The sequence below is a fragment of the Spea bombifrons genome, chromosome 1 (assembly GCF_027358695.1).
Source record: "Spea bombifrons isolate aSpeBom1 chromosome 1, aSpeBom1.2.pri, whole genome shotgun sequence".
NCBI lineage: Eukaryota > Metazoa > Chordata > Amphibia > Anura > Pelobatidae > Spea > Spea bombifrons.
Window position 1 is genome coordinate 40,879,909 of NC_071087.1, and position 144,179 is coordinate 41,024,087.

Sequence of the window (144,179 nt, forward strand, 5' to 3'; positions counted from 1 at the left end):
GGCAAGCACCTGAACAAACAGCGTTAGATAACAGCGCTCACAGTCAAGGTGATGCGAAGACACCAATGTGTTACCAGTCAGTTGTAAAACATAAAAAGCTTAGTTATAGATTTGCTACTGGGAAGTCTGTTTTATAAAGGTAGCAATCATTATTTAGAAGACTCCACTGAGATGTAATATCACTCGATAAATGCAATACAAAGAAAAGTGGTGAAGAATAAAAAGTGTTCATCCTAAAGTGTGCTTTCTTTTTTATTGTTTATTATGATAGTTTAACCCTTCACACTTTATTAAATTGCATTCTATAGACTGTAATCAATTTTCTTTTGTAACAGCGCTATGTAATCTGCTGGTGCTCTTTAAATAAAATCTAATGTACGCATTAGAGATAGCTGAGACATTGAAAGAGTGTGTGAGTGTGAGCGTGAGTGAGAGTGTGAGAAAGCGTAAGAGTGAGAAAAAAATAAAGGAACAAAATACAAACGAAATGTGAATAACAATTTCATGTTATTAACTAACTGAGAGTTTGATTGCGAGCTTTCGAGACCAAGTTTTTAGGTCCCTTCCTCAGGCATTAATGAAGCTAATTGTGCTTTTGTATTTAGAAAAGTCTGTGTTAGCTTCATTAATGCCTGAGGAAGGGACTTAACAACTTGGTCTCGAAAGCTCGCAATCAAACTCTCATTTAGCCAATAAATGGTATCATTTTAACTATACTTTTCTCCTGTTTTCTCAACGGCTAACACGGTACAAAACCTTTTTATCATGTTATTAACTCAGATTAAAGTTAATTCTCATCTTGGAAATTTAGCCTTATTACAGAAAACTTTATAAACTGTCCATACTTTGGTCCTTTTTTAAGTAGAGTAGTTTGAGACAACAGCAATTAAGACTATTAGGAATATTTGTACCATTTCACAAATGCACCTACCTTCCTTCTTCTCCTTTCTTACTACTTTAAGCATAATCCACAACAAGGCACAATGAAGTAGTCATTACGCAAGCAACCAAACATTATAAAACCTAAGCCAAAAGGAATTTATCTAACAATTGCCATTGTGCAATGGTTCATGGATAGTGGCACCATCATCAATTGCTTGCTCTGTGGAAAGCATTGTTCTCTCTCATACAGGATTGTAATCACCACTCACTGCAGAATCAATACTATTATAGATTTTCCCTTTAGATATCCCAAGACTATTTAGAAAATTCTATAATTTTACATAACCACTACTTAATATATCTTACCGTTTCTAGTTGCTTCAAATAACATATTTCAATACACAAAATTTAGAAAAATGGAAGCATTTGTCTATTTCAAAAAAAAGGACTGGGCTTATTAGGACTAACCAATTGTCATCTTGTTTTCATGAGTTCATAATGTCTTTTCTTTATGAAAACTCAAGAAACTCAAAGATTCATCAAGGGCAACCTTTGAACAGCTTTTTCAAAATTCATGCACCAAATGTGAGTCCATGTTTTATGGACTGGCATAAGCACAATGTTATTAAAAATGGGCAATATCATACAGTTTGAGCCCATTGACTGCCACTTCTCAATGCTTATAGCTCATCCTTAGTTACTTAAAATATCCTTCTCCAGGCTCATGAGAAGATGGATTGGAGGAGCTACTCATTTCTCACACTCACACTATAATGTCTCATCCACTTCTTAAATGGTTTGGTTCACGTCAGTCATTTTCTGGTTCATCAACAACTCGAAAGATGACATTTCTCCATTTTTTCTGTTCTGCCTATTGGTACCAGTTTAATGAAAAACTTGGCTTAGGGCACTGGGGTTCTGATTTTTATTTCTAATTATTATTAAAGAGTACCATATCTGACCGAGAGAAATAAATGCAATCTTTGGGTTCCTGGAATCTTGTCCATAATATATTTGCTTAGAAAAGGAAAAAAAAAAACATGTGCTCATTTGTTAGGGCCATGGAAAATTCTAGAAGTCCTTGTTATGTTGGGGGGAAAAGGCCAGGTCAGAATATTATCAGACAGTTACATTTTCTGTAAATTGGTTTTAAAAAGACTCAGTTCTCTATTAGCATGTGTCAAAATGTACATGTAAAAAAATCCAAGATCAGGGGGAAAAATATGCAGTGATTGCTCTTTTTTACCTGTATAAACAAAAGGTAAATGTTAAGAAAAACCTGCTTAGTTGCAAATCCTTTTAAATATGCAAAATAAATGCAAGGAAGCAAAAAAACAGTTACTATATGGAATATTAAATATTCTGTAGATAAAGTAGGCTTGATTAAATGTTTTCACGGTGGTCACCAGCCATTTCTATGGGGTTTCAGACCTCCCCCACTACCGAACCGTTTAATACAATGAGCAGACCTTGTGCTTTTTATAAATCAGGCATTTGACTTTAAAATAACAAAAGCATAAATCTGATGAATCATATTCTTTATGTGTCAAATACATTACGGCTCTCTCGAACATTCATTAATCAAGGTTAAAATAACAGGAAAACAGAAAATTCTTTGTTTTTCTTTCTTTTTTTTCCTTGGGGGAAATAATCTTAATTTGTCATAAATGTAATTTTGCTTTAATGTACAATTTCATCACTGTAACATTAAAAATTAAACTGCCATCACTATGTATTTTTGTCAACGATTGTATTTTTCTAAGTTGAAGCATAATGAGCGTAATTGCATGGAAATATAAAATGAGTAGGGCTTCAGGTTTCTTTGAATAAATTTACAGTGAACTGCAGTTGGAATCATGTATGGATTTTATATACCGTATATATATATTGTATATATAATGTGCTCTTTTCATGAAAGACAATAAAAAAAAGTCTCATAAAGAAGCTATAAAATGCACGTAAAATTGCTGAAGAAAGAAGTTAGTTTCCAGACAACATATTACAACTTTTAATAAAAGTGTGGTGTTATCACACCAAAATTGGACAATAAAATACAATAACAATAATAATATATATAATTGCGAACAGCAATCAAGCTCTATCATGCCCAGGTTCCAGCATGTACTGGCTTATTTGGCATGATAGGAGTGTGATTGTTAACAGCAATCACACTCCTATCATGCCCAGGCAACCAGTAAATGCAGGAACCTGGGCATGATAGGACTGTGATTGCTGTTAGCAATTACACTCCTATCATTCCAAGTCAGCCAATACATGCTGAAACCTGGCTAGCTGCCCCTTGTGTATTGACGTTGCCAGCAGTATGGGGTCAACTACAGACTCCCTGTGCCATGCCCCCCACTTACACATCCATGCTATCACACATACACTCATTCATATACTCATTCATTCAGATTCATTCCCTCAATCACACATCCAATCCCACCCCCACCCTCTTACCTGCACTGCAGATTTCTCACTCACAGACTTATGCAGGGGCTGCTGCTTCCCACTGTGTAGCTTGCGAGCAACTTTTCTTGTGCCAAACAGCGGAAGCAGGAACGGAGCGGAGCGGAGTCATGTAGCATAAATTCACGTGACTCCGCTGAGTTCTGCTTCCCCTGTGCAGTACAAAAGACACTGCTGTGCGAGCAACCCGCAGGAAAGCAGCAGGGCCCTTGCGATTCTGCGATCCCGGTTGCCCAGCCGCATGTTGGACGCCCCTGACATATAGCAACCAAAGGAAACAACAGTAAGTGGTTAAATGGTTTATACATGTCTAAAAAAAAAATACAAAATAACACACTATAATAAGCTGGGACCTTGCACTTGCACTATGTCTAAGGACAATCTAACCATTATAATTCATTGAAGGGACATTCCATTCATTATATGCACCTTAATGCATATGAAAGATATATGGTCCCTCGCAGAGTACTTCAATATGTATTTTCTTTTTAGTAGGAGTGCCAGTGACAGTAAGCCGTCCCTTTAAATACCAACAATGAAAATTATACATTTTATAGTTCAACAATTTTTATTGATTTTCACAAGTTGTAATGTAAGGTAAGCCAACACATATACATATTTTATACAACAGCTATGGCACCAAATAATAGCAACATTGAGTGTTTCTTGGCCATTTCGTTTGTTGGTTGTTGATTTCACAAATCAATAGTTCGGACTCGATAGAATGATATATTTTAGTGTACCATGGTCCCTGATTACGCAATTGGGTGGTCATGTCCTGTTTGTGCCGACACACTAGACTAATGTAATATCTGACACGTCTAATTTTCAAGTGTACCTGTATTATTCATTTTTTATTATTATTCTAAAATTTACAGAGTATTCTGTACTACTTTAGATATTTGGCATGTTGGGCAGAGGTGGTCTTCAAATTTTCAACTTGGATTTGTAAACCACCCTATTGGGAAACAGTTCATATTTGTCCAGGTTTTCTTATATTGAGAGGAAAAACATAGTATGCATGCAGGGTAATTAGAGGCCCAGGTTATGGTCCTAGTAGAAATCTACCATATGATATATGGACTTCCATTTTTTCCCCAATCTCGATTACAACCTAACGCTTGTATTCGATGTCAAACAAACTCAGGGGTGCATTCTATCCAAGGTCAACTTGGCCCAGGCCTAGGACAGCAGGTTTGCCACATAACATGAAGCCTGATCGCCCCATTTGTGTTACCAGGCTCCCTGTAATGACACTATGTCCATAAGCCAGTGAAAAGGGAGATTGCAGATCTTTCCAACAAGCCTATTAACTCTATATATGGCTGTGCCAGGACCTCTATAGTTATGTTCCTTGCCAATCTTCCTTTAAAGAGGAGGCAGGCAGCACTGGCCTAGGTTAGGCTTAAGGCAGCGCTGAAGGTAGCACCACTGCGTGAACTCGAAGACATCTCCTTACCAACGATCCCTATTTTAATGACCATTTTAGCACCACATTTCACAAAAGAAAGTTAACCACAGCTTCAAATTTATTATAAAACAAAAAATCAAATTCAAAGTAAGGTGATCCTCCCAGCTGTAGTAAAACTTTATACAGAGCTCTCACAGCTTGTAATAAAAAGAACTGTGATATGCTCGTGTGAATTTCTGCACCGATATTGAAAAAGAACCTGATTAAAATAATTATCATTCATTTAAAGCATAACTGCAGATCTTAAGACACGCTACGTTTTCCAGAGGCTGGATTCAGGTTGTTCCCACTTTTCACCCATCAATGCACTGAAGTTAAAAGGCCTGAAGTACTCCAAACGATGACTATAAAACAAAGAAAAGAAAGAGTACAATCTCTAATTTTGTTAAACATGTTTCTACATGAAATACCAGTTTCCTCAAAGCTGCTATTTAGCTTTCATACATAATGTGGCTCATTTGTAATACCGGCCATACAAAATCACATCTTATACCATGGATACCTAATTTGACTTTTAATTCTGCTAAATAGCTTTTCATGCTCTAAATATTTTTTGTTTACAACGTGTGAGTCATAATTATAATAAAACAAGATTTTGACACTATTGAGTCTCTTAAGATAATGTCTGTGAAAACCTTAATTTTAACCCCTTAGAGCATCAGCTAGCTATAGACAGTTGGGAACCTGTACCTAATAACTCTCTGAGGGCTTGCAATCGCACAAATTAAAATTCTATAGTGTGGTGGGGCTGCCCACCTGCAAATCGAAAAGGTAAAGGACCATGTTAATCATGTAATGGGCTAAGACATTAAGACTGTGATTTACTTAATATTTTCTTATGTAAAACTGGTGTAACATCAGATAAAAATTACATCAAGAGCATTGGTGGTCATGAGGACCATGCTCCCAGAAGCTTGTCTGAATTACAAAAGCACAGGAGGGAAGTTTATTTCAAAGAAGGAGACATGTTCGAACAAGAGGTCATAACCTAAACTAGAGGGCCAGATACTTAGATGTACTGTAAGGAAATTTTACTTTACAGAGTGGGTGGTAGATGAATGGAATAGCAGAAGCAGTAAAGGCTAACAGAGTGAGGGAATTTACACATGCATAGGAAAAGCTATCCTGAATTTAAGACAAGACTAAGGACTAATAAAGGTCTCAGCCTGAGTAAAATAGGCAGACTAGATGGGCCAAATGGTTCTTATCTGCCATCAAATTCTATGTTTCAAGTCACATAAAAATTAGAATTGGTCACGCGTTGAAAGACCCACTTTACCCAATCTGATAAATACTGAATAAGATTATTGTCCATTTGCAGTTTGGTCCAGAAAAGTGGCATTTTCAAAATGTCCTGTGACAAATAATGAGGTTTCTCAAAAATGTATTAAAATACATTATTATTTGCTGTCAAATGCCGTCTTATTTTTGTATTTTGGTGCTTTTTTTTACTTTTTTTAAAAATGCGTCAAAAACAATTGTTACAAATTGAAATGTAGAACAAGAATAAAAACTACATAATTAAAGCCCAAACTCTTTGCCAGGCATGCTGCTTGCTGTTTTCTATAGCAATTGTCATCAATGTGACCAGAGTCACCTCTACTGAAAACTATAGTAATAACGCAGGAAGCTTGGCAATGACAGCTCACAATTTTCAGGTGTAATTGTACATTGCCTTCTTTGAAGCATTTGAACTTATGATTACTCTATGTGTGTTAGGTAGAATTACTTACAACAACATGTAATATATAAATGGTGATTTTTCCCATTGAGAAAATGTGACATTCGGTCTAACAGAAGTATCAAAACACCTGATAAGCACCACTTATCGGACTCTGCGGACTGGCAGGATTAAGGTCCAACATCACATTGTCAATGACCTTTCATCTTTTACAGGAAGGGAAGATGCTTGAACACATAACAAAGTTGGATACAAAATGGCAGAATAAACATTTTTAGCATCAAAAAAAGACTCCAGTACAATAGAAAGTCTTAGATCCCAACAAATGTAGGTTTCATAGTGTATAGCACTATAAAAAGTCATGTTACTAATTTTCTTAAACACACATTATATTTTTGCCAGTTTTAATATCCATGTTATCTCAAGATCATTAAATAATTCACTCTCACATTACAATACACAGTTCTAGTCATGGACAGCTGCGGCACTGTTTGTCGGCAATATTTTATAGGAATACAGAATTTGACGGCTCATCTATTCTGTTTATTCAACCTTGATCAGTCCTTGGTCTCCTCTATGCCGATTATACGTTCTGAAGAGGCTGTCGTATTGGTGGTATGGATTAATAGAAGGTTCCACAAAACTGATTTTCAGGAACAAATCATGATGTTATAACTTGGAACAATAATTCACTTACAAATGCAACATTGGATGCTACCTGCACCAGGCTGGATCATTGTATGTAAATGTTAAAATATCAAATTTAGAAGGTTAATGTGAAACTAAATCAGGCACAACAATTCACATAACGATATCACCAAAGATCATATAGATTATAAATGGGTTTCAATAGAGTTTACAAACTAAGTATACATTGCCCCTGTAAGCCTTGATGAAGATACGATATGTAAGAGGTTCAAAAACTTTACACTTACAAGTCAGGTTGTTGTCCAGCTTGTACTTCATTTGTAGGAACAGGATAAAGTGCTTCATACCGTCTCTCTGACCCCGAACCATGAATTGCGTATGCATTGAATTTGTCTACTGAAGGAGGGAAATAATCCCACGGGATAAGAGCAGTGCCGTTCCATCTTGAGTCTGTCCTGGACACTTGTACAGATAAAGGAAGACAATCCTGCACATTATTAAAAAAAACACCAGAAAGGCAGATATATTATAGATTTTCTTGGCAGGGTAAAAAGTACAATGGAGATGCTGATACTTACACTCTTTGGTGTAGGGACTTGGTGGCCAGTAAAGAACCATTCTCAATTCTTGCAATGTGTAAGTGGTTAGCAACTCATAAACAGATAAATCGAATGTGAGCGTACATTTGTTTAACAGTACCTGAATTTACTATGTTGCGTTTTATTCTGCTAATAGATTTGGAATTAAATAGTTTTCTATGATGCGTGCTATGGATTCCAAGGTTCATTGTGTATCTGTATGCAGTATATAAATATTTTACAACTCAAGCAATTGTAAGTTCCTTTTATACTTTAACCCAATGGATGCAGAAGACACATTCATGTGCTGCAGTATTAAAGAGACTCAGCTGCAATTTAAATATTATAGAAGGGTCTAATTATACAGGATTTGGTGTTTATTTAACATAGAAGAAAAACATTAATTCCGATATTATTTAAAACGAACACAATGAAACATATTACTCAAAGTGTCTATAAACTCCCCTAACATGAATGGCATACAGCGTTACCCATTGGCATATAGGCACCAGCCTAGGGAGCAGATCTACATGGGGGCACGTCTTCTGTGGTGGACTGGACAGGCAATCTAGTCCGCTGCATTGGAGGTCCCTCTATGCAGATCCGCTAGAGAAGCAGGGCTGGTGGGCGGATCTGCTTCCAATGGGCCTTCAACATCAGGGTAGTGCCTAGGGTCACTGACGCCTGGGTGTAAAAAATGTTTTGGCAGCAGCACCCACGTTGCATACACAGGACATGACGCAGCACCCAGATTGCATTCATAGGACTTGCCCCAGCACCCAGATTACATCCACGGGACTTGCTCAGCACCCAGATTGCACACATAGGACTTGACGTCACATGCTGATGCTTAGCACATTGGCGGATCCGGTGGGTGGGGGTGCAATGGGGAAATTGCTTCCCCTGATATAGGCGAGGGGAGAGGAGGCGGGGTCATACAACATCACACAGCATGACTCCACGGGAGAAGCGCAGCAGCTCTCAGGGAGGGCTGCGTCAATCACGGGCTGGTCATGTGTATGATGGGCTCATATGACTGCTCTTTTTTGTACCCTGGTAGCAACTTCCTCATGGCAGAAGAGAGGTGAAAGCACAGATGGGAGTTCCCTCTAGTTTTAAATTCACTGGTATATCTATCCATTATGTGATGGTTTACCAGATTACTACTTTATGTTATTTACTAGTTAATGTAGAAATCCCAGTCTTCTATAATCTTATTGGAAACCACTAGATTATGGTGGTAACTCTTTCATTAATTACCAGTGATATTTTTCCCCCTTTTCTTACGCATCTTTTTGTAATCTTGGAATTTATCAATATCAATTGATTATTGAAACTCCTGAGGAGGTGTGTCAGATTTTAGCCAAAAATGATATAAAAGCTAAATTTTAATTTTGGGGAAATCATTCTTTTCATTTTGATTTCTTTGAGTCATCCCCTACTTGTGCATTTCCCCTTACATATTCTGTTCTCTTGGACTACTTTGGTTTTACTCTAGTCTAGTCTAATTACTCAGTGTCAATAAACTCGGCTAACTTGATGAATAGCAAGAAAAAAAACATTTCGAACAAGCATATCATCAACCCTAAACTGTGTGTCTCACCAAAAATGCATATTGGCCTTATTTGCCCCAGAGAAGACCGTAGTGGTATGCAATATCTTTTAGTTTTAACTTTCATAGAGCAAGATGCAGACACACATAAGTTTTTCATGATCTCAAAGGTAAGTTTACACCTGAAATAGTGACCTCATTTGCTGTAAAACTATTGAATGCCTGGGGATGATTATGTACTTGGCCTCTAGTGAATAGACCCACACATGCCAAGTAGCATAAGCTGCTGGCAAATACTTGCTCGTAGGACTTTTTATTTTTCGCACCATTATACCTATGCTAAGACACAGTTACTCGTACATTAACCCTGTGTGAGCAGCAGGACACCAATGGTTTACTTAACTCCCGGCCAATGCTTGTCAGGTGCTCATTATGTATAGCGCTAAACAGATGCACTTAACACTCTGTTCAAATTATCAATTAGGTCTAATCACCCTGTGAAGAAGCCAAGAAGCTGTACAGTGCACACACGTACTAAATTTGGCAAATCACCACTAATTATTCATAGAGTAAAAGAAAAAAAAAATGAAGTGAAAGGTTTCTTAATTTTATTATCCCTAATTTTCTCCGCCCTCCTGTTTTATAGCCGACAACTGTGTTGTGAAGAATATGCCAGCTTTAATTAGAAATTCCATTTTATTAAATGGCTGCTTGGCAGGGAAATACCGAGAAGTATTAGGAAGACAAAAAGAGAAGGAGGATTCTCCAGGTAGCTCATTTTATCTTCTGCGGTGCAGGATCTGATTTTCTGCTGTTTTAAAATGTTTATGATCCTCATTTCAGGCTACTCAGCAGGATCAGAGTCTTCAGCAAAAAAAAACCATTATCCTCACTTACCTTCCAAATATTTCTGCGTCTTGAAAGCAGCAACACCAAATGGTGCCCATGCCTGCAAAAAAATAAAAATGCACAGTGGTATATACTTCAGTCATTTGTAATTTAAGTGCCTAAACTCTGTGGCTGAAAGAAATGGCACGTACTGTAGGTATGATAGTATCACACAGAGCGCCTGCACGGTGATACAGATACATAACCAACCCTGGCATAACATCATTGCGTATATAGTCTCTTCCTGCTCAGTTTGTTTTTGGTACCTGAGAATATATAAGAGAACCCCACAAGCACAACAGCAAAGATGTGAAGGTAAAAGCACTAAGGTTACCGAGCTCCCTTTTCAATATGTAAAGCCCCCAGCTAGCTGTGTGTGGCAGGACCACTTAATAATCATGAGCCTTTAACTCCTTTTAACCCAAAAGACATGGGGGTGTACCTGGGCCCTAAAACCTGTAGGGTTTTACCGCACAAGGGGTGGGATAATAGTTGGCCCTTCATGGGGACCTCCATTTATTTTTCAATCCCATTTTTACAAAGGATATGTTAGAATCAACGATGATTCTCTTTTTTTCATTTTAAGTGTACCACACACATATATTATACTTTTTTTTCCATTGACAGGTAGGGTTTCTTTTTCATACCACATTTAGATGTATAGAACAACTTTAGCATGAATAACATTTAAAAAAAAAAAACATTTTTTAATACACAGTACATTGCAATATACATTGCAGTTTCAAAGTCTTGAGTTTTTTTGAGTTAGAAAAGGGCCGTCACATTCTCGCCCATGGTAACTTACATACACACAGGCACACATATTTACACACACTCTCTCACTTACACACTCACATTCATACTAACACGCGCACAAACGTTCAGACACATACACACTCATGCTAATACGTGACTCCACTGCTTTTGTTCCACTTACACTTCTGCATTATGGAAGTTACATGCAGAACAGGAAAACAGCAATGTTTATTCATCGGCATCTCTAGATTAAAGAAATACCCCACACGTATAGGTTTTGTTCATGGTTTTTGGAGTTACAGGGCACTTTGTCCTGGCATAACAGGCTCATCTCTCTAGGTGACAGCATATGGCAGAGTTAAATTCCATAAATATAATACAGTAACACAATTTAAGGGGGGAAAAAACACATTACTAACCCAAAAAAAAGCTTACTTAATTTTTTTTGGGGGGGGCTATACCCAAATAGCAACAAAGGCAAAGTGCCTTGCCAAGAAACCAAGAATTATCAGCTCAGCATGGTGGCCAAGAGGTTAAAGAGTCACTCTTGCCTTCGATAGCAACACAGAAAACGGGACAACGGAGGTTCAATAGGGGTTCACAACAGAAATACATAAATATATATTTATTCTCCTTTCGCATAAAATACCGTGCTGTATGCAGTGATTTTGTGAACTTCCTTTATCTGAAAACCTGGAGAAATAATACGGATTCGTGGACGCTAGTTCTTTCTACCAGAATGCTTTGATGTCATCTTTACACAAAAGAAAAGAGGTATTTTTATATGTGCTTTAACTAGGGAAAAGGGACTTTCAGCAATGGCAATCTCCAATGCTCCGTAAAGCGGTACAGACACATAAACTTTACTTGAAGGACACTTCTCACCATCAACTTCTGAAAATAAAAAAATAAATAAATAAAAGTACGTGACTAAAAGGAAACAAGAGTTTTGCCATACATAAAGTTTCCAAAGTCATAAAGATATCACGTGATTTCAATACTTTACTGAACATACTATATGAAGTGCTGATTGAAGTCATTTCCAGGAGCTGGAAATGTTGATATGTCACTTCTAATGCCCTTCTGTCTAGATTGTTTTTAAAAGATCCCTTGTAGGATTAAAGTGGATTAGTAAGGATTAAAATAAAGAGGAGCCCAAAGACGTATACTTCAAAACAAGATAATAAAATAAGTAGTACTTACGGACAAAGCTCGACTTCTAGATACTGCTTCTTTTCATCGTTTAGGAAAAAAGCTTCTACCACTAAAAAAGGAGAGGACAAAGATACAAAAGAATAAAGTGTGACCATGAAAAAGTTATTTTGTGGGGACAGCAAATTTACACTGTACAGGCTGTACACTACTTTACTACTTTACATTGTAGCAGAGTGTCATTTCTTCCGAGTTGTCACATGAAAAGATATAACAACATTTTTACAAAAATGTGAGGGGTGTACTGTACATCTAGTATAAAAATAGCCATCAAAAAACAATGTGCTGTACATGGCCACCTTAGCCCTTGTAGCTTGTGAAACTTGCCAGTGTTGGCCCTTTATAATGAATCATGAAGTAAACGGCCCATCAGAAGTGGTAGAGACAAATACAGTGAGGGAATTTTGTGCATGTTTAGATAGGGACAAACCTATCCTGATTTAAAGACAAAGAGTGATTAGGTTCTGAGTGTTTACATTAGTAAACATTAGCAGACTAGATGGGCCAAATGGTTCTTATCTCCTTTCACATGTTTCTAAGTGAGCAAGTTAAAACCACAACTCTCTTTAGTGAATAAACCCAATTGTTACATTCATTGACAGTATACTGTATTTTCTCTATATAAGAATATAAGGCATCTTATAACTCAACCTTAAATAGAGGACTGACTATAAGACTAAGATCCAGATCCCCTGCAGCGCTGCAGGGAACCAGGAACCTGGAACCTCCTCTCTGGCAGCCGGTGGACCTCTGCGCCGGGGCTTCTATTCGGAGCGGCAACGAGACATGACCTTCCGGTGCTCCGTCATAGAAGCCCCAGCGGAAGTGCCGGGCAGCAGCAGAGGTTGTCTACACGAATCGCACAGACGTCCACCGGCTGCCCCCACTACACACCAGGGAGTCTAGAGCACGAGAAGCAAGTCTGGGGAAGCATTGGTAAGTCTGGGGGGGCAGAGTGGCATATCAGGGGTTATAAGTCATAGCTGGGGGGCAGATGTGCATATCTGGGGGCAGGTTGTCAAATAAAAGGAAATAAAAACAAAATATGCATTTTTCTCAATCATAGTTTTTATTAAATATGAAAAAATAGTTTACATGTGAATTAATATTTACTAGTAAAACTTTTTCCTATAGGGTAGTCTTATATTCAGGCTTTTTCTTTTTTGCTAAATTTATATTTAAATTTTGTGGGGTTGTCTTATAGTCGAGCAAATATGGTAATTTATATGGCTCTGAATATTTTGCCATTTTCAAAATAGCCTCATTTTTAATACCTACCACTGTTTAAAAGGTGATAACATTTCTTTCTAAATGAATACCATTTGGGGGAAAAACAGAAAGAAAACATGTAAACAAGTTCGAAAAATTGCATCCCCAAGTTTATGCAATCAACATTGCAAAGACCTAATATATCATTATATGAATGAGTGCCTACCAAGCTGGTTGCAAAGGCTTGCTGGAGCCCTTGAGGACTTCTAAGGCTTTAACTGTCACAGTCGGCATGATTTTAGGCTAAAGATAACTATAATCATTTGCAATCACCCTTAGTTGTTGCAGGTTATTTTGTCTGCTGTGCGTCAGGTACAGTTTTCAGTCCTGGCGTTTTGAGTCTTTACATCATTGTTTCTCCGACTTAGTTCCAAACCTATGTTTCTTGTTTTCTTTCCTCACTTAAATATTTTGTTTCTGTTCTGAACCGTGGAGCTTTTGACCAGCTGCAAAAACTCACAAGGGAATATGAAGGCGGTACACCACATAGTTCCACACTTCTTTGTGTCCTTGCATGGTTTCCAGTATTCAGTACTGGGTATCCTGCCTAGATGACTAAGGGTCTATTGCTTGCCTTATCCCTAGCTCCTATAGGTTCTGTCCTGGTTTGTTCCTTTCCACTAACCTCTTCTTCTAAAACTTTTTTTCTGGTGTCCTATCCCTTGCCGGTCATCATACCAATTTTCCCAGGGTAATGGAGTAGGTGCAAACAAATGTGGCTTCCTTGCCAGAAGAAATAAGAAACTAACATGCAGACCTGGAGAAGCAGAGCCTTACTCTGCGACTCCAGACAGAACCTGGGGAGTTTCCAGGTGTGTTGATGAGAGACATGTTTGCTTCACTGGTGTCTGTTTTCTGGCCATATTCTTTTTGCATATTTTGGAGTTTCATGTTTAAATGCTTCCAGTGCATTACGCTTAGCATCAGGTTTCAGGATCAAGGCCACAGAAAAGGCTGACATGCTAAATCACCATGCACCTCTAGTACTGCTATATATATAGAAAAAAAATCTGCCAACCTACTGTAAAAAGCATAATTAAAAAAGGTAACATCAATTGCATCATTTGCTTCTTCTCAGTCAAGGTGTTATAGAATACAAGAAAGAGAAAAAAAATCAATGAGAAAGAATGAGATCAAAATTCCTTTACTATTTTTTTTGTAAGGTCTGGTGTTTAAGAGATGTACACATCCAGAGGGAAGCTGTAGACAAACAACAACAACAAAACCTAGTACGGTAGTCACCTTAACTTTTTTGCTGCAATAATCCAAATGGTATCCCACGCTGTATTTATACTCAAGAAGATACATTATGTATTCCATAGATGTACCCATGCTTAATATGAACACTTAAACGAGGAATAATTCATTTCACCGTGGCTTTTCAATTGTTACACGTTTTTGTGTCATCAGACCCTGCCTGACCCAGAGAAAATATTAATTTCTGTATAATTAAACATCACATAGTCATGTGATTAATCTTGTTATTTTAATTTAGCTCTATCAATTCTTATTGTAATAGGCTTCTGTTATACAGTGTACCGATTACTCGTAATTATATACAGTGTTGTAGAACACTTATATTGCACAGATTTCATATAATCCTTACACCATTGCAGTTCCTTCTCATAGGTTTTTACAGCTATTGAATCGTGACAGGTATCTTTGTCAAACGAGGAAAAGATCCTCTTCTGAAAACATTCTGTCAGTGCGTCTTGAGAAGAAGTGTCTTTGGAAAACTTAAAAGTGCCAACACTTCCACAGCCACAAGAAATTCCAGAATGGCCGATTGTTAAGTGAAGGATTATTCTTCTACACACTGAAATGCCAGGATTTGAAATAACATATTTTAGATGATCACTGCTTTTAAAAGTATTCATATAACCCCCACAAGTAGAATTGGGGGAGGTCTGGCACAAATTAGCCAAGCATCAAGGTGGTCTTTTGGGCTCGAGAATGATAGTGGCAACACACTTGACAGATGATCCAGCTTATAAAACTGTCAGCTGGGCATAGAAAGTCTCAAAAGTAGCACAGAAATGATCCAGTCCAGAGTATAAAAGCTGACTATAGCCACAAGCTGACTTGTAGCTTGTGGCTATAGGTAAAACTGCTTCAGTTGAGACAGCTAATGACTCAACTGAAAGATATTCATGGACTAATTATGTCGTGTATTTTGAAAGTATTTTCAAATAAAATCAAAAGGATATTAAACAGACAGACATTGCAACTGGAGCTACCAGGATGCTGAAGTGTGCCCTATCATTATAAATAAAATATATGCACTTCTTGAATAAAAAAACACAAGACAATACTCTCCATGTTCAATTTAGAACTATGCTTTACAACCAATGGCATATTTACCTTTGGCCCTAGACCTAGCCTAGCGCCACCACCTTCCCCTACTCACCGCCATCCTTACTGCTGGGTGTGGAGATATGACATCATATCCCAGCCCCTCCACTAAGGCCACATTGCACCAAAGAGAATATAACCAAGGATGACTGTGCCATCTAGGGGAGATCAGTTACTTCCCTTTTAACTAGTCCATTGAAGGGTGGTGCCTGATTGTCCAATAGGACGACTGAGTCCCTGTTATACGTCAGAGGGGCTACTGCCCCACACCTCGAATTGCTGCCATAGTCCACCTAGTCACCGTTTACAGCAACAGACTACATTGTAAAATACACGCAACTTAAATTAGTTTACATGATTTGTGCAATTTCTATTATAATCAAGAAACTCTGGTTATTAACATTATCATAGAAATCTTCAGGGGAAAAAATGTCAAGAACTTGGATACCTTAATGGAAGAATGCCACAGAAATTATCTTTAAAAATTGGCAAAGCATTAAAAAAGATTTTGTAACTACAATTTCATAACGAAAAAACATATAAATGTCTTCATTGCCAAAATATTATTTCTAACTTTATGCAGGTTTTAATAAATCATGATAATCTAGAACCATTTGTTTCAATTAAAGAGAATTACATTAGATTGTTCAGAAATAAGAAACAAGTGACCAGTGCTGACCGCACTGACCAACAAGCTACATTATACATACCTTCATAGTCCCAAAGTCCTGGAAAAGCCTCCCCTGAGGGACCAGGTGGTGCAGGAGGATCATTAAAGAATGGGGCATTCACAGCTATCAGCAACCCTTCTTTTGCAGGCTTCAGGCAGATGGTCACTGGGTCGTGTGTGACAGGAGAACTGTCCCATTCATGTTCAATTCTGAATTCCATCTAAAAAGACCATATAGCTGAATATAGATTTTGTGATGTGTGTACCATCTATTAACCACAAAAATACAACCTTACAATATCAAAGATCAACACTGAGATGACTGCGTGTATTTGATACTTTTCTTTGAGTTTTGGGTTGTACTGTTTGTGTTTAATGTTTAAGCTTTTGTGAAGTGTTGTGGTTTTAATCCTGGGACTTTATTAATTCCGATTATTATAGGGAAAACCCTACAAGCTTCTCCTACAAGGGTTAGTTTTGCTGTCCTTCATGATGCATGAGATTTTAAATCTCTTCAAAGTGACTCCAAAGATTGAGCTATAAATTATGCAGGGTTCACTCCTTCTTACAGGTGAAATCTTCCATGATATGCCTCATTATATACTCAAGTTGGTAAAGTGTACCTAGAAGACCAACTATGTATCCCATACCCTCCCTCAGTCTCCCTATTTCCATAGCGCAGGAGAGCTGCCAATTGACTGCTGAACCAAGTCTTCTTCTGACCCACTGGAGGAAGCCTAGTGTTTTTTTACACAAACATCCACATATGAGACACATATGAGTCTTATATGACTTGCAACCATAACAATTCTCCTTTGAAGAAAAAAGAAACTGAGGCTGCATGCTGGCAACTACCGTTAGATCAGCTTGCCAGCATGCATGATAAATTGTCCGCTAACGTTGTTAAAATATGAGTATATGTTATGTCATTGCTGCTGCCTAGTAACACGTGTTGCATATCACCCTTCTTTTATTCTTCTTCAGATATTTCCTTGGTCTGGAAGTCCAACCACCATATGTTTCTATGCTAGTGTAAGTAAATTCTCGGGAGGTGAGCTTCATGCTTATGTAAAGTATTTATTTGATTATAAAGTTGCCACATACATATAGATCTAAGACAATGTCTAAAAATTGGCCTAGCCTCCTAGGGGAAAAAAAATCCATCCAGACTTCTGACTTTCAAAGGGTTACAAACATTTAACTGCGTTTGCCTTGCAGTCCCACAAATATATCCAGATACATTTGTGTTAAAAGCTGTCAAGACTTCGTGACGCACCCCCTTCCATTACTCTTTCTCAACGGAACGTTGAGATTCAGAATTCATGCTAAAAAAAAAAACAGAAGCATATGAATCTGTCTACGGCTGCTTTTGCCTCAGATGGTGTTTCGCACCCATGACAGAAAATACCGGGAAACGTGTTAGCAAGTAACACCGCATGTGCTTTTGCTCAGAGCTGTGTGCTATCTTACGCAGCGGAATAAGATCTAGCACTATCCTTCTTTATGCCTCAGATATAAACACACACCTTTAAACAATGGAAGTCTTTGACATGCGACGCTGACTCCAATTTATCACACGTCTCTCCAGTTAATGCACGGATGTAGAGTTTAAAGTTCGGCAACAAACAATACAAAAGGATGAGAAATTTACAGAGAATAACTCGTTCACTATCAAGGTTTTTAGTACCCTCTGTTTTTTTGCCATTTGTATCACACGTTGGTTTCATTAACATTTTCCTTGATGCTTGATGTACCGACACAAACTATTTAGTTTTTTCTCAGAAAAACAGGCATTTTGCTTGAAACCGTAGACATATACAGAAAAATTTAACTTGAGTGATGTGCAAAATAAATTCCAAATAAACAAATCCTAAAAACAGAAAACCTTGTGAATTGCTGCTGGTTCACAAAACCTCACAAAGAAAGCAAAAAAACATACTATACCAAAATAGTGTAGTATATCAAGAAAAGGGGTATCAGATATATATGAAGGTGGATGTACCTGAGGAAGTATTAGACCAAACGCGTCGGATGTGCTGACGTAGGAGGAAGTCTCTTTTTACTTTTTGGAATCTTGGTCACAGAAGAGTGCGGGACGCTGCGAATCGGCAGACCAACCGAACTTTCTACATTTATTTTATTCTGCTTTTAGCTTATTAAAGTTGTTTATTCTTTTGACTACCTCCGACCATCGGTCTGTGCTTGAAGTTCTACTGGCGTACTTGCTGTCACAAAGGAGTGAAAGAAGTAAATTCGGGGGAGTTAAAAGACCCTCCCGTTGGCTTTATACGCAACAGTCCACCTTCTCTTGATATACTACACTATTATTTTTTTTTATCTCTTTCATGTTTGCATCTGATATACCATTTGTACCTTTTGTTACACATAAAATAATTGTGAATGATAGTATGCAAGAAAATATATATACAAAATATGTTGGGTTTTTTTTTTGCAATTTTGCTTACAATTTTTTCTACAAATTAGGATTGTTATTGAATTATTTGTGATGGATTTATCTCCGGCATTCAGCCCCAATTATTTTTATTTTTTACTTTTAGACCTGGTCTCCATTACTATTATGTCTGGCATATATCACATTGCTTATTCTTTATACATTTTTAGACACAATATTGCAGCCTCCAACAGAGTCAACTGCAGCTAAATATGACACATTATACATACATCGTAGCAGGAAGCATACTTAAGTACACTGCCAACACACTCACTGTAGAAAATATCAGCAAGCTCAGCTCCCACTGATCTCACACATAGGGGGCGGTCATCTGCAATTGTGAATTGGATGCCTACAGTGTAGCGATTTTTAACAATCTTTATAAAATAAGGATTTATAGCAAAATATTTTTATTTTTAAGTTATTTCTGCTGCGTGGGCAGGAGACATTCGAGGTCATGTTAGTCTTTGAGTACTGCAACCCCATTAACCCGAGCCCAACGCCATGACAAACATCTGGAGGACACCATATTCTGTAATATATATATATATATTGTATAATTCTGTCGCGCACAACACTTTTTCCCCCAAAAGAAAAGTGTGCATTTTTCAGAAGAATTAGTAAATGTAGGTAAGGAACATGTTTTGAAGGGTACATGATTTTTTTTACCCATGCCTCATGCATACACTTTGTGAAATGTGCTTCACTGTCTGGAAAAGTAAAAAAAAAAAAAAGAAAAAAACCCCAAAAAACATAAAATGAATAAATTGTGTTAGAGCAGTAACCAGAAGAGACAGCATTAAATAAGGCTCTGTCTACACGGCTTGCATGATGGAACACCTCATTGACATGCCGGTGAAGTGATCTCGCTATCGCTCCTACAAAATCTTTCCAGACTGAGAGGAATTTAAATTGATAGATTTAAGCAGGTAGTTCATGAACGATAGATAGATAAATATTAGGAGAAAGTGATACAGCTAAAAGAGGGAAGTAGAGAATGGCTTTGTTTGATTTGATGATGGGACATGCTTATGCAAACAATGAAATCTCTACATTATTATAGTAAAGGTCAGCGTGAAATGCCAGCATGAATTTGCAATAACAGACTTTAGGCAAACGGGTGGATTAAGGAACAAAACTGTGCCACCAAGAAACGCAGAGACGTGATACACAGTACGGTTAAGTCTGACGTTTAATATGTTTTCTCGTTAAAGGTTTATTAGCTCCATCATACCGATAAAAATACCGGGCTGCCAATGCTAATGTATCATATCCCAGTTATAAAATGTATCTGAGCAACGTCCACCTTTTATCTTGTGTATCGTCCGCAACACTAAACTTATTAGTGTTTTTAAATAGATACAATTTAAACTCTAATGACTCTAATAGCATGTGATAAAGATAACTTTGTAGGTAAAGATCAAATAAAAGGTGCTATTGTTTCATTTCCAGTGTTATTTTGCTTTAAGTGACATTATTGCACACATAGTTGCATTCTAACATATAATAAAACAAAAAGCAGGTTATTTTGTACGCTACCTAAAGTATACAAACCTCAGTTATCAATAAATCATGACAAAGATTGTAAATAAGTGCAGGTCCCACTTATCTCTATAATAACACAGACTTGGGTAACTCAGTGAGTGATGCAGTATGTCATCAGATTTTTTTTCTAACGGAAGAGCTCAGAAACGTCTTTACCGTGTAGTTAATGCTAAATTAACGGTAAAACACCCAGCTGCCTTGAATATAATTGATTGAAAACCAGTGCCACGTCCTAGAAGCAATTTTACTGGCATTTTGCCCTTAGGTCCTTGAGCCAATTTTACTGGCATTATACCGCGATTAGCCTTTTAGGCAGAAAAAAATGGCTGCAAATGTCAGATAATCTAAATGACACAGAACCTGTGACCAGCGACAATGTTGGGTACCGTATCATGCATACCGTGTTGATTTGGCACAGGGAGTGATTCCCTTTTCATTTTGAACCAAGACCATTTCCGGCACCTTTAAATTTTACAATAAGCCCAAACAAAAGTCAGGGTCAGCCTTAAGGTCAGGTTGGAATATGTCTGTCCTGACTCGTATTTAGTCCGGGGCAATTGTATGCCAGTCTTTCTACAGCTACAGCTGAAAATGCAGTCAAGGTGAAAATTCTTCATGCTCTAAAGGTTGCATGATACCCTCAAGTAAAACACTTTATACCCCAAATGTAATTTACAAAGAGATTTTTGATATATATATAATGTATCATCCCGTCCGCTGTCTCCGTGGGCTTTATTAGTGTACCAATACGTCCTAATGTTTAAACGTTCATCAATCATCAATTTTAAATTGTCATGTACAGGACTGAGCAATTACCCGTGTTTTACAACGGCATTCATTGGCATATTCACTAACAACTTAAGCAATAGTAAAACTTGTGCATGTGATGGCTGGAGTAACCCTTTAAGATAGGAATAACCCTTTTAAAGATGCCCTAGTTTGCTTACACCTATGAAACAATAATATATGTACAGTCTTCTGTCCGATTTGGGATCAATAGGGTATTTCACTAAAACATTTACAGTATATACAAATATCTTTCTGCAAACTGAGTTCATGGGGATCCTCCGGTCCTGTATGCATCTTAAATGTGTTTCCACACGCCACTCAAAAATTATGGAAATACAGTCAACATGCAGAGTTCGAATTACTTATAGCCATGCGCTCACATGTACATCAACACAAACGCACAATCGTTCAGATTTACTTAGTAAAAAGACAACTTAACAGATTGCTTTCAAATTCCTGTCCAACCAAACCCATTTTCTCGCCTCGCTATTTCCGATGTTCCGGGTCTGGAGGGGGATGCTATGAATAAATCTGTTCATACCTGAGGGGGCAAACAGGCAGGGGTATACATATATATATATATATATATATATATATATATATATATATATATGTAAATGGATAAAGCTGTAAAAAAATCATTGTATTGAAGAGTATGCGGTGATACCTTTTTATTGGGCTAACATAATATTTTAAAGACAAGCTTTTGAGAGTTATCCTCTCTTCATCAGGTCTGAAGCAATGCTGATCAACATGATATATTTATGACACCCCACTCAACCCCCACCCTCATACTATCACTTGTTTTAAGTTGTAACCTCTATCATGTTGATCAGTATTGCTTCAGACCTGATGAAGAGAGGATAACTCTTGAAAGCTTGTCTTTTAAATATTATGTTAGTCAAATAAAAAAGGTATCACCGCATACTCTGCAATACTAACATATATATATATATAATATATATATATAATATATATATGTGTATATATATATATATATTCATATCTTGATTATGCTAATTCAGAGTATATTTAAATTAACAACGAAAAAGCTACAGTCAATAACCATTATCTATAAATGAACATAGATTATATAGTTATAATTTATGTATAGAATGTGTACAGTAATTTAGTCGCAGACACTGTTTTTGCAGCTCTATTTAAAGGCAATAAATATATTCCATTATAGTATTATGTACATATTGGTTTTATGCTCACTGAGTAGTTCAGTAGCTATAAAAAAAAACTGCACGTATAGATTATGAATAAAAAACATTGATGAATAATCTAGTTTGCAATATTTTTTGGTTGTTTATGACTAACACACAAATGGTGATCATTCCGATATCCAATAAAAATCTATATTATGTGTTTCTAAACGAATAAAATATCTCAGCTGCCATCTACAGACACCATGAGGGGATTAAATGCACTCACAGCTCTCGGGAACCTTTTTCTTTACACACTCCCTCCTCAAAACACAAAGCGAACACTTCCGCCCTCTCTCATGCGTTCCACGTCTAGATGCTGGAACGCAGAGCGCCTCCGTACCACGTGACCGTTACATCACGTGATTATTCGAAAGTCTGTTCCGGTCATGTTTAACGGCTGGCTTCTATTGTTGCTGTGGTTACCGCGGAAGAGTCTGAGCTGTGGGAGCTTGGCTGACTCAAATAGGGAAGTGACGAGATTAAATCGGGAGTAAAGGCTGCAGCAGCCGGCTGTTAGGAAGAACGTACGACGGGTAACTGTATAGATGGAGATATTTAAGAGCATGAATGGAACGCATGCTGAGTGTACGGCTCGGCTCTGATTGGATGGTATACACGGGTACTTGAGACCCTGTTCACAGATGCAGTGCTTGTTCGTTTGCACGGTATTATGTATACATGGGGCCGGGTAAATCTATGGGATCTACGAGACATAAAGACACCTGTAGCTCGGTTTTGGGAGCGCTGAGCATTTAGTGATAATGTCAGAAAGAGACAGACAGCGATCCATTCCTACACTCACATTGTTATTGTATTAGAGAGGCAGGAATTGTGTGTCTAAAAGTGCCCCTATAGAGACAACCACTACCTTAAGCAGTTAACGTGGACATGCCATTTAAACACAATCCCATCAAGTTAGTTAAACGGCTTTTATGAATGTCAAGAAAAACAAATTTTCAGAGATTACTCTGCGTGTGGCACAAATCAATTAAAGGGATTCCGCTGCCCCATTCATCCATACCGAGGGGGTGGGGTTTAAGTACTTTGTAAGTTCTTTAATGGGGTTTCTTTGGTGTGTTAAAAAAATATATAAATAAAGTTTTTTTTGGTGTTTTTTTTTTGTTTTTTTGAGAAGCTGCAGCTCCAGATCACAATGCCTCTCCATCTTTCTGTTTTTGCAACGCTGGTTGTCTGCTTGTTTGTCCTCGCCAAACTCATTGAGCCAGCCCTGGAGCTGACTGGCAGCAAGCGTTCATCATGTGCAAGGAGAATCGCACCAAAATGTAAAGGGACCTCTTCGCTGTCATATGTAGCAAAGTGCATGCAATGGTTTAAGGGTCCATTTAATGCCCTCTTCTCTTCCTTAACCTCTACATGACCAAAGATTTATTTGGGCATTTTTACCATGGGTTTGATCAGCTGTGATTCCCCTTTTCCATGTTTAGTGTACCTGCATATATTATACATAGAAACAGCATAATGGATGTAACTGAACGGGTATTGCCATATCGGCACTAATATGTAAAAACATTAGTCCAAAATTGGAAGAAGAAAAAACACATTTTGTGTAAATCTGCTTAGAACTTCATAAAAAGCAACCCCTTATGTTTACAGCAATACTCCACATACTTAGGCCACATCGCCCCCTTACATAGTACCCTATTTGTATATATTGGGGTGCTTCTTTTGCAGCATTTTAATTCTTTGGTGACATCACTGGGGTATCTATAATAGTTTTGTAAGTTTATTATTATTATTATTATTAGCCGTGTGTTCCTGATTGCAATGTGTGCAATCAGCCAGCGCTCAGAGATCCCTCCAGGGTCTCCGCTCCGAGACCCAGTCCTTTGTCGCCTGATCATACCCTCAGACAGTAAAGGTGTAGAGGGGCTCACGTACTTGAAGCTAACTGTTCTTTCCTAGGATACAAAAAACATTCTTTAATATACGTTTGTGGTTCAGAAATACTCTCCACAGCCTCTGGTACCCTCCTCTAGGTTCCTTTAGCTGCCGTTAAAATACTTATAATGTGGAATTCTGTATAAACAAATTAGTTATTAATCGTGCTGTATCAAATAATGCTTCTCTTTTAAAGGGACAATTTAATATTGGACAGCCTTGCCAAAGAGTATATTAAAGTACTTTAATATGCGTTCTTTTAAAGGTAAAAAAAAGTACTTGCCTTAGGGAGAGGTGGCAGCTCCTCACATGTAGTCTTGCCACCGATTGGCTGCTTTAAGCCAATTGGTGTCAGGAAAGCAGTTCCATTAAACTCAATGGAAGAGCTTTCCGAGCATGCACTCAACATCACTGGAGCTGACTGGTGGTAAATATATGGCGCGCCAGGAGATGTGTTCAGCCGAAAGCGGGGTAGCACTCCCTTGGAATCTATATAGCTGGAGCATTGGGAAAAGGGCAAATGTCTATAGGGTAACGCTGCGGGATCCCTCTCCGCTATCATGTGCAGTATAGTGGATATGATGTATAGTATACAGTGTCCCTTTAAGCCTAGTTACATACTGTTCATTTATGTGTTTCTCACATAGATTGCTTCACTTCTCTTTTTTTGTTTTTTTTGGATGTTTTCACAATCCCAGAAGATTTTCAGTATCTCCCTATAGTTATGATAACAATAGGTTCATATTAACTGCATAATAATATGCGCCATTGTTCCGTTTTTGTCTTGCCAATTAGGTGTGAATTGATTGAATAATTACGCGTCTAATGGCTGCCTTAGAAATGGATTTTCTCAGGGACGAAGGTAAGCAATTCCTTTTTTGTTCTGCAATAGCATAGAATCTGTAATAGCTATACTGTACATTCAGAAATAGCAACATTGATGTGATACTGATTTTAATCAGCTCATTTTCTTCCTGAGATACGCACCGGTTTTCAGTAGACACTGTATCAAATTAAAAGGAAAATTGCTTTTCTGGGACATATTTCTCTTTATTTTTTTGTCCTATGGCCTTAAATGAATCAAGTTTGTCTTAAATGTTACTACCAATTAGCGACTGGGTGTTATAAAATGTTATTCAGTGATTCCCAAATTACCACTAATTTTCTGGATAAAAAAAAAAAAACCTGACATTTCAGTTTGCACATTCACAGATCTAAAACATTCATAGATCTATAAAAGGCCGTACGGGCCTTTGTGTATCGCCATATACGCATGCCCATCTGGCAAAGGGTTCGGCGGAGACGTATTCATTAGGGATTCGGGTTTGATGGCGCTAATTGGCGGACACAATTCGCACGCCGGAATCCCCCGGAGGGAAACATATAATTATTAGGTTGTCCGTAGTATGAAAAGTGTATAATGTCTCCTGCAAATAAAAAGAGAGAGTGGAAAGTGAAATTTTAGTTTGATTTTAATTTGGCATTATATTGTATATTATTAATGTGAATTCCTGAGAAATTTGTATGTTAACTGGTATAAACCAGATCTAATTCTAAGGTTTTTTTCCCATTGTTTATATTCATTATAGCCTTGTAACGCTCTTATTAAAGCATATTCTGTGTAATGTTTACTATTCATTCCTTCAATGTCTTAATCTATTTATTTATTTATTTATTTATTTATTTTTCCTTCCAGTCCAAAGATTAAGGACTGCACTGAAACAATATGAAGAGCAAAACACGGGAAGCCCTGTTCTACGGGTAATTTAGCATCACGTTATGATGTAGATCCTTTCTAATATTATACATGAGAGCTGGGACAACAAATGGAAACCTGTCTAGTCCTTAGAGAGTAGTTGACGCTGGGCGTCAGTTTCTCCCGTTAGGATGGTGTGAGAGCCTGCAAGAGATTTCTCTCCCTAGAAGGGAAGACACCGAGGATTTCACTGATCCTTAATCTGCCGCCATTCTATATGAAGAAAAAAACCTCCTGAGGTCCTGAACTTTTCTGTAACTTTAAATCTTTTTCCCCTTTGTTATCCCATTAAAAGATAACAACTTTGACAAAAAATTCCATATACTCTTGGGCTAATCCATTTTCCTATTCATTATATGTATACTGCACATACACACAAACATCCCGTTGCCGTGTTGTTTCCAGCATGTACCTATGGAGAAATAATAATAAAAAAATTAATATCACTTTAGTACTTTAATTACCTTTAATGTGCTTATGATCTGATATTTACTCGTATGATTAGTTTCTCGATTTGTAGTTTTTTTTGTGTTTTTTATTTATGAACTATGCTAAAGGTAAGAAATAAAACTCTGGTTTCCAATACATTACAAAAAAAATTACCATCTTGCTTATATAGGCTTTCAGACTGTCCCCTGATAGAGGTTTTGGGTCAATAATTTTTTTTTTTTATCTAGTTCCCATACAATCTTATTTGGGCCTTCTTTCTAACTTTTTATAGTTTCATTTTAAGGGTGTGGATAGCATGAGAAATCTTGGCTGTGCTTTAATGCATAAGAGCTCACTGACTTACATTGCTTACATTGGCCATAGTCAAGTTGGTTTATCTCATCTACTTAGCACTCCTTTTTTTATGAACAGACCCTTACTGATCTACCTATCTTTGGGGCTTATTCACTAAACTAGGGGTATGACGCGTATCACATGCTGCCCTGCTTAAGGAATAGCCTCATGAGTAAGATGTCTCAAGAAATCTTACCAAATGACGTCCGTCACATACAAGGTCTGCCCGGGTGTTCAAGAAACTCGGCGAGGTTGGTCCCTCGTAATGCTTAGAGAATACAAAGTACACACAAGGATTTTTTTTTTTGTTCCTGTAATATCCGCACATGGCTCGGGAACTTCTGTTCCGCCTGTGGGTGAAATAAAGCTTTGATTTGTTTACTATTGGGGATATATATAAAACCATGTTTCTTTTATTCTAGGATGAGACTTCACACACCGCGAGTGAAAAAAGGTAATTGTAGTTTCATTAAATGGAGTTTGAATTGGTGACTGTATTTTGTCGCTTTATTATCACACTATGGTTTTATTATATGACTTCTCAATGTTTTTTGTTTTTTTTTACAAAGATATGGGATTTCACGAATTAAAAAGTGATACATTTCTGACATGAAGCCCAGATAAATAGGATTATCTTCATCTAGTAGCATGGCATGATCTCTACACAGTTCTAAGGATTATTAGTTTTTATTGAACTTTACACGGCACTGAACGTATTTATTATACACACACACACACGCACAGACAGTAAGATTGTAAGGGGGGCTATATCGAGTAAGTTACATACAAGGTCTATAGACATGACCTTAATCATAGCTGCCAAAGCAAAATGTGTTTGCTTGACTATCTTTTTACTACACATTGAAATTATTATTATTTTTTTTTTATTTTTTTTAGAAATATGGATTTACTTATGGGAGAATTTGATGCACATACTGAAGAAATGAGCAAACAACTCCACTTCTATCAGGTATTTTCTCCCGGATTATTATCAAGTTTTAAAGCGTTTATTTGAAGAATTCATCCATTTGGCTTTTTTTATTATTAAATGCTATAATTACTATAAAACAGTATATAGTGCCGGGGTCTCACACCACAGCATGCAATGCTATAAAACAGTCTATAGTGCCGGGGTCTCGCACCACAGCATGTAATGCTATAAAACAGTCTATAGGGCCGGGGTCTCACACCATAGCATACAATGCTATAAAACAGTCTATAGTGCCGGGATCTCACACCATAGCATACAATGCTATAAAACAGTCTATAGTGCCGGGGTCTCACACCACAGCATGCAATGCTATAAAACATATATATACTTTATTCATTAATCATTTAATAATAAAGGCTCTGTTCTAGGACCCCTTCTGTTCTCTCTTTATACTTCCTCACTTGGCAAACTGATCCTTTGGCTTTCAATACCACCTGTATGCTGAAGACACCCAGATCTATCTATCTATCCTTCCCTGATCTCTCTCCCTCTGTCTTAGATCGTCTCTACCTGGATGTCTGCACGTTTCTTGAAACTTAACCTCTCCAAAACTGAACCTCATCTCCCCTCCCTCCAATGCTAAGATTCCCCCATCTATCTCCCTCAATGCTAATGGTGCCATCGTCTCCCCATCTACTCATGCACGCTGTCTTGGTGTCACCCTTGACTCTGACCTTTCATTCTCCCCCCACATTCAGTCTGTCTCTAAAAACTGACGTCTCCATCTTAAAAACATTGCCCGCATCCGTCACTAACACAGCATGCCACTAAGGCTCATGCCTTGATTATCTCCCGTCTTGATTACTGTAACTCTGTCTTAGCTAGTCTCCCTCTTACCTGTCTCAGCCCTCTACAATCCACCATGAATGCTGCTGCCAGACTTATCTTCCTCTCATGTTGCTTTAATAACGTCTCTCCCCTCTGTCAGTCTCTTCACTGGCTGCCTGTGCGCTTCAGGATTCATTTCAAAATCCAAACTCTTACTTTCAAAGCCCTTCACAACGGTTCCCCTCCCTACATCTCCTCACTCATCTCTAAATACACTCCTAACCGGTCTCTCCACTCATCCAACGATCTCCTTCTATCTTGTCCTCTGATTTCTAGCTCTCATGCACGCTTACAAGATTTCTCCAGGGCTGCCCCTATCCTCTGGAATGCCCTCCCCCGGTCTATCCGTCTCTCCCCCTACCTTTATTCCTTCAAAAAATCCCCCAAGACCCATTTCTTTAAGGACGCTTATAATATTGCACATTAACACCCCATATTCCCTTAGCTCACCTCTCCTAGTCCCTCTAATGCAATACTTACATTAGTGTGGCTGGTCCATCCCTGACAAAGGCACTTTTACCTATTGTGTAATACACCCTAAATCCCTCTAGACTGTAAGCTCCTTTGAGCAGGGCCCTCCTAACGTGTTGTCTCTGTTAGTCAATTTGTTATGTAACATACTACTTGTTATGTCCTGTCCATCCATTGTACTGCACTACGGAATTTCATGGCGCTTTTCTTACTGTGAATATTACATCATTGTTTATCTGCTTACCATTTTATTTATTTCTTTATTCTATGCTATGTATGTCCACAGGCACAAATGGGTGAAATGAGACTAAAACTTGAAAGCATAGTGAAAGAAAATGAAAGGTAGGCTGGTCTATTTGCCATGTGGGTTTTATTATTATTCATTATTATTATTCCTTTTCTCTATTTTCTTTACAAATAGCCTTGTTACACTTGGGATTAGTAAATATTTATGTATGAAAATGCACCAAATGTGCCAAATTGTATTGCTCTGTCAGAAGGTGCTCTAGAGCTTGTCACAATTGCAGATATCGATACGGATTGCAGCCTTTTTATTCATAACCACCATTGTATCACCCTGCTGAGGTCTGACTTTTACAATAATACTTTATTTTTATTTTTTTTTGTACAGTTTAGTCTTAAAGATCATACTTGGAATTTACAAACACTGTTATTTTCTAAGTATATCAATCCTAGTTTACTGTAAGACAGTAAGAAGCGCTGCATAAATTCTTGGCCCTGTATAAATAAAAGATGACAATTATAATTTGATGGCATATAAGAACCATTCGACCCATCTAGTTTGCCTTTTTCTTCTGATTATATGCCATTTTCAAAACCAGTATAAAACATTTAGAGAACAGCAGAATGGGTCAAGGATTTCTTACCCGCAATCATCATCTATGATTTTTTTTAAAAAATTATTTATTTATTGCCAGTTTTTTTTACCCACCTGAAAGTTTCATATAAGAAATGGGTTCTTTTAAAAACAGGAAAAATAGCAATGACTATGCTAGTACTTTATATATGATTACAATTGCTGTATCATTTCAAAATACTCAAATTTAAAGTTTGTTAAAATTTTTATTTTATTGCTTGTGTTTGATCTTTCTTTAGTTTGATGGCCTAAATTTACTGAATATTGGCCTCCCTTATTGTATCTTGTTCTACCGTACAAATGTTTCCAATCCTGCTGTCATTGCAGACCAGCGTTCTAAATAAACCATTGTGCAATAACGCTAATTCTTTCGCACTACTCTCCACTCACGTGGTTTGCAGCAATCTTTTCTGTATCCTCTAATGCTGAAATGCACTTGCATTTAAATGACTGTCTCCCTATCTTCCATGACCATGTGCCGCTTGGGGTTTTGATAATTTATTCCTCTCTGTTTTATATTCCCTTTTTATCATTCCTTCTAATTCTTGGCTTGTATGTTTTTATTATGGATAAATTGCCTGTAGCTGATATTCAAATGGCATTTAATTCCCTCCTGCTTTTGTAATGATAATGCAGACAGCTTTATCAGAGAAGCTCGGTTGAAGAATGATAACTTGTTTCTGGTTATAGACGTGCTTAATTCCTAGTGGGATCGGCCAACTTAGAATAAACAGCCGTGTTTGTCAGGTATAAAGTCTGAACATCACTTAGATAGCAGACGCAGGAAGGATACAAACAAATGCAAGGGGATAATCTGACCTATTTCGGACATGTAGGGACCAAGTAAAACGGAGGGGGGACTTGACATTACCTGACATGGCAATACTAAAAGGGACAGGTCAAAGTTGGACAGGTCAAAGTTGATGAGCTACCATACATGAGCAATTTTTTAATTGAAATGCGGTTGTTATAAGTTATTGGCGCGTATCTCTTGTTTGCAGTTCTCAATATCTTTTTAATAACCTCATTCCACTTCATAAATACTAAATTATTGAAAACGTGGGCTACTTGCATACCTGGATACAGGATATGTTTGGTGCCATTGCGTCACTTCCACCTCAACCAGTACCACATACACACTAAATCACAAACTCACTCTAACACCATACACTAACACACCCACGCACATAAAACATGGCTGCCTCCAATTCTTACTTAAAGGGTCATGTTATGTTAGAAGTTAAATGGTCATGTGCTATATAGGATAGGTTCAGTTAATAGAGTGTGACTTATCGTGGGGCCAAATGATTCCCTAGACCAGTGGTTCTCAACCTTCCTAATGTCGTGACCCTTTAATACAGTTCATCATGTTGTGGTGACCCCCAACCATTGAAATTATTTCATTATATATTGTGAAATATGTGTTTTCCGATGGTCTTAGGTGACCCCTGTGAAAGGGTCGTTCGACCCCCAAAGGGGTCGTGACCCACAGGTTGAGAACTGCTGCCCTAGACTACAGTCAAAAGCCTTCTGAACACACCAACGCACACTCTTCTTATGGTCAGAACAGGTCTTACTCTGTATACGAGCTGCCGCATTACTACCACAGGGTTATGTGAACCAGCTGAGTGTTGTGATCGCTCTTTATATAGCGATCAAGCTATTCACTGCAGAGGAAATGAGAACAAGCTGTGATCCACACACATTTTCACATTTGTCACACTGATCTCAGAATCGCTGTGGTTTTCCGAAGAGATCTGGAACTTTTTGAAAAATAATGAAAATTCCTTAAAAACCAACATTAGTTATTTTATTAATCCTAAGTAAATGCTATGGGCATGGCTCTTGGGATTTTTTCAGCCCTAAGTTTATTGACAACTAGAGACAAGTTGTTCAAATACTAAAACTCTGTGGTTTATTTCCTGGTTATTGTGTAGACCAAGTGTGGCCAGAAGGTTCCTCAGCTTCCCGTTGTCATCAGCTTGCCGCAGGCTAGCAAAACATTATAGGGAATCGTGTTTAAATAACAGCCTGGGAGATGCATGTTGGCTACACATGATGTGTTTGGTGTTTTCCACCATTCCGCTAACAGAAATAGATAACTCAACAAGCCCCAGGGTTCTGCCAAACATGAGAACGGAAATGACAGACGTTGCGTGCCTGTCCATCTTCATAATGACTTGGACAAGTGCTAGATCGTTGTCCCACATACATTTTCTATCCTATCTTTTTGATTTGAGGATAATTACTTTAATTGGCAATGTTGTAGAGTTTACGTTCATTTCCAAACCTCTTCTGGTATCTACATTAAAAGAGAAACGAACATCGACAGTATACAAAACTCTCATCTGTCATTATCATAAAAGCAGTTAGCATAGATTAGTGATAGATTGGATCACGTTGTTACTTGCAGGCTGTTCTAACACGTGCATGTTCTTATGTATTCATTGACAAACTTTATAGGCATCTTGGATTATCTTGAACAAGTGTAGATTTTTATGAATGCACATTGTGTTCCAATAATGTATAATCCATTTAGTAAGCTAGCAAGACGGGATAAATCTAGCATAAGAAAAACCTTTGCCTACGAAGCTGTAGCTGCCTTGTACACATTAGAAGGTGTCTTTCCAATTGTCATGATTAATGAACGGACTCTCATCTGCGTCCTCCAATAAAGTAATCACGGATGCTGTACTCGAAATGTTATATAGCTGATAATGTCAATTCATAATGAATACATCCAACAATCCCTGCGTTGTGGAATTCTTTAAATAGAGTAACTATTAAACGTTAATTAGATGCTACGTTGACTGTAATATTCTAGAAAATGATTTGTTTTCATTGATTTAATAGGCTGCACGAACAGCTGAAAGAATCGTTGGAGCAGCAGCTGGATTCTTCTCCTTCTGGCGCTGGTTTGGCCAGGGAGGTATTCACCGAACACGAAGTGATCAAAAACCTACAGGAACAACTGAAACTTGCAAATCAAGTAAGCTGAACAGCGAACACTATTTCTCTACGTACCGGATTGTTTAACTTATTATCCTTGCTTTTTCCCCCCCTGTATTTTTAAAGCGTGATGTCAAATGTACACAGTTCTGCTTTCCACAAAATTGAAGCAGTTCTTAATTCCAAGCGAAAAGGAAAAAGAAAATCTAAAAAATAGACCTTTTTTATGACTTCGGTAAGAGCTATTTTAGCTCTGCTGGCACAGCTTTCTTAAACTACACAGATGTACACTAACTCACGAAACATCTGTGACCTATTAAATTAGCTCTTCATATATAGTGTTAGATTAGAAATTCTGTCTGAAGGGTGCAAGGTACAACAGTACACACCTCGCTCCTTCTTTTGCTGAAGGTACGTTCAGTCACCATAACTAAAGCAACAGTGCCCCCTGCTTGACTCTTCTATACCTCTTTCTAATCAGCTTTTATTACATTCTTTTAGCTAAAATGTAAAAGAAAAACGTCCCTTTTCATTAACCCAGGTTTTTATTCTTTCTGGCCCACAACCTATAGATTTAGAAATTCATATTTAAGTTATCAACTGCAGCTGTTGACTATTGGTACTCTATATTGGTAATCTATGGAAATTAGTATTTCTGGGCGCTGAAGCTGCCTCTAATTGTTTCTCCAGGAGAAGGATCATGCCTTGGAGCTCTGGCACACAGCCACACAAGAAATGGATCACCTTCAACAACTTTACCAGGCACAGCTGACCCAGACGCAGGTCCAGGCTGCTGAAAAACGACAGCAAAAGGTAGTATACATCTCCAAGTGCTTTACGCTTCCATTGCGATGGGCCCTTTATGCCCACAACCACTGGAAAATTGACATCCGGTTTTACTTGAAAACACACATGCAACACAATGCTACAGAAGTGTACCATGCAATATAATAATTAAAAATGCAGTCCCTTTGTTAATGCCACCTCTACAACTTCTACAACATAAAAAAATACACTGGCCATTGCCACAACAGAACCATATCCTTCAGTCCAATAGGTTGTCCTACCAGTCCGTACTTTTTTTCTAGAGGGGCCATCTTCCACCATCTTTTTATCTGTGTATCCTCTGCCAGCTGCTTTGACTCCTCAGCTGTGCTAGTGTGTGCATACCTGGGCTGGTCATCGGGCAAACTTGGAAAATGCCTGGCAAGCAAGTGCCCAATGTCGCTGAACACTTAGCTTTGTTGGTGCTGGTGCGGGCTCTTGCTGGATACATGTGGCTGCACGCTGAAAAAATGTAAAATACTTCCTGGGCCGATTGAACTAGAAGAATAGCAGACTGCATTATATGGAACCCTGAGATATGAGGGATCACCACACCAGGAGCAAGAAACAGAGTGAGGTCTTTGCCTCTGTCCTGTGTGGATGATGTGACCGTCCTTCAGACATGCAAGGACTTCAGCAAAGCTTCAGGCGCAAATGTCAACTGCAGGAAGCCTGAGACCATACGGGCATTGGGATCTGACTTCCAACCCACTACCTTTCACCGTCACTATAGACTTCATCAAAATCCTAGGGGTCTGATTTAACAGAGATGGCTGAAAATCTGGGAAAGCAGACTGAACAAAGTTATACAGAAAAGTATACTTTGGAGCCACAGAGACCTTACTATCAAGGGGAAAGTCCTGGTTCTGCTCAACAAGATTCTTCCTGTTCTGCAGTATGTTGCTCAGCCACGACCCCCTTGGTCTCAGTCGAGCCATCACCAGGATAGTTTTTCCCTTAATATGGGGCAGAGTAAAGCACATTTCACTTCCAAGGGTGCCAAAGAAGTGACCGTTATAACAACTTTGCTGAGAGGCTCCTTTGTGTGCTACTGCATGCATAGGACCCTAAGAAACACGGCAAACGTCTCTGCCAGGAACTCCAACTCTCCAAAAAATACCATGTCCTCGCTTTCCTGATCTCCCTAGTCCTTGGACTTCAGTCATATCCCCCTTTCCTACCCACAACGCCATACCTCAGGTGCCACTATATCCAATCCCTTGGAACTGGTAAATGTTTTTTTTATTGTATGGGGTGATTTCTGTTGCTAACTATTTTGTTCAGGTGTACTGTTTTAGTTATAGACAGTACACAATACCATCAGCGTATACACTTAAACTGTTGACGTTTTGTGTTCTGCGCTGCATCGCAATTTGCCTTGTATGTGATTTATGTTCTATACTTGAATAAAACTCAATCAAACTAGAAGAATGGTGGATAGCGTGGCAGTTTATAGCTTTGGGGACACTGTTCTGTCAGCGACAACAGAAGAGCGGGGCTTAGGAGTAATTATTTCTGAAGATTGAAACATAAGCAGAGGCGTTAGTAGCAGGAAAGGAGAGGTGATCACATCTCTGGTTAGTCTTCACCAGTAGCATGCTAGTGTGTAGCAAAGTCACAATTCCGGTCCTCAAGGGCCACAAACAGTCCATGATTTTTGGATCTCCATTAAGGTCATTAAAGTATGTATGTGTGTACTAGATATTTTGCTAGCACAATGTATAAGTTAAGTGTCATACACATGTTTGTGGATTACAGATATCTGCTTTGTCAGCTAGTAATGAAATGTTATTTACTTGCTTAATTTTTTTCACGTTTCTCGTTAATGATACTTGAGAGATTTGAATATATTGCTGCTTAATGAAAATGTGCACGCCACATAATGTCTTTGCTATCTCCTGACACACATCTTCCCTTTTTTTGATATATTAAGACCAATCAGCAGATTCTACTTACTGTTAAAGAACAAAGTTTGGAAATTCAGCAGCTTTCTACTGAGCTCAGGTAATATATGTTTGCATCAACCCTTCCCGCAGTCCCTTTAATCAAAATAAATTGATCTATTCACCAAAACTGGAAATAAACGCATTGTAATGAGGAATCTGTTTCTCTAAACAGACAAAGAATGCCTTGTTTGTACAATGTTCTTATTGTCAAAACTGTATTTCCCTAGTCATAGCTGTCAAGAAGTATTTGCTGTCGTTAATTTATTTCTAAGAACTGTGTAAATTCAACTTCACAGCATGAGATCTTATCCAATATTAACAGGCAAACAAAAGTGGATTTAAGTGCCGCAAATATGAAAATTGATGAAATGAACAAGCTTATCGGGAACCTTCAAGAACAACTGCAGAGGAAGGTGAGCCAGTACCATGGGATGGGTATGTGGGTTACCTTTGGGGAAAATTGTACGGAAGGCGTGTTCTATTATATGAACATTGGGTTGTCCATGTCACGCATCCAACACCATCTCCGAGAATCCGCCGGCAGAAGCATCGCCACATATCATCGGTTTTGGGATACAGGATAGTCATTATGTATTTTCTAGTCACTGCCCATAGCGTTCCAGATATTCTATTACAAAGAACTGTCAAAATCCTGTGTTTTTTATTACTTGCTAGCGATTAAGAAGATCTTTCTTGTGCCTCTCGGTGTTGATGTTGTGTTTCCATTTCTTCATTCTGTATTTATGTCTGTAGAGTTATTGAGAACTAGCATTAGTCTTTTTTTTTTGTCCATGACCCATTGCGTGGTCTCATATACATGTGACTTTGGTTTTATGTTTTTAAGGAAGAAGAAATTCTCGCTACTCAAAACAAGGAGGAAGCCTCAGACAAACGTGCACGTGAGCTCCAGTCTTCTTTGACGCAGTTAGAAACCAGGTAATGGTCAGACCCGAAGCTCCTGTGCACAGAAGTATTTTATTAACATACTACACTATGTCTGTAACAAACTAATGTTCCTTGGTGAAGTTCTATATATCATTGTAAATGTTATGTAGAATACACAGATATTATGGTAATTAGTGAAGTAACACTGTATCGCTAGGCGATATGTATCCAGTATTTAAAGAGTGAAGAGCAGCCTGAGATGCTGCACCTAATTAGAGGTGACAAATAGCCCTGAAAAAGTAATTGTTTTTTCTGTGAAAACATTACATTTATAATTTGGGCTTTTTTTTTTTCTCGTAACGTTAAGGTTAAAGTTAACCACTCAAAATGAGGAGCAACTCAAGCGAGAACGAGCAGAGCTAGAGAAACACGTGGCTGAGCTACAGACAAAGTACTCGGAGATTGAAGAGCAGAAATACGAGGCCGTTGGCAGACTCCGGGAGACCACAAGGGTGTTAGAAGAGGTTGCCTTGCAGAAGGACCAGGTAAAACTAGGTGACATTGTTGGAATTGTGCTCAGCATTGCGCCTAATAAACCATTTTGTCTTGTTAGTACAGTAGGTGATTCCTGCTGACACCAAGAACTCAATGAAATAATTCCATTTTTAGCATGTGATTTTTTTTTTTTTTTGTTAGTGGCACTCTAGTTTACATAACTACACTCTTATTGTGACAGAAGCACCTTGGCTCATTACCAGATTAAATTTTGCTTGCTTAAAACAGGTCGGAAGACCAAAAGGACTTAATAAAAAGAGGCGGAGAACAATATACTTCAGTATGTTGTCTGTACCTTTTTTATATGAGTTAACAACAAGGTTTATGGAATATATGGGCTCGATTCAATGAACCTGACTAAATCAAGTCGTAGTCAGAAAATACAGAATATGAATGTACCAATTCAATGCCCAACACTAAAAGAAAATGAACAACCACTCTCAGCCAAAATGCACGTAAGCAGTCTACGTCACACAAGCAGTGACTACCTCACACTACAACGTGCGTTGTGAAAATGGCTAAACCACTTAACCACCAATTACTTTAAGGACGCGGTTTTCTGTGGTTTAAATATAGTATTTTCTGTGTGTTTGTGCCATGAAATGTACGATCATTCTATGAGGTTTAGTGGGTTTTTTTTGTTGTTTGTTTTTTTACACAGTTAAAATGTTTAGTCTAGTGGTAAGGTAAGGTTTGTTTGAGTTAAGGTAATCTAAAATAAAGTGTAATAAGAGATTATACATTTATAAGAATGTCCTTGCTGGGGAGGAGGCAGTCTTAATATTCGCTATGGGATGTTGTACATGGACCCTGACAGCTATGTAATCACAGGTATTCTACCAAATTGTAACTTTCAATTTACAATAACAACCCTCCTTGGTATTAAAAGGAAGATTACTAATCTCCCCAACCGACCCATTAACTGTTGCTGTTACTGGATGTGTGTGTGTGTTTGTATGTGTATATTTTCTATGTTGGTCAAATAACATGTCACTGTCGTGCACAAATATTGGCACCCTTGGTAGATATGAGCAATTAAGAATTGTCTTTATTTTTTAACCTTTTTGATCTTCTCTTCAAACAATACACAAAAACACTCTCACGGATATCCAACAACTGCACACACAACACAGGTTTATCAAAAAACAAAAAAGGTATACTATATGTGTAGCACAATTATTGGCACCCTTTAGTTTAATACTTTGTGCTACCTCCCTCTGCCAAGGTATAATGCGTGATGAGGTTGAGGAATACATGGCAAGGGATCGGAGACCATTCCTTCATACAGATTCTCTTTAGAGCTTTCAAATTTTGAGGTCAACACTAGTGGACTTGCCTCTTTATTTCAAGTCAGGGGACTGGGATGGCCGTGGTAGGACCCTGATTTTATGGTCGGCAAACACATTTTGTGTTGATTTTGATGTATGTTTTGGATTATTGCCCTGCTGGCAGATCCAATCACGGCCCATTTCAGGTGATATTTGACAGTGTAGATGGCATCTTAACAGAATGTCTAGGTCCTCTGGCAGAAAAACAGCCCCAAAACATTAAAAGGCCATCACCATATTTAACCATTGTCATGAGGTACTTTTCGAAATGGCTACCTCTCTGTGTACTCCAAACCTACCTCTGGTGTTTACTGTAAAAAAAAAAAAAAAAGCCCTATTTTGATTCCATCTGACCATAGCACACAATCCATTTGAAGTTCAAGTAGTGTCTGGCAAACTGAAGACTGTTGAAGAGTTTGTTTTTGGATCAGAGTAGAGACTTTTTTCTTGTAACCCTTCCAAACAACTTATAGTGATGCAGGGGACATCAGATTGTAGTTTTGGAGGCTTTCTGACCCCGAGACACAACTGACTTCTGTAATTCACCAGCTGTGATCCTTGGAGACTTTTTGACCACTCAAACCATCCTCAATACAATGGGTTGAGACAACATAGACACACGTCCTCTTCCTGGTTAAATCATAGCATTTCCAGTTGACTGGAACTTATTAAATATTTCCCTGATGGTGGAAATGGGCATTTACAACACTTGCTATTTTCTGATGATTTTGTGAAGCTCGACAACCTTTTGCAGCACATCAGTCATATTCCTTGGTCTTACCCATTGTGAAGAGTGACTAAGGGAATCTGGCCTATGTGTTACCCCATGTGAAACAGGATAGCGAAATAGAAATAACAGGTAGGGTTAACACTGAAGCTGTAGGTAGTTTAGGTGAAAATACTTAATATTTATAAAGTTTGCATGTCACTTGCCTATCTTGAGTATATTTTATTTTACTCCTCTTGTAGATAGCAACAGTTATATAGGATGCTCCAGAGTCCTAGCCGAGATGCCCCTCACCGGGAAGACGTAGCACCAGCAGTGTGTACTCTTAGTTATAGCAGCATTTTTAAGCGTTTAATTGGCCTTCTTTTATGATCAAATAAAATATGCAAACTATAATTCTTGTTTTCTTGTTAACTGGCCTCAATATCTTTCATCTACAAACCATAAAAATCACTTCATATTCCTGAACCTTAAGTAGCCTTCTGCCTTTCCACCACTTTATATTTTTAGATCAAGCCAAAACAGCTTTGCTTCATATTTCTTCACTCTTAAATTAAGAACCGGCATGTAATGTTCATAAACTTCTTTGTAGCAGAGCAAGTTTCATAAAGCTCAACTCATATCAACATCTTCACTTGTTGGTTGCCTCTCTTTGGCAACCAACATCTCGTAAGGTCCAGTATTAAAGAGAAAACATTCTCTCTGCTCTTGATAACTCTCAGTAAAGGTTGGTTATTAAATGATCCATTGCAACATTGATTTATTGATTTTAACATCCTTGCAACCTGATCCAGGCATAGTGCTAGCCAAAGCAGGAGGAAATGATTAGAGGAGTTTTATTTTTTGGTTTTGGGAAAAGACCATAGATGGTTGAGAGAGGTGCATAAGCTACAGTAGATAATATATTGTTCCAGGACATTGTGGTTGGAGTGTATACTTACCATGCATTACTCATAGGTGCAAAAACATTGCAAACTATGTCGATCTATACATTAAAGAAAATTAAATTATTCGTTTTTATGCTCTGATTGGTAGAATTACATTGTATTTTTACATGGGTAGTTGAATGATAAGGGCAAGGACCATGTCTAAACATTATTTTCCCTGTACGTAAAATACATCGCTGAAGCACATGCTTGGCAGTTCGCAATTTTAACACTGTAAACAGATATAAGCAGAAAATACTTAAAATAGGATTTGCTTTCAACATGACACAACACATGGTGACATTGCTTACTAGTTACAATGCTCCCGCGTGTTTTTTCCTCTTTATATATATATAATACGTTAAAATAATTCTTCTAATTCTTAAAATATATAGTGTTGACCGAGAATGTGTAACTTTTTAGAAGTGACTATTCCTCTTGGCATTTTAATTCCTAAAGCATGTACTTAGCATCCTGTGATCACAGTGTAACAAATGGAAGTCCTGTGAATACTTTTGGAAGCCAGTGATAGCATTTACTGCGGTGCTTCAGGTACGGCACAATGACTGTTTTGTTGTCGCACGCATATGCAAGCTTAGCATTATATATGCTAACAATGCCAATGTAGTGTTATTACAGCGTTTCAAAAGGTTTGCAAGGTTCCCAGACTGTTGCTATAATACTTACATTCAGGATTTCTCTAAATACATAAAATTGAGTTAAATACATAATATTACCATATACAATATAAACAAAGTATAAAACTAAGGGGTATTAAAAAGCCTGTATATACTTTTATTGCCTTTCGACTATAAAAGGTTGATTGTAAATGTGTGTGTGTGTGTGTGTATATATATATATATATATATAATAGTGTGTGTATGTCTAGAATGTGTATATATAATATGTGTATATAGTGTGTGTGTGTGTGTGTGTGTGTGTGTGTGTGTGTGTGTGTGTATGCACACAGTTATATTAAAATCCACCTCAAATATCCACAGATAAGACTGATATCCAGCAATAGCCTTACACCTTTTTCTGTTTTGCAGGCACTGCTCAGAGAAAAGCAAAAGGAAGAAGGGATTGAAAACATCAAACAAGCGATGGCACAGATAATTCAAGATGCTGCTATAAAAACCAGACGAGAGGTAAACAAATCTGTTACCACTGTACTGAAATGCATGTCGTGGCAGAGGTCAAAGTAAACATCCTATCTTTGCTGGCACTTGGAAGCCTAGCTTAGTGTTTGTGTCAATCAGCAATGCTGTGCTTGTGTTTGTCAGTGAGAATAAGTTATTGGCATTAGAAGTTATTTGCAGCCCACACCCCATTGGCAACAACGTTACGGAACCACAGCACCTTTCTACAGTTCCTATGACTTTATGTATGGGTGTAATAGTACATATTATTTTATAAATATGGTATTAATATCTTGACATATATACCTTTTACCCAGCACTTTCTCAACTTACTGGTGCTTATGTCTTTTTTTCTCTCTCATATTAAAGGGGGGCCACTTGTATCATGGGGAGCCCCCAGGAGCCTTTAAAGTGTCCTGTGCAGCTGGAAGGGGTGTAGACAAATATGCTCCCCTACAGATTGATGATCTTAGTTGCCCTAATACCCACTCACACTAACACCATAGACTAACCCATATACAAACACACTCGCCCTCTCCTTAGCTTTCCAAGGTTCCACTAACCAAGGCTTATGCCTGACACTCTTGCACCATATACTGACACGTACATTCTTATACCATGTACCGACACGTACATTCTTACACCATACAGTAACACGCACACACATGCTAACAGTATACACTGACACATGCTAACAGTATACACTGACACATGCTAACAGTATACACTGACACATGCACACACAGCATAGCCACATTCTGACATATGCTAATGCCATACACTTTCACATCCATATAGAGATATTCACTCTCCTGCACTCTAGCTTTCCCTTCTCATAGCTGTTCCTCTCTCACTCACAACTTTCCCTCTACCTCGGGTCTCACAGATCTTATTCTCCCTCAGCTCTCGCCCCCATTAATTCTCTCCTGCTCTTACAACTTTCCCTCCCTCTTACCTTGCTCAAAGAATTCTGTCTTTATTCAGCTTGCGCGGTCGCTGGGAGCAGCTGAGCTTCTACTGCAGGGTCGTTAGAGGTTTCTGGGAGCAGGACTAGCGGGAGTGCGGGGATGGCAGCACGAGGATGCAAGGGACGTCTCTGTGGGAAATAATATCGCGTAATCTTTACGTTCACTTAGCTATCGCATATAACATTTTAATATCCCATAATTAGGGTTTACTTTTTAAATAATTTACACCTCAATGATTCTTTAAGTACTTAACATAAAATGTGTTTGGGAGAATTTTACAGGGTAACAAGCATCGTACTTCTCCTTAAACGAAGCTCTGCTGCAATAAATTTGCTAGCCTGCATAACTGTAGTGGATCTTGTTTCAATCGGGCCAGCTGGTTCAGCTCCAACCTTGCAGGGTAGATGCAAAATACATGGAGTAAGAGTGGATTAATTGACGAGTGCTGAGAAAAATAATCTTTCATAGGTTTCCTCTTAGAGCCTAAATCCATTAAAGGCACCTAATAAGCACGTCTGCTCTGTTTCCACGAGAAATGTTCAGTTTTTACACTCTAGCTTGAGCTGGCAATAAACCTATAGAAATAATGCGTTCTAACAAATGTTTCCGAAATCATTTTAAACACTGTTGGAAGTCGTAGGAAAAATACGGTTGTCAAGTTTCACTGCAACACTGATAGGCTGCTAAAGGGGTGATTATTTTTGTTTTTGGTCATGGACCAGAAGCAAATAAATCCCAACTGGCTGTTCACTTTCTTATTTTCTGTCTTGCTCTGTGTGTATGTATGTATGTATGTGTATGTATGTATATGTGTATGTGTACATTCATACAACTATATTAAAGGCTTTTTTTAAACTAATTTTAACCATAGCTGCCTCAGCAAATTGCACTTTTGGAAAATATTAATTAGTCGATGCCTGTGCCAGCCTGGGTCAGTTGCCAACTTTGGAACCAGCCATAGCCGGAAAAGGACAAAACGTGTCTGTTGAACGCACTGAAATCATCAGTTAATTGGAACAAATTGCTCTGCATTTATTTTTCTTTTTAAAAAAATCAGGAAATATTAACTTCCTATTCATATATGTTACTTTGTGAAGTAAGACTGCGGTTTTATGTTGGCAATCTTATTTGATTTCAAGTTGACTTAATTACTGAATATTAATTGCATTTTATAACGCTAATTAATTCAGTATTTCGCTAAAGAAAATCACATTTTGTTCAAATTACTTTTACTTAGCAGCTTGCTAATTTATTCTGTTTTAAATGTACATTTTTACACTATTTCCTTTAGAAATGTCTTTTCAAAAGCTGTAAACAGACAAGTACAACGTACACTAAATAAGTCTTTGTTTTATTTTAATAAAATCTGTCCAAATTAAACATTATACATCAAGCTTCCTTCAAAGTCTACCTGGCTTTTCGGATAATTTTCTGTGAAGAAAAATTTATGTGATTTGTGGGGAAAGTATTTCTAAGCAATGCTAATAGTTTTACAGTGTTTGATGACATTTTGTTTCTTTGCTTGAAGACATTGGGTTTCTTTTATCTCTGTTTGATGTAGCCAAACAATAGCTATGTATTTTAAATGAAAAGGAGGGGAACACATTATAATATCATATCACGCAACATACTTATGCTAACCCCAAAACTGAATTGATTCTGTAGGTATTTTGCTTCTAGAAACAGGTGTCTGCGCCACACGGCTAAAGTCTTGCAGTCATTTGGAATAATACCTGTTTACAACAGGATCTGAACCCATAGAACAGTTTTTGCTTCCTTGATTCCATGCAGTTACACCGATTTCTTAATTTTATATTTAAAGCAACACATATTGATTAATTCTTAAATAAAAATGGTATCGTGAAAGGAGGAACAATTTATGTGTGAGGACTTTACTCATAATATTAAATAAGTTTTACATTTTACAACTAGGTTCCTAGATCTTGTTTTGTCTCACCTACCTTGAAACTTGAGGGAGAATGCATCCTTAAACGAGTATTGGCAAAAATCATAGCAATGTGAATCCAACCCTACGTGATTGCAGGTGGCCTGTGTCCTTGGTGGAGAGGCAAGGCATGATATCTCAAGGTTTTTGAACCTTATCAACTAGGCCAGGCATGTCCAAACTTTTTTCGAAGAGTGCCAGATTTGATGAAGTGAACATGTGCGAGGGCCGACCATTTTGCCTGACATTTTCTGAACCATTAAAATGAAATGCAAATTAACTATTTTATGCAAAGTTTATTGAAAACGGCATACCACATCTATCCCTTTCTCACTCTCCTTTTTCAGCAACCGCTCAGCACCCCTTGGGCCCCCCTGACTGGCAGAACTCCAGGGCCCGGTCGCAGTCGCGACCCCGGTAGTTCCGCCACTGCCTACAATTTCTTCATCAGATGCCCTTGTGGCTGTGTGTGCCGGCGCAGGGAGAAGGAAAGCCCAAATCTAGCGACGTCCGAGATCGCAAGATTTGGGCTTTCCTTCTCCCTGCGCCGGCACACACAGCCACAAGGGCATCTGATGAAGAAATTGTGTAGGGGAGGGCAGGGGCGTACCTAGAGTATTTGGCACCCGGGGCAGATCCTGTATGTGGCACCCCCCCACACACACTTTAAAACTACCTGGCCGAAACTGAATATGACCCCCCACACACACCATAAAAAAAATCTAACACTTTTATTTAAAGTAAGTAACACACCAAAATAGGACAAAACAATTAAATAACAATATATCTATATATATATATATATATATATATAATTGTTAACAGCAATCACATTCCTATCATGCCCAGGCATACCCAGATTCCAGGAGGCAGTCGCAGACTTGGCATGATAGGAGTATGATTGCCTTATCTACCCCTTCTCGCTCCCTTCTGCCCTATCTACCCCTTCTCACTCCCTTCTCCCTATCTACCCCTCCTAACTATCTACCCTCTCCCTCTTTGAAGTTCACTTACCTTTCAGGAGTCCTGCGGTGGGGGTGCAAGGCCTCTGTCTCCCAGCTCTGCCACTGTATAGAACAGTATAGAGTGATGGGAGTTATGATGTACTTTAGAGCATAATTATATAATGAAAAATACATTGGAAATGGTACAGCATAACACCCATCACTCTCACACATTTACCAATCCACACGCATACCAATCCACACGCATACCAATCCACACACATACACCAATCCACACACATACACCAATCCACACACATACACCAATCCACACACATACACCAATCCACACACATACACCAATCCACACACATACACCAATCCACACACACATACCAATCCACACACACATACCAATCCACACACACATCAATCCACACACATACACCAATCCACACACATACACCAATCCACACACATACACCAATCCACACACACACCAATCCACACATATACCAATCCACACGCATACCAATCCACACGCATACCAATCCACACACATACACCAATCCACACGCATACACCAATCCACACGCATACACCAATCCACACGCATACACCAATCCACACGCATACACCAATCCACACGCATACACCAATCCACACGCATACACCAATCCACACGCATACCAATCCACACGCATACCAATCCACACGCATACCAATCCACACACACACCAATCCACACATATACTAATCCACACACATACACCAATCCACACACACATACCAATCCACACACATACACCAATCCACACACACATACACCAATCCACACACACATACACCAATCCACACACACATACACCAATCCACACACACATACACCAATCCACACACACATACACCAATCCACACACACATACCAATCCACACACACATACCAATCCACACACACACCAATCCACACACATACCAATCCACACACATACACCAATCCACACACACCAATCCACACACACACCAATCCACACGCATACCAATCCACACGCATACCAATCCACACACACACCAATCCACACACACCAATCCACACACATACACCAATCCACACACATACACCAATCCACACACATACACCAATCCACACACATACACCAATCCACACACATACCAATCCACACATATACCAATCCACACGCATACCAATCCACACGCATACCAATCCACACACACACCAATCCACACATATACTAATCCACACACATACACCAATCCACACACATACACCAATCCACACATACCAATCCACACATACACCAATCCACACACATACACCAATCCACACACATACACCAATCCACACACATACACCAATCCACACACATACACTAATCCACACACATACACTAATCCACACATATATACCAATCCACACATATATACCAATCCACACATATATACCAATCCACACACATACACCAATCCACACATATACACCAATCCACACACATACACCAATCCACACACACATACCAATCCACACATACACATCCACACATATACCAATCCACACACATACACCAATCCACACACATACACCAATCCACTCTCACTGTATGCTTTCCTACCTTTCCTCTTTTCTCCTTACAGCTCCTTTTCCTGCTCTTCGCTCCTCTTCTTCTTCAGTTCTTCCTTCTTCTTCCGAGGCCACGGGGTTCAGAGGGCACGGACAGCGGTGGGCGCGGCTTCAGTGTTGTGCGCCGGTTTCTGACAACAAACCCCGGCGCACAACAGCTGTTGCCGAGCGGATCGCAAGGGAGCAGTATCGGAGGTCTTTACCGGACATCCGGCTCCCTTGAGTGATTTTAAGCCGGATGTCCGGTAAATACCTCCGATACTGCTCCCTTGCGATCTGCGCGGCAACAGCTGTTGTGCGCCGGGGTTTGTTGTCAGATCCCGGCGCACAACACTGAAGCCGCGCCCACCGCTGTGTGGCTGTGTGTGGCTGTGTGTGCCGGCGCAGGCCGCAATTGGCCCGCGGGCCGGACTTTGGACATGCCTGAACTAGGCCAAGACAAAGGATAAACCAACAATTGAAATAAAGAAGAACCCTTTGAGAAGTTGAAGTAGGTTTTCGTTATGGAGGCGAGCGTAAGGATCTGAGCGACTTCGACAAGGGCCAAATTGTGATGGTTAGAGAACTGGGTTGGAGCATCTCCAAAACTGCAGCTCTTGTGGGTTGTTCCCGGTCTGCAGTGTCAGTACCTCTAGGCAGCTAAGACTCATTGATGCATGTGGGGGGGCGAAGGCTGGCCTATGTGATCAAATACAACAGACGCGCTACTGTAGCTTAAATTGCTAAAGAAAAAAATAATGCTGGTTCTGATAGAAAGGTGTCGGAACACACAGTGCATCGCAGTTTGTTGCGTTTGCAGACAGGATAAGGTGCTCATGCTGACCCCTGTCCACTGCTGAAAGTGGGCACATGAGAATAAGAACTGGATCACAGAGCGATGGAAGAAGGTGGCCTGGTGTGATAAATCCCATTTTCTTTTACATCACATGTGTGTCGCTTACCTGGAGAACACATGGCACCAGGATGCATCCATGGAGGCCTCACCTTGCAACTTACAGGACTTAAAGGATATGCTGCTAACGTCTTGGTGCCAGATACCACAGCACACCTTCAGAGGTCTAGAGGAGTCCATGCTTTGACGAGTCAGGGCTGTTTTGGTGGCAACAAGGGGGGGGGTCACAATGCAACAATAGTAACATAGTTCATAAGGTTGAAAAAAGACCAAAGTCCATCAAGTTCAACCTATATACATATTGTGTCCCTACTGTGTTGATCCAGAGGAAGGCAAAAAACCCTTATGAAGCAGATGCCAATTGCCCCATACCAGGGGGAAAATTCCTTCCCGACTCCAAATATGGCAATCAGAATAAATCGCTGGGTCAACGTTCTGTCCCTATTAATCTAATATCCATAACTTGCAATATTATCGCTTTCAAGAAACACGTCCAGGCTCCTTTTGAACTCTTTTATTGAGTTTACCATCACCACTTCCTCTGGCAGAGAGTTCCATAATCTCACCGCTCTTACTGTAAAGAACCCCCGTCTGTGCTGGTGTAGAAACCTTCTTTCCTCCAGCCGTAGAGGATGTCCCCTTGTTATAGATACAGTCCTGGGTATAAATAGGTCCTGGGAGTGATCTCTGTACTGCCCCCTTATATATTTATACATAGTTATTAAGTCCCCCCTAAGCCGTCTTTTTTCCAAACTAAATAACCCTAATTCTGATAACCTTTCTGGGTACTGTAGTCCTCCCATTCCCCTTATTACTCTGGTTGCCCGTCTTTGAACCCTCTGCAGCTCCACTATATCTTTCTTGTACACTGGTGCCCAGTATTGTACACAGTATTCCATGTGTGGTCTGACTAGTGACTTGTACAGTGGTAGAATTATTTCCTTGTCGTGGGCATCTATGCCCCTTTTGATGCACCCCATGATTTTAATTGCCTTAGCAGCAGCTGCCTGACACTGGTCGCTACAGGTAAATTTACTGTTAACTAAAACTCCTAAGTCCTTTTCCATGTCAGTCGTCCCCAGTGTTTTCCCATTTAATACATATTCCCAGCCTGGATTTTTCTTCCCCATGTGCATAACCTTATCTGCCACATCAGTGTGGGTATAATATATGTGTATTTGAAACATTTTATGCGATATTGTGGATGTCATATAATTCATATTTCAGGAAACAAAATAAGGGATTTACAAAAAATAATAATTTTAACTTATTTGAAAGCTATCATTTCTTTTAAAGGTTAATTGTAATTTAACGCAGAGAGCAGACTTTTAGTATGCTGTCACTTTACACGATGGGGGAAAAAAACAACACAATGGTTTATGTACATCTGTAAACTTTTCTAGGGATGATACCATATTGTGTGTAAATTATAAAAAAAAAAATTGATATTTCAGGTAGAGAAGGCGAGAAAACATTCTAATGTACAGATTTCCCGTTTGACTGAAGACATTACAGCACTACAAATGGTATGTATCTTTCCTATCGAATATGGTGGGAATATTTAATGTGGGGAGAATTGGATGTCTTATTTAGTAATCTTTTAGATGCCTTTTTAGAATTTTGTTTACATTTAGTAAAGAGGTCAAGAAATAGTGTACACAACATAGAGTCTGTATTGACAAAAAAAATACCATATTGATGAGATTGTAGTCCCATATACGTACTTTTCCCCACTAATTTAAATGTTTAAATTAGGCGTACGGCCTATTACCAGGATTTAGATATTTGTAATCTCCTTTCATGCAGCACCGCTTCTTCTCTTGTATCTTCTTGTTCTGTCTTCTTCCTTCTGTCATCTGGTTGTCCCTGTGCGGTCACCCTTGACTCCGGGCGCACTTGCACAAAAGGGCAGAGCTTCCAGACAGGCCCACTCCGATGATTGGAGGAGCAGGGGAGAGGCTGTGCCTGTGACTCTGCTCTTTTGGGGAAGTACTCTAATAAGTCAGAATATTAATTTATACGTTCATACATCTAACATGCTGATGCCCTCATTTTGTATAGCCTTTTGTGTAGCCTTTATTTTTTTGTGTTTTTCATTTACTTTAGTAAACGAGAACAATTTGACAGGAACAGCTACATGTTTTTTTCAGCTACATTTTTCTTTATAATAAACCTCAGCTTCCTTTTGCCCTGTATAGTGCATCTGTGGACACCATCTTTCAGCTTGATGGCATATTAGTCTGTGTTGGTACAGACAGCTGCCAAAGACATTCAACTGAAGACACTTTGTTAGTGTGAGCTGGTATTTAACACATGACTTATATAAACATTTTCCTTTACCTTTGTGTGTATAATACACAAGCTTGATTTTACCCAGTCTTCATTATATACCGGAGGATTAACAACATTTACCCATGTGCAGAATCATGCATAAAATAAACCTGGCAGGGTTTATTCGTCAATTTTATAAATATTGGAAATGTGTAATAGAATTTGAGTCAAAGCATGTATTTTTTTGACTCTGTGCCGTTACGTTTCTTACCGAAGGGACATTACAATTGCAGTTGCTGATAATATATATTCTGTTTTTAAGGAATGTGGAGAAAAACAAAGCCAAATTGAGCGTGCTTTAAGAGAGAAGCGTGCCATAGAGGAAGAACTTGAAAAGGTAATACCTTGCACATTCACACAAATATGATTATTTACACATGAAAACTGTTGTTTGACACAAGTTAGGTTATAACAAGTTTGCCTGTGTTATGACAGTTCTGCAGGTGGTTATGTCTCAAGTTCTTATGACTAGATGTCTATGTAGGGTAAAAAAAAAAAAAGAGAGGGAAAAAAATAAATCACAAGCGTGTACTGTAAATTAATCTTTTATTATTAAATTATTAGGGCCTACTTTCTACCTAAATGCGGGGCCCATAGTTCAACTAGAGTATTAGATACAGAATATGACATAAATATAAATGTATAAACCACTAAAATATGGTATTTTTCTTTTGATATAAATAGTAAAAGTAGTCTGCAGGTATTAGTTTATTAGGTATGTCAGTATTAACTCACGTGTTTGCTATGCTCACTGCATATATGTAATGGTGAATCACCTATCCATTTGGTGGTGAAGTGATTATCACTATATATATATATATAGGTGCCAGGAAACATTAAAACATGTTTTTAGCTATTTTAATAATGTACCTCTGAAGAATGGGAATACTGTAATGTTTAACGGGTGTTTATATATATAATATATATATATTTCATGAATAATTCAGCAGAAACATTCCATTGGCTGCTGTGATGACGGCACTACTTTTACTCTAAATAATAGAATGGCTGTTTATACATTATCAAAACACACTTGCGTGTCCTATAACACACACTTCCTCTCACATTAACACACACTCTTACATATACACACTCATGCCAATATACACGCTCACTCTAAAATACATACTGTAGACACTCGCTTACTGCCTCGCTCCTTATTGCTGGCCTTTTCTAAAGAGCAGCAGCGATTTTTCAGCGGGGGTCACAGGACATCGTGTTACGTAACCCTGCCACGTTCCCGTCTCCACTAGTGGGCTGCCTATGGGTGCACTTATCTCTTTGGCCACCTCACCCACCCAGACGTAAGGAGAATATTGTTGGGTTGTTCCATCTACCTCTATTCTGTCCATTTTAGCATGCTTCCAAGTTTGGGTGAAGATGCCAATGAAGAGGATAGTGCCATGGTCCATATAGTGTTTTTCATACAAATGCTAAAAATAAATTTGAATGAAATGTGTGTGCTTATTTACAAACATATACTCTTATACATATTACATTATAAGGCAGACATTCATAACCATCATGCAGTTTTCATCCTTTTTTCATATTTTTTTCCCAAATCACAGCAATTTTACAATATCTGTTTATGAGCAACCTGATTCTATACTTTGTTTTTGTTTTTTTATCTACTAAGCATGTTGCCATCCTTCATGGTAAGCTTTACTTGACACAAAGGATTTTTTGTTCACAGCTGTATCGAGAAAGCCAGATGAGTGAAAAAGATCATAGAAAAGTTGAAGAACTACATCAGCGCTGTCTGATTGCAGAGCGTGCCAAAGATGACCTCCAGATAAGCCTGCACACGACACAAAACAAATTGAAACGACTGGAACTGAAGTAAATAGACCCAACACTTACAATTACAAAAACAAGTCCTGCAGTATGAATTATTTGAGATGACAATGTAGATTAACCTACCTTTAAGGAATTGTTCAAAAGTATTAGATAAGGCCCATAAGTCACCTGCATATACCAGGTATCTGCACTATGTTAAAGACCAAGATCTGATATGCGTGAACTGAAAATGTATCTTTTGATGCTTCGGTACAATAGATAGTATACCTTGCCCATCCTAGTGGTAATTACGCTGTTATATAGGATAATGTGTATGCACTGGGGCAATAGACATGTGACTAAATGGGAATAACAGACACAGAATCTGATCCAATAAAGTAGTTTGTTGTGCTCGGTTTGGGGTGGAACAATTATATTGCCCATCATTTCCAAATCATTCCTACATGGTAAAACTGTTCTAAGGTTAGACTGCCCTGTGGTAGCGCACACCATGACAATCAAACCATATAACATTGAGCCATTGCCAATTCTTTCACACACCCTCTGTTTTTATAGCAACAAGTTTGGATATTTGATATGTCCCACCTGTCTCCTACAGATAATGTTGTGGGGTGACCATCTTTGGTCTGTGCACTGGTGTGCTTCATAGGTTCATTGATACAAACATGGAATTGAGAATGAGCATAGTGCCTGATGCTTACTCTTACATTTTACATGCATTACATATAGTGTAGTACAGAAGAAGAAGAGGATAACTTTACATACTTTTAGAAGGTTGAGGAGAATGATACATAAGACTGTCTGAAGATGATTTGATTGCAGCGAGGGTAATGTGGAGAAGTCAGTGGCATGAAGATCTCGAAGGGAAAACAGATGGTTGCTTTCAGGATGCAGGTTATTAGGAGAATAGATTGTATGCGTCTGAATAGGTTACTTTCCGGGAGCCTTAAAAGTCAGTATGGGGGATTCTGAAGGAACAGGCTAGGAAATACCAGGGATAGTGCGCTGGTAAAATCCTGGATATGCAATGTAAGGTCAATGTTAGCAAGCATACTCAGTTGATCTTTTTTGGTGCGTTTCCCGATTGAATAGATTTCTAAATTTGCGAATAAGTTTTTACTCCTTTCCCCTTTTGCTTGTAATGTAACATTTTATTTACCAAAACTAATGTGCAAAGTCATAGAAGGTTTAAACCACCCTGAAGAAAAATAACCATTAGAAGATCATAACTTCCAGCTTACTACTTTATAGCTCTCATCCTTTTTTATGGTAGTATTTCTTTTCATTCTTTTTTTTTTATACCATACTTCTTTTATGATCACTTTCCTCTTTTCAGCTGCATAAATCTATATGTAATGCCACTTTTTTTCTGAAAAGCTGTGATTAGAGTTACAACTGTAATTCCCTGAAGGGCATATTTTTCTGTCTAGTTTCTGGCTACCTGAAGAACCCCGTGGTTAATTTTTCATTGACCTTTGCTATTCTCCTGAATTACCAACTGAAAAATGACACTATTATGCCCTGTCCAATTTGATCATTGCATTGTTTCCAGACAAATTGTGTGAATCAGAGACCCCATTGATCTGAGACCCCTAGATGCGTAGTATACACTCAACGATTGGTTATAGCTCAGGTGGCTTATACAGTACAGGATAGAATTAAATGGTGTGATAGTTTTCTTTTCTCCTAGACTGCTGGGACCTAGAATAATGACATTTTAGATTGTTTTAATAAATTGTTATCTTCCTGTGGTGTTCAGGGCCAGTGCTAATACCCAACACCATAGTGTTTTAGAGAAGGAGTCTAACAATGTCCCTTCTGGAAAAATAAAGTGATGCTTCTGATGTTTCAAGAGCTGTGTAATAATTTGTGTCATTGTACGTTTTCAGCTCTACTGAGGAGTTGTCTCGTAGTCAAGAGACTATACAAAAGCTGAACAAAATTTTAGAAACAGAAAGAGTAAACTATAGTTCTCTAAGTGAAGATAGACTGAAACTTCTGCAGGAGAATGAGCAGTTAATGAAAGAAGTTGAGGAGTGGAAAAAATCGTCGATGGACGCACAACAAAAGATTACATTCCAGGTACTGATATATCTGATCACGGTCTGTGCATGTATATACATGTTAAAATAATAATAAAACCTTGTTAAACAGAAGAAAATTCCATCAGTATGAGATGCAAAGATGAAAAGAGAATTTATTTAATATATTTTACAAATGTGAATAAAATGGCAGCAAAAAGTTACATTTTAAAATGAATTCGTAGCTGACTTAACAATGCAATCGTACAAATACAGATCTGCATTTGTGGCAAAATAAAAATGAAGGGTTTTTATTTTACCATAACCTACAGTCAAGAATGCAGATTTTTCGGGGGGTGGCTATGCAATGTGTGCAGTTTGCCATATCGTGATGAGGATCCTGCAGCTGTGCGGCCATCTAATATAAAAATCAAGCGCACAACCCAGACATGCTGATAATTTCATTGAAACAAAGACTATGCCCACTTATTTTTACATATACTTTGTGTTTTCCTGATTAAAACCAATTGTACTAGTGCAGTCTGGTAAAATAAGACTAGCTGGATATTTTTATTCTTACGTCTTAGTAATTTAGCAAATGAATTGTTTCCTATGAATTCCATAAACTCCAAAATGAATTTTACCAAACACCCAAACAGACAGATGGCGAGTGTGGGGGGGATTAGGAAGTGTGAACAATGCCAGCATTCAGTTGGAGCCGTGAAGAGTAATTATTATACACTGTAATCTGATTATAATCAACACTATTTGTTCTTATGAAGTACCATGAGAAGACTGGCTTTGTTTGCATCCTAAGGCTTGTCTAGTTTTTGTGTACCAGTGGTTGTGCTCAATGCTTCACGCTATTGTTACATTTTTCCAACAGTGTTTTGGCTGGAAATCAAAAATATTTGCTTATATAAGAGAAGGACGCCTAGCCTATGTTTGTGTGCACCTGATCTGACTCGTTTTCTAGGGAGTGTCACATGTAATCATGTAAAACAGAGACTGCCACAATTGATGTCACCCAATTTGTATCCAAAACGCCAAATAATAACGTTTATTGTCATTAGGTACAAACGTTGGCCTATGAATTTTCTGCAAAGGAACAAGGTTTTGAAGTCCATCTAAAAGAGGTGGAAGAGAGGAACCAGAAAAGTGTCAATGACCTAATGAAGCTACTGGAGACTCAGCAAAAAACAACCAACAGATGGAAAGCAGAGGCCCAAAAACTAGCAGAAAACACTGAAAAGAGGATTCTAAACCTTCGGTATGTCCATACTCTTAGCAGAACCTGTTATGTGATTTGAACAAGTGCCTCGTGCTGAGAATCGGTGATTTATCAAAGGACATTAGAGTTATGATTTATTACCATGATAACCAAGCTTCCTTTTCAGGGGGGTGGAACAGACTGTCAGTGTTGATTCTCCTGCATGTAAAGAGATGGTCTGCAGACCTTATTGCCAACGCAGTTCTTTTTGTAACGGAGGAGAGGGTGCAGTGTTATCCCATGTGCCTGTGTTTACGAGATAATACGCAACAAAAAATATCATCCTGCATACTAAGGTGTCACCTGGCCTTTTCTTACTAAGCAGAGCTGACATGTGGAAGCTCAGTGGATCTGGCAATCCGTGACCTGGCTCCTTCTTTAGCGGCAGGTTTTTGAATGTACTCTGATTTGGCAAGCCCCAGAGAGTTCATGAGACCTAGGAGTAGTGCTTTTGTAAGGAGAAGTCCAATGTGAAAAATATTTTTCTTTGAACATTAAATGTGTAATCTAGTTTAGCATTTATGAAAGCTTGGGTTTATTTCATTTTGTTCCAGTAAGTGTCCCGAGGTTCACTTTGAGAGAACAGGCTTTTAAGCCTTCATTGCTGTAGAGAATCACTTAGATTAGCAAGAGGAGAGAAAGCAGGTAAAATGAGCATAGAGACTAAGTAGTATCTGGAAAGATAATATAAGCAGGAAACTGAGAATTCTAGTTACCAAGCAACCATAATATTGAGGCTCTCCTGCCCAACTCAGGCATAGGGCAGGAACAAAACTATAAACCGACCCTCACCTAAACATACCCATGTGTAATTCATAAAAAAGACCAGAAAATAAGGCAAAACATAAGTTTATTGGGTGCGAACAAATGCTGCCAGGAGACGAGCAACAAAAAGGAATTCTTGGGAGGTAGAATTCTTACTTTGCCTTGTCATCCCTGGCAGCCGTAATATAGAGATGTAACAAAGATAAAGGGAGGGGTCCATGCAAAGCCATCTGAATAACTTTCCTTTCAAAATCTGAATCAGACAATGAAAGAACATATATCCTTGTAATGCTTGGTAAAGGTATTCCGGTTCTACTATGTGGTTGCCTTGCAAGTACGATCCATATAAGCTCCTGCCTTTTCTGCCCAAGACAAGTCTTTGCCACCACATGAATGATCCATCGTGCTGTAGTTGCTCTAGACCTCTTCTTCCCAATGGATGGTCTTGGGAAGGTAATGATAAGGTTAGAAAGAACTCTCAATGATGTGGTCCTCTGAAGATACACTAGACGTCTTCTCAGATGTTTAGCAAATTAAGATGCCTCTCAGTACAAGATACAGGATTTGGGATGTGGGAAGATTAGTTTTATGGAAATTTGTAACTTAACGGAAAAAAAACTCTAGAGGAAGATATGGCTTGTAGCTCATTTATCCTTCTAGCCGAGGTGATGGCTATGTAGATAGGGCAGAAATTTATGGAAGGACAAAGACCTCTATTGAAACGGTCCCAAAGAGTTGAGGAATAGAAGCACTGCGTGATGAACACCCTGATAAATAAAGTTGATCGAGTCCCTGCTCTGAAAAGAGTAGATACTACCTCAGCTGACAAGCTCTGTGAGCCCCTTTCAGAAACCAAAATGTCAACCACAGATTTTGAGGATAAGTCTCCTAAACATGCCAGTGTTGGCTCCTCTTAATAAATAGTAAAGTTGAGGAGTTATGACCACAACTGTCCTGCAAACTCTCCTTGCATCTTTCCCTTTAGTGAATACACCCCAAACGAAGTTGAAGGGTCCTGTAGAGCAGTATGGAGAAGTTTGTTAAATTGTGGAGCCTGATCATGATGAAATATCAGTTTTCACAGCAATTTTTTTTTCTTTTCACTCCGGGCGTTCACTTCTCCCCTACTTCCTCCTACTGTCCATCTACAAAAGGCTGCCTGGGGCTCGACTCACAAAGCCCCTTTTCCGAAAGAGTGAATGCTGTGGCTATCCTACCCCGGAAGTTCCCAGTTAAGCCTACAAGTTTACAGTGAAAGCAAAAACGGATCTGCATGATTATTCCTCCCCATGAACAATGCTGATTATTGCTATGTCGCTAAGACCTTTGAAACGTTGGGAGAAGTTAGAACTTCAGGAAAGAAAATTGATTAGATGCTTCACTGATAAGCCGGTCACCGCTTTAGTGGGGTGAAATGTGAAACTAAATATCTCCCAGACAATACCCGCTGATTGCTTAATAGAAAGCACAAGCTGTAGGTAGCTTTAATAAAAATAATGTATTGTATTATAGATTTATATCAAAGAAGAAGAAGAAAAAGAGGGTCAAACTGTAAGAACGTGGCAAATGTTACTGAAGGCATGTAATAAAAGGGTTAACACGGCAGGCAGTGCCCGTGTAAATAAGCGGTGCTGTGCCAAGTCGTTATCATTAGCATGAGACTAAGCCATGTGAGACGTGGCGTGCTCTCCTCTCTACATTATGACACCGGCTCTATTTTTATCTACTTATGGAAATATTTTCCTTCCTGTTTTGCCTACTTACAAATGTGGAAAAGAAACTGAATGCCACGTGACAAGCGCTAACAAGTTTCCACTGTATTTACAAATACACATTACGCACACGTTTCTTTCATTTCCAATGCCCTTTAGCTGACATTTTTGCTGAGGCTTGAAGCTCATCCAAGTGTTTTGCTTTTCCAAGGTATGTTAATTAAAAACTTGGTCAGCAGAATTTAATGTTGCAGTGTTATTTATACTGCTTCGGTATATTGTGACCCTCAACTGCACTATAACATAGGAAAAATATTTATATATTAAACCAAAATCATGAATTTAAATAACCGCTCTGTCTCTGCCCATTTCTTCATATATATATAATATATATATATATATGTGTATGTGTGTGTGTGTGTGTGCGTATATATATATATATATATATATATATATATATATATATATATATATATATATATAACATATTCTCATTGGTTTTCCTCTTCTTGTATTTAAAGAGATTTGTAAATCATGCACTGACTGATCTGGATTATTGCCCAGATTTTTAAATTGTTATGGAAAAGGCATTCGCTCTGAAACATTCAGCGGCTTTAATAGAACTTGTATCTCCGCGACGCATTGAGTGAGTCTAATCTATTGTCAATTGCATCTGCTTCTTAGCATTTTGCATATTGAAGGTTTTTTATTCTTCGTTTTTCATGTCTGATATTTTAGGAATCCAAAAGCCCTTCTACATTTTGATGAGTTACATTTTTCTTTTTTAAGATGTTGAAAAATGGAGCTTTTTCCCGTATAAAAAGCCCAACGTACAGACCATGAAATTAATTGTTTTAGATATGTATCATCAGGACCGGTTTGGGACTTTAAGGGCAGTGGCCACCAATGACACTCTTTCAGTGTTCGGCTTTATACACCCAGCCGGAGGCTGCACACTGCAGTACCCGATCTGCTTTATCAGCCATCGTTGTCATCATGTGCCAGCTGTAAACCTTTCTATTTTATTTTTATTACATTTTGTAATAATACAAGAAAAAAAGCCACATTTATGAAAGTAGTAGTTGTCAGTTTCCAAGAACAATGATTCAAACAAAATATACATTTTTTATATATATATAAAAAAAAAAGTCCATCGGCATGGATAACATTGATGATACAATGAGAGCAGTGCTAAAAGCAAAAAAGTTAAATAAAGAAAGCAAAAGCAGAGCTATATACAAGGAACACGTTCAGACCTCCAACGATCTTTCCTCCTTGGGTAAGAAGACTAGAGGATCGATGTCAGATGGATATATTTCATTTTAAAGAACTGTTTATGAACTGGTTCAGTTGGGCAAGGTGAAAATAAAGCTATATTATTATTTTTAATTATTATTTTAATTTTTTCCCCTGCCCAAAAAACCACTCAGTTTAAGAACATAATAAAATGTTATGTCTTGCGGTATATAGGAACACTAGCGTTGTGTAGCATTCCACGTCGGTATATCTCCTGTGCTTGGCATCTAACCATTTATTTGAACAACTCAAACAAACATTAACGTCTTTCTCGGTTTGTGCGAGACAGCTGCAGAAACTGGCACAGTACAGAAATCCATATTCACCAAGAGTAACTGGACTTATTTCCTGTGTTTTTCCCTCAATATAAAATACATCTGGCTTAACTTGTTTTCTGAGCGTTCAGACTACAGCTTGCAGATACTAAACATACTTGCCAAACTATAAAAAGTGAACGGTTTATTTCTTAATAACTCTGTTTTAAGAGGAAAAAAAAAAACAAGACTTCATTCGATCCGTTTCCATTTTAAAAGCAAAAAAGAAACACTTCGCTACAATTTCTACTTTTAGGGATATCCATTTAGAATCATAATATTGACCAAGAACAAGCAAGATTAATGTTCAACAATTGAAAATTAGTATAGTTATATTTTTATTGTTTTGTTTTATATAGCGCCATCATATTCAACAGGGCTGTACAATGGGTAAACGGGACATAAGTAGTAAATAACATAACAATTTGGTTTACAGAAACAAGGGGTAAGGAGGTAACGCGCTTATGATTTGATTAGATACAGAGTTACTGATCTCAGGGTGAAAATGCTGATAGAGGAGTTTCAAAGCTTAAGGTCTACTATGTTTGGCTCTTTAAACTATGTGACTTCTCCTATATAGCGAATCGTACCTCCCAACATTCCCCCCAATCTACAGACATAGCCTCTCTGCACTACCCTAGCCACGCTCTGTGGATTTGCTGTACTGCACACTGTGATGTGACCCCAATATCGGCTTGACTCTACACGGATCAGGACAGGTGCGAGGTCTGATGAACACCACCCTTATCCTACAATATGGAATAGAATGGGTGACATAACCATGTACACTGTGACGGACAGGTATAACCGGGTGTTGGTGGGGGTGTATGACCAAAGAAGGGAGGTGCATTGTCAAAGGTAGGAGGGGCAGATTTAAGGACAGCCCAGCTTTAGAACATCATGAGGTAGCCATGTAGGAGCTGCAATCTCGCCATTTGGCACATAATCCCTTCTGCCTATAAAAGCGGGGCAGCGGGACAGTGCCTGAAAATATGGCTGCTTGGGAGAAGCACACAATTTGAGAATACACTGCTCAGGTGTGCAAGTGGTCTTTTACTCCTCCAACAGTCTGTGAAGAATATGTAAAACATAAGGCCATAAAGTCAGTCTCAATTGAGAAGAGGCAGAGATAGATTCATGTCTTTATTTAACAGCTGGAAAAGACAAATAAAATAAAAATATAATAAATTAGAAAAAATTGTGATATAATAGTGCAGAAAGTACTTCTCTTGGGATGGAGTGGAAATTGCTTTATCATTTCTTACTATATCTCTGGACTCTGCGGGACATATTATAGCTTCTTCTCATCTCTTAGCCGTTTTATCTTATCTGGCCAGTTGATGGATCACACAATTACTAAAGATACTTTCAGTTTGTGTAGTTGATCACCCGCAGCTTCACTCTGGTGGCAGCTCTGGTGCTCTGATAGAACAATAGTTAATACAGCTATCCATGGAAAAATCAACCGGAGGAGTATTTCCACAATCTCATAAGAATGTTGACTGTCCTGGAACCGATGTATAGGACTTTCCCGAGTCAGCACAACATCAGCGCAAACACTGTGCATCGGAAGCTTCATGAAATGGGTTTTCCATGGCTGAGGAGCTGCACACAAGCTGAAGATCATTATGCACAATGTGTCGGCTGGAGTGGGGTCATACATAAAACCAGACTTGGGGCAATTATCACACTTTGAGCATTTCACTAGCAATGGAGTATGTCAGTTCACCGAATAATGGTGAAACCAGCTCTAAAGAGGACTAACATTACTGTGATAAACTGCTTCCACTTCTTATTCTATAAAGCGAGTTATTCCATTGCCAGATACAGCTGTTACTTCAGACATTCCATTGGCATTGAGTCATATGTTTAAAGGACTTAATGTTTCCCATTTCAAGTTATTCAGTTTCTGCCGTTTAGCAGATAGACTGAGCCCGATAGGTTTCACAGAGTGTGTTAAGTCTTCCACCGCCATGTTTGCAAATTTCACTTTAATTTTGTTTTGTTTTTTGTGATGAGTATTTTTTTCTTAATTTATAGGAGTCAGCTAAATCACCAAAAGAAGTGCAATGGAGAATTACTGTCCCAGATAGAAAGCGCACATGAAAAAAACCTTGAGGTGACGTTTGTGACATTTCTTGCTGCTATTAACTACTATTGTATTATGTAGACTAAATTCAGACTACGTTCCCAATGCTCAAATCTTGGCAAATCTACTGATGAAATGACACATGCATCTGACATAAATATACACATAGATGTGTGTTTAGGATGTGCCTACGATGCACCTTTCACACACACACACACACACACACACACACACACACACACTGCATTACGCGCGCAATAACGGCTTTATACGCCCAATCCTAAAATCCAAATCCTGACATTTTTTTAAGTTTCCGTATTTGTGATTGCTGAGGTAGAACTTGCCAGGAAAGAATGCAATTCTAACGTGTTTGCTGACAGGCGTGTTGGGTGTTATCATTCTAGTACTATTTAGCAGAATCTGCCTTATAAGCCATAATACTTACATAATACGAGCCAAAACTAGTAATAAACAGAGAGAGATATTGTGCTAGTTTTTGACACGATGGAAGCTTCCACCTTTGCCGGTGTGTACTTGACCTATCAAAGACATTACATATGTAATACATAAATTATGGAGCATTAGAGTGTCTTTTTAATCCCGAGTGAAACGGTGGTCATGTTGTATTATTTATGTAATTGTATTCTTTCTGTGGAGCTCAGTAAGACATAATATGGAGTTACAAATGCAGGATAACTTATTTGCGGCCTTGAACTTTTTTTTTTTTTTTTTTTTTTTAGCTCCAAAAATTGTTAACGGAATATCAGGAGAAATCCAACAGGCTTCAGAGTCGTCTTAAAGAAACAGAGCAGATAGCACTATCGGCAACTAAACAGGTAATACAAGAGGGACGTTCTGAGGCGTGTTAACTGCTTACTGCATCTTACCGACAAAAAAACAACACTATAAGATCACATTAAGTCAAATAAATTTAACCTGTTGACAGAAAAGACTAGGGATCTTTTAACCTGATTTCACGCTCTAGTTGCAAGATAATTGGTGGCGCTGTCTTATATAGTTAAACTAAACAAAATACCATGTACATGCATGTACAATTCTTCTCTTCCTACCCACATGATTGCTCCAATGCACTGACTCATGAAGCTCTCAGAATGTTTCCCGAAATAGGAACAAATCTTACTCTGCCTCACCCCCTACTGCTGCTTTACATCGTTGGCACTTGTTCATCCCAATACTCCCCTGGTCCTTAGCGCCATGTGTCCAGCCATGTGTCCAACTACTACCAGTGAATGAGTTTATGACTTTGAAGTCACGGTATGGTTAAACAGATAGATATACAGTACTGTGCAAAGATTTTAGGCAGGTGTAAAGCAAGAATGCTTTCAAGGAATAGACATGTTAGTTTATTTTTATCATTTAACAAAATGCAAAGTGAGTGAACGGAATAAAAACCTAAATCAAATTATTATTTGGCATGACCACCCTTTGCCTTCAAAAACAGCATTAATTATTCTAGGTACACCTGCACGTGGTATTTTAAGGAACTCAGTAGGTAGGGAGACCTAACCATACTTGATGATGTTGAGATCAGGGCTCTGTGGGGCCAAAACACCACTTCCAGGGCTCCTTGCTCTTCTTTAAGCTGAAGATAGTTAATGGCTTTGGCTGTATGTTTGGAGTTATCCTGCTGCAGAATAAATTTGGGGCTAATCAGATGCCTTCCTCATGATATTGCATGATGGATAAGTCTCTGCCTATACTACTCAGCATTGAGAAGACCATTCATTCTGACCAAGTCCCCAACTCCGTTTGCAGAAATGCAGCACCAAACTTCCTAGGAACCTCCATCATGCTTTACTTTTGCCTGCAAACACCCTTTGGAGAACAACTGCCTTCTACTACAGCCAAATATTTTACATTTTGACTCATCAGTCCAGAGCACATGCTGACATTTTCCTCTACCCTGGTTCTTGAGTTTTCGTAAATAGTCCCTTGGCCTTGTTACCACGTCAACGTTATGGCCTATGGCCGCAAGTCTTCCATGAAGACCGCTTCTGACCAGACTTTTCTGGACAGTAGATGGATGTGCCAGGGTCCCAGAGAGATAAGGGTTTCTTTATTACTATTTTTTCCACAAGAATGTCCTTCTGTCCCCTCACATTACTTTTCATACTTCAACTACATACATTTTTCAAGACACCAGCTTGGCTGTTACTTGTGTCCACTAACACACTTTGCATGTTTTATAGTTTCAGATCTTATACTAGAGAATTCTTGTAGTTTGGCAGATCCCATCACAGTAAACTCTTAACAAACCCAAACCATTTCCCAGAATTAATCTATAATTTAACCATGCAGGTACCATCTTTTGGGTTTATTAACCAAAGTATTACATTGGGTAAAAATCAGATGAGTCTCTGTTTAATGTCAAGCGCACCTTGGTACAACTTTGAGAATTCACTGAAAAGCTCCATCTCTCCGTCCAGGCTTTCCTGAGTTGAGTTTGTTGGGTAGATCAACAAGCTTCTAGTGTTATAGTTCATTGTTACTCTGGTTGGGTATTTTCCAGTTAAATTGAAGCTGGTAATGTGTTTTACGATGACACATTGAAATGTAGTCTTGAAATTAGCACATCTGTAGATTGCCACGGAGAAATAATGCACTATAATTGCCAGTTGTGCTAGTCACACATACTTATTCAGGAGGTTGACTGAACTCCCGACCAAAAAACCTACTGCAGAAGTGTATTAGTGACATAAATCCATTTAGGTTCTGTTCACTTATTAATCAATGCGCAAGATTTCCAGGAGGAATGGCTGAGATTACTACATTTTTTCCCCTTTTTTTTTGTGAATGTCCCCCTCTCAAATGCAATGGGTTTTTGTTTTTTTTATGTGATTAATAACTTTGTTTTTTCTTTATTTTGAACAGTTCAAACTTCTTGCATCACAAAAGAGAAAATCACCCTTCAGCTCTGATCCATAACAAAGGCCCGATATGCACCTGGCAACTAAGAGATAATATTTGTAATTCATAATTATTATTTTTTTACTTGTCATTTTAGATAGAAATAACCATTTGTTGAAAAATGAATTTTGAAACAAATATTAAAATTAAGTTATTAAACCACAATCAAAATTAGTATTTTTATAGGAGCTGCATTCATTTGTTTCCTGTATTGTTTTTATTATATTTTTTATCACCTTATTAATAGATAATGTTTACTTCTTGTGCACGGCTAATCTTGTGCCTGCAGCACATTAACAAAAATATTATTTCTTGGTTCTTTCAAACCAATATTCATCCATGTACATACTAAACATTTGAAAACCACTGTTTATATTATGCATAATTTATTCTTTGTAGCCCATGGTCTGAGTAATAGCCTGTGAAATAAAGCATTCAGGCAGACACTGAAACCCGTCGGCATACATATTATATTTTCACTAGGAAATTGAGCTGCTTGGCAATTTCTGAATTTGGGCACTATTTACTTCACATTAACCTATTTCCTGGAAACTGTAAATCTGCCCGACTGTGTCAATTTCTTTCAGTAGTCTTCTGTTATTGTTAAGCATATTTTCTGTAGCAATTCTGCTGAATAAATACTCCATTTTTTTGTAGCACTAGCTGGGGTTGAAGAAGTTAGAGGACCAAGTGTTGTGGGACATGGTCACCACTTTTTATGGTTCACACAGGAGAGAAAATTAGATTCTTGATCATATTCCCATCTTCTTTCACGTATGCTACATTAATTTCTTAGTCCATGAGGGGACATCCATAGCCATTGCTCTAACAATGAGCCTTGAGAGTAAAAGTATGCAGTAGTTCTACTACCCGAACCCGAACTCCCGTGACTTTTAACCTGAGTGGTGTCACCTAGCTACTGTACAGCTTCCGTTTCCTGGATGTGTTACTTTGACCACACCTGATCTACAAGATTCCGCACAGCATGAAAGATGCTTTGACTGTACTAGCATTTGTATAGCAGCCAAAGGGCATCATACTGCCACTTATTTTATTGTTTAACATAAATAACTGATAGAATATTAATGAGGTATAGTATGAGGAGGTAATTGTTGCGCCATTTAACAGCGCGTCACCTAATACACAGAAACTCTGCAGATCATCAAGAAATCTGGTTTACAACATACTGGATTAGCTGGAATGATATAAAGTATAGTTTATAACAGTTCTAGAGTTAAAATAGACTTTAGACTCCCGTTAAATAAATAAATGTCACTGATTTAACCATACTTTATACAATTCCAACTAATCCTGTTCTTGCTGGAGAAGCTGACTGGGGTTGGCCCTTCATAATAACTATAAAGAATGTAAGTTGGAACTGAAGCTCCCTGGCATACTCTCGTTCTAGTGAATAAGCCTCATAAAATGTGCTTCATTGATGGGGCATGACTGCTCCATTAAAATTCTTTGACGATACACTTTATGGTGTCTGACTTGACTGTGCCCTTGGCAAACCCCCTGAAAACCACTGCTTACTTGACTTTATTAGCCACATTATCATAATAAGCTTGGCAGTAATGAAAACCAGCTTTGCACACTCATACACGCTGCCAAAGTCCCGGTCTCCAGTCCTTACTGCAGGCTTTATTGTTCAATTATATGAAGTATGTGAGCGGTGATGTTCCTTGGCCAAATTTAATTTTATTCATTTATGTAGAGTTGTTTCTTTAAGGTTACTTATTTTTTTAAATTTACAATCACCTAGTCTACAAACACAACCACAATTACCAAGAAACAAGAATGATATGCAAAAGTTCTCCCGCTTTCTTCCAGTTATCAGAATTCATGCATGCATTCATGCTTAGGTGTAAATACAAGGCCTTTTTAAGAAGTGACAAGTATTGTGGCTTTTTATAACAGCTGCAATTCTACAGAATACACTACTGACAGTAATCATTACTGTGCTGAATGTTTTCAAAGTCAATGGGACTTCAGGGCCCTTCTGATTTATATAGGTTAGGAAATCCCCTGCAGTCACTTTGTTCCTGGAACTATATAACGTTGCATTAGTCACCAAGTGTAATTTACTCTTCAAATGTCAAACCTGTCATCTCAGCGATTGTAAAAATTATTGCATACGTTTAGGGAAAAAAAGAAAAGTGTTTTGAAAGGTAAGAAGCAGATGGTGCTGTATAAACATCTACTGGAACAAAACTCAGTTGTATGCAAGTGCCTCGGAAAAAGAGACATTTGCTAATGAACCAACGGAGCTGCCACCCTGATGAGATATGTCCATTTGCTCTGTGTGAGCTTCGCAAAGAGCATCCCTTTACAGAGGTTTTCTGAATGAATGCATTGATTTCTGATGGAAATGGGATATATTTGAGGAAAATCGGGTTTCTACCTACACAAGGCTGTCATTTTGAGTATTCATGCTCACAACATCTGACTATTATTCAGTTGTAAGAATCTCATTTTCAAAATGTTCTTTTGGGGCTTTTAATTTTAATTTTTTTTCTCTGCATGTGAATAATTTCGTTTTTCTAAACGCATCCAGTGCATGCCACTTTCTTTATTATTTTGTCAACTTGTCCCACACCACCATCACAACCTGATTAAAGGTGACCAGAAAGCATATGGTGAGATTTCTCTAGTAATGCTTCACTGTCTTCCAGTTATAACTGCCCAACAACCTAAAAATCCCCACTTCCCGTTGTTATGCCTCACATCTGCCCAAGTGAATTTTGCCTGTTTCCCTCTATTTTCACGAATAATATGCACCTTTTCCACTGGACGGCCATAAACACAGTTACTTAGGCGCAGGCCCTGCTGAGCACACCTAGATTCAAGAACCACCTCGAAGCAGAACTCACAGCTAGCACAACCGCTCCTCAAACGATATTAATGGCGCTTTCCTGAAGCCTAAACTCCAAACCTATTAATGTAGGGATAAGCTATTCTGGAAAGCCCTCTAGTCAACAGATTTAAAAAGTTTTAGCAGCTTAATGGTCCTCAGAATACATTTCAGTAGAAACACTTCAGAGGAAACGTTTAAGAATAATACAAAAATCAATACCAGTATGCTAAAGGGTGATTATACTGGCAGAATTGGTTTGGTACCATTATATTTATAAAATGTGTAGCTTCTCCTTGCAATGGCCTTCTGATGCAGCAGAGTTTGAGGGTTTTTGTATATTAAATTTTGAAAGATGCATTTTGTTTAATAACATTGCTTATAATTTCCATTTTCGAAGAGGATTTGAGCAATAGAGAATTTTCCCAATATATTTCTTTGCAACTAGTTAATATTTTTATAATATTAGACAGTTGGTATTAGGTATTTTAGCTAAATTAGGTATTTAGGCAACCTAGTTTATCGAGCGTGACTTCCTGATCCATTATATGCAGATCTCTTTTAAAATCTGATTCACCAACATGGTTAATTCAGAAAAACACAAACATTTTAACAGATTATTCAATCCTTCTCGCAGTACTGTTGCTTGTCACCATATAAACCAATGGGCTGTTCCTGATGATTTGACTTCCATTGCGTTGGTTGGTATGGCGGTGGGACCACTTTGCACCAAAACTGCGATTTTAGATGTAAATCACATTATGTTTGATAGCACGAGACCTAATAAATCAGACATGATATATACATATAGTTCTGTAAGCAATAATAATTACAACTTTTCCTTATTGCTCCTTTGTGATGATGTAATAAGTAAAACAAGAAAAAAAAAACTATAGGAAAATGTACAGCATTTATTCACATAAAGACAAAAAGGCACAATTCTACTCATCATATGAAAAAATAAAGCTGGCTTCAACTAGCTTATAAACATTTAAAAAGGAGAAAAAGCAAAGCAGAAACAAGAAAATAAATACAAGTGTCCTATATCATCGTTTTTCCCATTACAGTCTTTGTCCATTGTGTACGGTACATGAAATGTTTGGCAGACATTAGTAGAAAGTTACATTGGGCCACTACTGAAACATCACTTAGACTGGAGGCTCCACTGTGGTCCAGATTGATGGAAGTGTTAAGAGTAGGTTTAAACAAAAAAAAATGCTTCATAACTACTCATATAGCGTTGAGGATTTTTAAGGGCATATAACCCCTACCAGAAAGGATCGTTTTAATAGCAGATCAAGTGTTCTTAGCCTGGACTAGAACCTTTGATGTATAATTCATTTATTCAAGGATGTTGCCTGATGGCATTCATTCATTACGCAAACATTTCTGTCATTTTCTGACACCAACTTGAAATCTCCCACGATCCAGCAATCCCTAGAATCCCCCTGGATGAACTTTCCAGGCGTCTTGATTCAGAAAAGAATGGAGCTGAAAGGTAAGTAGTTCCACAAGGTCTACATACTGAAACAATACATTGGAAAACCACCAATCTCCCGCAGACTCCATCTTTAGTAAATGCACACTTATAATATGCCAGCACAAGTTACCATTAGTAATATTCCACCAAACACAGAGCTCGGAGCCAAACTATGCAGGGAAATTGAGGATCATGTTATCCTAGCTGTGAGTTATGAGTCTGAAGATACGCAGGACTGGAAATGCTAGATGTTCTTGAAGGTGTCCTCTTGACTGGTTGGAGAGCTGAGAAGAGAAATCCTAACTGCAGGCTGGTTACTACATTCATGAAATGAAACCTCTCCTGAAAGTACGTTAAGGCAGAAAGTCTCAGCACTAAGGGAGGGAGAACAATAGAATTTAAAATGTATTTTTTATGTTATGCTATATACACCTTGCATAGCAGAAAATTGGACAAACTATGGCATAGAGGAAGATTATACCACCGCCTAAAGTTCATTGAGCTTTTTTTATGCGATATGCTGGGTGGATAAACAAGTTGGACTTGCAACATGGCTATTAAAATATGCCCTTTTCTTAGACTGTTATTTACCATGTTAATGAGAAAAAATCAAAGTACTAAACACGGATCTCCCTTCTATCATCCTGGAAGCACTTTGTGACAATTATAACCTTCAAGTCTGGATACATGGGGACATGCGTCTTTACAAGTCTTAGATTCCTTCCTTCGCCGTGGGTTCTTTAGACTGCAGTACATTCTTTTATTTGCTGGTAATAAAGTGTTAGACAATAGAAAGCAAAATTATAGGTGAAGCATAGGTTTCAAAATTCACCATAGTGCAAATTAATTGTGTAAGTCATAAAGTGTCCAAATAAGCCGACAACTGGTAAAATGCCTTTAAGAAAAGGTGTCTTCCTATCCAATATGACGTGGGCTTTTTGAAATGTTTTGAGAACCTAAACACGCACTTCTGTAGAGCCTAAAAACAAATACAAAATAAACACGGATTTAAGAGAAAATCCAATTAATGTGACATGCCTATCATTAAATCCAGTAAGAATGTACAGAATTCAAAGTAATTGATACAAAAATGAATGTGTTGGGTAGGTGACAGTGTATGGCTTGTCAACTAGGTTTACATGGGTTGGGTTTAACAGCCCTCTAAGTGATCACACAGAGGATTAACATCCAGGTCCCCCACCAGAAGACATAAGCAAATTTGGTGAGACTGATCTGGGCACATTTACTCAGGCCCAGTCCATAAATATGAAGCGGCATCCCTTTTTCTTAAATTTATTCACTTGTGGGGTTAATAGGACATAAGAACCACCCCAAAGTTAGTGGGAAAGCATAGATCCACACTGCATTATTACACACACACACCCACACATACATATATACACACCACAAACACACATAAGGTGCCAAAGTTTAACAGATACCTGCAACAATCCCAAATATTTGAGTATGCTGACGCATCCACATGCTCAGTACCAATATTTGTCGATTTATGTTGTGTTACTTAGTGGAAACGGCTTTCAAAGGCAGCACAAAATGGCTAGTGGGTGTAGAAAGCAAATGGCTTGGTCTACACTGGGAATATCTAATTAATTACTCCAAGAAGAGATGGAAGGACGCAACCCGGCCAATTTAGTGAAGCACAACTGGATTAAAGTCCAAATTGAAGTAGTCTGTAGCAGATTTGAAAAATGGTAAAACTACAGATTGCCAAAGACCATTCCTACCTGCCCAGAGACCAAACATTGCCCCAGACGCCCCATAATCATCTGTCGTTCATGGGGCGTCCAAGCCAAACCCAGAGGGTTCCCAGGTGTGATTGACAGACCAAAAGTTTAAAGAATACATTTGTTTAGTAATTCATTATCGCAGCCACTGAAACCAACAGGCTTTTCAGCTAAAGTCATTCTTGTTATTGTACCTTTATTATTTCATTACTCCTTTATGCTGAAGGGGTGAAAGAGTGAACTATTATTGCTGTCTGTGTTTAACACAAAATGATGGTCGCTGGAACTCTTCGATTAAAAGTTAAATAGTGAAAATGGAATGCAAGTTTTCAGAGTTCTATAATTACCCCTAGCAAAACACGTGTTTTATATTAGTAAATATAAAACTTAGAAGAGATCATGGATATTGAGTTTTGGGCAGATATACTGCTTTGTACAGTAGTCTGGATAAACTAGAATAAGCATTCAACCAATGCTTCTGCGTTTCGTGCATCAGACGTACTTGAAATGGACTAAGATTCTGTTGAATTTTTGTAATCTTTGAAACTGTCCGCTGACTGCCTACATTTATCAGACCATTACATTTTCCTATATCAAGAAGAAAAAATGATGCATCATACCCGTCTTTGTCCCATACACAATCCAACTGGAAATGAAGGCCAGGGGAAGATGCAGCAGATATGCTAGTATGTAAGCAAAAGGTGAGAGCATGTGTGTACTGGGCAAAACTTTGGTTTTTAAGGAAGGAAGGAAGTTCCCTTTGATTTGAAGATTCATGAAAAGGTTATCACACAATCATCTCAGACACAGGCATCTCAGACATATTCCTTCATATCACAACTTCTATTTCTTGGTCTACCATAGTGAATACCCAGAACGCTTGGCCACAAACAGCATGAATGGGCGGATAACTTGTCTTAAGACCATGCTCGAAAGACAGACCAAGTTGCAGTGCAAAGAAATGTAATGGGCCAGAAGTGCAAAATGGCGTACCCAAGACAGGAACAACCTTTGTGTTATCGCTTCAAAAAGCAATAACTTGTGCTTTCAAGGGGCAAATGAAAGCAATTCCAGTGCAGCTTAACCTCTTGTAAACCAACAAAATGGACAGTCATCATGCCCAAGAAAAACAGATAAACAAACGTGTGCTCAGCTATACTGTGGAAGCAAAACTACAGGGGTAAGATGAAAATCAGTGATTTTCGAGTGCAAGTAAACAAGTTGGAACAAATAAGGGAAGAGCTGGTTATTGACCTGTCAGGTTACAGACTAAGTAACAACTCTTTCCTGTCCTCCTGTGTACACAAAAATAATGCCTTAGCAAGTAAGCAAGCAGACACTCTTCCAGCAACAATGCTGAAGAACCATCACTAGAAGGCCCAGTCATGATGCTAGGATGCTTCTCCTAATGATGTCTGTCTCGTATCCTCTGCTGATGGTGCTGCTTGGTGCTAGCCTCTGCATTCGGCACTTCTCCGTTGATTCCGGCTCAGAGTCACTCATCTCCACATCTGGGACGTACCCATCATTCTCATTGTCTGTTTTCAAATCGTCATTTGTCCTGTCTTTCGGGGAAACGGGCCCAAGGTACTGGCGTTTCTGGTTTGGCCTTGAGGAATCCACTTTTTCTTGTTGCTGTTGTCTCTCTCCTTTCTTTGGAATTCGGAATCCCCCCCAGTTTTTGACAGGACTAGTGGGCGCTTTGACCGAAGACTGGCTGCAATGTATTTTGATCAATGAGCCACTGTACCTATTCGAGCTGTTCCCGGAGGGTTTCTTTGTGATTGTAGCAGCGGCGGTTGATCTCCCACCGCACTGGCTGGGGTTACGCTTGTTTTCAGCCTGTTTATCGGACAGCTCTGAGGATCTCAGTGGTTTAGGTTGGTGCTTTAGAGGCTTTTCTTTCAGCTCTGCTCTAATAATTTCACATTGCGAACGACTGTCACGCCTTTTCCTGTGTTCTGGCATGGTTGTCTCATTTTTCTGCTGCACAGGTGAAATCCTTCCAACGGTCCTTTCGAAAGAAATGGTACAGTCAGAAAGCTGCATTTCCTTCTTCCTGCTGGAACACCTGGGCCGTGAATGCCCAGTTTTCCCTTCATTCTCCGATCTGCTCTTCTTGTGGGCCATTTTCATGGAATGTCCCAATGAAGAGCTCAGCTGTTTTCTGAAGTATGCCGAATGCCACTTTAAGTCTTCTATCTTTGGTGCATCTGGGTCCAGTGGTTGAGCATTAAAAAGCAACATTGTCTCCATAGGTATATCTGCTTTGTAAAGAAACAAAAAATAAATATGGTCATACCAATTACACCTTACGATAATCATTCAGCTCGATATATACTTCATTGTACATTTTTACAAGTCATGACTTCCTAAGCTGTCATACTGCTCTTAATCCCAAAAAGAAGTAATATGAAATAGCAATGATACCCTAAAGAAGCACTTGATATAAAAGAAAGGACCAAGGTATTAAAAAGAGATAACTCTGGGGCAAGGTTCGAAATGTTAAGCTTTTACAAAAATTAAAATATGTTCTATTAAAATCAAATATGGATACCTTGCTCCTTTCTTTTCTCCTTCAGAAGAGGAATGGTGTCATAACCCAGCGCTCAGAATTATTCGCTGGCGAGTAATCATGGTGCGCCCTGCCTCATATATGACATCATATCTGGGCACTCTGCAGTGAGGTCAGGCGCACCATGATGGAGGCCTGCAAGAAGAAGTACTTCAGAAAAGGTAAATGATGGGGAAAGATAGTATAGGATAGAAAAAAAAGATAAAGACAGAGAGAAAGGGAGAGATAATGAAAAGAGCACAATTATGCGAAAGAAAAGGCATGTGGAAAAGGGGAAACAATATTGGGGGAAAAAAAAAAAAGGATTGATAACGCGTAAGGGAGGAATATGGAGAAAGAGGAGAGATGAGATAAAGAGAAAGAGGAGTGACACAGCGAAATAGGAGGAGATGAGATATATAGAAAAGGAGTAGATATAATCAGAAAGGGGAATCAAAGAAAACAGAAATAAAAGAAAGGAGAAGGGTGAATAGATTGAGATGAAAAAAAGAGGAGAGCAATAAAGAAAAAAGAGGAGGAGAAGGGAGAGATAAAGAGAAGGGGAGGAGAAATAAAGAGAAGGGGAGAGAAAGATGAGAGATAAAAAAGGGAGGGAAAAAGAAAGGGGAGGAGAGATAATGGGAGAAAGCAGGAAAGAGAAAGGGAAAAATAAAGAGAAAAAGGAGAGATAAAAAGAAACAAAAAGGAGAGGGACAAAGAGAAGAGGAGGGTGATGAGAAAAGTAGGGGCATGGGAAAGGCGAGAGATAGGCTGAAAGGGGATATCCTGTGGATGCAATCGGGTCATGTCCCATATCTGTGTGCAATGTAGGTGCTGCAGCAAGTCCTATTTGTGCAATCTGGGTGCCAGGACTGGCCTCTGTGGTGTGCGACCTGTGATCTATGCCTGCAGTTTTTGGTTTCCATACATTATCTTTTTGATCAATACCTTCAGTGCTTGTGATTTTATAGTTGGTCTATACCCGAAGTACTGTGTTTCCATGTGGTGTTTATTTGAGTTATACCTGAACTACATGTGGGGGTGTAGCACAGTGAAGGAAAGGACAAAGAGCGCTCTCAATGCGGAGGGGGGGGGGCACATGACCCAGCCTCCAAGGACAGGGCACAAAGGGTGGACCCAGGTGGCCAAGACAAGGTTTTGCCTAGGTTGCACCAGCTCTTCTTCAGAATAGCCATATTTGAACTGTGATATGTTCCCTACATCATAAACCTGGTAAGTTAAAAACATTATACCAAGCTGAAAAGGGACGTACCAGCACTTTTTTCCTGATCCACAAGTTTGGTATAAAGATTAAATATTTGCTCCTGCACTTTGCACACAGAACGTTTCATCTTTTCCCGCCTTGTCACCATGTACGTAAGATTACGCACCTATAAAGTAGATAGGAAAAATACAGGCAATTAAGTGAAATTCCAAGTAATCTTGATGCTCGTGTTTTCTTCCCCATTATCACAACACACACATATGCATTATATATTATATTATATATATACACACACACACTGTATGTGTGTGTTTTATATATATATATATATATATATATATATATATATAAAATGAATGGATTATTAAAGCTTTGCTTTCACAATGGTTTCATTAAGAGTCGCTGGGGTAAAAGTAGTAGACAGAGTAATATTACCTCTTTGAAGAGGATGTTATGGCTCAAGAAAGCCAAAATTTCGCATATCTCTGAGGCACACAAGGCTTACTCCTCAGCCACAGATTACAACTCAAAAGGCTTACGATAGTTAAAGCACATGCCGTCTGGCTTCCTTCAAGCATTTATATCGTGTCAGATGTCTGAGAATAGTCCTCAAGTTCCTTGGAACTACTTCTATATATAGCATTCTCTAAATTTAGCAGTCATTTTGACATAAACTAGACTTCACACCCTATATGCAGTAAGGAATGACAGATTATGAAAGAACAAAATGTTTCACAAGGAAGAAAAGGAGAAATATATTATATTATATTATATTATATTATATATATATATATATATATATATATATATATATATATATATATAAAAGCCTAGGGGAAAACACATATTTAAAGGTAACCTATACAACATTGCAATTTTAGGCCATAAAGGAGGGGATGGGAATTGTGTTTATGAATTCAATTACATTATCAGTATTAAAATGCCTAAAGAATTACGTTAAAAAGACTCTTGTTTGAAAGAAACGTGTACACATATAACAAACAAACATACAGGACACACTGGCAAACTCCTTACCCTCTCCAGGTCTTGGCGTAGATGAGTGAAGAGCTGGAGCCGACGGATAAGAACATCTTGCTCTCGCTTTGCCAGGTTATCTTCCTCATCCTTCCTTGGAGTTATGAGCGGTTTATTGAAGTTGGCTTTCCTCTTCAGCTTCCAGTACTGGTAAATAAAATCGATCACCTCGATTGGAACTTGAAGGGCTTCACTCACGTCTTGTACATTGACAAAAGTGTAGAAGTCGTCTTCCAGTTGCTGGAGTTTCAGTTTCCTCTGGCTGCCATGCTGGGAGGCGTTCAGGTCTTGAATACGGTCTAGATGAGATGGGGAGGTTCCAGCTCCTCCGTTGAAATCCCGTGTACCCTGGCTGATGAGACTATGGTCTGGTTTTTTGCCACAGCTGTGTTTTGGGCAAAACGATTTGAATTTCACCTCATCCTCTTCTGTTAGAATAGTTTTCATCTCCAAACCGTGGTCGAAGGCACATGTCACGTGAAAGGCTGTGCGGCAGTTCCTAATCGAACACTGAACAGGAAGACGAAGAAGAAAAAATTATGCATGCAAGAGGCATATATCTATCTATCTATCTATCTATCTATCTATCTATCTATCTATCTATATATATATATATATATATATAGCTATATCTCTATCTATATATATCTATCTATATTTATATATATCCCTTTCTCTAAATCTACAATTTCATCACTTTTTCCGGTCATTTTGAGTTCTCGCACACTAAGCTCACTGTTCCTGCATTGGTTTAAAAAATTCACTAAAGCGAGAGCTTGCAGAGAAAGAGAGGCAGAGAAAGGAGGAGAGCAGTCGTCTCATGTTCCGGACTTAGAAATCCAAAATTCAGTGCTCTATAAAATAACATGGCGCTTTATCTTAAGGCTATACATCCACGGTAAGATGCTGAATGTCCTTATTGGGACCAAGAATTCTGGATTTTGTTTTATTAGTGGTGCAGTGGATGGCCACATGTCAACATGTTGATTAGTTTCTTTTTACCCAACACCCATTGTTGTTAAACTACTTAGCACTATTATAACGGCTCAATATGTAGAAAATAAACGATTGAGGAACTACCAAAATATTATTTATCCTTTCCCGTTATAAGCACCTGTTAAGTGGTTTTGGTGAAGAACAAAGATACTGGCTTACTTTTCTCTGCACAAAGTGAGATTTGGATTACTTTATCACTTGGGGTAATTTCTAAAGAGCTCATATGGTGTAGATGTAAACGGTTAGCAATCAATGGAAAACCCCTTTAATTGCTATGATGATAGGGCCACATTGCAATTTCCATCAGATTGGGTCTGTAGAAATACAGCGTCAACAATTCCAACTGTAACAATGAATGTGAGAGATCTAGGTCTGCGCTCAGATGTAGAAAAGAATTAGTAATTTGTGAGCTGTTAATAGCTTCAAGCAGCCAATCTGTAGTGAACTTTATCAGACCATGTAGCAGTGCAGGAGCTGCAGCTTCTCCCTAAGGCAAATCCTTTTCTTTTCAGTACTTTAATATGTTTTATTATTCAGGAAAGGCTGTCTGGGACATTATACTTCCCCTTTAATGTTACATTTCCAAAGATGTGAACGGTCTATGTCTTTAAGCCAAGGGTACATGATATTCTATAAAGGGTCCCTTATAAATGCAAGAGTCCTTTTCATTATTCACGGAAAAATCACCCAGCTAATCAATAGTTCAAACAGAAAACCGGTTCCCCTGAACATCACAACTCATTAGCAGATTTGGTGTGCTAGAATAATATTCACAGAAAAGCCATAGGTACACAGGCGCCGGGAAGTCTCCTGGCTCCCTTTCTTGAATTGACGAGAGGTACATGACAGCTTTGTAAACTTACAGAAATGACTTTTTCTATATTAAACTGAAAAGATGCCAAATAACTTTCCTCGGGGTTTTCCTGTTCTAGCCGATTCAAAACACAATAAAAAAAAAATGTTAAAAAAACAAAAGTACGAGATGGTTATTAAACGACTTTTACATCATTCAAAGCTATGCTTTCAGCAGACCAGAATCAATAAAGGAAAAAAAAAACCTAGAAAGGGAAATTGGGACAGGCAAATACAACACAATAAAATACAAAAGATGTTATTGGAAAACTAGCGGAAGACTGCGGGCTGTAGTGGAGAAATCAATACTACATACCACAGATGACTGCAATCACCTGGGCAATGTCTAACAATTTAAGTGCAGAAAGGCTCCGTTCATTATCCCATAGCAATTAAATCAGGCCAGTTGCTGAAATACACTGCCTGTTGACGCTGGAGTTTGCTGTTCACACAGTGCATACCATCACATACGGTGCTGTACCGACCGTAAGCACCACGAGTCTGGCCGAGATGAATGGCCTGAAGAGCCTGTTGACTGCTTGAAGAAGTCCCGGACATATCAATCTTTCCATGCCAGGCCTGTGCCATCATTAATATCATAAGAGTGTGTGTAAGAGTGAGAGAGTGTGTAAGAGTGAGAGAGTGTGTAAGAGTGAGAGAGTGTGTAAGAGTGAGAGAGTGAGAGATCTATTCACTAAAGAGAGAGTCTGCAGGAGAGTTTCAAATCCCTGATATAACTATATATTGTAAAGGGCCAAAGCAAGCTTCTCCTTGCCCTGAACAATGCATAGTTTAATCAGTGAAGAGAGTTTTAACAATCACCCACTTTCCATTAGAACAGGTCAGCACTGCCCTTCTTGCAGGAGAAGCTAATTGGGGTTTGCCGTTCATAAATCATCGTGATATCAGTTAGTTGAAATCTTAAACTCTTCTACAAACTCACTCTTAAGCGAATAGGCCCCAGTGTGCGTGTTGTGTAAATCTAATACAGACAGCTCCTGACTTACGTAAGTGGATCATTCCGCAACTCTATGCGTAAGTCGAGTTTTAAGTAACCCGGGGACATGTTTTATTTTACAGTATAACTCAGTCTGCAATCTGCAATATTCGGGCCTCGGAGTACTTCTGCAAAAGGGCAGAGCCACATCATGCCGTTTTGCAAAAGCACTCCAGGGAAGCCTGCACAATAGAGTGGGCAGGGTTGGAAGCAAGTGAAGAAAGAAGACATGAGAACAAGAAGCTGCGAAAAAGGATACAAGAACACGGAAGCGTTCGGCATAGGAGGTAGGGAGATATTGAGAGAGCATGAGAGAGCCCGAGAGAACATGAGAGAGAGCCAGAGAGTGAATGAGAGTGAGCGACAAAACAAATGTCATTTCCGAATTAAAAAAGTCTTCCGGAATTTCGTCCGAACCGAAAGGGCAGGAAATTAAATTCATTGTCCAAAAATAAATGGACGAAAAAGAAAAAGTGAAACCTCTGGAATTACCACCATTTATGTATAAATTTGTCTTAAAATATGATATGATCTTCATCTAAGTTACAATAACGAACACAATCGGTTTTAACATAACACACAATTTATTGTATTGTTCTTATCCATACTGAATACATCATTCAAACGTTTGCAGTGTGGGTTGGAAAAAGTATGTGAACCCCTAGGCTATTACTACAGTTAGACAAATTGTTTATAAATGTAGACAATGTTGCACTGCGGCTACTCTCCCTAGAAGTGGGCGCACAGCCAAGATGACTCCAAGGGCACAACACAGAAGGTAAAAAAAGAACCATAGAGTAACAGCTAAAGGCTTGAAGGAATCATTGGAGCTGATTAACATCTATGTTCATGAATCTACAAATTGTTCAAAACAACGAACAGGCATGGAGTCCATGGAGGGACAACAAAAAAAGAAGCCACTGCTCCCCAAGTTAACATCGCTGTTCGACTGAAATCTTCCTGGGAAAATGTTTTGTGTTCTGATGAAACTAAGATTGAATTGTTCGGGAAGAAGTGCAGCACTACGTATGGGGTAAAAAGGGCACAGCATACCCAAGTGAAAATACCATGTCAATGGTAAAGTATGGTGGAGGGAGCATCATGATTTAGGGCTGCTTTGTTGTCTTAGGGCATCATCAAGGGGAGTTCCCAAGTTTATCAAGGTATCTCAGAAACATAATTCTAAGGATCAGCCCAAACTAAAAAAAAATTAAATAAGGGCATGACTGTAGAAAGTGGGATAGAGAGATACAAATATTTCCCTAAATTTGCTTGTAGAGTATTAAATCTGGAAAAATTAATCATTAATGATTAAGTAGATCATTTGGAAGTGAAATAGCTTCACGTGCTAAAGGTTATATTGAAAAGGTTACTGTATCAATGGGCTACAAACAAAAAAAGAGGGATTCCCCATTATGGTGCCAACTACTTAATGTGCAATACACTTTCCAGGAAAGCATCACTTATAAATAAACTATTTTCAGAAGGGATGCCTGTGAGGATACTTAATTACGTTAAGTGTACACTGGTAACATGGCAACAGAATATAACCTTGCCTGTCCTCCTCTTACCTCTGTACTAATTGGGAAACAACCCCCTACCCAGATAACGATGATAACGGTTCTCCAAAATACGAGCATGTCTCCCAGGACAACAGACTTCCGTCCATCTTCATTTTGCTTTTTGTTTACCGTGACACTCTAATCAAAATCAAAGCAACGTACATTGGAGCCCATGTTACATCCTTATGGGCCTAGACAATACTTAATTTGTCCTTCATAATATTCCCTAAATAGCCCCCTCGGGTTTTGAGCCCCTGGTGTAATGTCTTTTCTTCATTATGGTAGTCAGACAAAAGAAAGTAGCCATTGTGAGCCCCTGGCCATTCTTTGCCGAGCTTCATTTTATAGCATGCAGATCCATGCACTGTATATTTAGTAGTATATACATCGCTAAGTGAATGCAGGCAAAAATAAGACCTACGTACTGGATTCAAGAAGAAAAAAAAAAAAAAATAAACTCTACAGCTTTGCACAGTTCTATTCTTTGCTAGAAGTATGAGATCTAAAACTCGTTTACGAGATCATGACACAGAAATTAAGACTGTACACAACAAAATAACAAGAATTTTATGACACGTTTATTTTTGTAGCTTATTGCTAAGCACTACTGACTTTTTGCATGTACACACATCATTCTTTAATTATGCACTGATTACTGCAATTTGTGCGCCGTTAATTCCGTTTATTGAAAGTTTTACCCAAATCGCCTCCTTTCCGTGCTGATTTGAGGCCCTGCGAGTACACAGTGTTAGGCAGTTACTGACCAGAGCATTAGCAGGGTTATTTCTAATTAACCAATTGGGAATTTGGTTTTAAGAGTCGGGCACACTCTACAGGGCAGAAAACCTGCCCGTGATAGGACTTGTGTAGTTAGCTTGGCAATCATGCGTTTAACGGAATCGAGATGCAGTCATACCAAATGGCCATCATATAAATGGGGGGTTATACACATTCTTTCAATTCTATATATTTATATATATTTATTATATTCTATCATTTCAATATAATAAATAAGCACTCCCATCATATTTTTATACTGAATGCATATTATAGTCAACTTTGTTACAGACTCCAATGCATTCTAGACAGGGGCGTAACTAGACCCCTCAGGGCCCGGGTGCGAGAATCTGTTAAGGGCCCCCCACCCCCCCAAAAAAACATGATTTTTACCCAACAATTTTTTTTCAACAAATTCAATTTACATATTGAATCATTTCTGTAAAAAAATCAAAGAAAAAGGGGCGCATGTTCAAAGGGCATAATCAAAGAAAAAGGGGCGCATGTACATAGGGCCCTTTTTGTACATGCGCCCCTTTTTCTTTGAATACATAAATAATCTTTCCACCAAAACAGCCTGACTGTGGCATTTTTGCCACCAAAACAGCCCGCCTGTGGCATCTTTGCCACCAAAACACCCCGCCTGTGGCATCTTTGGCCCCATAACAGCCCGCCTGTGGCATCTTTGGCCCCATAACAGCCCTCCTGTGGCATCTTTGCCACCATAACAGCCCTCCTGTGGCATCTTTGGCCCCATAACAGCCCGCCTGTGGCATCTTTGGCCCCATAACAGCCCGCCTGTGGCATCTTTGCCACCATAACAGCCCTCCTGTGGCATCTTTGCCACCATAACAGCCCTCCTGTGGCATCTTTGCCACCATAACAGCCCGCCTGTGGCATCTTTGGCCCCATAACAGCCCGCCTGTGGCATCTTTGGCCCCATAACAGCCCGCCTGTGGCATCTTTGCCACCATAACAGCCCTCCTGTGGCATCTTTGGCCCCAAAACAGCCCTCCTGTGGCATCTTTGGCCCCAAAACAGCACTCCTGTGGCATCTTTGGCCCCAAAACAGCCCGCCTGTGGCATCTTTGCCACCAAAACAGCCCGCCTGTGGCATCTTTGCCACCAAAACAGCCCGCCTGTGGCATCTTTGGCCCCATAACAGCCCGCCTGTGGCATCTTTGGCCCCAAAACAGCCCTCCTGTGGCATCTTTCCACCAAAACAGCCTGACTGTGGTATCTTTGCCCCCCCCTTACACATCCATGCTATCTCTCACACACACACACACACACACACACACATATATATTAATTCACAAATATTTACTCACTAATTCACAGATAATCCATTCAATCATTCAGATATTCATACATTGATACTCATTAATTCCCTCATTCAGATACTCATTTACATATACTCATTCACAAACATTCATTCACTCACTCCTTCACAGATATTCATTAATTCTCTCACTCAATCTCAAATACTCCTTCATGCAGCCTCCCCTTACCTGAACAACCGAAGATGTAAAAAGTATGTGCCGCTCGGCGCTCGCAGACCAACTTGTTCAGTGCATAGGGGGAAGCAGATGCGCAGCAGGGTCATGTGACGTACGTCACGTACGTCACGTGACTGTTGGATTCCTGCGTCCCCCGGCATCCTCGTCTGCCAGTAAGTAGCGGCCCCCCGCGGAATTAATCGTGGGGGTTGCCCGGGCCCCCTAGAGTGGCGGGCCCGGTAGCAGCTGCTGCAGGGTTAAGGGGCAAGTGCCCCTTTTGCCCTGAGTTATAGACGGCCGTAGAGGCCGCATAGGCCCAGTCAGTCCGGTCCTGACTGGGCCTATGCGGCCTCTACGGCCGTCTATAACTCATAGACCTTGGGGCCCCTTGCCGCCGGGGCCCGATTTCGGGCGGCCCCTTGGCTTGGGCCCCCCTGCCACCGGGGCCCGGTCGCAGTCGCGACCCCTGCGACCCCGGTAGTTCCGCCACTGATTCTAGAGTTATCAAAGTTATTCTGTTTAATTTGACTCCTCCCACAGCTGCCGCTGGGAGCATACAGCAGTATGCTTTGTGTACATGCTGGGCAAAAAAACTCTCATTCTGGCAGCCAATCATATGTATCCTATGTGAACATGGCTGTTTTGCTAGCAAAGATGTGATTGGCTGCTGCTTCAAGGTTAGAGTGGTAATGAGTATACACAATAGACTTACATACACATCAGTTAGAGAAAGCCGACAGAAGTCTTATTTTCCATCTCTGATAACTAAAGAATGTATCTTCCAATTTGCATGCAGTAACATGTATTGCCCACGCAAAGTTGACTCCAACATAGATTAAATATAAAAATACAATTTGGGGGACAAGCCTGAACTTTAAATTGAAATAATGCTACTGCATAAGCTAACTGAACAGAATGCTATACTTATTAGAGATACAAAATACGGAACTATTTTATATGGGACAGTTCTTTCCTATGTACATGAGTATTACTTAGGAAAAGTAAAGAAACAACTAAACAATAAGCAAAGAATGGAGAAATTAAGACAAATTGCCGCAGTAGAGAATTAGCAATGATGGCATCAAACCACTACTGTCAGTAGTAAAGCAGTAAAGAAGTCATAGTGACATCTGCGCTGATGTCAAATCATCCCTAAGGATTAATTAAACGTTACAAACAACTGAGGACTCAAACAGTCTTTGGAAAGGTTTATCCATTACATTATCCCATAAGTAACTTCATCACACGCACTATTTGCAGGAGAAACATGTCAAATGCATAACTACATACAGTGCAGGTCATTTGGTGACCACGTCTTCACTATGATCGCGTGTTCACTGCCACCACGCTAGCAAGGAGCAAGCACTAAGTGCCACCAATGAAGAATGTACCTTTACAAAGTACTTTGTATGTATTTTAATATGCATTATTTACCTGTAAAAAAACAAATAAAATAAAATGCAACCCATTTGCATTTGGAAGAGCTTTATGCATAAGTATACAGGAGGTATTGTTAACCCACCTTGAACACTCACATGTACAGTGCGCATGCACACAGGTAAGTAGGAGATGCAGAGAATGCGTGTAAATTCATAAAGGTGATTCGGATGGAGCTCACTATGCATTTGCACACAAAATGAAAAAAATATATATAATTTTTTTTATTTAAACAAGTGCGTTCCTATAATATTTTTTATTAATTAATATGGTGCCATTATGTTCCACAGTGTAGCACACACGTATTAAAATTGCATTTGGGAAGGATTACCTGTATAGAGGCCCCGGTCTTGTCATTGCAAAGGCTGCAGACTAGTGCCCAGCGACTGCTGGGGATATGAGACAGCTTGGTGATGGGTTCCATCTTTTCTGGGCTCCCAATGCTCACCTGAAAAATGAGTGGAATCACACGCATCTATGTTATTTATCGTTAAGGGCAAATTTAGAAGCGCAGGTTGCACAGGCACATGAAGAATTAGATGTGAATATGGCTGTGTTAAGTAAATAAGACCCCATTCAAATGAATATCAGGATAGGCTCTAACCAAGCAAATTACTTAATTAAAGCAACAGTCAGATGCAAAATATTGAAGTGGAGAGAATATATTATATGCTTAACACAGTTCAGATACTACAGCCTAGAAGAAGAACCCAAGTCTAAGAGAAATAAAACAAAAATATTGCCCGGTCCCAAAGACGCATTCAGTACTAAAAACACTAAAATAAAAGAACGTCGTTAGTGAAAATGGTTCACATAATATTTTACTTGTCTATTCCATTAATACACCTGTATATGTAGATTCCATACCACCTAAAATGTTATTTTTCCCATATAAATATACATGAACATTGCTCAGGGGTTTACAATTTTGGTGGATGATTACAATAATCCTAGACTACCCTCTAGTTTCTGACCCTTGGACAAAGCTTCTCTGGGTCGTAAATTAAAGGTACAAAACATACCTCAGGAATCCACAGAGCGCAGCTGACATGGACCCATTTGGTGCCGCTACGTGTGGGCTTCATGGCGCCCCCTTTTTTAGGGCACAGTAAGCACTTTGGCTGTACCCCCAGTGCACACGTACGACAGAGCCAGCTTCCTTCTGGTACTTTCAAGATGCCGTAACACGCCTGCAAAAAACAATAGATGAATATATCATAAACACTCATCATTCAGCAGACTTTAGCAGTCAAACATAATAGGTTCAAGGATATTACAAAAATGTTCCCATTAAAACAAACAATAGCTAATGGTAAATAAGTCAGCATCAGCTCTCGAGCAGCGTTTCATGTATACAAGAAATAGCCACGTAAGACATTTTCCTCATATTCAATCATAATTATGATATAATGTGTTTTGCTCATCTAAAACCGTTAGGTGGAGGACATGTCATGTGCTTCATGAGAGCCAAAAGTTGAGTGACCCTGACCAAGTGAACCTAACACCATCAGTGCCTGTATAGTGCATTGTAACTAAAAGTGAAAATACAGACATAAATACTAATTGCTGGAAAGAAGGTCATGTGAATCAGTTCATGATAGCACAGCTCACCTCACAACGAGCTAAGAGCCAAGTGCAAATGACTCCTAGAGGACAGCCACAACATCTTCCCCAAGTAATAAATGCCATTATTATTATTATTATTATGTCCACAGCATTGAACAATTATTTGACTAAGCCTGGAGGGCTGCTGGTTGCCAATATGGCTGGCAGATGCTCATTTACAATCGATACCCTAACAGAAAAAGAGCACTAGTCCGTGAAGAAGAATTTTAATACAAAGAGTGCTAACCTGGTGCACACAAATGTTACACTTATCGCAGAAAACCATCTCATTTCCATCTTCTCCATCGGGGGACTGGCAAACATCACACACAACATCTTCATCGTACTCTATCCCAAGGCCTTCCTCCGTCTCTATGGCGTGGTTCATATTGTCGTAGCATCTCTGCTCGAACTCTTCCATGACCCGCTCCATGAGGTACTCATCAAACTGGGCCATGCCTGGGTGAACAGAAAGATAAAGTAAGGGGGATACACAACAACAAAAATCAAACACAAAAGGTTTTAGGCCGGGGAATTGTGCCCTGCAATAGTAAGAAAATAAAACAAGGAACACAGACATACACACTCCATATGCAGGATCAAAAAATGATTTAAGTCAAAACATGTACCAACGTACAACCTCAAAAAAGCCTTCATCCAGGCAAAAAAAACAAAAACAAAAAATGACTGTTGTCCTAAAGAAAGCTTCACTGAAGTTTATTACTTAATGGTATTACTTAAATTATTAGCAGGAATAATACCTGTCAGGTACTTTTTACACTCTGCATTTAGACTGGAGTTACAGATATTTGCCTTCTTGCTTGTGAATTATATTTTCAACGTTTACTCCTCATTTTATGAATGAGGACCTGTGACTTCTATGCTTCTCCCCATAATTTTGGGGTGAACTAGTAAAATGTGTAGCAAAACTACATTATGTCCCGTAACACAGCGTTCCAAGCCATTTTTATACACTTTCTGGTATACGATTTATTTTACTTCTGTGGGTAATTATGACTTGTAAGACGACTTTTTTTTGTGTGCACAGCAAATAACTGTGAAATTAATTGGGAACGCATGAAGAACCGAGGTTATCGTCTGACAAAATACTATTTTTAGTGCAAAGAAATAACACAAATTTGATGTTAATGAAGCCATACTGAAAGAGACAGACTCCTGCCTTATGATCTCTTACAAAATCTAAAGAAAGCTGTGGCACTCGTAGGGTTAAGACGTGCTACTTTTCCTACCTCTGGACTATGCTGTATTCAAAAGGCCCAGATCAATAAATATTCATGGTTCATTGGCATTAAGGGGACATCAAAAAAACCCCAGCAGCCCAATTAAACATTAGCATTATTCAGAGGCCTGTACCAAGTCTTACCCATTTCTCTTAAATCTTCATTAATTAACTCCAACCAGGCAACGTCCATCTCATTGAGGTCATAGCGACAGACGCCATCAGCCAGAGTCCGGATGTCGACATACCCCAATTCTGGGGGTTCTGTCCCAGAGGAGTGGACGTACTTTCGAGGCCTAGAATACGTGACCACTTTCTCCTTCTCAGCAAGGACCCTGCGCAATACAGAAAATGACACTGAAACAAGCAATCATTATAAGGCGTTTAATTAGAAAGTTTCAACGGGAGGGTCAAAAGGGTGAGCTTGTGGTGCAAAATCAAACTACATTTGTTAACTTGCATGTCTTTCTTAGAAAAAGTTGCCTTCTGCTACTAGATATGAATTCTCATCATCAAGAGGTCCTCAGCTCAACTTCTCTGTCAAAGATTCCAATTGCCACCAAGAGATGATATATTGCCCCTATAAAACTCAGTCATCGAGAATATTTTTCTTCTCCGGATTGCCCGTCAATTAATCTCTCATAAAAATAATAATTCCTTGTTCTTTTAGCTGGTTAGAAGTAAAAGGAAAATAAAAAGGCTAATAATACGCAGGTAAACAGCTGGTGGATCTCCACAGGAGTCTCCTAAACAAATGTGAATGTGAAATAATACGCAGAAAAACACACTGGTTTTCCTGCCTACGCATCTCCGCAAACCACTGTTTCAAGTCATCGCTTCACAGTTTGCAGCCACTCAAAGTACATCCAACGCAGCGCAACAACCAGAATTTAGACTTTGATTTCCACCTTACAAACCCAGCTGGTTGGTGCCACCTGGAAACCAATTTGTCCTGAATGACTGTAACTGAGGCAGGGGCAAGTCAGTTCACGCAGATCTTTTTTGATAAAATAATACGAGGTGGTGCTAAGAATACTTGAAGTTACATAAACTTTCCAGCCAATGAAAAAGGCTTAATATAAAAAAGGAAACATTTTGAGGAAACATAAGGGAAATGGACAGGCTGCACAGTTCTTGAACATATTTACGGTACTTTTTAGGATGTGCGTAGCGGAAGGCTAGTCCGGAAATCTGCTACTCCTTATTATAGGTTAATGTCTTTGAACCCACCCCATCATGCCCTGTAGTTCTTTTCCATAAAACTATCACCCTTCTAAAACCTTGTTCCCCCCACCAAGCTGCATAGAGTGCTATTAACAAAATATTCGACAAGGAGTTTGGGTCTCTAAAACATTACCGCTTAAAAAAAAAAAGTTTTTTGTACTTTTCTTGAATAAAAAATAAATAAAAAAATCAAACATTGATCTTGGTTTCCGTCATTTCAAATTCACTAATATTAGAGAATAATTAGGAAGTCTTAGTAAATTCCAATGGCAATGTATACATTTGCATTTTTCATAGGTAAAAAAAAAATTAAAATTACAAAAAAGCACAGTAAAATAATGCTGCAAGGCTAGCTGGATTTCTTTGGATTATTATATGACGTGGCTGTACGTCGATGGAACTCTCGTGGAATTTCACCCTGTGCTGTACTTAGAAGCTATGTATAAAAGTAGCAGACACAGTAAATCTAATTTGTTGAAAATACAATATGTTTCTAGTCAGTAATATCATATAACTGAAATAAGGAATCATTATTAACATATTGTACTAAGTTATGTTTTATATATTGTATGAATTATTTATATGTATTTATGTAGTTTTGTATGTATTTATAAAATTTAATAAAAAAAAAAAAGTAGCAGACACATTCAAATAGAGGAGACCATGTAACAGTGGGCTAGAAATGAAAATGTGACATACCTTGTGTCATCATCAGAATGTCTCCACCAACAATTCTTAAAGTACTTGGGAAACCTCATATGCTTTGGATTGTTTTTAGACATGTTCATTTTCATGCAAGTGTATTCTAATTTTATATTATTCTGCACAACTTCTCTGTATGAAAGCAGTCATACCCAACAAATTGCCTTCATATAGTAGAAAAGGCACCACCCTCTGCAGTCACAGGTGGATACCACCACATGCTAACCACTTGCACACAACAGGCTTGTTAGTTTACACTCCATCGTGCAGAATGAATAGCAGCTTCTTGTGATTTCTAGTGTTCTATCCATCCTATATTCTCTCCTCTCGCTCTTACCTGGCAATGGGCTCAGGGATAAATTCTGGATTCACTGGCACTTGAACACCCTTCTCCCATTCCTGCCGCCATGGGTCGGCCAGCACATAATAGTCTTCTGCGTTCAGCTGGTGTGAATCATGCAGTTTCATGGCAGTGATGAGATCTGTTCGAAACACCTGCAAAGACATTGAGTTATTGGAATTGTGAGACATTTCATTACAATGCTAACAGCGTCGGTATAATTTACCAGGACAGAAAATGTCCTGCGACGGGCTTTTTATCTGAGCTTCTGAATACGCAAAAGTGAATCATGCGAAGCGAGAAGATTTAAGGTTATCCGGAAAAGGAAAAAAAAAAAAAGAAATAGTGATAGTATGTGAAGAGATGGAGCAAATTAATAAACATACAGAAACATGTGATTATATCTGTGGGAATGCTATGTTGAAAGAATGTAATGAAACCTAAAATTGATAAGTCAGCAAAAACGTGAAACAGTACATATACGTTACATATATGTTAATTGTACTGTTCTGCATTTAGCTCCAACCTTAATGCCACCTAAATATCACAGATCAAGACTGCCGGACCGTGATGTCTGACAGTGACGTGTGTCGAAAGTCCAACAATGTACAATGACACTGGCTACAAACAGCACAATACCTCAGATGGCTTCTGGTCTTTGTGTCCCGATCTCCTGCCATGTTGGGACTTTGATTGCTGAGACCAAGTTGTCGATAGACCTTGAGAACAAAAACACACACTTTAGTTAAAATGACCCCTTTGCACATGCATTCTAACTATGGGACAATGAATGTGAAGACTAGTTTACTATATTAGCAGTTGTACACTGCGGTGACGTTATAGCTCATCCTCTTTGGGTGTACCCAAAACAACCATTTTTATAATTGAGATAAAGTACCAGCTTGGTGGAATTCAAATAGGAAATTTGGAAACCCCAATCTAGACACAGCTCTAAGTTACACCATTTTACAATCACTTGCCCTAGGCTTCTAAACCTGTGCTTGAACCCCAAGAAGACATGGATTCCATGAGCATTACTGAATATTTCATATAAAAGTTGACTATGGAGGTTGTGTGATTACCCAAAGCCAACTACAAAGACTTATATACAAAAACTCCCTCAACTTACATATACATAATATATATATACAGACACACACATATATATACACATTTAGATACTACCCTTGGAAAGACTGGTATTTTTATCGGTACAGTTTATCGTTATACGCCATCACACCTTTGTCAAGGTACAGCAGACACATTTGTAAAACATGCCTGGGCTTTATGTTCCTTATCCTTCTCATTTTGCCTGCGCTCAATAAACAGGTCTTCCAAGAAAAAAAAGCTAAGATGTAGATTTATGAAAAGGTGTGCAAATTATAAAAAAAAAAAAAAAAAAGCTCCAGGGAGGGCAGAAACCTCATCAAACCTGACTTGTTTTACAGATCAAAAGGTCAAAATATGTCTGTGATGGAGGAGCTTTTTTTTTTTTTTTTCTTGTTGACAGTTCTACAGAGAGAAAAGGGGTTCTGGAGAGGTAAATGTTATAGAAAAGGGCAGGTCAAAGGAAAGAGTGCAGCTAATTCACAGATTTCGTAGAAGAACATTAAAAATATAGGTCCAGAAAAACAAAGCCTTTACGTTTCATGAAAGACAGCTCTTTTTTTCTCTCTCTTTAAAGCAAACAAGAACGCGACATTTGTACATTTGCTGATTCAGTCAAAATGGAAAGCCAAGCAAAGTGCAGGATAAACCAATACTGTAATTATTTCTTATTTCAAGCTGACCCAGAAGATTACTGCGGAGAAGATCTGTTGGGGCAACACAAGAATTAAGCCTCCTGCTGTTTTCTGGTAAAGTGCAGTCTATCATCGTCTACACATCCAGGGAACATTTCTCCAGAACAGCAGCAGAAGACCAAGGCGTTAAACACACCTCATGTAATAAGCTTTATTGTTAATTCATTCATTCGACTTTTGATTCATTTACACTTAGCAAAGCCATAAGATGTTTTTGTTTAATGACCTCCTGTCTGCCTCGGTGTGCATTCTACAATTCCTTAAAAATAAGCATGCACAGAAAGCGCTCCCATTGATTTCATCCTCACGCACAGTCCGCCAATAATCGGACTAAAGATGGCATCTCTGCAGCTGCAGTTTGAACCTCAGGTACGTGAATAAGATGACCAACTTGTGCGATTGCACATTTTATGTACCCAGACGCATTTTGGGGCTCCTAAACATGCAACAAGAGGCTGCTCTATGTTGCTATGTACGAGGGTTCAAGGTACCAACAAATTTTATAATGAAATGAAATAGCTGACAAATATTCCACACAAATACAAAAATAAGTATGAATAATGCCCCCACACACACACACACACACACACACACACCTGTCAAGAAAGTTTTACATTAGTCAAAAAACACAGAGAATTCGCAGAATGCTGTCCTATGTTGTAACTTTTAATATTATTATCTAACTTCTACAGACCTCAATTAGCAAATTCCTTTTAAGATTTATTTTTTTCATGGATACTTTGCCAATCATATGCACTTTAATTATTTGGAGTTATGTGCTCCTCCTGAAGGTACAGAATGCATACGGAAATCCTACAAACAACTTTAACATTGGTGGGGCTGCATATTATAATTATAATATAATCAGGAGGAAATTATTCAGATGAGGGATAGCAATGTAGAAGGGGCAGATGCCATCTAGGCTACTGAAAGACTGGCCTTTAGTTACCGTATATTTTATTGTTAACAGTTCCAGTTCTCACCACAAGGGGCAACCTTTTGCCATCTGCAGCCACATTTTAGGCACCATTTTCCATTTGGTCCAGTCTACAAAGCAGCAGTGTGTATAGCCGTAGCAAAATAAGCACTATATTCCTGAGCCATGTGGCTAGAGCTTGCATATATACCTTGACACATTATGGCACAAATTATTTAAGGATAAACTATAAGATTCAATAAAATCAGAAGAGGCAATTACAGGAACAGAGACACAACTCTACTATTAACAAGCACAGCAAAAACTAGGCTAGACTTCCATGCACTAATGCACCGAACATCAGGCATAGCTTTCATACCATCTGCTTGAGAAAGAGTTAATGAGAATGTCAACCCAGACTCGTTATTCATATGGCACGTGAAAAACAGCCGAAATTATTTATATAACTGATATTCAGCAAAAAGTGTATGGTTAGGCCAGTCTCTGCAGGTTTTTGATGGGGTGCTGTAACACAACTTTTTTTAAGGAAACACGCCTAAAAGTGATTACAGAAGGGCAGCCACGTGTGGCAGGGGCTGATCTCTCCTTGTCGAGTTGCATTTCATATTGCCACTGAGTAGTAAAATGTATTCATTATAGACTCCAGATGTCAGCGAGTTCCTTGTTTGTACACAAAACATAGACTTCTTAGAATGGAGAAAAGGCTGTGCTCAGCAATGTGTGCCTACACATGATCGTCACGCACTGTCTGCATGCTGCCGGTGCCCGTGGGGTGGGGAATTCTACACGCTGCCAAGCAAAGTAGAACCGTTCCAAATGGTAAAGACAGCCTCAAATTACAGACACCATGATTATAAGGTAACCCTATGAATGTGGCATGCACAAAACATCGACACCTTGACATAACTAAAAGGCACTGAAAATTAACTTCTTTACCGAGAGTATTTTGTACCATAAAAACCTGGAGCTTTTAATTTTTTTCCCCAACCATGATCAACCTTTTTAATGAAGTCTCATGTTCATACCAATGAAGGAAGGTAGCAGCGGTTGCGGAACCCTGCACTAGGAACCATCAGGCAGGTTTTAAAGCCCACTTATTATATATGACACACATATCTGCAGGGGGAACAAAAAGCCAGCTCAAGATTTCAGAGCTATCGAATAAATAATAAAATCCACAATCTCAACAGGACGGGTAATTTTTCTCCAATTTTCAATGTCAGTGCTGAGCACCTGAGAAGGTCTTCCCTGTGGGAGGCAGCAATTACCTAAGAGCTTACGCTCTAGCCCTGCCAAACAGCGCTGGTAACATGTGCGGTAACGCATCCCTCTTCCAACGGCTAATTAATGCTTCTGCCTTATTATTTTTTCAGACTAACAAGTAAATAAGATACGCGGGAATCATTAACTGTATCCTGACTCCTGGGTGCTGCAGTTTAACTTTTAACCTTGCAAGGCGATGTCAAATAGCAGCAGCGGCATCAATTAATTAATTCTCTTCTTCGCATTGTTTAGATGAGAGTCATTTGAAGCTCTTCTTAGGTTTAATCTCCCCATTTCAGGAGTTTGAGAATGCTGCCTCGGCAGTAGCAGAGACTGCCTTTCATTTTGTGTTGTTTTTTTTTTTACCAAACCATATCTTAATGAGTCATACTTTTTGGCGAGCTAGTCATTTTCATAACTAAATATTAAATAGAATTGTCCCTAGTACTAAATATGAAAAAAAAGAATCAATATTGGGTTATTAAGTTGTTTTTCACATCAAAATCACAAAACTGATATTTTCCCCGCTGCATAACTAACCTCCTCTTCCTGAGCTACTGCCGATTTCTGGTTATTTTCAATATTTGTAGCTTGCTGAAACTGGTGCAAGATTTAGGAAGGAGGAGGAGAGCTAAATGTTTGTGCCAATTACGTTCCAAAGGAGGTATGATAAAATGAATAATGCAAATCTCATAAAAATTCATGAGCCGTTTTTAAAGGTGCTTAAAGCATACAAAACAGCTTTCTAGTGCTCTATTTATTAACATGAAGCCTTTTTTTCGGGGAGGTAGGTAACGTTTAAGCTGTGGTTCCTGTGCCTTCTGAAAACAGCCTGGTGGTTGGAAGGCAGAACTTCCTGACCAACACAGGATGAGAAGATGGTAAGCGAAACCATGACGACTCCCGGTCAGTATCGCAGCCAAGGCCTGACAGATGAGCAAACAATATCTCTAGATATTGAGGCCATTTTGCCAAAGTAAGCAAACAGCCCTAGGTAGAAAATTGAGCACAGTTATTTGTACTGCAAGGTCGAGATAAAGGATTTTGGAGTATTTCATAATGCACTGCAGCATTTGGTATAGATTATGAAGCCATTATGACCTGCCTGTCTGCTATTTCTTCGTGGATGTCACAACGCTACCTAAAACTTAATCTTTCCAAAACTGAACTCATTATCTTCCCTCTCCACTACCTGAATTCTCTATCACCATTAATAACACAACTATTTCTCCTACTAACCAGGCCCGAAGCCTTGGGGTCATCCTTGACTCAAACCTCTCCTTCATTCCTCACATTCAGTCCCTCGCCAGACCCTGCCCATTCCTCACCCTAGAATCCACAGTTCATTCACTTATTTCCCATCTTGACTACTGCAACACTCTTCTGGTTGGCATTCCACTGTCTCGACTCTCTCCTCTGCAGTCTGTCCTAAATGCTGCTGCTAGGCTTATTTTCCTTGCACGTTGCTCCTCTTCTGCTTCCCCACTCTGTGAAATTCTCCACTGGCTCCCTATTACCTTTCAAATTAAATTTAAAATCCTGGTACTAACATATATGGCCACCCATAATACTGTTCCTCCATACATTTCTGCCCTCATAAGCAAATACTCTCCTACTCAATCCTTACGTTCTTCCCATGGGCTAAGGCTCTCCTCCTCACTTATCACCTCTTCCTTTTCCCGTCTAAAAGAATTCACTCGGGCTGCCCCATATCTCTGGAATCTACTCCTACTGAACCTTTAACATTCACCCTCCCTCCCAACGTTCAAGAAACATCTCAAAACTCACTTCTTCAGAGAAGCATACCATCTTGGCTGCTAGAACAACCACCACACTACCTCTCACCCTGTCTCTGTGCCTTATGTTTGTCACCCCATTCCCTCAAGATTGTAAGCTTGCGAGCAGGGCTCTCTCCACCTACTGTATCGGTTTGTCGGATTTGCTTGCCTCCCATAACAGCTTGGGGCTAAACAGGACTACAAAGTGTTCCTCGTGGAACAGGGAGAATGGGGGCAATGGAATTATAGCACAATTGTACTAAAAAAGTCAGGTTGCCCGGCCCTTTAAGTAAACAAACATATTGTATAAAGTACAAAATGAATGCATTTTTCACAGCATTGGAACACTTAAATCAGTTATGTAGTTATGTGAAATTTGTCTTGTTCTGATATAATTATACAAGGAAAATGTATATGTCATTTCAGCTCACAACCACAGTCAAGTGATTTAATGCTCTATCATTGTAACATGTGATCTCCTAAACAGGTGAACAAGGGAGTGTTTTGTCTTGTATCATCTAAGCCCTGGTGCCAGTTTCCTCATTGCTGAAACATTAGAAGGTAACGTGCTTTAGTTTGCTTGCCTTGCCACTGAATACACGCACAAACAATGTGCTGTTGTTTACTACGGGATCAGTGCCGGTTACTATGTGGTCACCATCGGCTGCCACAAAATAGAAGCTTTAATGGAGCGTTTGTAGAAACGAGTTTGTGTAAATGATAAAGTAGGAAGCAGACAATCTATCAGGGAATAAACAGGATGTTAATTTTATATATAGCCCAAAACAAAACTGAAAAAATGAGAAAGGTAGAAGCAAGGGTCTAGCGAATGCATGAGAGGTTCAGAGCAGTTTAGGAGTGTTTTGGAAAATGTTACATTTGCATGACAGTTCATGTACAAGATGCGACTTGAATAAAGAGGAGAAGATTATATATTAGTCTATAGATTATATAATAGTCTAACAATCGTACTTTTGATGACACTTATTGAAAAATGATAAGGAGTTGTTTTAGTGGGTAACATTTGACCTATGCGTGGTGCTAGCCAAGTGGCTAGGAAATGCATTGGTGAAAGGCTATTTATAATCCTCCTTCCAGTATCTCTATGCAGGCATTATTCTTATGTTACGCAAGTCTAAGTCACATCAAGTAAGTCTCTATTATTACTTTGAAGCAACCGGTACACGTCTATGAGTTGAGTATTTTAACAGGAATTCAGTGACAGCCTCAGGGTGTGAAAAGTGCTCCTTGAAAAAGAGCTTAATAGTCTCATGCTATGCAGTCCCATTACACCGCAACTCAGCATTAAGTTAATTCAGCCCTATGTGTGGCTGCAGGCAGTGTGCCTTCAAAGCAGCACGCGCGTCCAGATGCTGGAATACTTGAAAGGGAGACTGTCGCGTCATGTCATTTTATTATGTTAATCAAATTCATCAATTCAAACCACCTATAAGCTTGTGATCTTGGTCTGGCAGGAATTGCAATTGTTTTGAAGATATTTAGTTTAAACGTTATTCTTGTGGAAGATACTCTGAGAGGCAGGGCCAGAATTATATAATCAATTAACTTTGTTGAAGTTTTCTTCACTGAAAAAAAAAAATTATTAGCTACTTCTGAAATACCGCTCTTGTTTATCCGGTTGTGCAATGTTATCAAGTGGAAAATAACTTTAATTAAACTAAAAAGCACCACTAAGCATTTGATTGTTCCAAATGCCACCTCATACAACTTTCTGCCCTTTAACTTTTTATCACACATGATGGCTTTTACCAATACTAAACAGGACTCCACTGGCCGTGTGTGTGGATGGAGGGGTCGTATAGGAAAACACTTACTGCCATTGTCATCTGAATCTTCACTGCTGCTGGGAAGCTTTGCTCGTTTCATCGCTTGCAACGGTAAGCAGTTGGCTGTCTGAAAAGAAAAAGAAAGGGTTACATGAAGTCATCTTACCAACCACCATAGCAAACGATTACATTACAAAATGGTGTGGGTTTTTATTACCAAGCCACCATAATTATTCCATATCTGGTAGCAGGCCAGACTGGTGGTGGAAAAAAGGTCCTGGCACTTCAAATCTTGCAGTCACTAAAATGATGCGTGCGTGAGTGCATGCTACGATCTACAAACGCAATATATTGAAGATTCTACATTCTCTAGTTCCTCTCAATTTTTCTTCAACTTCAAAAAATAGTAGGTCCGGGGAGAGCTTGCTCATTGGCGACACTTCTCTCGCCCAACAAAACACGAGGAGCCAGGGACTCAAAACCATTATTAGTGGCCTTATACAGGAAAATATTCATGAAAATACGTCATTCCTGGTTACTAAAAATATCACTATGACTTCTTACTATGCCTCAAAACACACCAGATGCAGCTACTGTACATAATTATTCTTGGAATATAAGAAAAGGCTTATTATTGCATCTACAAATTTATATTCTCCAAAAGAAAAAAGAAAAAAAAGCAGAAAAACACCGCGTGTTGGAATAAAGCCCTTAAACACATGTAAATCAGTGTAATACTATTTATTATATCCACAGAAAAAAGAGGACATAACTACTTTTCAAGCTGGAAAACATTCAGATTTCAACGTCTCAGTCAGCACAAGACCGTGTCCTGCTGCGTAAATACTACACATTGTGAAAACAAAGCAGGAGACATGGAGAGCTATGTCAGAGGCCTAGCTTTATAAAAAGAACTACTTATTATATTTGCTGTCAGAAGTATTCGGGGGGGGGGCAGCTCCATTTTATAACATCTGAATAATGCATGTGGAATCACCAAGCAACTGTGACGTTATGCGATGTTGCGCGTGTGCATTGGTGACTACTGTTCTAGGACAGTTGGGATTGCAGATACTCAATCTCTAAAGCTCTATCCAAATCCAAAAAGGGCTTTTTTTAAATGAATACAGATGACAATATTGCACGTTCCTCACAGTCCCCCCTTTTGCAGACAGTGGTGATCATGGGACAGTTGGGGAGACCCTCTGTAAAATCATTGCAGCTCCCATGTGGTCACTTTGCGACACTATGAAGCTAAGCGATGAAAGGTGGCTCTCTGGGTTAAGTGGATTTGTTGTCATGCCTCTGATCCCAACTACCTAAGCACCCAACCCAACCAATGTGGCCCCCGGCACAGGTCTCCCCATCTGGACAACTCAGATGTTGAGGGGGCATGTTAATATACACGTACAATTTTACTCATTTTTCGTCACACCACCTAAAAGTGAATTTTTAGTGATGTCACTGAGCTTGGTACAACCAGGGAGCTGTGGGCTGTAAAAACTGCAGACCATAAAAATATTCGTGTTGGCAATTTTACAGGGGATTGTTTCATCTGCTCTGCTGAATGTAACACTTTCGCAAAGAAAGGGAGCATTAGAAACATAATTTGTGATAACTACTGAATGCAGAAAAAAGTTATTCTTACAGTGTCAAATGTTACCTTCTCCATCATTTTTCAGTGAATGATTAATTTTTCATGCGATACAAAATCACAGATAAGTCATTGTCATTGAAACTAAATAAAATCAGCCTGGATATTTCTGTCATGTTTATATGACAGATTTGGTAAATGATCACAACATGCCAGAGAGCTCAGTGGAACAGCACCTTTAATGCTTTATAACAACTAAACAGAATCAACATCTAAGAACAATTCTACATATCCTGTATGCCCCATCCTCTCTACCCTCAAAGATAGGTATCCTACAGCATGCAGAGCAGTGACGTATGCTGACCTAGGGTGTCAGGTCCAGTGGGCAGCAGTGCCCCTGGAACAAAACAGATGCCCCGCCGGAATCAAAGGAGATCATTGATCTCCTTAATTGACCATTTCCGCTACAGAGGCTATGCTGGCTCAGCACAAGCCTCCATAGACTGTATTAAAAGGCACCGTGCAGCTTTAAGATAAGGTGCGCCTGGATATGGCGTCCATTTCTTAAATGTTCACAGCGCCTTTTATTGTCCTGGAGACGCTGACCATGGAGGGGACAGGGGGCGCTGCCTTAGGACAGCCACACAGGTAAACACATCAATGATACACAGGACACAATAAACCCAAGGGGTCATTAGCTGTGTGCATCTGCCTACATTCACTAAAGGGAGAGGTGTCAGGAGAGTTTGCTGAAGAGTTGTGGTTTCAACTCTCTCAAGTGACCATGAAGAGCCAACGTTGGCAAATTCCTCCAGGAAGACATGTTGAGATGACCCTAAATAACGCATCATCGATGAGGTGAGGAGACTGAACAAAGATCATTGTTTACCTATGCATTATAAAGGATCAGGCAACCTCTCCCTTTAGTGAATAAACCCCGATACAGTGTCTTTAGGCAGATGCACCTTTACATTTAGTACCCAAAGCAGCTAGTTCCACGTGTTTTCTCTGCAGGATAATAAGATGCCCTAAAGTCCTGCTTAAATAGCCCTATCTAGAAGGAGCAGCCGTACACACCAGATTACATCACAAGTCCCTTAAATATAATTGAGATTCTTTTTCTTGGAAGAAATATTTCTCTAGAAATCCTAATACGTGCACTTAGCTAATAAAATTGTTGGAACTTGATTGCCTCATTTACTGAAGAAATATCTCTCATTGGAAAATCAAGCCAACAGCGCACTGCATTTAAAGGATAAATTGCAGCTGACAAAACCCAGAGATGTGAGAAGAACTACTGGAGATGTAAAAGTATGTTTTGGTTTCATCTGTATGTCCATGTTCTAAATTAGAACACTATGTGCAGCCAGAGCAGCGGGAAACGCTTTCACCTCTCATTCATCTCAAATAGTTTAAATAGAACAAGTCTGCCTCACATCAGTTTCTGTTCGGCCCTGAAAACCCTTCTTCAATAACATGCACACATCAGATTTAATTGGGCTACTTCTGTTCTAGCTGGTCAAGTATGGTCTTGAATGGGTTATGTTAAATAAATGGTTAACAACTGCTTTCAGCAATAAAATGTGTGCAACTAAGTAATATTATAGTGAAAACTGATAAACTGACCCTTAGCCCACCACACGCTCTTCCTATGCCAGTGGTGGGACTGGCAGCGGAGGAGGGCATCAGCTTCGCCCTCTGATCTCAGTCTAGAATGTGAGTTTGGTAAATTCAATACTAGAACGTTGTCTGGAGAAAGAATCAAAAAGGCTTCTCGGGTTTTGCCCCACCAACATCAACTGAAGAGTTGTTTGCTTCGGTAGTCCGGTGGGATATTAAACAAACCGAAGTCTATAGCCAAACAGCTGTTCCCGAATTCTAGAAAACATCAACATGGAAAAGACTCAAAAGTGACCCAGAGAACAAACGGCCTATCAGCTTAGGCAAAGGTTCGGAAAGAGAAAGAAAACACAAGGGAACAAAATATTGATATTGGCAAAGGTAACTAACCACAGCCGTCTAGAACACAGGAATCAAGGACAGAGCTAGCAAAGCAAAGTGGAAGTATCTACGAGTACTTTATAGGGCTGGTCCAAGAAGAAATCTTCCCCCCCCCCATTTTACATAGTATTATGTTTTTAGGCATATATAGTGTGTGCTTACACAGATTACAGTGCAAAGTAAAAGTATATGATTACGGTTTATGTCTGACGTACCAACATAGTCTGCAAAGTTGTACAATTTAGAAGTGTTAAGAGATACGTTGACATGGAGAGAAACATGCCGAGATAAGAGCCCTGCCCTCAAGAGCTCACAATCTATACTGATATTTAGCCGAAACATAATACACTAAGCCCATAAATGTGTTGCGTACAACTAAGGAGGAGGTGTATTCCTTCTGAAGACAGAAACATTACTTATGCATAATATTGTTTTCAATATTTATCTTCTTTTTTTTTCATGTGTGGAATCAAGTTCCTTGCTGAACAAATCCGATTAGTTCATTTACACTGACGTTTTTCTAATTAACTGTACTCCACAAGACAAAGGAACAGAATTAAATGTTTATTTGTAATATCCGAGTCAATATTTATTAACGATCACTATATATTTACATACAACACACATGAGATCAAGGAGAAAGGACTTCTGAAGCCACTGCGTAGTCTATCCTGAAATGAAACAGAAGCTTCGGCACAACGGTTAGAATCGGAATTTCCATTTAGATTTGGACAGGCGTTTAGAAAAAGAACATCAAATTTTGTAGCCGTTGTATAACTCCGCCAAGCACATACTTTTTCACAAACGGCTTTGAATGAACAGATTTGAGGTCCTCGATGATGATGGCCACAAACCACTGAAATGATATCCATGGAAGTACAAATACACAATAATCAAACTGGGAAAAAAACTTAAATCCAACAAGAAACATAACCAAGCTACACAGTTACTTCAAGGTACAACTCAGCCCTCACTCTCACCAAGAGTGGACAGTTCTGGAGACTCTCCAGAAGGACATTGACATGTTGAGGAGCGTTAAGAGTTGGCCTACTAAAATGGTGAATGGTTTGCAAGGTACAAATGATCAGGAAAGGGATCTCAATATGTATAGATTGGAGGGAAGAAGAGAGAGAGGAGATGTGATAGAAACATTTAAATACTTAAAGGGGTTTAATAAAGTACAAGAGGGAAGTTTGGTCCAGAGGATAAAGGTTAGGAAAAAAGGTAATCTAAAACTAGAGGGTCAGAGGTTTAGATGTAATCTAAGGAAGCTTTATTTTACTGCGAAGGGGTAGATAAATGAAACTGCCTCCAATCAGAAGTATTAGAAGCCAATACAGTGACAGAATTTAAACATGCATGTGATAGGCATAAAGACGAGACCAAGGACTCACTAAGGTTTGAGTCTCTACATCAGGAAAAATGGGCTGAATGGTTCTTATCCTATAAACTAAAAGAATGCAGAAAGCACTCCCTTTGATTTCAATGGAATAGCACGTGAATAGCACGTGATTGGCTGCTTTAACTGGCATTAATAGTGGACCGCAGATTGGGCTTTCGCCGAGAACATGCGGCTTCACCAAACGAAGGACCACACACAGAAAAAGCTGTTGCCATGGTATCATCCTAAAATACACATGCCCTGTGCATTACTTCACATGATAATCTATCGATCACTTATCAGTCACCCTGAGGACTATCTATGCACACTAACACTACTGTCATCTAAAGGTGCTGTTCCACTAAGGCAAGTATTAAGTGGACTCCCTAAGTGGAATATAATTACCCTTGTCAATGTATTCTTTCTGCTGAAGGTTTATCCACATAAGAACGTACAAGCCTTTAAGGTATTTGTTAGCATTCATAGCAGCAGCCTATCACTGCCCACCATTTATTATGGTGGGCATCCTATAACCCAGGAAAAGGGTTTCTAATGCCGTAGCTAGTTACACAACTGTTAAATTCAGCAGCGTGAATACAGATCATAGAAAGTTTGTTCTCTACACTGTCTTAAGCTGCAAGCAAGTCCATAGCTCAATGTTTAAGTCTACCTCGATCTTCTCGTGCAGTGGAAAGGAGGATAACTATGATATACATCACCTGCAACAGCGCCAACATATGCCGCAGTGCCGCACAACAGGTGAAGAGCACATCAGAAGTAGTTCATAAATGAGGATTTACAGAGTCCCTGACATTCTAAAGAGATTAGACAACGTTCTCTAATTTTTGTACGTCATACATATGCAACCCTAGCCGGCCACCGTGCAGCGACTTCCCTCAACACCCTCAGTGTACCAAGAGATGGAGCCAATATTACATTCAATATAGATACTAAAAAAAAAAACAAAACCAAATAGTACTTGTCATGTTTCCTTAGCAATAGACTGCAGTATGAAATAATCAAACTATTCAGGCATCGCTGGCGCAGACATGTTTTGCCTACATAGGGTATTTGCATTTCTAATATCTCTTGCAAAGCACGTATCGAAGGCGAGCAAACTATCAAAAGCAAACAAAACACTTCTCCTAAAAAGACAGATATTAAAGGCGGTTAAAAACCAGCACATAAACATGTATTCTAGTATGCTTTTTAAAGAGGAACTGCCACCAAATTTGTTATTAGTAATACCTGCTACCTTGGCGTACTAAACTAACACTCTACTTATACAGCCTATGGTAAAAAAAAAAAAAAAAAAAAAAAAAAAAGTCTACTGCCATAAAGCATCAGTTCAGCTCAGTGTGGTGTCTGAGCAGGGGAACGCACCAAATATGTCACATGACTGACAACAATGGCCGCCTCCTGGTCTGTCCATAAAGGATTGTTTATTGTAACAAAATAACAGAAAACCAGGTTTTTGTCAATGCCAAACTACATTACTGTTTTTAATTTTATTTATTTTTTTCTACATACTGTATCACATATAAACTGTGCCTGCTACTTTGCTATCAAAAGGTAAACTTCCTTTTAGTTTCTTTAGCATGTTCATATTGGGTTTAACACAGACAGTACCCAAGGTCTATTCAGTGATACGTGAGTAATTCTTCTGTATTAGCCCTAAACCTTAAAGAGAAATGCAACGTTATATCCTTTTGTAATTCTCCTATGGTTGTAAGGAATTTGTATGTACTACTTGTCTTAAAAAGTCACATAAATAGCAACTTTATAGAACCCCAGCGGACACGTGTCCAATCCTCCCATTGATTTTAAGGGGAGCCGTTTCCTGACACTGATTGACAGATTCAAGCAGCCAATCAGTGGCAAGAAATGTTGAATAATGGAGGAAGATGGCAGCTTTTGCAGCACGGCTGCAACTTGTGTGTCAGGTAAGGAGGTTATTTTCATTTTAGAAGAATGCATATTACTCACAGAGTACTTTAATATCCATTCTTCTATAGCAGGGGTGTGAACGACATTAGACAGTCCCTTTCAGCAGAGAGATTACCAAACACCTGCATTTCAGATGCCGCATCTCTCTACGAGATAAACATGCCTTTGACGCGTTTCTATCTTTGTAAGATTGTAGGTTAACAGTTTGCCCTTATTTCTAGAAGCTAATTAGCATTTCTCTCTGTTGTTGAAGATAATTGTGCTACCATCATCAATCTATTAGACACACGAGAAGCAGAATTAGTCTGAGAATGAGAAAATTGGAACAAAACACGACTTGTGAACAATTAACATTAGAAAGAAATTGCGTACGGTAGAAAATTGTTGAAAGAACAGATTCTTGCCAATTTTAAGTAAACAGGGTGTATGCACATGCAGAATCTTTGTGACAAAGAGAATTAAGAGATTGTCAATTTATTGACAAACGTTTACATATCTGCTTTCCCTGTTGTGACACGGAAAATGACATTGAAACTATATTTTATCTGCGTAACGTCTCGTCGGACAATGCATGCACCCGGGGTAAAACGGATGCCATTCCCACAATGCACTGCATCTGGGGTGCAGCCAGATAAGGACCCCCCCCCTCTGCAGATAGAATGGAAATAAATGATGATAAATATCTTTTTCAAGGATCTATATATCCATTTAAAATATTTTCTGAGCTTTGTTCTCTTGAAAATGCATTTTAATTGTGGCCATTTACGGGTGACCATAGCAAAAATAAACCTCTACAGACGGTACATTAACAGCCCACCGGCAAATATAGATACAGATGCAGTTTTATCATCTTTATAAATGTATCCTCCCCTGTCTCCAAAATCATAGCTAAATATGTCCACTTCTGCTCTAATAGTGGCCTAAACGCTCTATTGCAAGTAGAGCTGAAACAACGAATCGATAAAATCGATAATAATCGATAACGGAAATCGTTGTCGACGATTTCCGTTATCGATTAATCGAGTGATCGATTCGTCGTTGGAGCACTAGGCTCCTTTTACTTACCTCCGCCTGCGTTCCCCGGTTCTGCTGCACGCTCTGCAGTCTCCGCCTTCTTCATGCTACGTGACGACGGAGGTGACGCGCGTCTACTATCAAGTTTGAAGTGGAACAAGTTCGTAGCGGAGGTAAGTACTCTTTATGTCTCTTGTCTGTGCGAATGTTTATGTGCGAGACGAGAGAGAGAGAGAGAGAGAGAGAGAGAGAGAGAGAGAGAGAGAGAGAGAGAGAGAGAGAGAGAGAGAGAGAGAGAGAGAGAGAGAGAGAGAGAGAGAGAGAGAGGCATTGCAGGGTGTGAGACTGGGTGCAGAGCAGAGTGGGGGTGGGGGGGGCAGGGCAGGGTGTGAGACTGGGTGCAGGGCAGAGTGGGGGTGGGGATGCAGGGCAGAGTGGGGGTGGGGGCACAGTGCAAAGGGGTGGGGGCACAATGCAAGTTGTTTTTAACATCTAGTTCTTAAAATTATTTTAAATAAACGAAAAATTTGCATATTGTTTTTTTAATCCGATTAATCGATTAATCGAAAAAATAATCGGCCAACTAATCGATTATTAAAATAATCGTTAGTTGCAGCCCTAATTGCAAGGCACGTGGCCAATGACTTATTACATCATTTCTCACATTTTACAAGCGTCTCTTTCGCATCATAACAGGAATGTTTCAGTCAAGGTTGTTTTTTTAACCCAAAGGACCTCACTGAGGAAACACCAATTAATAGCCCCTACTTTCAATTAGCTCTTTTGCACGAGATACCATTATGACAGTGAAAGAAAATGGCACTATTACAAAAGCTGGAATATTATACACTTAACTCCTGGGGAGGAATGTGGTTTTGACTCCTCAACTTCATTATACGTTATGAAGGCCCACCTGCAATAAGCTGCAGGAAGAGCTTGGCTGGCCCTGTAAAATATATAGTTACATTTCTGAGATGTCTACATTAGACAGGGTTGACCCTTCACAACGAATATTGGACTGGTGGAACTGAAACCATAACGCTCCTGTTGATCAATAAACAATAGAAGCTTAATCTGACTAAAGTTAGGTAATCTCCAAATTTTTTATATTATAATGTATGAAGCCTCACACATAACAGAAACCCCGCTCAGTTCGTAGACAAACATTAAAAACACGCAGAGACATATTTTAATAATTCAGCTATTGGATTGTCCTTTCTGGAGACGGATGTGTAGGTGAACACCAGATTCCAATTTGATTTCTTTTAGAAATAACCTGTAATATTCCCAGATACGTTTCATGTTTTTTTGTGAATTGTCATTCTCCCCTAATAAAATAGCGCCGCAGAACCTAAAGTAACCTAAAAAATATGGAGGAGCTCAACGAGCGCGATGCCTGAAAATAACGGGCATGACCATGCCTTTAACCTCCACAGAATGATTTACTCTGTGGCCACAAAACCAGAAGACAATAAGGTTCCGGGTTATTCGAAAGGGCACTTTGTGAACTGATTTCACCCATACAAGGAGCTGCTTTCCAGGACAACACAGATGTAGATAGCAGGGAGTTTGACAGATGTGCAGCCAACCAGTCACCACAAATGACGCTTTCTAGTGATGGGGCTCTCACTTCCTCCTCAGTAGGACCTTGTGTTTTCATTGTTGCAGGTGCGTTCCAACTGCCAAACTAGCTATTCACTTAAAATACGGGGCTGCACCATATGTATTCTAATTGATATTCACTAAAGAGGGAGTTAGCAGGGAGTTCACATTGTGAAGGACCTGTCCTGACAGCTTTCTGCGGCAAGAGCAGCTAAGCTAGCACTCAATACATTGACCAACCAGGGGGATGACTACCTGTTGACATATTATACTGCGTCAACAGGTAGTCTGCATCTTGCAGAAGGAGCTCACTGGGGTTGGCCCATTATAATAATGAAATTAATGAGTTGAAACTGCAGCTCTCCTGCTTTAGTGAAAAAAACCATAGCGGTTTATTTTTATTATTTCTTGAACATTATTGTTCCACCAGTTCACATAAAGGGCATACGGCGGAAATGGAAGATAACGCCTTACTTTTTTTCTGCTAAAGGCATTTAGTGATATAAAAATGTTGATCAACTTGTTGAACACCACAATAACCTTACAGACTTAGCAAGTGACCCAAGCAAACAGCGTGTTAACCAGCAAGCTTTTTCTTTCCCGCCAAACACGATTCAGCCCCTGCCATGGCAGCATTTAAACGAACCTATGTATAGAGGTTCCATGGCAAACCTGTATGTGGATTAAGACAAGTACAACGGGGAACGATAATCTCAGGGGGTGTTGAGCCTGAAACAAATGAGCATCTAGGGTCGAGCGAATCCGCTTGTGAACATCATAAGCCATCTGGTATCTGTATATAATCCCCCAGGTCACACAGATCATCTGAGGATACCGATCAAAGAAGAAATGCCACCCTCCTCTCCGCTATTGCGGCTGCCAATTTTAAGATTAAAGAAAATGATCGTGAAAGAAGAAAAATATCCCACAAACAATAGCTTTTTTAGCAGATGGGATGTGACAGTCCTGCACCGTACGCTTGTCTGCTATTGTCTTCATTTCTATGCATTAGGATTTCTTGGTTTAACCATGTTCATATCATGTGGCCATAATCCAACACCCTACTTCTGCAATAATGCAATCACTGCAGCTTGATGAGGTGCGGGTTTTCCAGAAGGCATCCAAGGCAATGTTACAGAGGCATGATATTATTTTTAGTAGAGCGACGGCGGGGTGTCCGGAGGTCATTTGCAGTAAGGCATATTTGTCCTGACCTACAGTACATACAGGGTCACATTAAATCTCCATGGGGTCCCCCTTACAAATGCATGGGGGGGGGGCTCTGCAGAATCCTCCCTATGTACGGCGGGGTGTCCGGAGGTCATTTGCAGTAAGGCATATTTGTCCTGACCTACAGTACATACAGGGTCACATTAAATCTCCATGGGGTCCCCCTTACAAATGCATGGGGGGGGGGCTCTGCAGAATCCTCCCTATGTGTCACCCATTTGGACCCCCCCAGCTAACTCCAGTTCAGGAGATATATTCACCATCTTGGTAAACATTGAAGGGTGGTCTAAGGAGACATCCCTGTGTGCATCTGCAGAAAAGGCCCCCGCTGATTTCACGGGACTGTACAAGAGAGCACTGTATGGGGAGCTCCCACATCTCCTTCACTGTTTAATTCTTAAGTCTTACTTTAATGCATAAAGTAATGCATAGAGTAACATTAACACACATTTTGCCTTGGTAAGGCCATCATGGGTGGTAGACTGTCCATTAAAGTTTACATTGTGACTGGACAATCATGGTGAGTTCCTTCTACAAGAAGAGCTAAGCTGGTCGTACAGAACATAAAGACAAAGCTGTGAAAGGACTCAAAAAATGTATGTTGCCAGGCATTACACGGGTTCAATACACCCTCGTCTGCAGAAGAGCTCACTGATGCTGGCCATTCATAATTCATCATGAACTTGGTGAGCTTCACTTTGTCCCTTAAAATGTTACCCAACAATCATCAGTTTTGAGCCCAGTTCCTCCGGCTAATGGCCTTAAAACTAGGTATTTGGAGGCATGTGGGGGCATTGGCATAGTGTACTTGCCTATAAAAAGGGACCTATGATATAAATCCCTACATTAATCATACGCCACAGATTTTAAAATAATTTATAGCTGTCCAACAGGAATGTAACAGCCCCAAAACAGTCCAACAACAGTTACAGTCCAACACAGACCTTATATTAAGTCATAGAATAATATAATATACATTTTCCCAACATCTGGCTTTCTAGGTAATTCTCCGTTCAGTTAAAGGTCAGTAATTACTATTTAGATCATTTATAACAAGAGTGAAAGTCGGTAGGTGATGAGTCCACATCATTTCTGGAAAACAAAAAACGCGAACCATTCCACGTATTTCATCCAAATGTCATTAATCGACAATAATTACAGGGAAAAAAATAAATCAACTTTAGTTATTGCAAACGCATAAGCATTTTTTCCATAAACTAATGAATACATAAAAACTACATCTTTGACTCGAAAGACTCGAAAGACCATTTTCTAATTAATTTTCCTGTAACTGTGAATTAATTAGTTAAGCCATAATATTACCTTTTCATGGATTTTTTTTTTTTTTTAAATTGGATACTTAGAAACCCAAAGATCTTCTGCAACAAGAAAACACTTTTCATGGTACAGCATTTATACAACACCAAGTCATCGCTGGCATAGCCACACCCGAAACATGCGGAAGCAAAAAACCCAGAAGCAAAACCCAAATGATGTCCCCATCACCCATCCTGCATGGATTATTTTACCGATAATTAGCAACTAGCGGTGGCTCCCAAAATTATTTATACGGCGGCTTCATGATCCTCAGTGCTCTATTCAACATTGGTAAAGGTGCAGTTCCACCTACTCCACGAAATTGAACACTTTTATACCAAATGATTAGAAGCACCATTAATACCACTGAAAGTCCAAAACTCTGCTTTTTCGATAACTTTCTTAACCATTTTAATTTTATGTTACGAAACATTTAATAAAATGACACGCACTACTGTTTATTTCTATAACATGTTGAAGAGCGCAATTAATGCCCCCTCCCCCAGACCATTACATCATACATGATCAAAAAAAGCAAAAGGTTCATTCTTTATTACATGCCAGATACAGAATTTTGCGCAGTCACTAATACTGTATAAAGAAATCCTTTAATGAAATAACATGTCAGTAATTACAAAAATTAAATAACTTATGTATTAGGGATGCAGTCTTATGGTGTTGAGTAACGATTCTCCAGCAAGTGTAAGAACTTCAACACCCGTGATTCTCAGCCATGTACAGCGTGCCATGCGAGGATCGAAGGAGTTGTGGTTCAGTTACCACCAAACCTTTAATAAAGATTCTTTTTTTCTCAAGTTAGTCTTTTATCTACATTATTGTACTACAAATTTTTGGTTACAATACCATCAGTGACTCTTAGCAGTTATCAAATTCTTGTTTGACAAACCGCTAATAATTTCCTTATCGCATTACACGCACTCCCACAAAAATACCGTACCCTAAATATACTACATGTGGCAGGCCTATGCAATATATGCATCTAGGAACGATCAACCATAAAAAAAAACTCAGTGTTTCAATCATCAAATGTATGGATCAAGCTATATTTTCACATTCATATGCACAAGCCAGAATATGCTCCAGCATCACCATGTGGGAAGTGGAACATGAATGGGATAAGCACATGGCGACTCTGGAGCCAAGACAAGATTGAGGGCCCAATCACTTTAAGATTTGGACAGAGTAAATAATGACTATTATGTAACAATACAATTACCACTTGTTCCATACAGGCAGAGGGCGTGTGATTACATACGCACACGCTATATATGTTTGTATTCTCTCATATATATATATATATATATATATATATATATATATACACACACACATATAATTAAGGAGATTAAATGTGCTACATCTTTCTACTTAAGGTTAAGGTAGATGTCCTTCCAAACATGACCAATTGAACACAATTTAAAAATAGCAAGTTGGGTCCTGATTAACCCTTTGCACATCAAAGTACCATACATTGTATTGTACCAAATCATTCCGCTCAGCACCTTGGTACTTAACGTGTTAAGGGCACTGAAGACAATGTAACAGGAGTGAGGCACTGCTTATCACACCGCCAACCGCAACAATGCGTGAGTCTATTAGACGGGACCCAGCAGCAGATACTGTTTGTTTACATGGGATCAGCTGATAATCCTCTTCCCATACAGTTCAAGGCATCGAAGGTATTAACCCTCCCAGATCTGGATGTGTGAGGAATCAGCTGATCACATCCCAATACACACTACAGGAGGGGCTGCCCCTTGTATTAGTTTCTCCCATCTCCACCACAGTCTTCTCCCCACCCACTTCTAGACAGTTCTGGAAAGCAGATCCTTCCGGGATGTGACAAGGCTACACACACACACCCCCCCAAACGCCACCTGTGCTGTTATCTCAGGAGACCAGCGATCGCACTGACTTCTGGTGCACAGCCTAACACGATGTACACACTGACGTGTTCCTAAACCCACATCCAATTTACATTAGTGCACAATACACATTAACCTGTTCACTACCGATCACCGCATATTCCTCCATCCAGGTAAGCCTGCTATGGCTGGAGCTACGATCGCCTTGTTTAACCCCAGGGTGGCCAAAACCTGTGCACTGGGAAGTCCTCCTGCCTGTAGCACAGCTGGTAGCACGTCACCGGTGCCAAGCAGCTTGCAACACATTGCGTAACCGTAACACTTATAGCGAGGCATCCTGCCTGATACAATTACAAAGTCTCCAACAGGAACCCACGTGTTTACATAAAACCCGTACGGCTGCGAGGTACGCTATAAACACGTGCATGTATTATGGGAATTTACAATGGCCTGGGCAGAGGCAGTTGACTGACTATCTTTTATATATATTTATATATATATATATATATATATATATATATTAAATAAACAGTGAGTGGGTGGGTGTATGTGTGTATATATGTGTATATATGTATGTATATATGTATGTGTATGTATATATATGTATATATGTATGTGTGTGTGTATATATATATATATATATATATATATATATATATATATATATATATATATATATATATATATATATATAACGGGGGAGGGGGTGCACCTGCCGTAGGCCCATAAATAAGCGTAGACTGCTCTGAACAGAAGTGGCGTTTTTATAGCCTGTGCACCTGCCCCACACGACCCGCCACGCCCCTCCTTGTTTGGACTTCGCGAGCCCAGTTCACCCCGCGCGCCACAGCGGCGTTCCAATCAAGTTCCGATTCCCAGGGCAACATTCGAATCCGAACAGTCACGGGACCACAACGGTCCTACTACGGCAGGCAGCACGTGTAGCAGCACCCTGTCCCTCCGAACATGACAGAGAAAGTGGGCACCACAAACAGGACGCTGCCCCTAACGGGCACTCCCCATAGTGCTCTAACAAAAAGGGGGTGTGTAACGGACTGACAGGAGAGCTGAGGGCAAATGAATGTAACCGCTCAGTAGTCAGCCGGCGACCATGGCTACCTTCCTCTACGAACAAGCCAAAGGGTCACTTAATAACACTCTTAGTAGCTCCAACTCCAGCCGCAGATTTCACGTCTTCTAAAAATCGCTGTATTCAAATAGGCCGCCCCGGCAATGAAAGGGTGCCCAATGCAACGTATGTCATCCCGCAACTCAGCAGCAACTTCCCACTGCCAACACCCCCCTTCTTTATCTGCACCATCCAGACCTTGCACCCCACCCTCCCACCGAATACACAACGCACCCGGTGCTGGGATAGCGCGGGTGTCTCTCACATTATCAAAGAAGCGAATCTTTTGGCGCCATATTAATGACGTACTATATTATTTTTCCACTAGGCAGCGACCTTGGCAGCGTTCAGATCACTCGGGCTCCCCCTCTAACTCCTCATCAAAAGCACAGAGAAGCCTATAGCACCGCTAGACACATGCAACACGAAGCCCTCCCTCTATACAGTAGCGATCATACTCCCCCCCCCCACCACCTTCGCCGCCGCATGGGTAACTGTACCTGCTCGGGTGATCCTGGCCACCTCCGCCGGAGTTTGGATCAGTGTGTGTCCCCCCTCCCCGCGCTCAGATGGCTGATCGGTTCATACGGTTCAGCCCAGTGGCTCTTGTGCTGTTTGGGGTAAGGGGGGGAGGCAGATAGTGTCTCCTCACACACATGCACTCAGTGACTGACGTTATTTACTTGTTATGGAGGAAGGACTCTGTGAATCAAACTCATTTCTGGGTCACTGCTGCCACAGGGGGGAGCACTTTGATCTCCTGCCAAAATCCAGAATAAAAAAAAAAAAGGGAGGGGTATGGAGGGAAACACCGATTTCTTCCTCCCCACGAGCGATGTAGTGTACCATATTGCATACTTACATCATCCTGGAGCAATTGCTTTTTTTCCCGTTTCTAAAATAGCTGGAATTCCTTGGTACAGATTACTTGGTGTTCGTCATTCCTGTTCTTCGTTTTGTGAATCATTCTGTCCAGGGGTTGAGCTTGATGGACTTTTTTCTGCCTCAATTATGAAGTCATCAGTGGTCTAACTTTGCACACCTATAAGGAATCTATTGTATTTATATTTACTTTTACCTTAATTAAAACAGAAATCCTCTTAATACGTATTAAAACAACAGAGGTGCTGACAACTGTCCAAGTCTGGTCAGGACAGTCACAAGAGCTACAAATGTTCTAATTAGCCTCATCTCTGCCCTTTTGGAGGTGGGGATTCTTATTCCCCGCTTTACTGGTAAGGCTCAACATGTTCTATCCAGTACTGTCTAAAACACAATTCAAGAACGAAAAGGCAGAAGCGGCTCATAGAAAGAGCACAGCAATGATCCAGGCGTCATACAAATGCTGTCGAAACCTTGGTTTCTCTATTTATCCTGTTGGCTATATATGGAGATAGATTTAATACAAATAAAACGTAAGAGAGTGGTCCAAAGTTTTTAAATCAGGGGAGCGTGACCCCTTTATCAGCCCCCCAGCTCAACTCACACTATTTATTTTATTACTAGTGTGAAACAATATTATTCATACATATATGTTTTAGCTGTTGTCTCGGTTAGTATACTGTCTTAATTACCCACAAAGGAGGGCTGGCACATCCTGGCCTGGGGGCAGGCAAAGCCTAGTGCACCCCCCTCCCATTGCCCCTCCTGGTAATATATACACACTAGCATAGACACTCACAATATTACACGCTCACTCTAACACACAGTTATATGAACACACACATTTACACATACACACACTCACGCAAACTTTCACACTCATATTTATCATGACACTTCACACTTTCACACCTCCATAGCCTTACCTTGTCCAGACCCTTTCCCTATGGCTGCTCACACATGTACACATCATGACAATGGGGTCAAGTAGTGTTGCGTTGTGTGACATCACTGCGCTCCCGCTTCTACGGACAGGGGCTGTTTGAAGAATGTTGGAGTGGCCTAGCAGCAATTGCCTCCACCCCGGATTACCAAGGCAGACTCTATGGAGGAAAGTATTTCATTGGATAAACAGGGCTTTATTAGTATGTGGGATGTATTACTGAGTAACCGATTCCACGTACACAATCCACACACTGCAGGGCAAGTCTACTGGAAGCCATGTGGTCATCCTACTAGACACTGAAGAGTGCTGCGCCCCACGCTCTCCGTGATTTGTTGGCTGGTGGAGAGTATCCACGCATGCGCACCTCTGCACAGGACATACACAACTCCTGCAGGCAAAGTAGCTGGGGGCATGGAAACAATGTATACAAACAATGTATACAGAAATCGCTCTATGTATTTGCATGAGGAAAAGTATAAAATGTAGTTAGCTATATATGATGGCTAGAGTGTACTTTCTCGTCTCACCATAACTCATGGGTTAGTGAAAAAGCCGCGTGGTGATTGGTGGTCAACATATTTTTTATTTGCAAGACAAATAATTAAGAGATTAAACAGATAAGCTATTTTTCCCAAATGATATGACCTAATTCTATATAATTACATGTAGTTGTAAGGGATAATGTAACCGTAAATGTAACCTTGTAACCAAATATTTGAAATAAAAACAAAACACATTGAACTTGGATAAACCAGGCCGTGGACTTTTATTAAGCTTTACAACTCTTGTATAACCATAACATATTTCTACACAGAAACTCTTGGCCCAAACCCAGAGTCTCACCTTCATATAACATACACCAAGAAATAAATAAACATATACTAAGCCTACCGCCCTAAAAGCCGGAAGGCAAACCAACTCTGTACCAGTTCATCCCAATCAGGGATAACTATAACTCTAATAAAAGCACACGACAAACATTTTCATTATTATTTTTTTTTTTTAAATATATACATATAAAACAAACATATTTTTTTTTTTTTTTTAATAAAAGGGGAGGGTGGGTGGGAGCTTTTCCAGCAGAAGTTCCATTTTCTTCGCCCGCGGCTCTCCTGCGTAACTAAGATCACCAGCCTTCAACAGGTTAGTACCTCTCTTAGTCTGCAGTTCGCCTTGTGGCATGAAGCGCAGCCCCTCACTGCACTCCTATTTATAGTGCAATTTCGCGCCCTTAGCGCTGCGCGAGGCGCCTCGCGGTGTCTCGCGGCAGAGGCGGCAAACCACTCAGCAGCGCGAGCGCACCCCAGAAAATTCCATGTTATATAACTCAACCATTTTTTTTTTTTTTTTTTATAACTTTAGACTTGAACTTTTGACCTGCCATAGACTTTAATAGGTGACCTTTGATTGAACTCAAACTCCTATCCCCACAACTACATGTCGCCCTGCGCTATTTAGGCAACAGGGCTTTTCATGTAGTTGTAAGGGATAATGTAACCGTAAATGTAACCTTGTAACCAAATATTTGAAATAAAAACAAAACACATTGAACTTGGATAAACCAGGCCGTGGACTTTTATTAAGCTTTACAACTCTTGTATAACCATAACATATTTCTACACAGAAACTCTTGGCCCAAACCCAGAGTCTCACCTTCATATAACATACACCAAGAAATAAATAAACATATACTAAGCCTACCGCCCTAAAAGCCGGAAGGCAAACCAACTCTGTACCAGTTCATCCACCCGCCACAAATGGACATATCCCATTTGTGGCCCTACCCCATAAAAGCCACGGCCTGTTCAACCATACTCTGTAAGTCCAAGTTAAGAATATCACAACCGATATCCGACAAGTGTATACCATCTTTTCGATATAAACCATCACAATTCCCTTCCAAATCCAAATGACGAAAACTCAGAAAACCTTCCATGGACATGAACTTTTCCATTGCTCTGTTGAGTTTTCTTCGCACCCTCTCCAATGCCTTAAACTCAGGCCTGGAACTCCACTTTAACCGAGGAATGATTTCAGACCATACCAATATTGTGTCTACAAAAAACCTCCTGAGACTCAATATTAGTTCTTTAAACAGCAATAATAATTCAATAGATTTTGTTTTGCCCAGATCATTCCCCCCGCAATGAATAATAATAACATTTGGAACAGGTAACATATTAGCATAATCTAAAATAATATGTTCTAACTGACAAATACCTAAACCCCTAATACCCAACCAATATATCTGAACTGTTTCACTATTAAAACCTAAATTGCCGCCGTAGCTCCTTTGCGCCGCTCTTTTCTGCGCCCAATAGATAAACGAATGTCCAACAATCCACACTATAGCTGGATGTTGACCTAGAAGAAAATATCATTAGCATTTATAACAATTCAGGTCTAATATAACTTTTAAAACGATCTGACCCCCATCGACCAATTCCCTTTATAACCGACTTGTCTAAACCCAGCATTGCGGCTTCTGTGGCCGCACCAATTCGAAAGGAATGTGACGAGTAATCAAGATGACCCAGCCCAAGTGCAATAAATGATTTTTTAAGTACACTTCTAAACTGGAAGTTTGTTAACGGTAAGCCCGAACTATGAACCAACCAGTTTCCACCCACATTTGGCCTGATGGCATTAAATAATTCAGCATTTAAGACAGGGCACATTAAAGAATCAATTCTATTCAATTCCAGCCAGCAACCCTTACCCAATCTATCCGTTTTAGAGGAACGTAGGAATATTCTTAAATTCCCTTCACATCTTACATCCTCATTCTGAAGCCCAGATCCACCTCTTTTATTGGCCGCAACCAACTCACTTATTCGAAAAGCTCCAAAAAATGCTATTATAAACGCAGTTCTAAATAAGCGTCTCTCAAAATCATCCCAACATACCTTATGTAAAATATTAACCAACCCTTTTAACAAATCAAAAGAAATAGGCTTTCTTGTATCCTTAACTGTGTTCGACTTGTTATAACCTTTTAACAATTGCTTAATTAAAAACTCTTTGAACGACGAGCGCTTCCCTACTAATTTAAAAAAGAATGAAATACCTAAAAGGTATCTCTCTATACAGGCTCTAGAATAACCATCATTTATAAGCTTTAGCACAAACTCTAAAGCAAACTCCAACCTTTCATCAAATTCATCAATCCTCCTTTCTTTCATAAATTTACACCAACATACCCATGCTTTCGTATATGCGCACCATGTCACTTTTGATAAAGATTTAGAAATTAATGAACTTATCTGGGAGAAGTTAAATCCCACACACTGCCCGGGACAACCATCCCTTTCTTCTCTGCCAGCGGCGCCAACATTCTGAAACTCTTAAAGTCAAATCGTGAAAGAGCATCAGCTATTAAATTCTTCTTACCCATGATATGTTTAGCTCTTAACCATATATTAAACACTAAACATAAATAAACCAAACGCCTTAAAACGTGTATAACCGGTAAAGACTTTGCTCGCAAGGTATTAATTACCCATACCACCCCCATGTTGTCGCAATGTAACATTAAACGCTTATTTTTCCATTTATTACCCCAACACTCTAAAGCCACGACTACTGGAAACAACTCCAGCAACACCATATTTTTTGTCCATCCTGCTTGCCGCCATGCCTCCGGCCATGTATCCACCGCCCATTTACCCTCCCAATATATACCAAAACCGGTAGACCCAGCAGCGTCCGTAAAAAACTGCAACTGATCACTACTGACGAAATCTTCCTGCCAAGCAGCTGATCCATTAAATTTCACTAGAAACAAATCCCAAACTGCCAAGTCTTCCCTAACTTGCTTAGACACTCTAACTCTGTGATAAAGCTCTTTTTTTCCTGCAATGCCTCTACCAATTAGCCTAGAATACACTCGTCCCATAGGAATCACCCTAGATGCAAAATTTAATAAACCTAATAATGATTGAAAGCAACGCACTGTAACTTTTTTTGAACGCAAAACAAAATGAATCATCCATCTCAATTTTTTGACCTTTTCATCTGGCAATCTAAACAACATTTTTTCTGTATCAATTTCAATCCCTAAAAATTGCAACTTAGTTGTTGGATACACAGTTTTCTCTGATGCTAACGGAACCCCAAAAAATTCTGCCAAAACCATGAAAGAGTTAAGTAACGTTAAACATTCTTTACTATCTGCTCTACCCAAAAACAGAAAATCATCAAGATAATGCACAACATAACGTAAACCCGCAACTTGAACAACTGACCACTCTAAAAAGGAAGAAAAAGCTTCAAAATAAAAACACGAAACCGAACAGCCCATAGGCAAACATTTATCAAAATAGAACTCCCCTTCAAACTGAAAACCCAAAGAACAAAAACAAGAAGGATGGATAGGTAAAAGCCTAAAAGCAGCCTCTATGTCCACCTTTGCTAACAATGCGTTCTTACCCAAATATCTCACCCACTTTAATGCGTCCTCAAATGAAGCATAATGAACTGGGAACTCAAATTTATTAACCTCATCATTCAATGATCTCCCCTTTGGGAAAGATAGATGATGTATAAGTCTGAAAGAACCGGCCTCTTTCTTGGGTACTAAACCTAGTGGCGATATTCTAAAATTAACAAAAGGTGGAACCGAAAATGGGCCTTCAAATCTACCTAATCTCAACTCTTTTTCAATTTTTTCACGAGCAACCGTTGTATTATTAGTTATAGATTTTAAATTCTCCACCCAAACAAAATCTTTCCCTTCAAAAATTGGTAAACGAAAGCCTTCAGCAAAACCCAATGCAAGTAATTCAGCCTTCCGTTTGCTTGGGTATTTGCCTAAAAAGGGGAGCATTTTTTCCCACTTCACCGGCGTCTCCGCCTTTCTGAACTTGCTCTTTAGACTGATTCCTACGAAAACAACGTAGCGCCGGGTGACTACCCGCACAAATCGAACACTCGTGTTTATATTTACAAGAATTGGGCCATTTACACTGCGAGTCATTAAACGCCCAGCATATACCCTTACTACGCTGTGGACCCGAAAAATTTTGAGGCCTCGAAACCGTAGCCGACCTCTGCGGAAGCATGGTACTAATCCATGTCCCTACGTCCTTCATGCCCCAACTCAAATTCTTATGTACAGATAACTTCTGCCGAAAAACTTCGTCGTAATTAAACCATGCTAATCCGCCAAAGTTTTTATAAGCCTCCAAGACTGATTCAAGATGTTGAAATAAACCAGAGCTCTTTTCACTGTGCTTCTCGCAGTATACACTAGAATAAATGCAGAAAGCCTGTAACCAGTTATTAAAAGACCTAGCTACAGGTCTACGTCTATCTTCCTCCTTATCATGTTTATGCAAAAATTCTTTTGAGGCAGGTAACAGAGAAAGTATATCCACATATTCGTTAGACCAAATTTTCTCTTTTAACGCATTAGTTAAGTGGAAACCTAAAGGTGACACTTCACATGGCAGAGATTCTTTCATACAACCCTCACTAATTACAGTCTTTTTATTTACCTCAGAAGAGGACTTCTCCCAAGCCTGAGCAGGGCTAGCGCTTTTAAACTCTTTCAAACAACCCACTAAAGAGCTGACTAACTCATTTAATTTACATAAATTATCATTGTACTCACCCTTGCTAGACCCAGCTCTGCCTTTTTCATGCTCAAAGTCTTCTGTTAACCGCTCCTGGTGTGCAGGACCTGGTATCGCCAGTCCCTGTCGCCCATACCGGTCCTGAGGTAATTCTTCAGCATCTTCCTGCCGCTGTATCAGCTGCTTCTTCTTTGAAATTAACCCCCTTTTCGCCGGAGAGCTAGAAAGGGGCCTTTTTTGCTTGGAAACCGGCCTCTTGCCTCTGTTTCCGCGTTCGTCACGATCCTCGCGATCTTCGCATTCCCGGGATGCCAGGCAACCTCTTCTGCTCGATCTTCGTGATTGCATAGCCGAACACGAAGTTTCAGCCAGTTCCCGCGATGACTCAAGCAGCTCTCGCGATGAATCTTCCAGCGATACCGGAACATTTGAAGCGTCGTCACACACCGGCTCCACCTCCGCTACGACTTCTTGTTCGCTACCAACCCAACAGTGGGTGGTATCTTCTTCCATATTCATCCCGAGGCAACTCTGTAGCCATGCTTCTCCTCCTCTCGCCGTCGCTTTTTCTCGGAGCTTTTCCAGCAGAAGTTCCATTTTCTTCGCCCGCGGCTCTCCTGCGTAACTAAGATCACCAGCCTTCAACAGGTTAGTACCTCTCTTAGTCTGCAGTTCGCCTTGTGGCATGAAGCGCAGCCCCTCACTGCACTCCTATTTATAGTGCAATTTCGCGCCCTTAGCGCTGCGCGAGGCGCCTCGCGGTGTCTCGCGGCAGAGGCGGCAAACCACTCAGCAGCGCGAGCGCACCCCAGAAAATTCCATGTTATATAACTCAACCATTTTTTTTTTTTTTTTTATAACTTTAGACTTGAACTTTTGACCTGCCATAGACTTTAATAGGTGACCTTTGATTGAACTCAAACTCCTATCCCCACAACTACATGTCGCCCTGCGCTATTTAGGCAACAGGGCTTTTCAATAGGTAACAAAGTAACAGGTTGTTTATCATCTTATAATAATTATTACCCCAAACAACCATACTGGGGTGCTTTCCAGATCTGGCCCTGAAGTTTTGGGTATGGCAGCTGATTGACAGGTCTCTACTATACAGTGACCTGTACAGTAAAGCGTGGAGGGGTACAGTAAAAGGGAGTGTGGAATATGTTCTTTTACAATGATAAATAAAATGTCTATGACATGGCATTCAAAATATATTACATGAAGAACTTTATGAAAGATGCACAAATAATGCCAATTACTTAATTTTCCCATTTGCATTTGGTGCTAAGGTGTAAATCTGATTGGCTGATTGTGGTCGCCCCCCCCCTCTCCATGTAGCAGGATTAGAGGCAATCTTTTGGGTTTTTTTTGTGTTGTGGTTTTTTTTGTGTTGATGGCTTCTTCATTTATTTGCATTTGCATTTGAGGGAAATGTTCTTAACATACAGTATCTCAAATTGAGCCCAAACTGTCAATGTTTTATGTAGCCAGTATTATTTTACAGCACTGCCTAAACCCTCTTGGGTCAGCAGCACTCATGCAGGCCCAGACCATGACATTCTCACCACCATGCTTGACTGTAGGCAAGGCACTTGTCTTTGTACTCCTCACCTGGTTGCCGCCACACACCTTTGACATCATCTGAACCAAATAAGTTTATCTTGGTCTCATCGGACCACAGGATATGGTTCCAGTAATCCATGTCCCTAGTCTGCTTGTCTAAAGCAAACTGTTTGCAGACTTTCTTGTGCATCATCTTTAGAAAAGGCTTCCTTCTGGGATGACAGCCATGCAGACCAATTTGATGCAGTGTGTGCGGCATATGGTCTGAGCACTGACAGGCTGATCTCCCACCCCTTCAACCTCTGCAGCAATGCTGGCAGCAGTCATACGTCTATTTCCCAAAGACAACCTCTGGATATGATGCTGAGCACGTGCACTCAACTTCTTTGTTCGACCATGGCAAGGCCTGTTCTGAGTGGAATCTGTCCTGTGAAGCTACTGAATGGTCTTGCCCACTGACCTGCAGCTCGGTTTCAGGGTCTTGGCAATCTTCTTATAGCCTAGGCCATCTTCATGTAGAGGAACAATTGTTTTTTTCAGATCCTCAGCGAGTTCTTTGCCATGAGGTGCCATGTTGAACTTCCAAAATAAAGAAGCAGAGGCTCAGCACTCAAATTGCTTGAGAAAGACCTGTGTGTCGAAACGTTGCCTGTGTGAAATAAACTCACCTTCCCATTTGAGTGCTGAGCCTCTGCTTCTTTATTTTGGATTTATTGAAGGACTTGGTGGTACCCTGGCTCGTGCACTCACTACTGAGTGCTGTATCCCAACCTTTTTTTCTGTGTATGTTGAACTTCCAGTGACCAGTATGAGAGAGTGTGAGAGCGATAACACACCTGCTCTCCATTCACACCTGAGACCTTGTAACACTAACGAGTCACATGACATATGAGGAGAAATGGCTAATTGGGCCCAATTTGGACATTTCCACTTAGGGGTGTACTCACTTTTGTTGCCAAGGTTTAGACATTAATGGCTGTGTGTTGAGTTATTTTGAGGGGACAGCAAATTTACACTGTTATACAGGCTGTGCACTCACTACTTTACATTGTAGCAGAGTGTCATTTCTTCAGTGTTGTCACATGAAAAGATATAATAAAATATTTACAAAAATGTGAGGGATGTACTCACTTTGTTAGACACTGTAGACAGATCTTTTGTTTGCAACAAAAAATAAAATGTTAAAAAGCAACGTTAGTTTATTATTTACTATATAAGATGTACTTTTATTTCAAGCATGATACTTTTATGTACACTGCATTTCTTGTTCCCAGTGTAACAAAATAATTTAACATTTGTAAAACTACTCCACCCTTGGTGTCCATTTTTGGAAGCATACATTAGATAGCGAGGTAAGCAAATCACCAATTATGCCTTGTGGCATTATTAGACGTAGTATTTGAACCCAACACCACCAGTTTAGGGTGAAGTTTTGCTATAACGTTTAGCAGCCTCTAATAATCGCTAGATTGCTAATATAGATTGTCATTTGGGGGGGGGGGGCAAGTTTTATACCACTGTACAGAGGCTCATTGTATCCAGAGGTTCACTCTTCCAAAAGATGCTTATTTCGAAAATGTATTGGTTTTGTAACCAGAGAACTTCCCAGCAGAGGGTATTTTGGGTGAAGGATCATGAGACTGTAGCTGGAACGACAAGCTGTCACAAGGTTATCTGTAATGTTCACAAAAAGGTTGCAATTTGTGAATCAGTTTCAACCAGCGCATTGCGCCCTCCACAACTATTGTCTCAGTTTCCTTGAATATATACTTATTTGCATATCCTCAATGTACAGCGCTGGGGAATCTGTTGGCACTTCACTAATAAAAGATGGTACTAATTATTATTTACATGCATAAAAACCATTACATAACCTTTAACATACAGCAGCAACTTTCCAATAAACAAATACATGATTCCCTCCTGCTATATAGGAGAGTGCCTACATAACCTTTTCCCTAACATTGCCATTATTATTGTTTTATATAGCACCATTATATTCCACAGCGCTGTACGATGGCTAAACAGGACAAAACAAGTAGTGCATAACATAACAATTTGATTTACAGAAACAAGAGCTAAGGAGGGCCCTGCTCAAACGAGCTTACAATCTAGAATATAGTACTTGCCGCATTCCCTTGTGGTCTTCCCTCCTTACTGACCCTACCGTGACTCTGCGTGAGATGTCCTCACGCCACATGGTCAGGGCAGGAGCAAAATATTAGTCGTGTAGTCGTTCAGGCAGCCATTTTGGTGCCCCCTCCCCCTGTCATCACCCCCAGAGTCCCTTTGTCCCTTCAACTGTATCACACCTCTCTGTTCCTCCCTCGTGTAGTTCAGGTATAGATTAAAAAAACACCTGTAAACACATCATTGCAGGTATCGATCAACTGAATGACACATGTTAACCCTGTATTTGCCGGTATTAATAAATAACACATGAAACATTGCATTGCTGGTACAGAGCAACTAAATAACACACAAACTCAGCATTGAAGGTATAGATCAAATAAATAATGCATCGAAACCCTAAAATGTAAGGTGTCGGGCCTGGTCGCAGTTGAGACCCCTGCAACTGTGGTCACTGCGAGCTCAAGGGGCAGCTGCTATGGGCCCCCCAGGAGTGGAATTAATTACGATGCGGGTATGATGATGATCGGGCAGCTCTACGCATACACATACATACACACAGCCCCACTAACACATACATACATATGCACCCAGTCTAACACGTTAAACATACATACACCCACTCTATATCTGTACAATATACTTACACATACATACATACATACATACATACACAGCCACTCTAACACCATAGGCTCACACATACACACATTGTAGATGGCAATACCGTTTTATTAGCCATCAGAGAGAGGCTGTGCTCTTATAGCAATTTCAAGTTTACAGTTGCAAAAGCATTCAGTGTGCACATATTTTTGGAACAGGAAAACATTTGCATAAAATAAGATGTCTGCACACACCAACTTCTAAAAATTAGAGCAAACATTGCTCGTCAGTACATTTGTCTATCATGACTGGAGTTTTGGGGTTTTTTTAGCACATGGAACCATAGACACTATGACTGTACAACACAACTGTATCTACATTAAGATGCTACAAAATGCATCATAATCAGTCTACACGATGTACCCAAAAGGACTATTATTTTCTGTATTTGAATGGGCAGGTGTACCAACGAAAACAAATTATGTCCTTATAGGTTATAACAAAATAATGTAACAAAATCCAGATTTGGAATAGTGAAAAGAGTGCTGAGACACATGCATAGGCTTCATGGTGAACTTATGAGATGCTGAGTTTTTCTTTTAAAGAGAGGCTTTCATACGTAAGGACAAGGCAAATATCCATGTGATGTGTCCATTGTTAATGACAGCATGTCATGCATGAGAGATCTTGGAGAACCAGGTAAATGTTTGTCAAAGGGGTGTGATAGAGGAACATTCAGTATGCACTGTACCGTAGAAAGGATGGAACAAACAGGCTTTTATAAGAGGCTCTCTCTCTCTCTGATTTTATTTTTTCCAACCCAATAACAGACAGATGTTTGCTTTCAGGAATTTACTACATCGACATGAAAATGCAAATTATTGCAGTGCTTGAAAGGATTAAATGTTTAATGCTATCAGTTATAGAAAGGGACACTTTGTTGTTTCTCACAACTCTGCAATTGGGTTTGAGTCAAGCTAAATTGGAGGGGGTTATCAGTACGTGCTCTCTAAATTATTATTTCTGGTAAAGGATCGAGCATTCAGCAGAAATTATTTTTATCGCAATGTTTTCTAATGGCTTTAAAAGGGAGGACAAGTTGGACAAGTGGTCACAGGGGTCACCTGGCACCCTAGATGGCCAGGCCTGGCGCAGTTGTGACCGCTGCGACCATGATTGTTAGGCTCCTGCTTAGACCTCTACTTCAAATTGCCAACACAACTTTAACTTTTTGATAAGGAGCATTTCAAAGACTTATTCAGTTTCAAAATTCTAAGCAAAAATCATTAAAATGAGTATATAGATATGTGACAGAACTAAATTGCTGGAACAGACACATCCCCTTCCTGAGAGTTGCAGTCTTGTGGACACTTGCCCACATTCGGCCTGGGCATTTGGGCCATGGTTCCTCCTGTGGGGGAAATGTAGGGCGTCACTTGTAAAAATGCAGGTTGAAATGTACAAAGACTATCTGCTCACACCACAGGAGGCCCATTCCATAGTACCTTAAATTAGTTAATTTTATCATTGTTCTCTTAAGTCTTAATCTTGTGTGATGTAATTCAATTATGTTCTGATGTGATTGAGCCCCTTTGTTCTGTTGTTTAAAACCTGGCTGTTGTCTTGATGTTTCTGTGGATAAATATGCTATATTCTCTTCAATAAAATGTTCATTCTTGCTGTACTCAATTCAAGGTAGTTGTGTCTACTTATTGGGTACACATAGCAGGGTTCCAAGGTGTGCATGCTGGCTGGTGCTGGAAGTGATTTCGACGACAACAGCTCTCTTGGTGAACCCATTACAAGATAGTTAAGAATTTTTAGATGAAAAGTAGGAATATAACTTTCTGCTCATATCTTTGCATGTTTTCCAAAAACGTGTAAAAATCTTCAGTGGTCAGCCACATTAAGCTGTGCATTGATGTTGTGATGATATGAGGGTATTTTTTTGAAACTAGAACACATCCCAACACGTTATTCTTCTTGTTAAGTTTCTTATGGATTTTTAGCTGCTATCTAGCTAAGAGATGTTTCATTTTCTTCTTCGGTTAAGGCTTCTGGGAGGTTAAACTGCCCCTGCAGGAACATCCCTGCCAACAAATGAATGACTTGCAGCAACACTCTTCTGACACACCAGCAGATTAGATTGTACATTTGCTGTACACCCATGCTGGGTCTGCTATAATACACAGCAGAGTGTATGGTTCTGTATCACACATAGGGGATACTTAGATGTGATTTAGTTCCCTCTTGCTTTTATTGGTTATTTAACATAATGGCTGTATGCGCATGAGAGAGAAGAGGCTTCTTTCTGGCAAAACAACTACACAGTTGACGAGTGGAACAATTCCAAAATTGCTTCTTTCTTCTAAGTATCCTTGGTATATGCTATAAATTAATACTTCAAATCTGGGTTCTCCCAACTGCTGACCGCAGCTACATAACTCTTATTGACTGGCAGCCATTGTGCAGAAAAGATTAAGTGTTTGTAGGGTCAGTTGTTTATTGTGTATTGCAAGTTAAAAAAGGAGGATATCTTCTGAGTTCTCTCACTTTTATGGACTTTAAAGCTCTATGCGTAAAAACATACTTGGTCGGATTTTGCACCGGGCCACAAAGAGTGTATGTACCCAAAGTACCATATTTTTGGAGGTGCAGTGGAAGGAAAATTGTTGTCTAGTAGCACAACGGACCCATTGATATACTCCAGCTATCATCACGGAGAGTGTAGGATGATCCAATTTTTTTGTATCATCTTTACGCTTGTTTTATTCTTGCATTAATTTACAGATTACTATCAGGACTACATGACTGAGGTCATTATATATATATATATATATATATATATATATATATATATATATATATTGTGACAAGCCTCCCTTTTCCTTGGGACTTTTGTCAAGGATCTTGGCTGTAACCACAGTCTTCTAGGGTAAATGAAGTCCAGGACACATCCAGCTCAGCGTCAATGTTTATTTTCAAGGAACAAACAGCAGCAGTTGTAAGCAGAATAACAGTCTTCGCTTAGAACAAAACAGGTCACAATTTACCATCAATATGGCTTTGCAGAGAGAAACCACCCCTCAGTTTATCAGCTCTCTTAGCTGGCATAACAGTGGCTTCCTCTCTGAATCAGGCTCAAACCCTTTTACCTTCTGCCTGCTAATTAATCAGCCACAGGTGAGCTGCTACTTACCCCACACCTGTGGAGCTCCTGTCCAGAACGCAGGCTCTGGACTGGATCAATACAGCAATTAGTGCTGTTGGAGCACTGGCCCACCCTGCTCTTCCAGATGCTCCGCCCCAGGGACCCTTACCATGTTTTGCAAACTGCCAGTAGTGCAGTTTGTAGTCAAACATCTTTCCCTGGGACATATTTTAAGGCAGACTACTATTGACCAAGGCTGGTCTAATATACCTGCCATCTACCACTTTACCAGACCTTGTGTCACATATCCTCCCCCCCAGCTCAGACCTAAGGGGTTGAGCGACCATGGACATCAGAGCATGTACCCTGGAAAGGCCATCAGCATTTCCCTGTTTGAGGCCTGCCCTGTGTTCCACTGTGAAATTAAAGGATTGCAAACTTAAAAACCATCTGGTAATTCTGGAGTTTTTCTCTTTGTTTTGACACATCCAAGTCAAAGGTGCGTGATCCGTTATCAACCGGAATTTCCGACCTAGCAGGTAGTATTTAAGTGACTCTAATGCCCATTTAATAGCGAGACACTCCTTTTCTACAATTATCTCGTATGGTCCATGCCAAGTTGCCAGGAACTTATTCTCTACTGTAGGGACCAGTACCAATACCCTGTCTCCAGGCTGAAACACTCTGATTCGAGCATTACGATTATAACTGTTTTTCTGAGCCTGCTGAGCTTTCTGCATGTGTTCCCTGACAATAGGCAAAATAGTAGCCATTCTATCCTGCATTTGAGCTATGTGCTCAATTACACTCCGGTGGGGTGTGCTCTCCTGCTCCCAGGTCTCTTTAGCTATATCCAGCATTCCACGGGGATGCCTCCCATACAACAATTCAAAAGGAGAGAAGCCTGTGGAGGCCTGCGGAACTTCCCTAATGGAGAACATTAGATATGGCAATAAAAAGTCCCAGTTTTTCCCGTCAGTGTCAATTACTTTACGTAACATACTCTTAAGGGTTTTATTAAACCTTTCTACTAAACCATCAGTCTGTGGGTGATATACTGAGGTCTTAAGGTGTTTAACCTGCAGGAATCTGCATAGCTCTTTGGTGACCCTGGACATAAAAGGGGTCCCCTGGTCCGTCAGGATTTCTTTGGGGATACCCACTCTGCTGAACATCAGCATTAGCTCCTTTGCTATTGACTTTGCAGAAGAATTACGTAAGGGTATGGCTTCAGGGTATCGCGTTGCATAGTCCAGAACGACTAGTATATACTGATGCCCTCTAGCGGATTTTATCAGTGGCCCTACTAAGTCCATAGCGATCCTTTCAAAGGGCACATCTATGATAGGTAGGGGAACTAGTGGACTACGAAAAGCCTTGAACGGGGCCCTGTGCTGGCATTCAGGGCATGAAGAGCAATAGTTTGCTATAGCAGCAAGCACTCCAGGCCAGTAAAAACGTTTAAGGACTCTCTCTCTGGTTTTCTCAACTCCAAGGTGTCCTCCTAGTATGTGGCTGTGAGCCAACTTCAATACTATATTACGGAAAGCCTGTGGAACCAACAGCTGCTTAATAGTATCTGCAGCTTTCTTTTCTACACGGTAGATTAGGTCATTTAACGTTTCAAAATAAGGGAATGACAGTGCTTCTCCTGGCTGAGCAGCAACCCCATTTACAACCCTTATATTGTTTCGGGCTGCAACTAAAGTGGGATCTTCCCACTGGGCGCTTTTAAAGTTACCAGGACTGATCCCTATGTCTAATAATTCATCATTCTCTACAGTATTAGCCGCCTCCTCACTAGTTTGTACTGGGTTATCCCCCACTAGTACTGGTTTAGGGTAGTAAGATTTGCCCTGGTGTCTCTCCCGTTGGTCAAAATCCAATTCGGTATTGGCAAAAGGAAACACATAATCCTCATCAGCTTGATTAAATTCTGATGGGCTTTGGCCTTTCTTTTCTACAGAGGCCCATAATTCTAGAAAATGGGGAAAATCTCTACCTATTACCACCTGCTGGGATAGTCTGGGTACTACACCCACTCTGTATTTTAGAGAACCATACGGGGTTCCAATATCTACCTCTGCTGTGGGATACTCTCTCTTATCCCCATGAACACAGATAATTCCCACCTTTTGTACATGATCATACTTCACAAAGGGTATTACAGATTCTGCTATTAATGTGACCATACTTCCTGAATCAAGTAATGCTTTAGACATTTTTCCATTCACATTAACATAGCACCAATAAGGGTTATCATAGTCATTGTTAATAGACGCAACACAATTAAACAAAAATGAATGCATTCCCTCATTTTCACCCATATTGCACTCCATAGGTTCATCCTTCAAGGGGCATTCCTTAGCCATATGACCAGCCTCATTGCATCTAAAGCACTTCACAACATAGTCTGACCCCCAATTAGTTCCTCTCCCAGGCCTATTACGTCTGATTAACCCTCTGAGTCCTGGAGTATTGTCCCTGGTGTGCTGTGAATATAGTTGTGGTTCTTCAGCCCCCCTTAAACCCAGAACAGTCTTACCAAGTCTTGCAGAATCCTTGAGCTTAGAACTGCGGGGTTTATCTGGTGAAGTAGGGCTCAACAGTTCTCCTGCAGCCACATATCTTTCCACCAAGGCAATTAGCTGGTCTGCTGTATGTGGATCACTCTGGCTGACCCACCGACGCAGGGCTGCTGGTAAACCACGCAAAAATCGATCCATCACTAGGATTTCCACAATGTGGCTAGGTGAATTGACTTCAGGTTGTAACCATTTCCGGGCCAGATGTATGAGGTCAAACATTTGGGATCTTGCAGCTTTGTCCTGGGAAAATGCCCATGAGTGGAATCTTTGGGCACGTACCGCAGAGGTTACCCCTAGACGTGCCAGGATCTCAGCTTTCAATTTTCTGTAGTCGCTTGCTTCTGCAGGCTCTAGGTCATAGTACGCCTTCTGCGGCTCTCCACTCAGGAACGGTGCCAGTATGCTTGCCCACTCGGTAGCCGGCCATTTCTCTCTCTCTGCTGTGCGTTCAAATGCCAGAAGGTAGGCCTCAACATCATCTGATGCAGTCATCTTTTGGAGGTAGTGGCTTGCCCGAATCACCTTTGGTCCTGGGGATCTCGCCTCAGGGTCCAAGTCCAGCTTTTCAGAAATAGCTTGGATCTCCTGCTGTAGCACACGGGTAGCATTTTGCTGCTCTTCACGGGTTACTTTAAATGCCTCAAGTTGTGCCACTGCAATCTGTTGCACTAAGGATTCAGTGCTTTCTATTTGTGCTTTGGCCAGGAGTTTAGCATTCTCTGCCTGGGTCAGTACCAATTGCTGCAGAACTGCACTGTTTTCTGTAGCTCTCCTGTTAGCCTCCTGTTGCACAGTGGTGGATTGGATCAACGCCTTGATAATATCCTCCATGTTGAGCTGTAACTGACTTCTACCCACAGACTTACGTGGATGCCCGCATTCTCCACCATATGTGACAAGCCTCCCTTTTCCTTGGGACTTTTGTCAAGGATCTTGGCTGTAACCACAGTCTTCTAGGGTAAATGAAGTCCAGGACACATCCAGCTCAGCGTCAATGTTTATTTTCAAGGAACAAACAGCAGCAGTTGTAAGCAGAATAACAGTCTTCGCTTAGAACAAAACAGGTCACAATTTACCATCAATATGGCTTTGCAGAGAGAAACCACCCCTCAGTTTATCAGCTCTCCTAGCTGGCATAACAGTGGCTTCCTCTCTGAATCAGGCTCAAACCCTTTTACCTTCTGCCTGCTAATTAATCAGCCACAGGTGAGCTGCTACTTACCCCACACCTGTGGAGCTCCTGTCCAGAACGCAGGCTCTGGACTGGATCAATACAGCAATTAGTGCTGTTGGAGCACTGGCCCACCCTGCTCTTCCAGATGCTCCGCCCCAGGGACCCTTACCATGTTTTGCAAACTGCCAGTAGTGCAGTTTGTAGTCAAACATCTTTCCCTGGGACATATTTTAAGGCAGACTACTATTGACCAAGGCTGGTCTAATATACCTGCCATCTACCACTTTACCAGACCTTGTGTCACAATATATATATATATAAGAAGGCCTGGCTCGTAGTTTCCATTCCCAAAGGTGTTAGATGGGGCCAGTTAAGTTCTTCCACACGAAACTCATCCAACCATGTTTTTATGGATCTTGCTTTGTGCACCGGGGCGCAGTTATGCTGGAATAGAAAAAGGCATTTACTGTTACCACAAAGTTGGAAGCATTGTCCAAAATGTCTTGATATGCTGAAGGAACAAACCAAGACATTTTGAACAATGCTATGCCTATATATAGATATAGGTCACAAGGCATCCTTAACACAACACATTAGATGGCCCTATCATGTGTGGTCATAGGAAAAACGATCCATTTATAACATCACCAGGGATAGAGCTTTCCCACTTGTCCAATTTCAGATTCCTCCAGAGGAGAAGCAAGAAAAACAGGACACGGAGGTCCCTACAGAACCATTTGGAGTGTCTCCAAGTGTCCAATGCAAACAGTGACACACAAAAAAGGCTCTGAGGAAAGGTGGTATATCGGGCACCCTTTTGTCATGCATGAAAGGATCCTTATTCATGACTTCATGCTTTATATTTTGGAACCCCAACAAAGAGATATTTAAGGAGGGTTCAACAATATTTGATTTATTGGGAAAGTTGCGGATTTTATATAGTATAGAAAAACAAACTCGATAAATGTTTAAACTTAGCGTCCAAACATCTGACCAATTGGGGAAGGGCAAATTTTTTATAATAACCATGGAGATGAATGGTAAAGGCAGACAGGATAAATACAGTAACAGTAACTAATAGGATATTAGTAAGTTGTGTGCTGAATAGCCAATAGACCAGCTTAACCTTAATTGACACTGATTTCCCTACATGTCCCATTAATACCTTATCTGGCCATAGGCATCAAAGAATAAAAATTAAAATATGACATTAAATATACAAACAGATAAAATAAATATTTATTGTTCACCTTTAAATTTGCTAGCATGGCAAAGTGGCTCTTCAGGTAAGGTGGGTAGTCATCCACTGGGGTTGACTCCATCTCTTCCCTGCTCTTGTCCTATCCCCCAACAACTGAAATCTTGGGTGCTATATCATAGCGCTGTCTCCATATTGGTGGTTTTAAGAAGGATAACATAAGATTTATGAGCTGACTCATAAGTAGTGACACTTGATGTTTGAAGACAAGAACAGGAGATGTTTGAAGACAAAAGACATTTAGTGAGCTAATGTATATAAAGCATGAGAGGAAGTGAGAATGAGAAAAGGAAATTATTATTTACTACAAGTAGAAAATAAAGGCAATCTGCAACCTCATCCTTTTTTAAGCTTGGTTCTCTATTTCCCTAGAGATTATGGTTTGGCTGAGACTGCATAACTGGCTGTTCTCCAGCTTCACAACTGAACAATAAAATCTCCCTGTCCCTTCTTAGTGGTGTGTTCCTATTGCGTGTTATGATAACATGATCCGTCTTGTTCCAGGTGTTGGATAATTTATAACAACGTTTAAGCACTTGCGTTGTAGGATTGATTAACAATATACAGTATTATTTCATTACTAAATGCATAGTGATCACAATATGATCACACATTCTCCATGTTCTTCCAGAGTTCTTCAATGTGTAGAAATAGGAGTGGATCAGTACATAAATAGTGCGAGATCTGTAATGTATATATTACGCCTTCTTGCCCTCTCTGCTCTTACTCAAGTCTGTCCCGCTACCTCAAATTCCACTCTGCTCTGATTGACCCCTCCTGCTTCCCTCTGCATCCCATTCCTGTCCCCATTGCCCTGACCTGCCCCCTCTGGCACCACTATGCTGTGACCCACCCCCTCCAGCACCCGTCTGATCCTCCTGGCCTCTTCCTGTCCCCTCTGCTCCTGTCAGCCCTTTTATGGCCATCTATACTGACCTACCACCCCAGCAATTCTCAGCTCTGACCCACCTTTCTCTCCTTCAACCTACCACCCCTTTGCTCCTACCTGTCACCCTTTCAACTATCCTCTGATCCTCCCAGTCCTGATGGTCTGACCCGCCTCTTTCATCTCTCCTCCCCAAGCCTCCTCCTGTCCTTTCTGCTCTAGCTCCCCTCTGCTCCCCCAACACCCTTTTGCCCCTTGTGCTCTAAACCACCCCCTCGAGCTCCTCTCTGTTCAGCCAAGCTCCTTTCTGCCCCCTCTGCTCTGATCCGTCTCCATCTATCTTCTGATCCTGCCAGCTATTTCCTGTTGACTCTGCTCTGACTTCCTCTCCTAAGCACCTTCTGCTCTGACCCCACCTTCAGCTCATGTGGCAGCAAGACAGCAGCATCACTAAACATTACTAAGGTGTGAGTATGTGAAGTCAAGCGATGAAAGAGCAAGTGGGTGCTGTATGGCATTTCTATTGGGTGATTCCTACGGCCCTGGGGGTATTTCTTCATTATCGGTCTCCCCCCACATGATTTATTGGTGGGGTCTGCCCCCCCCATCCCCCCGGTTCCTACGCCCATGTGGCTAGGCCATGCCTGAGTACCTTCTCCAGATCTGCTTAGACAAGCATCAATTTTAAGTTGAATATCATTCAGAGTTACATGTACATGGAGTTGAGCAGTTAGTACTTGTTAGTTGCCTATATGTGCTCGGAGTTTAAAAACCTATTAGTGAATATGCATTCAGCACTAATTCTCTTTTTATTAATCTAGATTTCAGATGGCTCATTTAATTGACTGAACTGTTTTTTTTTTTACCTCCGCTAAGCTGCAAAGCTTTGGCTTACTGAGTAATGGGGCATGTGGAGAAGTACCCCTTAAGGAGCAGATAAGTAATGCTCTTGCTTGTTTGCACACGTGTCACCATTGTCACACAATGAAAGCATTGATCTATTGAATAGACTGTTTACTTTCTATAAATAATTATTATTTAACAAAACTTAAAACAATTTCAGCACACAAACCATTAAACTGCATTCATTATAAGATCCTCAAAAAGTCTTAAAATTTAAGTTACAGCCTCATTAACATTTATTAACTAAACATTTGTTTTTCCAATTTCATCCTGGCTTCCATATTCTGGAAAACATAAAACTTGCTTTAATTTTCAAATTCTATATTGGGTTACAGATAAAGAAAAATTAGTCATACAGCGATGTTCTCATTTCAATAATTAAATTAAAACGGAAAACATTGGCAACATAATTGCAAGAGTTTACAGCAAATCCTCGCAGAAAGGTTGTCAGCCTTATATTCATCTGTTTACCTTCAGCAAAAAAATAAAGTAATTGAATTTGTACATTATGAGGAGTTTCTTCCAAACGAAGACTGATCTATTGACATTGACATTTAGAAGTTAAAATTTCAAATCAGATCTTATGATCGCATAATGTTGACTTCTTCATGACTTTTGTATGACTCATTTCATCTGATAAATGGCACTCGTGCGCTGATCAAGCAGTTTGAAATTATGCTCCTAGGATAAAAATGTTCTCTTTGGAATTTATATTGTCAAACAAAGAAACAATGTACTCCTTGAAATAACCTTTTATATTGAGATGGGATTTGTTGCCAGATAATTTATAACACCCTATGAAGACATTTTTATTGCACATGATGTAATTGGCTAATGTAAATAATATAAACACTGATGAATATTTGACACAAATCCCCACCCTGTTTCCCAACATTAGATTGAGATTGAGCCACATTTTAACAATGAAAGATTAGTGTTTACATCAGCTGATGTTCAGTTAGGGGAGGACATGGGCAGTGGCCGGACATAATGCTAGGCCTCCAATGTAGATGTGTGTGTGAGGGAGTGTCAGTATGTGTGAGTGCACATGAATGTTTGTTTATATTTGAGTGGGTGTATGTATACAGTGGGGCAAAAAAGTATTTAGTCAGCCACCAATTGTGCAAGTTCACCCACTTAAAAAGATGAGAGAGGCCTGTAATTTTCACCATAGGTACACTTCAACTATGAGAGACAGAATGGGGGGAAAGAATACAGGAAATCACATTGTTTGATTTTTTTTATAATTTATTTGCAAATTATGGTGGAAAATAAGTATTTGGTCACCTACAAACAAGCAAGATATCTGGCTCTCACAGACCTGTAACATCTTCTTTAAGAGCCTCTTCTGTCCTCCACTCGTTACCTGTATTAATGGCACCTGTTTGAACTTGTTATCAGTATAAACGACACCTGTCCACAACCTCAAACAGTCACACTCCAAACCCCACTATGGCCAAGACCAAAGAGCTGTTGAAGGACACCAGAAACAAAATTGTAGACCTGCACCAGGCTGGGAAGACTGAATCTGCAATAGGCAAGCAGCTTGGAGTGAAGAAATCAACTGTGGGAGCAATTATTTCGAAAATGGAAGACATACAGGACCACTGACAATCTCCCTCGATCTGGGGCTCCACGCAAGATCTCGCCCCGTGGTGTCAAAATGATCACAAGAACGGTGAGCAAAAATCCCAGAACCACACAGGGGGACCTAGTGAATGACCTGCAGAAAGCTGGGACCAAAGTAACAAAGGCTACCATCAGTAACACACTACGCTGCCAGGGACTCAAACCATGCAGTGCCAGACGTGTCCCCCTGCTTAAGCCAGTACATGTCCGGGCCCGTCTGAAGTTTGCTAGAGAGCATTTGGATGATCCAGAAGAGGATTGGACGAATGTCATATCGTCAGATGAAACCAAGGAAGAACTTTTTGGTAGAAAGAATGCTGAGTTGCATCCAAAGATCACCATACCTACGGTGAAGCATGGGGGTGGAAACATCATGCTTGGGGGCTGTTTTTCTGCAAAGGGACCAGGACGACTGATCCGTGTAAAGGAAAGAATGAATGGGGCCATGTATCATGAGATTTTGAGTGAAAACCTCCTTCCATCAGCAAGGGCATTGAAGATGAAACGTGGCTGAGTCTTTCAGCATGACAACGATCCCAAACACACCGCCCGGGCAATGAAGGAGTGGCTTCGTAAGAAGCATTTCAAGGTCCTGGAATGGCCTAGCCAGTCTCCAGATCTCAACCCCATAAAAAACCTTTGGAGGGAGTTGAAAGTCCGTGTTGCCCAGCGACAGCCCCAAAATATCACTGCTCTAGAGGAGATCTGCATGGAGGAATGGTCCAAAATACCAGTAACAGTGTGTGAAAACCTTGTGAAGACTTACAGAAAACGTTTGACCTCTGTCATTGCCAACAAAGGGTGTATAACAAAGTATTGATATGAACTTTTGTTATTGACCAAATACTTATTTTCCACCATAACTTGCAAATAAATTCTTTAAAAATCAGACAATGTGATTTATGGACGTTGTTGTCTCATTCTGTCTCTCATAGTTGAAGTGTACCTATGGTGAAAATTACAGGCCTCTCTCATCTTTTTAAGTGGGAGAACTTGCACAATTGGTGGCTGACTAAATACTTTTTTGCCCCATTGTATGTTAGTGTAAAATAAGGTAAGCAAGTGTAAAAATAATTCAGAATTACACACATAATTCAGACAATTTTTAGTTTCTGTCCCAGAATAATGTAGACGGATCCATGGAGAAGCATTTCTGCAGAGGGAGAAAAGAAGAAGAAAGAATACAGAAGAATAAAAAGGGGCAAGAAAAGAAGCAAAGCTCAGAAAAAGGAGACAGGGTCACAGAAGTAGTTGGTGGAGAAGGTATGGGGACATTGAGAGAAAGCATGAGAGTGAGTGTAAGAGAGCACGAGTAAGAGTGAATTAGAGAGAATGAGAGTGAAAAAAACAATGAAGTGCAAAATTCAGAACTCTCTGCTTCGTTTTCATTTGTTTCATTGGGGTCTCTCCTCATTTTCAGACATTTGTACAAATTAACAAAATCAGCACATTTTGTTAAAATTCGTACAAAACTGAATGCACAAGTCTAATAGAAACTTCAGTAATGGGAAAGAAGTAGTAGCAGTACTCTATAGACCTGACCACAGTTAGAAGCAACAGGTTATGATTTGTTGCTAATTTATAAGATTAACATGAATTGTGCACTCCATGCATCTTCAACAGGGACGACATGAAAATAGCTATCATATGCGTTAAAATGTATGTGATTGTTTGAGTGTCCCTTAAAAAGTTCTTAGTCTGTATTCATTCATTGTTTTTCATTCTTCTGAGCTTAACTGTGCAGATGAGCAAACTGACTTGTGGATGGTCTGATTTGGAATCAGTAATCGTTTAAGAACCCTGTATCTTTGAACAAGTATTCCTAACATTTTACACAGTGAAAGTCAAAAATAAAGGTAATAAACCTGCCAAACCTATTCTTATTCCACAGTTGTCAGAGTCCTTAGATACCAAAATCGAGTTATGTCTATAGTAGAAGAAAAACAAATAGAACACAAGTGAACTGTCTGAGCGGCAAAGATTTATGTCATCATAAACTGTCGATATATTTTATTTAAAAGTTCTACTGAGAGCAATTACGGATGCCTTTGCATTCCAATGAGTCCTTCACGCCTGGCATGAGGAGATCCAAAAACACGTGCACCCCCACCACTGTCTGGATTTTTGATGGTTGAAATAAATGGTATTGTGTTGAAACAGTAGGCGGCTTCCATGTGGAATAATCAGGATTTAGCCTTTGCACATGAACAACTTATATGTATGTTTATAAATGCAGCTATAAAAATAATGCACTTTTATATCCAAATGTGTTTAAGGCTTTCATCTCTGGTTTAGTTACAGATTTACAAACCTATATATTTTCTTTGACCTGGAATTTCTCAATAAACATGTGGTCGTAACATAAAATGCAATAATCAGATAATTCAGAGTCAAGATTCCATTAAGAAGCTGTTGTGTACATGTTTAATGCACGCCGTGTTTTATACTAATACTTTGGACATTAGAGTGTTGGTTCCATCCATGAAAAGGTACAGAATTTGACAGAAAGAATGCGACTGGAAGTTGATACAAAGCAATTTTATGACCAATGTATAAAAAAAGAATAGACCACAGTTGGCGTCATTTTCTGGATGCTGTCATCCCTCACTACAAATATTGACATTATATATAAATATATTCAGTTACCAATCCTGGGATATCTGATAGGTTGTCCAGGAATCTAGTCTAGCATATTCCCATCAGGACTGGGTTAGACAGATGTTACTATCTGGCACCCTCTTTTTGGCAACATGGTTCCAGAGAAGAGTAATATCCTTTAGCTTTGCTCAAACAACTGTCCTTTCTGTAGTAGGATGATTTATGACTCACAGTGACATCATAGGCAGTTTTGTGCTTGTCCTGAGCAATTTAGAACAAGAGAGATAGGCATCTCCTAGAAGGACTAAGTCAAGAAGATCAACCACATGACCTTCTTCATTACTGCACTTTAAGTTCATTCTTTCATACTTTTAGAAAGTTAATTATAAAATATAAAATATATATTTTGGACTTTTAGTGTTTTTAAACATGCATAAAAAAAACACATCTTGTTCTCTTTGAATCTTGATTTGCAAAAGAATATTTGAAAGTAAAACATCAAATTACTTTTTCAAGTCAACGATGCCCAGATTGCATGACTGGAATCCAGAGACTGTACCAAGTCAAACTTGTTAAATAAATGTCACTTGAATTAACTATCTTGTTCCGGGGTTACGTGTCAAAATCCACAATTATGTAAAGTGGATAGATCAATACAAATTTGATCATAGTTATTGATTAACCATGTAATGATTAACGATGTGCATTTTACAGACTGAATGTTCAGGAGCAAATCCACAAATCAACTGGTTTTGTAGGCTAGTAAAACTGTTAAGTAGAACTACAGAATAGGACAGCTATTTGGTGTTGGATTAACTCTTCACCGAATAGACTTGTTACTTTATAAAATGATATTTTTTACCAGCACACAGCTTCTAAGTTTTGTAGAATAACAAAATGGTTAAAAATTCAATCCACTATAGCCATAGATCAGAAAATGACTTTAAATAAAATGTAGAAGCAGATGGCTGGTAGAACACTTATTTTTCTGAGTCAGAATATGTTTTCAAGAGTGGGAAATATCAAAGATTTATTCTAATACTCTTGTCACAAGTCTGACAGGGAAATGGAGGGGTACCGCGCACAGGCTATAATTATTTTTGAAGTACCTTAAGTGTGAGCTATCAGAACTGCTGAGCAGGGAGACACAACTCAACCTCTTTGTGAATTAGTCTACTGATCCATAAGACTTAACTTTAAGACCCACTCTCCTCAAAGCTTATATTAAATTTCTCAGTGCTAGTGTACTTGCTTAGTCTGCTGTTTTCTGAAGGCACTCCTTTTACATATTGGCCCATCAGCCACAGGGGGCAAAATGGGTAGCTGCCCAGTGCCCTACTTATCTTAGAGGTCCATGGCAGCTGTTTCCTGGGCCACTCAGTACCCCCTAGCAGCTCTTATAAAGTCTGTTAAGGTATTTGGTAGGTTACTGCTTCCCGATTTAATATTTACAGTACATATAAAAAAACAATATTGAGCTATCAGTATACACACCCACATACACTTACCTGATTTTGCAGTTTTGCAAAAGCACAGAAACAGGTCAAGCAAATATGAATTTGATCTTCCAGACTAATAATAATAGAAGAGGTAGGCAGTGTTCTTGGTCATACATTTTATCAAAAGAAAAAGCCGACAGATTGATGCAAAATATGCGTTTGGCTGGCAATTGTCTCCGAAGGTTTTTGTAATCTTGGTTGAAACAATGTTTCTCACTCCATAAATTTTAGAACATACAAAAAAAAACACCTATTAAAAAATAAAAAGTAAGCGAAATGGAAACTTATTGTACATCTGTTTTGTTAGTCAATACTTGTAATTCTGCATTTTTATTTTTAACTGAGTGTTCAGAAATTTGACATTTTAAGCCTAATTTACTCGGAGGACAAAACCCCAAAGGATTTTTCATAGCTATTTTCACAATGAGTCACATAAGCTTTTTGTTTAATGATATTGCTGCGTGATGGGATAAGGAAAATGTTTGGTTTAATTATATACCCAGTACAATTTACAGTGAGTGGGAGACATTAAAAAATTCATTCAAAATACATTTATCTCTTCTACTTGCTGTGAGAAGAGTTTATGCTATGTGTAACTAGAATACCCTAACTCCCATGGATTCTTAAACTTGTAGCTGGCATCGGTCCATGTTCTCACTCCACGGTGGTTGTGCGAGGCTCCAATTTGCCAAGGCAATTTGAACGTACCCATCCTGTGTTATAGATTCATAAATGCACATAAGCCATCTTTATCTAGTTTTATGATGTGCTAATCAAATAACTTCTGAGATCTCTTTTGTTGAATGCCTTTAGAAAAATATTCTTTAGCATACTTTACTAAGAGGGACCGCCTCAAAGCAGAAGTAGTAGATGTTACATTACATTTATTGATATAGCACCAGTAGATTCCTCAGCACTGTTACAGTCAGGAATGATTTCAAATCCCACACACACGATAACAAACTGGTACAAAAGGAGAAGCGGGCGCTGCTCTTGCGAGCGTACAATCTAGTTAGTTGCTGAAGGGGAAGGAAAACAATAGAAGACTGCTTGGATGAGTTAATAGGGTCCAGATGATCTGCAGAGGTTGTTGATCATTCAGATTGCTTGACAAGGATGATGGCTAAGAGCGGTAGGAGGAAAGGTTGCACACATTTCCAAAAAGGTGGGTTTTCAGAGAGCTTTGGAAAGTCGCGTATGAGGGAGAAAGTCTGAAGGAACGAAGAAGGGAATTCCACAGAAGTTACTACAGCAAGGGAATTTAAACATGCATGGGGTATGCTTATGACTATCCTGACTCTAAGATGAGACCAAGGACTGATTAAGGTTTGAGCCTTTACATCAGGAAACAAACTGTTTGACTAGATGGACCGAATGGTTCTTATCTGCTGTCAAATGCCATCTCTATGGCTTGTTTACCATTATAGTAACAAAATCTCCACAACAGTTGGAGAGCTGTCTCTTGACTATCATAGGCACACAGAGTCCTTTTCAGCACGGCTTACTCACTGAGGTAACCTAATTTGGCTTTTCTCATTTTCATTGCATTTAGTAATGGAAGAAATCACACAGGAGTCATTTCTCATCTAGGCTGACTAGGCCTAGGACACCTGTTCGAGGGCAGCTGCGTTTCTCCTTGGACTGGTTGGGGAGATCAGAGATATACAGTATATACATATACAGTATAGAGAACTGTGTCTTATCATACTCTGCTCCACATTTGCAGCGTACAGAGATATGACATCATAACAGCACTCAGCATAGTAGAATGCGGCTGTGGAGGTAAATGGTAGGGGGGTGGACGAGGCTGTGCCCCTGTTCAGCCCTATGGTAGCGTCCAGTCACAATTTGTCTCTGGGTTTACCTATCTGTGGTACAGAGGTTTTTATTCTCCCTACTAACTTTTTTTCTTTCTTTTTTTTTATTAAAAATAGTGATTTTCGCTGCTTCTATGAATTAAAATAATAAAAGGGCGCATAATATACATCAAGCTATGAGTGCCCTTCTGGTTGAAAATCTTCCCTTTTCATCCATAATGGATTCCAAAAGAGCATCATTATAGCGCTCTGACAAAGTAGAATGAATCCTATTATGAAATCTTGACTCACTCAGAACGGAATGTAAATTACTTTCTGCTCTTATGATGGATATTAGACATTAACCATTTAGCCATGTAACAGTGAATTCCTATACAACCATCCTACAGGGTGTCTGGCTTTACAAACTCTGGTGTGGAATATAGAGTATATGGTATCTGAACAGTTCTGCCATTTGTAGATAAACGGTACATTGGAGACATTGTAAGACATTGAACGCAGAGGCTACTTTATGATTACAGAATACTTGTGGTTTACACAATTCTCGCCTGCGTTACCGCGTAATGTGACATTAGCCTAATACAAGAAAATGCAGATTCATGAAACAAAAATGAAGACTAATAATAAAAAAAAAAAAAGCTAAAAAGTTCTATATTACATCTCTGTAAATCTCTGTGACAGAACTAGAAAAGATTTACAAATCACATTTTATGTATGATTAGATAAGGGTCTGACAGATGAACAGTATCACAACGGGAATCTTAATAGCCCCCTTTTAGAGGTAGTAATTTGACCAAACGTTGTAGGATTCTGGTAATAAGATGAAAAACCGTATAGGCTACTTACTTTGATACATTAGGATGTAAAATTAACAGTTTGGTAAAGTGACAAGAAGGGGCCTCAAATTTTTACCTATACCTAGGAAACAGGCGAATGCTGGACCTTCTGGCCGGAAGAGCAAGTGAAGCCAAGTGGCTCCATTGGCCCCTTGCCTCCCCGCTAACTCACATATACACTGGCACACATATTTACACACACTCTCACATTTACACAAACAGACGCACACATACACACAAGTTATTTTAAAAACTGATACATTTTGTTAAAATTAAAGTTCATATAAATACAAAGTATTCAATCCAATCTATGAAATAAATATCATATAAGCTCTCCAAAATGTTTGGAAGGGTTTGAAAGGATATGGAGTTGCTTAGGAAGAACCAGATGGCTTAATGGGTAATTTTGTATTATTCCTATTACTTTGGATTGTTCATTATTGTATCTAGATGTAAGAGAGACTCAGCCTTCTATTTACTTTGTTCATCCTTATCATGTCATTAGATGTGAATTTTAAGACTGACTGAAACCCTGACTATTGGTAGCCCTATTTAGGCATTAGACATTTTTCTAGGAAAGCATGAGCTTTAGCCGCCTGTAGCAGTGACTTTTTCTCAAAAGGGTATGTTTAATCATTAAAACACCTTGTCAGTTGTCAGAAGCTTTACGTGCCTTGTTTAACACTTTTAGTACTGAGGTTCGCAGCTTCAGGCAGAATATTCATATGACAACCAGTCCAGCTTGAACACAATGCAGACTTATGAAATTGTATATGTGTAATAAGTGTGCATTACGTATGCAATACTGCTGCTCACTCATGACTGTATGGTTATTTATAGAAAACATTGGTATGGTAATGCAAGTAATGCAATAAGATAGGAATATAAGGCATAATAGACATAGGAAAGACTTCCAAAATAGCACAATCAGTGTATTATGATTACTTACTAAAATCCTGTGAGGGCTTTTTTTTTCTATATGGACTGATACATATAAACAATTTGGTGTGGTTTGATTGACATGTTCCTGCTGATGGCACAGAAGAATGTTTTGGGTATAAAGATGGCACAGAAAAGCTGTTTGAGGGCACTGGCAAGCTGTTTGTTGACAAAGGTGGCACAGACAAGCTGTTTGGAGATAAAGATGGCATTGGCAAGCTGTTTGGGAACAAATATGGCAAACAAGCTGCCTGTCACAAGATGGCACAGGCAAGCTGCTTGAGGACACATATGGCACAAATAAGCTGGGGGGATAGGTGGTACAGTAAAGCTGTTTAGGGGCACAGGCAAGCTGTTTGTCGACAAAGGTGGCACAAGCAAGCTGTTTGAAGACAAAGATGGCACAGACAAGCTGTTTGGGGGCACTGACAATCACCTTGCTGCTACTCTTGATCAGGTTTTATTTTTTTTAGAGATAGGAGGGAGACAGCTGGGCCCTCCAGGACAACTAGGCCCTTTATAACTATAATAGTGTCCCTTAGTGAGAATGTGAGAGTGTGAAGGAGTGTGTGAGAAAGCATGAAAGAGATGATTTATTAATCATGATATAACACAATGGATGTGGGCATGGTTTAGTGGGCATGTTCTTGGACCCAGGCAGCACAATGTCTTGGGCTGTCCCTGACCAAACCTCTGTCTTCTCTCACATATACAAGTAATCTATATCACAGAATTCCTTCCACTGATTTTGTCTGTTAAATCTAATCACAACAACTCTAACAAAAATAATTGTTATTTAATTTATGTTTCGGGTCAAAGCTATTAGAACTGAAACATCCGTAGGGATTTTGCCATTTGGACAAGGTTAATTAAGATAATTAACCAGTTATGCTTTCTATCCTTTTAAAGAAATTAAAAAACACTTCTAAAGATTTTTAAATGGCTCTTGGCCATTTTCCCACATACTTTTATCATGACTTTTCTATTTTCCTGCTGTTTCCAAAGACATATATTTGCAATGATGGAAATGCATTTCAACTAGAAAAATGTATACCTAGATTTTATGTGCTCCTCTTAAGAATAAATTAGCTATAACTTACAGTAGGTTGTCACGGTTTCTTTTTCTAATTTCTTTCATAGCACTGTTACTTCCCTTTGGCAAGGTTGGCAGAAAATGAAAAGAATTATATATATATATATATATATATATATATATATATACCGTATTGGCCCGAATATAGGCCGCACTTTTTTCCCCCACTTTAAGTCTTTAAAGTGGGAGTGCGGCCTATATTCGGGGTCTAGTGCCGTGCGCCGGGCAGGCAGCGGGGTTAGGATACAGATCCCCCGCAGCGATGCAGGGGACCTGCATCCTACTCCCCGATACGCTCAGACAGCCTTCCCTGGCAGCACTTTCCACGGGAGGAGTGCTGGCACGGGAGATTGTCTAAGCGCATCATGCGGACGTTCACCGGCAGCGGCGATGCGCGTAAACAGCCTCCGCTGCCGGCACGTCTGCACGATGTGCTTTAACAATCTCCCTTGCCGGGAATTCCCTCGAGATATGCTGCCACTCTGCCCCCCCCCGACTTACCAGAGCAGACTCTCGGGTGTCTTGCGGGGCCGGCGGGGGACATCTACGCAATACGCGTATACAACTGCCGGCGCCGGCACTTCCGCTGAGTGCCGGCACTGGGAGTTGTATACACGTATTGCGTAGATGTCCCCCTCCAGCCCCGCAAGAGACCCGGGAGTCTGCTCTGGTAAGTCGGGGGGAGGGGGCTAGTGGCAGCATATCCCGAGGGGGGGAGGACAGAGTGGCAGCATATCCTATTTTGTATATCCTAGTGGGTGGAGAGATTCCTATATCTCATATGCAATGATTCACCTATGCACTCTCCATCAAATACACATAAAATACATTTTATATTATAATATATTTATATTATAATATACACACAATCATTACCAGACACAAGCAGGTTTCAGAGAATGAATCCCTCTATTAGCAGACATGAGCAGTTTTAGAGAATTAACTCCTCTATTATACAGACACAGCCACACAAACAGATAAATAGTGACATCACACACATATCACACACACAGCGGGTTTCTTACCTGGTGCTTTCTGCAGGTTAGTGGAGTCTTCTGAACTCTCAGCCAATGACGAGAGTTGAGAAGTCTCTCCTGA

At 39.6% G+C, this 144,179-nt stretch overlaps 3 protein-coding genes across 4 annotated transcripts; 1 reads left to right on the top strand and 2 right to left on the bottom strand.

The window, feature by feature from the left end:
- Positions 1 to 4,804: 4,804 nt before the first annotated feature.
- Positions 4,805 to 22,733, bottom strand: LOC128484770 (UPF0462 protein C4orf33 homolog). The gene is made up of 6 exons (XM_053461311.1): positions 22,652 to 22,733; positions 16,469 to 16,649; positions 12,129 to 12,189; positions 10,179 to 10,230; positions 7,439 to 7,638; positions 4,805 to 5,166 (listed from the first exon to the last, which is right to left on the bottom strand). Exons 2-6 carry the CDS (start codon positions 16,647 to 16,649, stop codon positions 5,076 to 5,078), a joined length of 585 nt encoding a protein of 194 aa, XP_053317286.1. The 5' UTR covers positions 22,652 to 22,733; the 3' UTR covers positions 4,805 to 5,075.
- Positions 22,734 to 22,807: 74 nt separating this feature from the next.
- On the top strand, positions 22,808 to 64,665 carry SCLT1 (sodium channel and clathrin linker 1). Its single transcript, XM_053461298.1, has 21 exons — positions 22,808 to 22,958; positions 25,120 to 25,186; positions 26,021 to 26,085; positions 27,286 to 27,317; positions 27,761 to 27,833; positions 29,440 to 29,495; positions 32,884 to 33,019; positions 33,670 to 33,792; positions 35,738 to 35,808; positions 36,073 to 36,163; positions 36,595 to 36,686; positions 37,003 to 37,180; positions 41,221 to 41,319; positions 49,153 to 49,224; positions 50,292 to 50,366; positions 51,723 to 51,868; positions 53,716 to 53,908; positions 54,921 to 55,117; positions 61,245 to 61,323; positions 62,034 to 62,129; positions 64,186 to 64,665. Exons 2-21 carry the CDS (start codon positions 25,150 to 25,152, stop codon positions 64,237 to 64,239), a joined length of 1,965 nt encoding a protein of 654 aa, XP_053317273.1. The 5' UTR covers positions 22,808 to 22,958; positions 25,120 to 25,149; the 3' UTR covers positions 64,240 to 64,665.
- Positions 64,666 to 69,501: 4,836 nt separating this feature from the next.
- JADE1 (jade family PHD finger 1) lies at positions 69,502 to 111,642 on the bottom strand. Of its 2 annotated transcripts, none has more exons than XM_053461286.1 (11): positions 111,514 to 111,642; positions 95,961 to 96,039; positions 88,985 to 89,064; positions 88,343 to 88,500; positions 86,224 to 86,414; positions 85,087 to 85,298; positions 84,257 to 84,424; positions 83,566 to 83,682; positions 75,115 to 75,624; positions 74,128 to 74,245; positions 69,502 to 72,564 (listed from the first exon to the last, which is right to left on the bottom strand). In XM_053461286.1, exons 2-11 carry the CDS (start codon positions 96,010 to 96,012, stop codon positions 71,684 to 71,686), a joined length of 2,487 nt encoding a protein of 828 aa, XP_053317261.1. In that variant the 5' UTR covers positions 96,013 to 96,039; positions 111,514 to 111,642; the 3' UTR covers positions 69,502 to 71,683. The 2 variants fall into 2 exon arrangements, with proteins under 2 accessions (XP_053317261.1, XP_053317252.1); XM_053461277.1 differs by having other exon boundaries at positions 69,502 to 72,567.
- Between the last annotated feature and the right edge of the window lie 32,537 nt (positions 111,643 to 144,179).

Bases quoted from the DNA above. Each gene is read 5' to 3' on its own strand.
- LOC128484770 (XM_053461311.1), bottom strand. From the start codon at position 16,649: ATGGAATTCAGAATTGAACATGAATGGGACAGTTCTCCTGTCACACAC. The intron at 12,190-16,468 runs GTATGTATAATG...CTCCTTTTTTAG, and splicing joins AGGACTTTGGGACTATGAAG to TGGTAGAAGCTTTTTTCCTA. The intron at 10,231-12,128 runs GTAAGTACTACT...ATTTTTTTGCAG, and splicing joins CTAGAAGTCGAGCTTTGTCC to GCATGGGCACCATTTGGTGT.
- SCLT1 (XM_053461298.1), top strand. From the start codon at position 25,150: ATGGCTGCCTTAGAAATGGATTTTCTCAGGGACGAAG. The intron at 27,318-27,760 runs GTAATTGTAGTT...TATTTTTTTTAG, and splicing joins CACACCGCGAGTGAAAAAAG to AAATATGGATTTACTTATGG. The intron at 35,809-36,072 runs GTAATATATGTT...CAATATTAACAG, and splicing joins CAGCTTTCTACTGAGCTCAG to GCAAACAAAAGTGGATTTAA.
- JADE1 (XM_053461277.1), bottom strand. From the start codon at position 96,012: ATGAAACGAGCAAAGCTTCCCAGCAGCAGTGAAGATTCAGATGACAAT. The intron at 84,425-85,086 runs GTTAGCACTCTT...TGTTTTTTGCAG, and splicing joins GTAACATTTGTGTGCACCAG to GCGTGTTACGGCATCTTGAA. The intron at 75,625-83,565 runs GTAATCCTTCCC...CTTCCTGTTCAG, and splicing joins AGACCGGGGCCTCTATACAG to TGTTCGATTAGGAACTGCCG.